Genomic DNA, 114,128 nt, shown 5'->3' on the forward strand with positions numbered 1-114,128 from the left:
GGCTGCATTTATTTGGGAGGATAAGCTCACATTTTGACTGCCTCTAGTCTGCCAATCAAATCAATGTGCATTGCCCTAAGCAATCTGAGTCTGCATGCAACCAGCTGACCATGTCAAGGAGGGTGGTCATGTTGATGAGAACGCCTTTCAGTGCTTGAAATGAGGTTAATAGTGAGGTTTACACTGCCAGGTTTAAATGTATGTTTTTAGGAATTGCCCAGATTAAAACACTTGTTACAAAAGTATGACATTTTATAAGTTACATTATTTTGATGAAGTAGAATTAGTTATATTACTTATTATATTTTTAACAGGGTAATTAGTCATCTATAACCTATATTACATTTCAAAAGTAATCTTCAAGTAAAGATCCCTGGCTTGTAAATACATAATTACATCATCAGTTCTTGACCCTGACTGACCCTGAGGAGATGCTAACCAGTATTGTTTAATGACAAATATGAAATGCACAATAAATGAACATAATGTCTTTGAAAGTGTGTAAATATACACATTAGTCTGTCTGCAGTCTTTCAACAATGAATTTTAAAAAAACAGAACAAGATGTGTGGCTCTTAAGAAACTCTATAAAAAAGAGAACAGAAAAAAATGAGTCTGACTTAAAAGTGAAAGTAGAGAGTATTATTTGAAAGTTCAGTCTCCCTATTAACTCTGAGTGACCTTCACAGTAGTCTGAAACTGAGCGGTGGCACTGTGATTATGTGTGGCTGGGGCTCGGTGCTGCTGATGCGTCTGTCTTTGAGACATTTCTTTGCACTTTGACTAAAAGGTCTGGACAGGCAATGAGGCAACCAAGATCCTGTCAGCTGGAGGAGCGAGTGTGTCATATAACCTTCAGCTTATCCAGACAGAGGCCTGGCAGGGATGGGTCATCTTTTCAAAAATGACACTAAAATGATTTCTGCTAGAATTAAGAAAAAATGTCTTTGTTATAGTTGTCAGTAGTTACAAATAAATCCAGGAGAAAAGCATGATTTTCTGTGTGAAACATTGAATTTTGCTTTCCACCCTCAATTGAAAACACTTCTCATCACTTTTGCACACTTTTTCTATCAGATTAATGCTAAATGCATTCAGGGCCAGCTCATTGAATGCCAAAGACACATCTAACAACGCATTTGACCCTCGCATGGTCTTGTTAGCTTCAAAGGCTCTTTTGCTTGTGTTTTGTTTATGGCCTAGCAGAGCCATAACTCACAGCGCTCCGTCCTCCCACAGCTCGTCCCTCTCTGCACAACTATTCTCACAGCAGTTTCCTGGGTCAGATCGCATGAACCTCTATGGCTCCCTTTCCGCAGATTTATTGGTCGACAGCTAATTTTTCCATTATACACATTCCAAATTATAGGCTTGGACCAGCGGGATGGCTGCGGCAGAACAAGGAAGGAGAGGGAAAGAGAAAGAGAGAGGGAACAACATGCTGTTATTCCTCTATACCACCACATCTCCCACTGGATCCACAGGATTGATCTCACCCTTGTACAGAGCGTATCGGTGCTCCTGTTCAAAGAGTCTGTGCAGAGTGCGCCACTTGATAACACCTACATCATTAAGTGTTAAGTACAGTACTGTCACAACAAGCCAGCTGGATGAGTGCAGAAAAACCACAGCTGACACAAAAAAGCAGAATTAACTTAAGTCACAGACGCTTGCACGAGATATATGTGCTCAAAATGTGTGTATAACTTTTTGATTGTTGGTTTTGGAAAGTCAATGAAAACTGCATGACTCCTGTCCAAATGTTACAGTTTATCACAGTTTGACTGAGCAGCACTTTTGGGAGAGGAAGTGAATGAAGTTACATCTTCCAGTAATTACTTCCAGTGATTATAGATGTCAGCTTGTTGGTGAAGTGATGGAGTTTCCCTTATGAAAAAAACAGGCAGCACAAAAATTCCAGCCTGTCGGGACCTGAACTACACTTTGTTAGCATCCTATTTTGTAAAAGCGATTACCATTAGCAGTACATAATGTGAATAATTAACTTCTCTCGTTACATGGCTTGGTGAATTGCTGTTTTCTCACCTGAAACATTTGTCGTTTTGGTTTTCAGGTGGCGTCATGTAGATGGGATGGAAGGCTTCAGGAGATGCTGTAGTAATGAAGCAGTGGTGTCTCTGAGATCCTCATATCTAAGGTTAGCTTTTCACCTTTATTCTTCAGCATATATGATGTTGCACCGTTGCATGCATATTTGAAGTTTGATGATTTCTGACGATGTCTCAGCATCATGTCAACAACTGCATTTCCTTTGATATCCAACAACAAACAGTGTTGCATCCAGAAGGATTAAAGCATTTCTTTAATACCAAGAATGTTGATAAAATCTGTATTCTGATGTTTGTGGTTTGTGTTTTTAATGTCTAATATTTTCTTTTCAACATGCTGTTTCTGTTCTGAAACTGGTCCAGGGAGGCTCTGGATGCAGGCATGAAGGAGAGGGAGTGGAGGTCAGCTATCATCAACCAGTTAGCAATTTCAGTCAGTCATTTAATATCATCAAGAGTCAGTGCATGTATTTAATATTATATCACTGGATGTGACCTAAATATATTTCAGCTCCCCCAGTATGTGGTGATAGAGTCTCTGAGGGAGGACCACTCCACTTCACCAAAAACCTCACCAGAGAGCAGATCACTAAAACCAAGGTGGTCAGCCTGTAACCTGTAACCTGCACTATAGGACTTTAGTGTGAAACCCAGCACAGAAGTCGTGGTTTTCAGTTTGCAATTGGACATTATTACAAGTCATCTTAATTCTACTATTCATACTCATATTTACCAAGAGTTTGCATTTCCACTTTCAGACTGACTCAATTGTTTTGTTGTGTATTTTTTATATTTGACACCTGGTTAGATTGTTTATCCGTGTGTGTAGTTTGATCTAAAGCCAGAAACAGATTGGAACTTTTTTGCATTGTGCAGTCATAATGGTATTCACTCTTCTGCTTTCTTCTTGTTTTAAAAGGTATTTTTCCCCCTTGAGCATATGTGTTTGAGACACATCCAGATACATCACTAAAAAACTTACATTCAGTATGTTTATGTGTGTGTGTGTGTGTGTGTGTGTGTGTGTGTGTGTGTGTGTGTGCGTGCGTGCGTGCGTGCGTGCGTGCGTGCGTGCGTGCGTGTGTGTGTGTGTGTTGTCTGATTCTAGTCAAAAATAGATCATAGAGAGTATGCAGGGTTTGAACTTCTTTCTCTTTTTTACTGTCATTTTTGTTGTGTGCAAATGAGTGTAGTGACTTCCAGGAAAAACTGCCTTCAAAATGTGTCCTCATATTTAAAGATTATTTCCTCTCTTGCCTTTCTATGACGGTCTAGCTGCTTTCCAGTTTGGTCAGTCACACTTGGAAAGCAACTAGAAAGTGAAGGCTGCCACTCTCTATGACCTAAGATTCAGTCATTTTGTCTTTGCCAAAAAGAAATTTTGCTTTTGGATATATTCACCTCCTGGCTCATGGTTATCTTTAACACATTACAGCTATAAACCTCTCCAGGCCTTAAATGATTCATCTGGCCCTGTCAAACATCTTTTATTAAAGGATTATATTGGCATTTGACTTTGAGATCTGTCAGTTGTGAGAGTCTTACAAGCTGACAATGTAATTTGTTGAATGAAATGCTGGTAAAATTAAATTGCTGCTGTTAAACCTAATTATAAAAGAAAATGTAGCTTGATAAATGAACATTTTCCCCTAACAGTATAAAGACTATCTGCCAGTATAAATACACAGTGTGAGCCTGAGATACGTTGTGTGTATTTGTGGTCAAACTGTTTGTGTGTGTAGCCTTGGTGGGGGCTTTTATTGACTATTAGCATTTATTAATATCCCTGGAGAGCATGAGGTAAGGCTGAAGTTCACATATTTCTTACAATTTAGATGTCAACCTCTTAATATTTATAATCTCCACCTTTCCTTGTTCATTTATAATGCATGTTCCATTACGTATCACTCATAATTCTAAGTCCTGTGCACATAATATGTTGCTCTCTAGACCTCTCACCTATCTGAGTAACTCTTATTTCCTAACTATTGATTTAAAATACAAGCGGCTCTAAATGTGACAAGAGGTCTTTTGTTGCAGTGAATGAACTGCACTTTTTTCCCCCTGGCCTCCTACAGCAGCAGTTCTCATGTGGCATGGCATGTTCTCACAAGCTACATTTCAACTTTATGTTCCTCCAACCGAAAGTCAAATCAATACAGTTTAAGTGGCCTTCTTTAAAAAAATTCAATTTCGTGTGCCTGGTTTTTGAGGGACTCTAATAAATAAACACTAATTGTACTTAAAGTAAGGAGTTTAAATGAGCAGTTCAGTGAGATTCTCATTTATGCTGTCAGACCTAGTGGAGGCACAGACCTGCAGACTTGCTGTATGTCAGTGTTTGTTCAGACAGGCAGTAGCAGCTCTGACAGCACCGACTCTCCCGTGTGCCTCTCTCTCTCTCTCTCTCCGGTGTGGCCTGACAATCCATTATCATCATCATAAAGCATCCGAGCGAGCCGCCTCCTCAGCTGCAGGACGCACATATACAATCCCACTCGAGCGCAGTATCCCCGTACACACACACACACACACACACACACACACACACACACAAAACACACTAGCTGTAATTGCACCTTTATTAGTCTCCCATTCACACTTTTTACAACCCGGCGCAAAGAGCAGGTTCCATCTCTGGAAATGGCCTCTAAAAGCATCAAGGCTGTTATAAACAAGACCGTCCAGTCAGTGCCATTAGACTGAGTGGCTGGGGGGGGGTGAGGTGGTGAGGTGGTGGTGGGGGGAAAGAGAGAGACAGGCCCTGTGCTGCCAACATGTTGAGTGAGTAAAGTCAATTAGTGTACTTCATTAGAATGTAGTAAACTTACAGATAGGTCATAACCTGATGAGCACAGGTCATGTTTCTCATTTTAGATGGATGTTTTAGTGTGGAGATGACTACATTTACTATGGAAACTGCTTATGTATCAGCAATGAAAAAGCTGTGAGAGATTAATTTCAGTGATCTTGGAGCTGGGTTAAGTGGGGATGGGGGAATAACCAGGAAGAGGTTGAAAGGTCAGACAGATTTGAGGGAAAAAAAGGAACCTAAGTCTTTTCTCCACACACATGACTTGAGCAAACTCTGATGCTGTGCTGGTTCATTCTGTGACTAAAGAGCTGGAGGTAAAGTACACCAACCAGAAAAGGTCATTTACCTCGTTTCATATAAACATAAACAGCTATTTGTCACATTTTCCTGACACTTCATGACAAAACTGTTCATGTTATTGTTGCTGAGGTTTTAAGAGGAAATCTCTTCACAGTCAAGTCTCGGGTTTGCCTGGAAAGTACCACAGAGTTACAGACAGATATCATTTCCAGAGACGTGTCATAACAAAAAGAACCTTTTATCTACAACCAATAATAAGTCATTAATATAGACCTTTTTTATGTATCGAAAGCTCAGTAATTTGGTAGATACTACAGTTTTTACTAAACATTACTCACACAGGAGGAAATAGTGTATTTGTTGGGGACTATATTCTGCGGTGGTATTGACATTAGCAGGATGTTGTGTGTGGGATGGAAACTAAACTATATTGTGTGTGTTGATGATTCATTGTTGATTTGGAATTTTTTGGGCAGCTGATAGTAAAACACATACAAAATATCACCAGATTTATCATTTAAAGGCATCAGTGTGCTTTGTGCTTGTCAGATCAGCATCATAGGAACTAGTTTGTTTCAAGAAAAAGGCCTAATTTGCCTTCATATTAAATATCCCACCTCTTAAAGGTACCCTGTGATCTACAAATGTGTTGAATTCATATCCTTCCTCATAAAACTATTTCAAATCTGGCATCATTTACATCTATGTTTACTGGCTTACTGGCTTCTTTGTTGGTGCCCTGCTGTGTTTCATGGCAGCCACTTATAGATCAGTGGAATAGTGTGAAATGATTGGCAGGATTGTATTGTGTCACCTGCCTACACATGCTTGTTCATCCGTAGTGCTACTAGAGGTCATAAACTACAAAGGGACCATCTGCGTTTGGTTGAAAGTGTCATCTGATAGTCTTACAGATGTCTGACAGCAAAAGTGTTTAAATTGTAACAGATACTGTATGTGATTCTATACTATAGGTTTAGTTGCTAAGAAGGGCCTTCAGGAGCCACTGTTAGTAGGCCTGTCACAATAAATATCACCTTATCGTACAATAACGTAATTATGAGCATCATCATGTCTATATATGGACTTATCGTATGATACATGGTCATCACCTTGATTTTTACCTCAGTATTGCCACACTTTGCATTAGCAGCTAAGAGGCTATTCATGTCACATTGGCTAAGCAAGTGATGGATGGGATATGGAATTAAAGGTAAATAACTGTCTTGACCCATGATGGCAGTCTGTGTTTTTTTATAGAAGAGTTCTTCAATCCCACCCCCCACCCCTCCCTTCCCACTTTGCATTATAATGCTGTTATATTATCATTACATCAGTGGTGTAACATGGGTCTAACTGTTGTGCTGTGAAACTTGTGAGAGATATATTCACAATAACATAGGGTGTTTATCTCATATCAGTTTGTCAGGATATAATACATTTTACACTGCTCCATTCATTCATATTTGGGGGTTCAGATGTTGTCTGATGATCTGACAAGTAATTTGTTGCAAGCATACTGACACCTTCAGGTCATCTGGCACCGACCTTAAGGTTGCACCAACTGTTAGTTAAGCTGCTTACACCATTCATTCATGTGTTCTAAAGTGTGTTTCCTGTGTGAGGCACATTGTATTTCTGCTGGAATTAAACATGTGATATAAATAGCTTTCACTTGCTTGCTTTGTTTTGCCTACTGTACAGTATTTTAATGTGTGTGAGACCAACATGCATTTCTTCTTAACGTAAGGTTAAGTGCTTCTGTATAGGAGTCAACTACAAGCGTTCTCTTTTGCATACAAATCATTTAACACTGACCTGATTTCTCCAGCCAGGCTCGCAGCCAGCGTTGTATTGCCAGCGATAAATGTCACCACTTTATGTAATGTGTAGTGTCTTCGAATTTTCCAACTTGGCGTATTTGACAGCACTCGAAGCCGTTCTGAAAGAGGACGCTGATCTGCAGTGACAGTGACACAAATAGACCGGCTGAATCAAAGCAGTCTCGCACTTACAGTCTCCCTTTCTGTGTGATGATGCCATTCTGATAAAGAAGTGGAAATTCGAGCAGCAGCCACCTGAGGTCGGTGCCTGCTGGGCGTGCCGCCCCCACACTGAGCCGCATCGAAATCCACTCCTCAAAGCCACTGGAGCCTGGACATCAGGATAATTGAATCTCTACCTTATTTCCACTGACCATTTCAGAACGTTACATAGTATTTCTCACTGTCCCCACTTTGCTAAAGCGGCTCTTGTGAAGTCTGTCTGGAGGCCTCCTGCGGTGGAGCCTTCCTGCTGCCTCCATTTTTAGCTTCGCTTCATGAAAGGAGGGGGGAGGTAAGGTTTTTTTTTCTCTCCCTTAGACCTTTCTAGTCTGCCAACACACTGAACAGCATCCCACCCACTGCTGCTGTTTGCCAGTTTGTCAGAGCAGTTCAGAATGTTTGACCCCGTTGTGTGCCAAATAATGTAAGTTGACACTGACACCAACCCCTACCTGACCCTGAGACCTGCTCACGCCTGAACCAAATTCTGACAGAGACACAAACAAGCACATTATGTCTGTACAGAAAATGTGTTTGCTTATTATTCCGTGCCTCGGAATTTACCACAAGACAAGAAGACGCTCGTATTTAGAGGCAGCGTATTCTAGATCGTGCTGATAAAAGCTTCTTTTTTTTTTCACCCCCTGTGAGAAATGAGACACGTGGGAGTCGATCTGATGTCTGTGGTTTTTTGAAGAGGAGTGATAAATGTGTCACAGCCTCCGCCGAGCACTAGCACACACTAACATTCTGACTGGCGTGTGTACAATACGGAGAAAAAAAAAAGAGAAAGATCACCTCACTTTCATTCACATTCATTCATTCCTCTCCCCAAGACACAAAATGAGATGAGAGAGGGTTCATCTTGCGGACAGCGCCGGATGGAACTGAGGGAGGTCGTGATGGCTGTGTGTGTGTGTGTGTGTGTATGTGTGTGCTTTTTCAGGAGATTCAAGGCAAGTGTGTAAGGAAGCATACTGAGTGTGTCACAGGCTGCACTCACCGGCAGCCGCAGGACTCGCTCTGCATTCTGATTTGAGCGCAGACTGAGTGTGTTTGGTCTGCCTGGGAAACTAAACAGTACCCTCTGTTGGATGACACTGAGATTGCGTGTGGTGCTGCCTGAGCCCCCCCCACTCCCATCCCCACTCCCCAGTCTCTCTCCCCCTGTCAGAGGACGTCATGACTTCATCTGTGAACTTTCAATCCTGTTGAACCACTTCATACGCTCAGCTTCTGCGCTTAAATACTAACTCCTTATGTTATAATGACTTTCTTTACTTTCTTTTAATCCTGTCAGTGTCACAGAGTGTGTCTGACACTAAAGTGCTAAAGTGCTCCAGACAATTACAGTGATTTGGTATGCTGCTGCTGCTGCTGCTGCTGCTGACCACAGATCCATTTAAAAAGTTCTTCTCTTGAGGCAGGTGCTGGAGCATGAAACTCAAGTATATAACTACATACAGCAGTCTAGTGATTTTTAAGTGTAGTTCGGAGGCCTCCAGGGGGGTCCAGGAGGGGTCACTGGCAAAATGAAGGAGAGTTTAATTTCATAGTTATTTTAGTGACTTCAATCTGCTCACCACAGCTATTAACCAAAGCCTCAGTATAGACTTTTCTAATTGCATTTATACCATATACATACTTGTACTATACTCCGGGTTGAGAAGGTTACTTTAGAAATGTAATAGGACACAGATGACTAATTACTCTATTTAAAGTGTAATAAGTAATGTTTAATGACTTAATTAAAGTAATGTAACCTACTACATTTGATTACTTTTAATTAATGTTTATGTATAATGTTTAACATTTATTTTGTAATTAAATTACGTAATGCTGTTACATGTAACTAATTTTTCCCCAAACCTGTATATATCTATTGGCATATTATTTTATGTAACATTATGACATTTTTTCAGTGGAGAGTTCAAATAAGCCCATTCAAGGTTTTTTGGTTGTTTTTTTGCCTCTCCCTACTATTTATATTATTTGTTCTTTGTCGTTTTTGTGTACATTTTAGTTCATGCAAACTAAACTAAACTTGCAGTGAGACCATTTTTGGGTTGTTGGAGGACAGTAAAAACACAGCGGGATGCAAAGTAAAGCAACACTGCTGCATTTTCCAGCTATATTCCTGCAGTGTACTTTAAAAATATAATAAAAGAAAACTTGATTTGATAGTTTATTTCCTCGGAAGGCCGGAGGCAGCTTTTCTCATTGTACATTTGACAACTGGTGAGTGTATTCTCCTCTCTGACATTTTATAAGCATCTAATGGAGTCCTGCTCCCCAAGGCTGCAAGCAAAGGAAACACCATAGATATCATTTAAGGCCTAAAGCAAATTCAGCAAGTGCAGTAATGGCACATAAAGTGAGGAGTAACTATAAGAGATGAGATATAAACTGTGATGCCAGTGTGAAAAGTCAACTGGCTATTTTTGCAAGCCGCTGATGTCAGAGTGTGTGAAACCACGCTGCTCTCTCTGTCATCTGCCGTTCATAAAGCGGGGTCAGATTCAAAATCGTTTGGTGTCAAGCTGCTTTTAATATCCCGCTTGACCTGGCATTTGTTTCCCTGGAGACGAGACTTCAAAGCCCGCCATTTAAACGGAGCTGCACATGGATTAACGGCGGTCCACTTTTCTTTTCTTTTTTTTTATTTCCTCAGAGAGCCTGAGCAAATTTCATTCAGTCAAAAGACAGCAGCGAGGGGAGATATTATAAGATGACCTACAGGGAACACCTTGTGGGGCTTTGCTGCACAGTGACATGAGTTGTCATCTTTATTTAATGGACCAAGTGTCATCCTCTGTATGTTTTGATTGCTAAGCATGTCTTTATGCATCCTTTGCTCTTTCTCATGTGACACAGACAGGGGAGGGGAGGGGGGGTGGGGGTCAACAGTCAAGAAATACTCCAACAAAATCTAAACAAAAATGTGTCTTTTTATAAAAATCATGGCTTTAACTGCACCTCATTTTACTGCTTGCTTCTTTGTAGCTCTACTGCTAGCTGGGGAATTTACATAAGGATTAAAGTCAGCGTAATGAGACTCACAGCGATCATCATCATCATCATCATCATCATCATCATATTCACATTAGTGCAGTGATTTCCAGTAGGTGCAGCAGACATTTTTCATCATGTTATGTTATTGCTAGGGCTTTGGTAGTGTGCGGGCTTTAGTGATACATTTAAAATGAACAGAGTTGATGTTCATGTTGTTAAAAGTTACACCTGTGCTTTTCCTGCTCTGACAAGTCAAAATATTATCTGTTCTGTTGCTTCAGGATCCACAGACGTCTAATCAGAGAGCTAAATACACCTGGGTTGCAAGGTGATTATAATCGACTGCAATTAACAAGCAGGAATACACACCTCTGATTTTTTGAGTATGCTGAGTTTTTTTTTTTTTTTACTGTGTATCAGATAAATGAGCTTCCCAAAGCTATAAAATGGAGTGGTGAGACAGGTCAGAGAATAACCCATAACTACTCCTTCATTCATGCATTACTCTATAGTGAGCTGTGAACTGAGAAACACTGATGAAACCTCATTTTGCATGATCATTATCAGGTGTAGACTGTTCATTTTCTTATCTATAAACTACAATGCACTGCATGATAGGATTATTATTTCCCTAGAGTTGTGTACATATAATATAAAATACTTTATTTTACTCTTAGAATATGAGGGTAATGTGCAGAGTGTAAAATACACACTCAGACACATAAAAGAAATGGCAGCAGGATATTCAGTGCTTTCTACAGTTATGATGTGGTTTCGGGCTAAGTGTTAAAGATGGCTGGGATTGGCTCCAGCCCCCCGTGACCCTCTAGAGGATAAGAGGTATAGAGAGTTAATGAATGAATCTTAATGAAGCAGCACAATGATTTTTAGAAGATTTGCATTCAATTGGCAGAGGCATTCGAGGGTTACAGTACATAAGGTTCTACTAGTAAAAAATGGACCATACTAACTGCAAATGGCTGTATTATAGCAATATTGCACATACTGTATGCATTTACTAAGTATGGAATTGGGACACAGTACAATTTGCATATTGCATTCTTCTACTAAAATACGTTTTTAAAAGCTGAAAATAATGAAACTAGTTTGATACTGTCAGGATCAGTGTGGAGGCATACTGTATTTGTGAAGCATGAACATAGCCACCATGATCCAGCATGTTAAAGGGACATTACAAATACTAGTAACACAGCAAAGTGACTACATGAGATGCTTTGTGCAAAGTAAGCAAGACCACCACGCATAAAAATGTTAACATTTATTGCTGTTTCTGAATACCGCATTGAAAGCAAAAGCATTCAGAGTTATACACAGAAATTATACAATTATATATGGTTTCACAAAGGCAGTGAACACATACTGTATTACAATCTACAAAAATCTACTTTACAGAAATTTAAAATTCTAAATATCAAAAAGTACAGCTGCAGAAACGGGTGCAGAACTGGAACCAGAAACTGCTCTGGATATCTGGTTTTGGTGAGACAACATGGTGACATCACGATTACAAAGAAAAGCGGAAGTCGTCTTTGTACTTTACAGCTGGTTTAGGAATAAACTACAAATGGCCGACGAAAAAGAAAAAGAAAAAAAAAAAAACGAAAACGTACTCCAAAATAAGTCATTGAATTGAAATGATCATATAAATTATGGTGGTTTTATGCATCCAAAATATATAATTTTACAGAGGACGCCTCTACAAGGTAGCAAGTTATAGTATAGTTCAGTGGGATTGGTAGTGTATCATTCCAAAATTAAAAAAAAAAAAAAAGGTTAAAAGAACATAAGGACACTATGGAAAGAAATCGTCTCCCATCTCGTAAAAGGATGGAGAAATGAATTTTTAAAACAAAAGTATGTTCTCAACAACCTGGTGGAACTGGGTGGAGTAACAACATGGTGGTGCTGGGGTGTCGGGCTCAAGCACCTGTGCTTCAGTGAGAAACTAATGTTGGTAGTTTGTATCTTGAAGAATTTTTTATAAATAATGAGTGGCTGTTATGGCTCTGTTCTGACCCTGGTAGCGTGGTACAAATAACCACGGGAGGGGGCTTTAAAGGGTACAAAACTACCAATCCTGTCGTAATGTCTAAATGAAGCAAGTGGTGTAACAAAAAATAAAAGGAACCAGACCACCACAGCATCCAAACAACCCCAACGAACACACACACACAAAAAAAAAATAAAAAGAAGAAAAGAAATCCAGCCAAGGAACTCACGGCTGCTGAAACCAACCCCTCTTCAGAGACACTTAAAACAGAGGATAAGAAGATCAATAAAATATTCCAGTTAAAAAAAAAAAGAAAAAAAAAAAAAAACTTCAAATGAAAAATGTATTTGTATGCCCACATCAATGCCAGGTAGCCATTTTGGAGGAGTGTCCAAAAGCGGGACGAGGCGTTCGTCTTGTGTGTGTGTGAGGTGCAGTCGTCCTCACTCCCAGTGACAGTCAAGCTGCATTCAAGGACAAGCTGGTTTATGGTCACACGTGGCCTTCAGTCTAGTCCTGCTCCATGGGCTCCTCAGTGGTCCCAGTGTTCAAGATGGCACTATCCATGGCGCCCTCTGTAGGAGGTTCGGTTGTACTGCTGGAGGGAACGAGAGCGACGTCTTCTCGGGCCCCTTCCGCGCTCTCCTCTATGCTACAGCTGCTACCGCTGCTGCTACTGCTGCTGCTGCTGCTGCTCACTGGGTCGCTGTTGCTCTCCTCGCTGTCCCTGCTGGTCTCGGGGCTCTCTACGACGCATGTGGGCGCCTGCTGCTCTGTCTGATCCATGTCGCTGGCCTCCTCCTGGGAGCCGCACGGCACCTCCCGCTCATCCTGCTCCGCCTCCTGGCCTGAGCCCGCGCACACTTCGCCTTGGGTGCTGCTGGTTGGCTCTATAATAAACAAATTGTGAAAAAAGAAAAGAAAAGAAGACATTAAAAACACCTCACAGTATGTCTCAGCCCTCTCCATACTGTAAAATCACCCAAAATGTTCCAACCAATTTCAGGCAGATGAATGATTGGTTTGATTTTCTTCTTGTCAAGCAGCTAAAGTCAAGAATGGTCACACACATTTCTGCTTCATTTGCCTTTCAACAAAACTTGTCATTTTTTACTCACATGACATTACATAATGGACTCAGTGATTCCTTTCATGTGCTAGATCAAATGTACATCACATAACTCTTAAAGTCAAACATATTAAAGGTTCATATTTAAGTGTGAGGATTTATCTCAACCTGCCAACTTGATTAAATCCCAGTACCTGCAGTTGGTCAAACATATTAATGTTAATGCAAATCATGTCTGCTGCTACCATATACCTACATCCTTCTTGCACAGACACCATTAGACAAATATTAGGAAATGTTGGGCATTATCAAACTTCTGTGCTGATCATATTTCCCAAGAGAAAACACTGAAAACCATCATCACAGCTGAACTCAAGCGTGTTTAATACTGCGATTTATTGTGAAGCTGCATGTTAAAACACTGACAGCACTGTTTGGATCGAGCCCGTGCTCAGACAGTAATTTGACAGCAGCTAAGCCGGTCAAATTTTATGCGAGCAACAGCCAAACACTGACTGGTAAAATTATCCATGTGAAAAATCATCATAAACAATCACGGAATGCATCGTTTCCAAACAATCTGCAAGTATAACAATGCAGAACAAGGTGGCAGCTAAATTATAAGGTATCCAGATCAAGAAGAGGCACAGACCTCATGTGTACAGTCTGCACTGGATCTACATTACAATATAAACTACTTTACCAGTCAAAGCATACGTTATTGTACATGATCCTACATTCTACAGGGAAATGAACAATCATCTAACCATATCAACAATTTCATAGCCCAAATGGTGATGAACTGTCATCATCAGCACACTATCTTGGCTCACTGTCACAGATGGCATGCCTGAACAACATTTTCCATGCAGAGCAGGACATGTCGGCCAAGCTCCAGTAGCTCCACTACCTTCAGCGGCTGTCCCGTGGGAAACTTTTGACGTATGTTTACTAACTGGGGAAATAATTAGACCGCCTCTCAACCACTGAAAAATCTTTTTACAGACACATATGAACAGCACATGTTCCTATCTAACCAACGGGCGTGCTTTTTGCAAATATTTCCTCCATACAAGACATTTAAACATTTCTGCTATGTGAGGGGTTATTTCTTAGAATTTAAAAACTCCATGAGAGATGACTTCCCCCCAGCTCCACCACTCAACATGACTTTGAACAAAACCCTTCCACCTCACACCACAAATAAGGGTGAACCGGACAAATCAATAACCAATTAACACACAGAGCATGTATACACATAAAATAAAGTAAATAAAAAATGTACCTTGGTCTTCCACAGCAGCAGCACTGCTAGAGGCTTCACTCTCCTTGCTGCGAGCGATCTTCTCCTCCTCTTCCTCCTCCTCCTCTTGGACCATGGCTTCGGCTTCCGCCTCTTTCGAGAGGCAGGTGGCGTGTAAAGGCCTCAGTGTGTCCGCCTCCTGCTCCTCCTCTTCGTCCTCCTCGTCTTCCTCCTCCTCCTCGCTGAACTTGAGTCTCTTCACCTCTTGCTGCTCGGCTTCCATGTCCTCTTGTTCATCTTCGTGTTTGTTCTTCACCGAACTCCCCAGGGAACCTCCTGACGCTGAAACCTCACTGACAAACAAACAGAAGATACAGAGGTGATGTTTTTTTTAAATGCCAAACATGGAGAACAGATATTCTTGTGTGTTATATCTGGAGCCATACCTGGAGTCTTTGTCGTCCTCTTGCTCTGTATTGAGGTCTTTGTTGTCTGTGCTGTCTGGCAGTCCGTTTGCTGCTAGTGAGTTGGCCAGAGACAACTTCGGCCTGTTCAGTGGCCGTGGAGTTCCCGGACCGTTCACTTTCCTACAACAAGCAGACACAAAAGAGAAAAGGAGTAAATACGCAGCATACATAAATCACAATTATAGATAGAATTTATGGATTTTAGGATCAATGACCGAATCTGTTGCCGACACAACCTCTCTGTAAAAGCGGACGTGTTCCCAGGAAGCATCACTCCATTCATTCTGTTAACGGCATTGCATCCATTTTTCCTACACACACACACACACACACAGAGAGAGAGAGGGAGAGAGAGAGAGAGTGAGCAGGACTGTTAATCCATCAGAAAACAACTTCCAAAGCTCCATATTTAGACTTTTTTTCCAGTGTTTGTCAGCACTTACTCTGAGGTTGGATGAACACAGCTTACCACCATTACATTCTAGATGGAAACATGAACAGACTAATGAGTCAAATGTCAAGTTAACAACTTCAAGAGGGAAATATAACCACGCTGATGAGGACTTACCTTTTCCACACCCCGGAGAAACTTATCTGTTCCTGTGTAGTTCCTCTTTGGTTCTGTGAGCAACTCACACAAGCGCTGGATCGTAAACGGGATCCTGAAACAAGAAAAGCAGAAGTTTACAAAACGTGCAGCGAGGGGTGTTGACACCTCTGTGCAAAAATGGCTGCCTCAGCCTGACACTCTCCCATTACGACAGCCCGCTTCACAGTGTGAACATTTTTCTCTAATATCAACATATAAAAATGTGAAAAATTACTTGAAAACCTTGAATGGAAAAATACACAGATTAAGTTAGGACGCTGGCAAATCTGTTGTAAAACCTCTCAGGTCGTGTTATCAAAGAACAGTGTACAGAGCACAAGATCATTTAAAGAGAGGAAAGAGAAAAAACTCCACTCTGTAACACTCCTGCACAAACGAGTGTACTGAGTGTTTCTACAGTCCCGACAGCTCCAACAGATTGGGACATCTTCTCTCTAGCTAATCATGGTCACATTCATTTCAGGAAATGCTTTCTGCCAGTTAAATAGCTCTGAACCAGGACCTCTAATATGTGGATGAAGTAGCTCATAAAAAAACTAAGTGTGCCAAATTCTATAGGCAACACCTGTAAATACACATTTAATAAACACTTCACATTGTCTGCTTCAGGCTACATTGTGGATTGTGAAGACAATATTGAAGGTGTTGAACAGTAAATATATACAGATCTAATGGATTGTCCTGCTCACACAATTACAGACATGATTAACTCACTATGCTATGATGACAGTATCATAATGTGCTACTCCATAACTTATGTTGACAGCCAACTCTTTTCACTTTGCCATAGTGAGCAGTCAGTGATGAGGACAGGACACCCAACTTTGGTGGGAGGGTGGGTATGTGCCACTGATTCCTCCATACTTTCAGCCAGCCCACCACTGCCAGTGTCATACATTAAAACAGACTACTTCAGCTGGGTACCTACCCATTGTATCCACCTACCCATTGTATCCCTTCACAATCTTCAGGATTCTCTCCTTCATATCTTCAAATGGAATCGACTCCACGTTGGGATTGGCAGGGCCTCTCTGCTCAGGCGCTGAGGCTCTGAAGTCATCCATCACCTTCTCCAGTTTAAACAGGAAGTAGTTCTTAAATTGAGACCATTGAACCCTAGAAGGAAATGGTACAAACATAAGGTTTAAAACATTAAAGCATCACACATTTCAGATACAGGAAAATATGGACAAAGGCATACAAAGGTTAGCTGCACATTATGTGAAACTATTTCATTCAAGGAGAGACATGGCAACACAGTTACACTAACATAAGTAATCATTTTGTCTAACAATGATTAATGGACAGCACATCTACACAAGCCATGAATACAGTTATCATCAATTTACATCTTCTACAGGAGTGGAAAAAATGTGTGGTAAGGAGGGGTTTTATTAGGCATGCAATGTTAACTTACATGGTCTCCCCAGTCTTGGCAATGTGACATAGAAACTGCTCCAGAAGAGGACATGCTTCCTTCTTTGTTTTCTTATCAAAATCTGAGGACATACATATAAAGCCGTTGGTAAATAAACATACATTTACACCACCTAACATCATAATCAGAGCTCAAGAGGCTTTGATTGAATGTAACGCTAGCTTAACCCATACTTGTATTAGCCTCGCTGTATGGTACGGATGCTTTGACAACCTGCACTGATTGCCTTCTTTAACCAATTAAACGAGGCTTGTGAGTAGGTCTCTGACGCCACTTTGGCGGAGGACTATCACGTCGTCTAATTAGCGTTAACTATTTACATAACGTAGCGCTAATCGGCGAGTGGACGCTATCAATCCAGCTAGGTCGCTCGCTAGCTACGACTAGCTTTAAGTTTAGCGCTCTGACTAGCATGTTGAAGCAGCATAGCCGGCAAACAGTCGCCGGTGACACCGACCAGTTACTTTATTTCAGTCAAAAGTACAGCGAGCAAGTTGTAAACTAATAGGAGCAATGCGCACAACTTCTAAAGTAAATATCGTGTAAATCATCATAGCTTGGTTAGCTATCTTGTCTGGTTAATACACTGAGCAGACAGCTAGCTAACCATTTCCGTGAAACCACTAGTAATGTTAGCATTAGCTAGCGACATTAGCTTCTGAGCTACAATCAGTTTATTTTCGAGATTTAACAATTACAGAAGCAAACACACAGCACGCGGTGTCAATGAGAACAAAAACTATCGAAATACACTGGGCTGACCTCTGAGCGCCTCTTGAAGCGAGTCAATTTCCATCACGACGTCGCCCTCCGTCAGTCCAGTGGATGTAAGAAGCAGACTGGCGGCTAGCAGCTGCTGCTAAGCTACAGTGTCACAGGCGGAGAGGAGGGAGCATTTTAATATGGCGCCGTGAGGTCACTGCCTGTTCAACACTAGAGAAGTCACCGGGGAGCAGGCACACATCACGAGGAGGCTCAAATGTTTAGTTATGAAGAATTACTGACATCTAAAACCGTTGCTGTCACTTAAAAATCATATTAAATGGTAATAAATTTTGTTCATGTAGCGTAATTCTTCAGTGGACGAAATGTCACTCAGTCAAGAATTACAGGACCAACGGAATAAATGTTAAAAGTCACAAATGTACTACTAAACATGTCAGAAGTTATTACACAGCAAAATTAAAATAACTTAAGGTGGGATGTTTGATTGAAACTCCATTAAATGGGAAACAACACGGCTATAATTGTGTTTACCCCTTTCTTACATACAGTCTATGGGTTTACCTCAACAAACTGAAAGAAGTAGGCTACATTACAAAACCTTGCATACTGACGGTTGGGGAGGTTACTTTGGAAATGTAATGTGCTACAGATGATAGTTACCCTATTTAAATGTAACTATTTCAATTGCTTAATCAAAGTAATGTAACTTACTACATTTCATTACTATTTGATTACTTACTGACCTGATTTGTAAGGGAGAGTATTTAAAGCAGAATGTATTAATTCCTTCATGTAGATTTTGGAATATAAAATAATTATGAAAAATGTCAAAAGTCTGGCATGTGTGCTCCAAATAAACCCATGATTTATTTACAAAATATATGTATTAAGCTTAATTCAAATAATTAAAAACAGCATATATGTATTCAGTAACATGTTAAATATTAGAGAATGAGCAAAAGGGCTGACTTCAGATGTATGGCCTACATCAGGATTCTGGCATAAATTATTTTTTACACTCAAACCAACTATTCAGTGAAGTTGGAAGTCAGAATGTATACTATAAATACTATAAAACAAAACCAGTAAATCAGTGGACTGTTTTTTTATTTAACTAGGAACATTTCACATCCAGAAATCCAAGTACTCCAAGTGATGAGCGAGATCATTTCAACTTCTCATGACTGAATTTAAGTATGAATTATTATTATTGCCTATATTTCCTGCTGTTTTTTATATTATTATTAGTAGTAGTATTATTACTTTTACCCTACGTCCTGTTACCATGTTGAATGTATCATCCAGCTGAAAGTGAATTTTAGTCATGCCTGTTATGTTACCCTTATTTCATTATGATGACGTATTTGAAGTGTTTTGTGTTGTCTATAAATAAAGAGATGGGAGTAAAAAGACAAAGCACTGGAGAGAGCAGCAGAGACATATGGAATCATTTCCAATATAGAAAAGTAAATAAAAATAAGATCAATACCAATACTTCAATTCACTGATTAGAAGCATAATACAAATATCAGTATATATAAACATATATAATATGCATGCAGCACTATCTCACTATTACAATAAGAGGTTTTTTATAGTTGTCAGTAGGTTTGAATTTCAATGATGTATCATTGCCTGTTATAGCCTATGTTATCTGATACTCTCTATTATCTAAACACTTGTGGAGAAATAAGAAAGTATGATTTGTACCATACAGGTGAAAGTACTCTACTTTTATTAATCTAATATTATAGCCATGTGTTCTTGGATTTCTAACAGTTTGTTCTTAAGCTCTGCCTTAATTGTTTGCTAACTTTCTGTTCCCAAGACCCTTGCTATTGGGATTTGGGCAATGAAACATTTTTTAAAGGCCTATATTTGTCCTTACAGTTTCTCCCATTCTTATTTAGTTTTTTATGCTCAAATCTGAAAATATCTTAAAGACTCGACCACTCAATAATTAATATGCACCTCTGAGAAGAATGCATTCATCCATTTTAATTTCTTTTGTGCATTTCCATCCCCATTAATTGCCTATGTATGTACGGTAAATAAGACTCCATACATTGCATTGTTTTATTTATAAAGACATATTGACTGTACACACATTTTTCAGTTTCCAGTTTGATTGATACATATAGACCATCACACCACATTCAAAGTAATGTTGCAAAAACATATCGTCCATGTGTTCTCGACAGACCACACATCATATTAAAAACAAACACACAAGTCTACACCATTCATTTTCTTCAAATAGTAAACATGGCAGACGTGAATATTTATATGGCACATACTCAGCTGTAGTACTTTGAAATGCCAAGCACTTTTGGTTTGGATTCATTCGGATAGTGTAGCATCTAATGTGAACCACCCAGTCCTCTCTGTTGTAATATAATTCTGAAAGTGCATTTTAAATATCTGGTATGTAACATAAAAATCCTTATTTAATACTGTCAGTGGCATTTGGCAACTGCAGAACAGACCAAATACTCTCCTCATTCACACAGGCTTCAATTTCAAGTTATTTACTGGTAAAACATTCACATCATTTTCGAGGAGTGGTTTATGAATCTACTACTTCAAGTAGTAAAACTTTCCAAAGTCAAAAGTTGACTTCTTTTTTTTTTTAAGCTCCCTAAAGGCGGAAAAAGATTAAGTCAAACCATATTTATGAGGAAATATAAAGAAGGCAAATGCTTTTATGCATCGCTCAGTTGACAAAAATCTGCCTCAAGTGTTGCTTTTAGCCTACACTTGAGCTCAAGAGCTGACAAAAAAATAATGCAGTCTTTTCCCCCCCCCACTGTAACATTCTTATTCATTTTATCACCGTACATTAAAAAGGCTGTGCACAATGTAAGACGGCATTAAGGCAAAAACCTATTCTACAGCATCACTGACCAGCACTGTATGCTTCTCTGTATACATAGAATTATTATTACCATAACCCACCAATAGAGCATCATAATGTTCATATTCTAGGTGTTGGGTGTCATGTGTTGAATACACTGCAGTTCGATCTTAGAGATGCTGGTTTGACACATAATCCACAGCGAGGTGGTCCTCGGTTATTCTCAGATAAAACATGGAGTCTGTTTCCTCCTTCTGTTATTTATGTGGTTTTGCGTGTCGGACCACTTTGTCCTCAAACACCTTCTTCATGGTCTTTTCTATCTGCTTGAGGAAGACTTGAGGGATCCGACCACACAGGGTGTTGACCGTGTCCAGGAACTTGGTCTGGATCGGATAGAAGAGGGACTGAAACATGTTGTCCTCGAATGGAAACTGCAAAGACAGAGACATGTGTCAGCTGTGATCCTAAAGCTATTCCAGTTTGATAGGTTTTTTTGTTTTTTTTGTTAATAGAACGTATCAGAGACTAAATGGAATTTATATGTTCTGTAGCAAGGGTAGGGGTGGGGGTGGGCTCTGTATTAATCATAAATTACGACCGGGCGAGTCTTTAAGAGGCTTATCTCAGCGGAGCAGAGAGAACTGACTCTGCTGCTGGAGAAAAAAAACAAATTTCCAAATTTAAAAACTGACCCAGATTGTTTCATGTGAGCAAGAGGAGAGCATTTGTATCACTGAGTAAATACTCATAGCTGCTCTTTTTCTGAGCTGATGGCCTTTAAAGAACATTGTCTCATTCTCACTAAGAGGAAACAATCAGTTTTTCAGCCACTGGAAGGTGTATATATGTATATCTCAATTGACAGAGTGAGCAGTTTGCTAATCTTAATGTGTCTGACTGATATTGAAGGCTGATATTGAGCTTTTTTTTTATCTGACAAAAGTGTATTTACCAAATGTGCCTGTGATGCAGAGTGTATATATATATATATATATATATATATATATATATATATATATATATATATATATATATATATATGTATATATATATATATATATATATATATATATATATATATTATTTCCATAAAGTGTTTAGTCAAGTCAAGTCAAGTCAAGCTTTATTTATAAAGCACATTTAAAAACAACCTCAGTTGAACCAAAGTGCTGCACGGTTATTAAAATACAATGTAATCACACACAATATAATAATAAATAAAAACAATAAAGGAATAGTAAGAGCTCAATTTAAAAATATGAGTGGCTAAAATAAATAAATAACCTGTATATGTTTCAATATTTATACATAATATTCAGCTGCATTCATTGTATCCATATAATATTCACAACTACACTAATAACTTGGCTTTTTTCTCAATAAGCTTCTATCAAATCAAAGCCAGTTGTAAACATAGTTGGGTTTATTGCTCTATTTTGCTAGAGGTGAGTAGCTGGAGACTTCATTAGCTATGAGCATAACGAACTTTAATCTCCAACCGAACTGTCAGTTGTCTAATGGCATTATGGGTAATGTAGGCGCCAAGTTTTGACAAGAAAACTGACTCTGATTTTAATCCTTTTTTAAAACCTCCATCATGAGAGCAATGCTGGATCAGTGCAGAACTCTTTTAAAGTCTAACAAAACACCTTTCAACAGAGGGCGCTATACATCAACGCCATTGTTCAGTAAGACTCTTAACATCCTTCTGGGATACTCACATCACGTATTGCATCATAGACTACTTTGAAGGCCGGCTGCTTGTCATCATGATACACTCCACGATTGCCGTGCAGGATGGAAACACCCTCCTCTTCGGCCCCTTTACAATTACTCCCGTACATGCAGTGATCAGGCCTGTAGTTCCACTGGCAGGGAAAGATGAAGAGACACTCTGGGAAGAAAAACACACACAAAAACCCATCATGGCAAAGATATTACACCGCACATTGTTACTGCGTGTCTTTAAATGTGATGCCAGCAGCTTAGGAGAGTGATAGAAGTGATTTCTTTAGGACACTTTGGAAAATCTTGAGTGAGAGTTTGAACTACATACATGTATATCTCGGCATTACAACAAGGATCTTTGCTGTATCTTTCTTACTGGTTTCCTGTCATCTCTTCACTATTACTATCACTATCTAACAAATGCATACAAGATCATAAAAAAAAGGAATAACAGTGATTTAAGCCAACAAAAGGTTGCATATATGGAATACTCATCTTTCCTGTATGTCTTGTGGTTAATAATAAGTGCTGCTGATGAGGAAACTGCTTAAAATTGTAGCCTGAAGCAGTGGACAGTGATGGCACCACGCAGCCTGACTAATGCTGTTCCCCTATGGATATATCTCAAGAGAACTGCATATATACTGTTCAAAGCACCATAATATTCCATCCAATTCCATGGAAATTGTTTGGAAAAGAGCAGACACTTAAAGCATACCAGGTAGGTAATTGGATGAACCATGTGATGTGTCTCTCACTGCCTAACCTTCCCAGGCAGCTGGATTTGAGGCTCTAGTAAATTCTTTACAGTCTGCCAGTTTGTTTGTTTGTTTTGCTCCTCCCATCTATTGATTTATGTGCACCTAAACAATGGAGGGTTAAAAAAAAAGCTCTGAAAGCAAGGTCACTTATTACACTGCATGATATGCCTGAGAGAAGCAATCAACCTCCAACTGCTCCAGTGCAGCAGCTGAAGGTAATTATACTCCAGCTGCAAGGTGTGAACGTGCACATCTGTATATATGAACATAAAATGTCAGAAGAAACACTAATGCTCATACTGTATGTGTTTGCTCATTTTAAACTCTTACAGATATTTATTGTACATTGAAATGTGCTCAGGATCTATTATGGGAAATACAGTACCAAGCTTAAAAAGTCAAGAATAAACCACAAATATACCGTGTTTACTCAAAAACAACATGAATCAGAATACCAAATCCATCGGATTCCCTTTAAACCCCATCAAATCCTGATCTGAAGGGAGGTCAAAGTTTTTTCCTGATTCCAGAACAAGCAAAAAAACAAGTCTGAACAACGTGGCAAACCATCTTGAGTATCTCTCTTGAGATGGCAGAGAGCTCAGAGCTGCACCGTGTAAAACAAACACTCCACCCGCCTGTGTTTTCAAGCAAATGCCAGCTCTGCCAAAGGCCCTGAGCATTTAATGCCCACATCTGGCCACTGCAGCTGGAGCTCAGTCTGCTGCTGCTGCTGCTGCTGTTGTCTGCCATTGCCTACAGCCCCTGCCTCATGTGTTTACTCATCCACATTCATAATGTTGACTGGGCTAGTGGAAAAAAAGAGGCAATGTATGTGAACATGTTAATAGTGTGAAACCGCTGTGTTAATTGTGTGTATGCAACTATTTCAAGATGCAGTTTTGTATTGTAATGTTTTCTGCAGACCTTCACTACAGTGTTCATTTGTTTTCAGTGTAATCATTAGAGCCAAGGTTTGTTTATGTATATATTCTGTACATGTAAGATTATCAGCCGATATATTGATATCAGAATTTTTTTACTCCCATAATATCAGTATCAGCCCCAAAAATCCAGTATCAGTCGGGCCCTAGTAATAGTAATAGTACATTCTATGCTCACTGTGATCTTATATAAATTTCCCTGTGAAAAGGACTGTACCTGGGTTGTAGTGGAAGATGATGTTGAGGAGGTCCTGGTCCCCCCAGGTGATGTGGTTCTTGTACTTCTGGTAGAGTGGATGCAGTAGATCCTCCCACGACAGACCGCTGGGGATCATGCTGTTCTGAAATATCAACAGCGTTCACTTGCAAAACAGCTCGAGAGAAGCCTTTTACCAAAAACACATCAAAGGAGGAGCACATTTGCATTCCAGCTTCTAGTTGCAATCTGCTGGCAGTATTAAGAGCTCGAGTGTAGCTAAATTGACTTCTGAGGGCAGGAGCCTGTGATGCCAGGGTGGTAATCAGAAAGCTTCAATCACAGCCCACTCACAGCACTCAGGCTGTGACTTTCCTCGCAGAAAAAAAAAAAACTCCTCAGAATGCAAAGGGGGAAATCACAGCTCACTTAAACTGTCTACTGATCAGAGTGAATAGGTATGACTAAGTTCTGGCCTTACTTTGAACATTGTGTGACGGATTCTCGTGAGATTCATCAGCATGACACCGGAGTTGACCCCTGTGACCCCGTAGAAAGGGTGGCGTGCAAAGCGGCTATACCAGCCAATCTTGGGGACCTCGTGCTCTGGGGCCATTGCTGCCAGCTGGGTGCTGTTGAAGGACTTCAGGAGACTCCAGATGTCATCCATGGGCCGCAGGAACAGCACATCAGTGTCCACATACAGCAGGGAGTCCACATCCTTCAGGATGACCTGAGAGCATAATTACAGACAGTATAGCATTTAAGACAACAAACCTCTGTAATATGCAGACATGAAGCTAAAGCGATAAAAATGTTTGACAGTGTTAACCTAATTTCCTAATAAAGTTAGTAGATGGTTCTTCAGTACTTTTCACATTAACATCTCTCTCCTATGCTAGATACTCTTCTTCATTTGCAGAAACATCTTGTTCTCAGACACAGAGTGACTCACATATTAATCAATCTTGCATTGTAAACAACAAAGGTCACATCAACTAAATGTTAAAAGCAGGAAACAAGTGTTATTCAACAATAAACAAGCACTTCATTTCAGTATTTTGACAAGACTGTAAGTTGGACAGGCTGTACATTCACAAAGTGCTAATATTACTATGTAAACATGCTGATTTATAGAGAGGTTCACAATTTTTCAAGTCTGTCTTAAAACAACAGTCTGGTCTCTGTGTGAACAGTGAAAGAGGTTTTCCTGGATGTGGATGTAATCATTCCTCCTGTTCATGCTGACTATTAAAAGATCCTCTACAAATGTGCTTTCAGTGTAAGTGATAGGGGCCAAAATCCACAGTTTTTCCACACAGTCATTTTGTACTACAATGCATTTAAAAGTAGATGTGAAGCTTATATGAGGCTTCAGCAGTCTGAGTTAGTCATATCAAGTGGATATCTGCCACATTAACAGACTCTGTAGCATTAAATTCCTTCTTTGTGTTTCCCTGTTGAGCTGTGGTGGAAGTATAGTAACACAAAGAGGGGCTTTGGCATTAAAAAGACTCTAACGTTGAAAGATATCTACTTGATTTGACTCATTTGAACAGCTGAAGCTTCATATTAGCTTCAGATACATTTTTAAAAACCTTTTTTGCACAGAAGGAGGACAGTGGGTTTTGTCCTCCATCACTTCCATTGTAAGTGCATTATGAAGGGATCTTCTAATGGTAAGTATGAACAGGAAGAATGATTACAGCTGGAAAATGAACAGTAGCCTATCTTGTCAATCTTTTGTTTAAATTATTATTATTTAACTCTCTTTAAGGAAATACCATGTTGATTGGATGATCTACCTGGATTAGTCTCTGTTTAAATTGATTGCAGGAAGGGTGATTTACTACTGGGTGAGCTAGATTGACAAGGGAGAGAGAGAGAGAGAGAGCGGTACACTGCCCTGTCAATTCATAAGCGTGTCTCAACAGAAACAGTCTATGCTTTCAAGGCAATATGGAAACAATCAAGTCAGGTTGGAATTTTAAGCTCTACCTCCTGTCTTGCATGCATTGTTTTCTAGGTTCTTCTAGTCTCAACAGGAAATGCACTGGCAGCTATGACATTAGATAGTGACTGCATCTGCATTCTAAACTGCTGATATACACATTTCACACAGCTAGAAACTGACATGTTAAAACAGCCAACAAAGAACCCTGGGCGAAAGCCTGAATAAAAAACATACGAAAAACACAATGATGTATTTATTAAGAATTCTCATAGACACATTGATTTATTTTTTTCCTGACTTCTATTATTCTTAATAAACCCCATGCCCATCATGCCCATGCCACAGGACATGGCATCCATTAGTGGGATACATTACAAAAAAAAAAAAGATAAAAGCACTGCTGTCGAGGCTTTGCCATTGTTCAGGCTAACATTAATAACATTCCCTAACACACAAACAAGAAATGAAAGAGAGATAAATAATCATATTACTTATTACATCATTACTGTTGTCAACAAGTCTCTATCTGTATTTCGTATCTCACATCTGTCTGTGAGTAGTCGACTGGGTTGGCTTTTGAATATATGAATAATTTCATCATAGTTGAAAGTTGCTGTAAGATCTCAAATGTTAACAGACAGGACGAGTTGAGGTAATTGGTGAGCAAATAGCTCCAACTGGCAGTTTTTACTCTCCAAACGTTGAAAACACACTTTATACATGATGTCATTAGTAGAAAGATCACTGCTTTTAGAGAGAAATGAACATGAGAGAAGACGTCCTCATTGTCCATCACATCAGTTAGACTTTTAAAAGCCCTTTTCCTCACAGCGTGCTAGAGAAACACTGAAAGCTCCAACTCTGTCAGGCTGATGTGGAAAAGCTTTCCTGCATCATTCAGACTTTCTGGCACGTCAGTCGAGTCATTGTGGAACCTGGCACTGAGTTCATTAAGCAGGCAGTCTATTAGTTGGTTTAATATCATTGTCATTGTCACTGACCCTTGTAGATTTTCCCAGTGAGGCAGTAACTACGCTTTCCTCAAATGGACTTGGTGAGCAGGAGGGCAAAGATATAACCCAGCTGTCTCTATTATTATACCCCATAATCTTATTCGTCATTGCCAGCCTCTTCAGGAATTCACTGTTACAGCTGTCACTGGAGCGGATGTCTGTCAGTTACCATTTTCAATCAAATCCACTGTCCTCTGTTACTGAGACATTGATGGACTGTCAGCCTTTGGTTGCATAGTCTGATTTGTTGAACAGTTCTTTTTCGAGTACAAAGAGGAAGATAAATGTCTTTGTTCGCATCCTCTGTAATAACCACTGTGCAATTTGACTCTGTCCTTCCTTATCGGCATTTTCTGACAGTACTTCAAGGATTATTCCTCAATGCTGTCGATCTGGAACTCCATCTTGTATCACATCCTCGCTCCAGTTCCAGCCGTCTCTGATTGGGAGACATCTCTGCTGTTGACTGCCACACATGAAGGTGTGCGAGGAGTTAACGGTGTCGAAAAAAGTTGACGCGTCAGCTGATGTCCGTGCCACAGCTGCCAGGACTAGAATCAGTCTACGAGAGCGACAATGCCTGTAGATTGCATTTTGAAAGGTGCTCTTCAGGATGGCTTACGTCCAGCCATAACAGACGCACCATCAAATCCGAATCCAACACACAAGTTTGGGTCCAATTCAAAAAGTGCCACAACTTCAATTATTTTTTTGGCAATGGTCTTAGCTGTCATTTCCTCTGTATCCAAGAGGCTGATTGCTCTTTCCCTCACAGATCCCATGTACACCTCTTCTAAATGGACAGCTAGTGACTCCTTTTTTTATATGTCCTCACATTTGTCAGCTCTTTTTTTAATGCATCTTGGCAGCAGAGTTGATGCAGCATTTAATAAGCCACTTTGGATATCATGGCTAAGCATTTTTGCATTACTATAGTTTTTTTTTTTTTTCATACCATAACATCCATGCACTGGCTTAATAGGCCTGTCCCAATGTAAAATGGCCTGTTGTGATTGGTCCAGACTTCACACATATAGCACCCTGATAAATGTTGCCTCTAATCTATTTGTAAGGTGCATTTAAATATTAGCTAAGTCATTTAGGATGGCTCAGTTGTACAAGGTCTCCTAGGCCCACCTACAACGCTGCACTTCATGCTCATCATTATTTTAGCCTTTACTCAAAGAGATGTGATTAAACGTCAGTATCCATCGCGTGGGATAAAAGCATTTTCTTGATAAAAGAGGCCAGAAGAGATTCATGAGATTTGTTCAAGTTATGAGGCAGGATATAAATGACAGTGATGATCTGTAGAAGGGCATCTTAGCATTCACTTATCATCTAACACTAACGTTGTGGGCTGCAGCAGTACAAGAAAATGAGAGTTCCACTGTCTGCTAAGAACAATAAGATGAGTTTAAGATGAGATAATTACTTTCAGTATCTACTGATGAATTATACCATCAGTGGATGGCAGAAAAATTATAGGAGCGACTATTGGATGAAGTAATATCAGGGTTTTGCTCCTCACCTACCACAGACATGACTTTCAGAGGTGAGAAACTGCTTTAGACAGCTTTGGTGACTTTCCAGTATACAGTATAAGGACATAGAGCTTTATAGATTACCTCACATTTTAGCACAGGCTGGTACAGTGTCAGTGTCTTCGTACCTGTCACAATATGTCACTTTGGAAATGCAACAGAGAAAGACACAGGTTCAGGCTGTCTTCATGACAGAGCTGCAACACAGCTAACTGGGATGTGATGTGAAGTCGGGGCCAATAAAGACTGAGCCACTTAGAGAAAACTGCTCGAGCTGAGTGGTCGTATTTGTACTCTAGTTGCTCCAAACTGCCAAAAGAAACAGTCACTGCTGCAGTGTGTTTTACTTTTTTGTTGGATTGAGTTGTTGACAGCAGCGAGGAGTGGTGTGTGAGTACTAGTGTGTGTGTGTGTGTGTGTGTTTAGGCACATGGCAAAAGCAGCAACCAACCCCAGCAAGAGCAGAGCAGCGGACCACTGACTGTTTCAACAACCTAATTTTATGTGTGTTTCCACAGTTATGCAGTAATGGGCACTGTGGACCTCTGAGCAGGAGAACACAGATCTCTCTGTCAAAGTAAGTGGCATGGTTACTCTTTTATAAACCACAAAAACCAGACAGGATGTCCACATAATTAGCATCAAACTTTTCTCTTAAAGCCGCTATCCATAATTACCTTAAATTATTCTCAGATGTATATATGTAATATGCGGTGAGTTTCGCAAAACCCACAAAAATAAGGAACCAAATAGCTTAAATGTTCTCAATTAAACTGTTTGGAAAGCGATTAACCAAAATTAGGTTCGTCCGTACCGCCTTTATTCTGCGGCCGGCACAGGAATGTATGCAAGAACATGACATTAAGGTTCAAAACAGTATGGTTGAAAAATCCTGTGGTTTCTGTTCAAAACTGTAACCTACGGGCATTTTTACACTATAATGTTAACTTTTAAGAACCTGTCATGTTGTTACTGTGGTTTAAGTCAGTGAAAGGGTGATGCCTGCTTAAGACACCAGCACAAACAGTCATTTTTATGTGCTGCGATAGGTGAGAACATCCAGGGTGGCAACGTGGATTTTCTTTCATGTTAAACATAATGACTTTTAATGTCAGTATCATGAAATAATGAAGGGGCTCTGCTGTAGTAAGATGACAGAATGGAGCTCAGAGTGACAGAGACTGTCTACAGATGAGCTCAGTGCAGGATGTGTCCTTCAGGACAGATCGGCTGCTGGTCCCCCCCCCGCCCTCCCCCCCCCCCCCCCCCCTCCGCCCGCTCTCTTTCTCTCTCTACACCATACTGTCAAACCAGCCTGCTGCTTAATTCTTTAATAATAAGAAGACAGGGAGTCACAGCTGAAGAATCTGGCAGAGAACAGACTCAGGGATGGAGCTTTTTCTTCTTTAGAAGTAAGGAGAAAATAAAATACAGCTGGCTCTCTCTACTACTTGAAAATAAAAATGGCTCAGTGCTGGAAATGTTTCATGATTCAGAAATACCTACACTACTGCTTGATCAGCAGTATACTCACCAACGCTGTGCACACAATGTACAGTTTACACAACGAAATACATAACTAGAATATATTGAAACACATGTCCTGCGTCATTGTGGTATTGTAAAATGAGCTGTTGCAGCGTCTACCCCCCCGAGAGTACCTGGAACATGGATTTAGTGTCATCACCTCAGCAGTTAGTTTCCCAGAGCTGGCGTAATACAGTGAAAAATATTATTCCCCAGAGGACCCACAATGCGCATACAGGTCTGACCCTAGTCTTGAGTTGACTTCTGCAGCTTGGTGTAAAAGTAGAGCAACTTTCAGATAGAAGACAAACAGACAAACATTCACATCTGGAGACAAAGTAAATTAAGCCGAATGGAAATATATTTAACCAGGTGTTTTCCTAATACAGAGCATACTAAATGTGTATTGATTGGCTTGCAGCAGGAGAAAAACACTTATGGATCTGTCTAACCTGAATATGTTCATTAGATGGTCAGAAAGCAGGCAGAAATCAATAGACAGGCACAGTCTTTTCACTTGATGAAATTACTGGATTCCGTCTCTAGAGACAGCTTATTTGTAAATGCAGCAGAAAAGGTGTGAAATCATCAGCAATTAATTACAAGCCTGCACTGAAATAAAATAAAGGGTAGGAAAATGCTGTTTAAGTAGAAATGAAATGGATTAATGTTTTGTTTTTTTTCTTAACAATGCTTAATGGCATTATGCACGGTGAGGATATGAAGGGAGATAAGTGCGGCAGCCTTACAGGGAGGAAGAGTCTCTGAGCAGCGCAGGGTTTGAAGAGCTTCTTCCACTCGTCAGCGTTCCCTACGGAGAAGGTGATGGGGTAGAGGCTGAACTGGAACTTGGCTAAGATGGAGCGGGGCCACTTGTTCAGCTGGAAAGAAAAGCAACACGTCGTTACTTCACACATCACATTTCACTCGGAGGAAGTGTCTAAAACGGACTGAGTGAGTGAGTAAGAGCCAGGATAAACAATCATTATTCTGAAAGCTAATCGCTCTCTTTCTCTCTCTCTCTCTCTCTCTCTTTTTTCACAGACTTATAAAGCATGAAATGTCTCATAAAGAAGGCTATTTTAAACAATGAAGTCATGTCTCGTGGTGCTGTAAAGTTCTGCATGGGTCGCATGCAGCTGCCAGCTGTTGTTTTATTATAAAGCTATAGTCTAAACAAGTTGAAGGCAGCGTGTTAAAGTGACCTGCGAGGTGCTGAATCCCTCTGTAATCACGGGGTTTAATAGTTTGGCCCTGAGAAAAGTCAGAGCGCCACAAGCAATTGGTGAGATTTATGCTGACGAGGATAAACAGATTGCGGCCAACCTTTCTACCATTTCTCAACATACGCACATCATGTTTCTTTACACTGCGGCTAGACATAAGCTCCTTGCTGTACACACTCAGGCACATGTGCTGTATTACCTAAGCCTCGACTACCACCGCTCCTCGTCTTCTACAAGGGGGATTTTTCGACACATGGGAATGATTCACCGCACGCAGCCCACATGAAGGCAGGAGCGCAGGTTTAGAGGTTTAGATCTAAAGTTGTTCAAGGTGCTTTAGGTGCTGTTTAAGGCCTATTAATTAAAGCGATGTTAATAGACTGTTAGTTATAGTATCAATGGGAAATCAAAAACATGCCAAGAACCTCTGTAAAAGGTGACTTTGAAGTGATACACGGCCTTGGAAGCACAGCGGGGGTGTCTTGGTGATATATTACGCCCCAGTCTTGAGATAAAAGTCCTGAGATAAAAGGGTTATATGTCTGTACTCGAGTGAGCCAGGGAGGCAGAGTTAAAACTACTCTGATGTTGATGTCATCTGTTACACAGCGAGGGGGAATGTTTAGCAGCCGCTGCATTAAATCAGAAGCTTTTAAAAAGAAGATCCAGTGAAGATCAGCATGGAGAAAATACTGATAAGACAAGTTGTTTTTTTTAGCCAAGGTTTCTGTTGAAATGCCACATGTGCATTTACATTTGGGCATCTTACCCTTTCTTCAAACTGCGGGGCCAAAGGGTCCTCGGCAAAAATGTGAAACTTGATCTTCTTGATGCTGAACAAGAGGGCCGATTTGACCAGGGTGAGAGTCTCGTCCAAACGATTCCCACAGGCCACCACGGCCAGGTGCATGACTTCCTCTGCCCTGATGCGTCTGGTCACAGGTCGGCGCACATCACTCCGCGATTTACTAGAAAAAAAGACAAGAGACAGGCTTGAAAAATGCACCACAGTCTACAGGCAATATATTACAATTAGGACAGGGAGATAAAAAATAGACTCTTTAATCAAACACATTTTTCCCCCCTCCTGACAGTGTTTTTGGTTCTAAATGGACCAAGGCCATGTGTGGGGGAGAGGGGGGGGCGGTGTGGATGTGCTGACAATCCCTGATTTCACAAACCTTGCTTCCCTCACTCATCGCTTGTAAATTGGGCTGTGTGTGCAGTGTTTGTGAAGAGCAATTTATCCTCTGCAACAGATGTACTGGACTTTACTGCAGTCAAAACATACATAGAAAATGAGCTGCTGAAAGAATTAATGTTATTTAAAACTTCCACATTGAGTTTGACCAGCATGTCATTTTGAAGTTTGATAGCTACCAGATTATATCAACATGCATAACTATGACCATTTAATACAAAAAAAAGGCAATTATATAGCACTTCAACAGTTTCCCCTATACATGACTCAATTTTACTGACGCTGTGGAGAAGCCTCTTAAAAACATGCACTTGAACACCGTGGGATACTAAAATGCTTCACTGAAAATAAAGATAGTTATTACCCTCTTGAATTATATTCCCCTTAAATTCCCACTTTAAAAATAACAATTTAAATAAACATTTGTTTCACTATGTGGAAACACTGTACTTATCCGCTTCACTGCAGATAACATTCAAACCCAAGACACCATTTTATCATGATTCTATCAAATAAAAAATGTGTTGTGCATCGCTCATACACAGTTCTCTGTAATTCAGCCTTACATATTATAAATGATGTAACAACTGACAATTTCAAGTGGATGAAATGCTTATCATATAGTTGCAGAAACAAAAAGGGAGGAAATAGGGCTGTTGTCTGTTGTGGGTGGGGTTGAAGTCTGAGGACAGAAATAGGATCAACAAGCAAATAAAAAAAGGCAAAATCCATCATTGGTTTGCCTCCTGACTCACTAAAGATGGTCATGGAGGAGTGAGTAAGTGGGAAACTTAGGAGCATCCTGCACAATTAGGACCACCCATTGTATGGTGTTTTTAGTAAGCTGAAGAGAGATTTAATGCCAGACTAATGCTGCCAAGGTGCTCTTCAGAAAGATTTAGAAGGTCCTTTATATCTTGTGCAGTGAGGTTTTTTAATGAACATTGTTGTTGACTGCTGAATGTTGTGGATTGTTTGATTGATGTTGATGTGGTGCCTTGCACTTATCTTGTACTGCCTGAGTCTGTATGTTTCCTTGTTGTATGTTGGTTGTCTTTGTGTGAAGGTGACACTCTATTTTCTCCCTAGGGGATTAATAAAGTACCTCTTATCTTAACAATTTGAGGAAAACATTGTGCTATTGTGATTCTTATTCTTATTTTCTCAAAATGCAATTACAGGTCTGTATTTGTCTATATAGTAGTAAACAAGACAAGCGTGTAAGTATTATCAATTCGATGCTGTTTCCACATAAAAATAATTAAATAAAAATTATGCGGTTTCGTGCTACTAATTGGGTGTTTACCCCAAAACATCTTCAATTTCTAAGTAAATTAGACTATTTTAAACGACCAATTTAGCTCCTATTTTATAAAGGTATTTTTATAAAGCTAGTTTGCTTCACTCAATTTAAAACAGCATTTAAAGTGACATTATATTTACTGGTAAAAGCTAAATAGTTGTTGTCTCTTAAGGATAATTAAGACAAACAGCTGGTCAGTCACATCTGACACTGTTAAGTTTTGATTTGAACCCTGGTACGATACTGTTGACAGTTCTTAAGTGTATCAGCTTGAGTTAACGTTAGCTTGCGTTAACTGACAGACCAGCTGCTATCACCCCAACTCTAGCGTGACACGATTTGGAGATTTTAAAGTAATACGCTGAAAATGTTATGATGTACTTAAAAGTTTAATAGTAGGATACCAACTACAGCTCCCTATCTACCAGCTGTTGGGTCATTTACTGAATACTCAGAAGCTACCAAGCTAGCCACTAGCTAACGTTAAAAGATTGTCATGATACCTTATATTGCTTATCTAATGATACAGAAAATCTTGACACACTGTTGCTCTTTGATAGACAAAAAGAAACAGTCCACTATGTTTTTGCACATCACATAAAATTAATTAGTCATTATTTTTGGTGAAATAAGTGTTTGCACAATAATGCTTTTACCTATTTCAGCTTATGAAGACACTGCTGATAATGTGAGTTACAGCCTAATTGAGATTGCGGCATGTCCCAATTTGAAAATTGGACTCAAATCTCACTTTCGATTTTGAAAAGTAAGCACTCATTTATCCCAAAAGAATAGACACCTAGTAGAATGTTAATGGTTGTATAAATATTTCATAAAGTGAAATGCATCGTATTCTCTAAACATAGATATCATTAGAGCTGCAACAAATGACTATTTTCATCATCAATTAATCTATTATTTTCTTAATTAATCAATTAGTAGTTTGGTCCATAAAATGTCAAAGCCATCAAATATATCACACATCAGTCCACAATCCAAAGATATTCAGTTTACTGCTATAGAGGACTAAAGAAACCCATATAAGAAAATTGACATTTTAGAAGCTGGAATCAAATCATTTTGACTTTTATTCTTTAAGAAATTACTTAAAATGATGAGTTAATGATCTAAATAAGTGGGAATTGTAATAGTTGGCAAATAATTCAGTAATCCACTAATCTTTGCAGCTTGACATATCATGGGCAAATATATCTGTTAAATACAAGCAGTCCCAGAGCACAGCAGCACACGTAGGCTTTCTGTCTCGCCACACTTGTCAACATGTCACTGTTGAGCAGTAATGATGCATCACTTCACAAGCACATCAGCGAACACCGAAATTCATTTTTGGAATTTGAGAATCAAGACAGAAGGAACAAGCCAAGCAGATCACCATATTCATCCTCCTGTCAGATAGACAAGGTGCAGCAAGGTCGAAGATTTTTCTCCGAAAGACATGACATCCGTGCCTTCGAGTACAGTTCAACACTGCCTCCCCGCTCTACCACACACACACTGAACCGCTTCTTCTTTTCTGTAGCTCTGTGAGTTCACACAAGACTTTGTTCTTCCATGCTCAAAAGGCAAGGAGGTCTTTTATCTGATATAAAAATGTGCTCTCTCTGCAGAAGCAGCTCTGCTGCTGAGTTAAAACACACTCATCAATTCAGAGTATCTCCCACTACGATAGGGAAACATTTGTACAATGGGGGAGCCTGAGGCGAAGGCCAACATCATCTGCCTCTCCTCCAATCACACATATAATGCTGAATCGGGCTGATTGTAACATCAGCATAACCTAAACGTTGTCATAGCTGTAGGGAAAGAAGACTGGCACACACCAAAAAAAAAAGAACAGAGAACCTTTTGTTTCAGGGTGCAGCGTTTTATGGGGAGAAGAGTGGAAGGCAAATGGTTTAACGTCTAAAAGACTGCGCAGTACCAGAAAGGCATGGATTTCCTCTGAGCCCGGAGGAAGCAAAGAGTCTACCATGAAACGGATGGGAAGACAGAAGAGTGAAATTTGACAGGTGGGTTGCAGGGCAGTCTCGAAGCGTGACACTTCGTTTTCCGCATGGCTGAGGGACAATGATGAACCGCAGATTAGAAAGAATGAGAAGGTGCTGCGAAATTTATCTGCCACACTTCAAAGGCTGATGCTCTGTCAAGGTTGTTGAACACATATTCCCATACACCCTCCCCCCACCAGAAAATGCAATCCATATCTCCTACACATGTAATTACATTGCACTTAGTCATGCAAAGTAAAAGGATTTCTGTAAGAGAAGAGAAAAAAGACATTGGGAGGACAAAACAAAAAAATAAATTTCTTTGTACCATAAAGAGCAGGCTGCACAAATGATGTTTTGTGTCATGGCAGCGTTCCCCACATCTGGAAGCAGTCAAAAAAGCGCAGAAGAGGTACAAAAGGATTGAATTCATTACTGGCTGCAGAGTGAGCATATAAGAGAAGCCCTTTGCCTACAAAGCGCCACAGCCAATGCTTTCAAATTATGTCGAGAGAGGGAAAAAAGCAGCACCTTTAAAGATAGTGTCAGAGTAAAAGAAAAATGTACACGTACAGAATAAGGATCCAGAGTTACACCAATGAACACCTTTAAGGTATTTAAATAACAGTATAAAAGGACCATTTATTGGACTTGTATCAAACATGTTAATTGGGTTTGAAAGTGGGTAACAAAGCCTTTATAATGACCATCATTCCTCTTTTTTCATGGGGTGGAAACAGTATTAAACTTTTCAAAAACAGGCTAACCATGTCCAACCATTTCAGAATGAAAACAACCAATAGTTGCTCAGACTGATTAAATGGATTCGTGGCTTGCTCTGTATTCGACTGTCGCCAGGAAATGTAGCAAAGTAGAAGAAATTCTGAAAATTCATTCAGAAACAAACATCATTTGTGATTGGCTGTGGCCACGGCCAGCTGACTCTGGCTTTTTATGAGAACCAGATTATCTCTTTCCATTGCAGTCATCTCATGGGATGATTTGTAATCACCAGGATGCCTAGCTGAGTGGACCAAATATGCTACGTGTCAGTCCAACACTTTATTCACCCAAGATGTGCTGACAAAAATGACATAATGTGATAAATGAGCAAATGATAAATTACGTTTATGCCACTCAAATACAACCACACACAAAAGAAATCAAGCCTGTGGTTATTGTGAGCCTGCATACTGGTGTGAACATGTCTCTACTCTCCAGGAAACCAACACCACCCTGATCAACACTTTCTGGCTAACTTACCTACAAATGACATGTGATGCACATTACACACAAAGCAACAGGTCTTAAGTAACAGTAACATGGAGGTGGATCAGATGGAAACTGTGTGCTGACAATATTGAATTTGGGTACATTTAAAAATCAAGTGCTTTCTAACACATGGCTTAAGCCTCAGTTTGTTCCTGGTCTGTTGTGACTGTTCTGTATAAATGCAGTTGTACAGTGATTATTGTACCATGCTAGGAATTTTCTGCACCGTTGAACTCTTGCTCAACACTACAAAAAAAATGACTGAAATTCAAATGAAGTAAAGCATCATGAGCACCAAGAGATGTATGGTCAAAAAACCTTTAAATCAACCAGAGCTGCAACAAATAACAATTATTTAATCTATAAAATACAAGATGGTTATTTTAAAAAAGCCAATAACAATGTCACCAGGTCCAAGGTACGTGGCATCTTCAAATTGCTTGTTTTTCTTTTTTTATGCTGCAGATTAAAACCAAACGTATTAAACTGACAATCGCAGGAAGGCGGCAGATCGTCACATTGTAGTCTCTAAAATCCTGCTCTTTAGAAAAAGTTGGACTCTCTCCAATCCAAGTCTTTCTATCTCTCTAGCTTCTCCTTCCACACCCTACGTGACTCACTCAGCAGTAATTCTAAAAAAGATTTACCCAAGCTAACGGACAGATATAACTGGCCCTGATGAAGCTCACACAGGCACTCTCTCCAAAACACGTCAGGCTACACAGGCAAGCAGGGAGATTTCAAAGCATTCCTATCAGAGAGGGTGCTTATGCGAAATGAAGTTTTTTATAGCTATGCATAACGCCAATATGAAAGACAGTGAGGAATGCTGCTTAACCATATGTGAAGGTCAAGGGATTTGTTTCAACACAAATGATCAACGCCAATCTAATCCTGTAGATACATGCTTTAATACAATGTAACACACAGACTGAGAGATTACCTCAATAATATTCTGTGTCTGAAATATGTACTGAAAGGGATCAAAGAGATAACTAACAAGAAAACATAAGTCATATTAACATAAACTGCTGATAGGTTTGATCCATCAATAAATTGTTTTAAATTGTCTAGAATAAAAGATGATAAATGTCCATCAAAATTTCCATATGAAAGAAAAATTACTTGTCAGATCAACAGACTAAAATCCAAAGATATTAGGGATATAAAACAGAGGAAAGCCACAAATCCTCACATCTGAGGAGCTGGAAGTAGCAACTGCTTGGCATTTATGCTTAATAAATAATTATTAATGGATTATCAAAATTACTGTAGATTAATCTTCTGATGCTCCCTTGACTGATGAATCGTCTAATTGGCGATTAGAGACATTTGTTATGGAATGTTCTATGATAATAATAATGGGATGGTGTCTAGGGGGAGGTGTGGGGATAAGGGGGGGGGGGGGGGGGGGGCAGCTGGAGCTCGTCTCTCTATTTTGGGCCACAGGAAGTAGTGTGATGTGTCAAGAGGAAATGATATGATTAGGAAAAACAGGGATGTTTGTCTATTAAGAACGCAGCACAGGAAATATGTCCGCTCAGATTAACGGATGAGTGTAGTGTAAATCTGTGGAGATAAAAAACATAAGGCCACACACTTATATAATGGTGATAGGTGACTATAGACAACCCTGACACATTTAAGCTAATTATTTATCCCTACATTTATACATATATCCCTGTTATTCCTTAATCCACACTGACACAGCCTATTTTCCCTAAGTAGTGTGTATCTAATGCCTGAAAACTATTGTTCAGATTCCTCTGGCTCTCAAACCGAAGAACCATCCAATTAGCCATTGAAATTAAATTGGGAAAAACTTTTATAGGGGTTTCGGGCAGACGCTCAGTGTTTCCTCTAATCGCAACAGTCAGTCTTGAGCGTTTTCCAAACCTGTTAGTGTTTCTTTACGGCCACCAGTGACCTCTTCCACCCCATCTCCCTTATCAGTGCCGAGCACACATGGAGGAGTGTGGTTTGTGGGAGGACGCAAAAGGTCCTTTTTTTCAATGTAACGCCTTGATGGCTTTTATCTACCCAACAGTGTCCCCAACCTTCAGTCTGGCTTTAGTACAGAATACATATTGGCAAAGCGGGCAAAGCTGGGTATCTCTCCGCAACCACACCATGGATATTACTGCTTCCACTGACGTTCAATCGTGGGGGTGGAGGAAACGAGAGGGATGCGTGAAGGCCGAAATTAGAAAACTGGAAGACATAATAAAAAATGCTTTCATCCTCCAACAGAAATAGCGACTCTGCCTTTTGTCTGCAATCGCCAGGGTGCGACGAGATGGTGACTTAACCAGATCATCTGCCAGCCTGCGGCGTTGTTTCAAGTCTTCTCTTAGAAACCCGATCCAGAGAGGAAAATCACACCTGACAAGCCTCATACTTGATACTCCCACATTAGTTTTTGGCAGACTTTGACAAGAGAACCATCAAACAGGATGGGTTTCCGTTTTACAGTATCCCAACAGTGTCAAACTATTTAACAGGTAACCTAAACCTGTCCTCACTGATTGCAATTTACAGCCTTCAAGGTGACCTGTAGCCCTGCAAAGAATTAGCAGAGGATTAAAGAAGTGGGCCTAAAACAACAAAAGGTCAATAATCTAGATTTAGAGGTCAGGTAATGCTTTATCATTCTGTTCTGTGCTATTGTTTGATGTCCTCTCTGCAAATACTGGCAACCTTTCCATCTAATCACGTTAGTCATGCTCCCTACTCACATTTCAACCAGATATTTGAGCAACCCCCTGATTGCAACACCGTGATTCACCCTATCCAACAACGAGAGACAAATAATGGACATCAAATGCAGCCAAGCAGATGCCCGTTTGCATGCTGAAGTGTCCCTTGACAGATCAGGCTATTGTGAAGCCAGCGTCCTTGAGCACAATGTAGACTGGTTTTTGTTTTTTTTTTGATGGCACGTCTGCTTCAAAGCGTGATTAAAACGCTGACACACTCTTTAACTCCCAAATGATAGGAAAAGGTGAGAATCAGCAGCACCAAGTAGTTAACGATGCTGTTGTTGTGCGCACAGATGGAAACAGGCGTGGAGAGAGAGACAGAGGGGGGAAAAGAGGGCTGCAAAAATCGACAGCGGCGACAGAAACAAACTCCCCTCACCTCTTTGCATTCACGCTAGCCCCTCTATTGATCGGTTTCCCCTCTTTCCGTCTCTTGAGAGGAGGCTCCTCCGGACGCACGGCGACTCCGGCCGGTGGTTTCCTCGCAAACTTTGCTGCAACATTGCGTCCGAGCTCAGAGGACGACGGGGAAGAGTTGCTGTCCTCCTCCTCCTCCTCCTGTATAACTTCTTTCAACAGCGGATCGTCCGCGGTGTTGCCCCCCAAAAAGTACAAAAGTAGGAAAACTCCGAAACACACGGCGATCACAACTACTTTGCAGTGGATCCGCATGGTGAAGAGAGCGACTTGTTGGAAAGGGTGGAAAGGGCAGACGGGACTCCTCTCATGTCTGCGAGTGACGGAGAGCAGCCCGAGTTGACATTTTGTTACCGCTCCCCGCTCGCATTTCTCTGCAGATGATGATGGAGAGCGGAGAGGAGCTCCTCAGCGTCCATGGAGGATTACACGGCGCAGGCGGGGCTTCTCCTGCCTTACCGTAATCATGGGAGTAACGCCGCGCTAGTTTATTGTAATAAAACATGTAAGGGAAAAAATGTGTCTGTGGTAACACAGGTAACTGTATGTATAAAAGTGTGTATTCTCTGTTTTATTGGTGTTATGGCAAAAATTAACCCTTAAACACGCAGGAGTGAAAATGACATGTGAAAAATAATTTGATGTTACTACTTATCTCATTTGCAACTAAGTAAAACAAATTGCACATTTTAAAAAAAACATATTTTGGATTTCATGAGTTGTATCACCCAGGATGTGTTGCCCATATTAAAGCATAACAATGTCCATAATGGTAAACAACTTAATGATTTGTTCAATGAATAAAAGTGATATATTCTTGTTTTTCCTGGTCATTAATATCACACATACTAGTTTCTAAACTGATTTGATCATTTCTATCAAAGTGTAGACCTACCACAAGCTTCAATTCTACCAATCCAGTTTTACCAATTCCATTTTTCAACTAATTATAAAAAGGACAAGACACGTACAATTGAACAACCACCTTGACCACTTCAAGCCATTGACTGGGATCATCATCTGGGCAAAGGTACACAGGCCTCTGCCTAGCCCCAATATATTGATGCTCAATGCTATGACCAACATGTTTGCACGCGATGTCCCACCTAACCAATAAAAAAGCAACTGAAAACCAAGTTCAAAACCTTCAATTATACTCCTATTGGGTGTTAAAGGCTGTGTATCTCCTGGTGTGCGTTGCCTGTTTAAGGGTTAATTAATAAAACCTCTTTGTAAAACAGTTTAAGGAAACATCATAAGTACAATAAAAAAATCTGGAAAAAAAGCTGCATTATCATATTATTAATCTTTGAAATTGACTATAATATTACAGCAACTGTTCTGCTCATCCTAATGATCACTCAACATTATTGCCACACAACACATAATACCTGAAAAAGTCTTTGTATATCCAGATAGGAGTTAGCCAGGAGTTCTTCCTAAGTCACCATCTTAGTCTCTAAAATGATTAACGAATGCCTCATCAGTCACAGGTAAATATGTGATTTACTTTGTGAAACCTGATGGGATGAACACTTCCTTTGAAAGCCTCACAGCAACCAAAGTTAATGTTGGGTTTTTCCCCCCAGTTTTTCAGAAGTACTGTTTTCCCTTTCATACCTTCATTCTTCATAGTGCAATTAAAAGTCTTCATTATTTATACACATATACATATCAAAAGACATGATAAGGGGTTTAAAGTGAGACAGTGACAATACGGTAATACTGGTAAATGCTAAAAACATACGAGTAGAACAGTAAAGTAGAGTTATGAGATAAGTAAACTGACTCTGTGGTGTTCATTATACAGTAATATATATATATGTAAATATAGTTTAATTATACAATGACAAATAAAAGTGTAGCTACAAAACCTCTGATGATATTGAATTGAGTAAGGGTTTTACTCCATATGAACTCAAATTTCATTTTTAAAGAGAGTCTGTGCTATTTCAAATTTGACATAGTCTTGCTTTAAGGTAGGTCCTGTTTTATTACCTCACCTTGAAGCTATTTATTGAAGTCCCATGTGTCAAAAAGTTGTAAGAACTTAATCATTTAAGTTTCATGCTGATGAATATTCTTGAATTAATGTATACCTTGACATAGCAAAACTGGGGCCCAGAAATAATAATTAGATTAATCAATCGACAGAATTTAAGTAACTTTTTTAAAGCATTCATCCTAAAAGTTCCTTGATCTTCAGCTTCTCATTTGTCATAATTTCATCATCAAAATCATGTGCAGCTTTTCTCTGTCTCATGTCAATCAACACTGAATAAACTGGTTTGGACTGTTGGCTGGGCAATAAGACATTTGAAGAGTGCTTTGAAAGTGCTTGGAAATAGCAATTTCTCCACAGCTGCGGCTCCATGTCATGCGATGTCATAAAACTTGACATACACTGTCATATGCTGCAATTTGTACTGTCCACAAACGTGTCATTCATGAAAGGGAATTTTCTCAAAACATTTTTACTGCCCGTTTACACGTAACACTACGGTAAACATGGACGCTACATCAAAGTGCTGCTTGTGAGGCTTGTTGGGGGTAACTGTGTGTTTCTGGTTTCTGGTGAGTGTTTATTCATGTTTATAACATTTGAAAAGTACTGTATGTCAGGCACTGTGACGGAAATGGCTTAACTGTTCACTTCCACTGCCTGAAATAAAGTAATAGTAGCGTCAACAAGCTAGCACTGCTGCTATGATGTGTTAGCAGAGACACCATGTGTTAGCTCAGCGTGCAGGCTAGTGACAAGCTGACTATAACACCAAACTTGGTCTAAAAATCTGTCATATGAGTGTGACACGTAGCTGTCTGACACGTGCTTACACCTGACTGAATAACACTCATTGCCCATTGAGTTTTTAGGCTCTGTTGTTAAAATCGGCATGTGTAAGTTTATAAACAAGTGCAGTTTATCACTAAATTTGGAGTGGGGATTGTAATGCATGTGTGACGTACATAACTTATAAGGCTAAACTAATGTTAGATAACTAATACTCCTCAATTTACTTTAGATGATATCTCGTGAAGATGATAATAGTGTCATAAGGCAGATATACACACTTATATATTTAGTGAAATGAATTAATGTTACGTTATGTTTGGAAAGGTACACACGTTTGCTAATATTCAAGCCGCTTTAAATACCCAGATTTCCAAAAGCAGTTTTGTATGAAGGAGAGAGAACAGCAGGATCCAGGATTTATTACAAGCTAATGTGAATCTGAAGCTTAGATGCTTGTTGTAACTCGCTGAAAATGAGTGGTTATGTTTGACACAAGCTTTGTTTACAGTTCTCACCATCAGTGCAGCACATGTGGAGTCATGTGATCAGCTACAACATCTAATAGAGTCAACCACAAGGTGGCACACTATAGTCAGCTGGGGTGTGATTCATCAGAGCAACCTGGCTTGTCTGCTGTGAAATGCAATACTATAGAAAGTAACCTGGGTTCAGGGTTCTTCCTGTGTTTGATTCTGCAGGTGTGTGTGACATTGATATCCATCATGATAACTCCTGCATTTGACCTGAGCCAAGATGCTGAGTACTTGATCCTCAGCATCCGTGTGCCCTACACCAGAACATCAGAGTTTGACCTTTTTATTGACGGCACAGATTTCAAGTTTTATGCGAAACCCTACTTTCTTAGGTGAGTTTACAAGTATATATGAAGTTATGTGACTCAGTATGGTTTCAATATTAACAGAAAACTGTCAGGATCAAACAAATGAGTTATAACCATCTGGATCTTTATTATTTTCAGATTAACTCTCCCTGGAAGGATAGTGGAAGATGGAAGAGAAAAGGCTGTATTTGACATTGATAAAGGTAGGTAACATTGTAATAAGATAACACATACAATGGTGGTAAATTAGTATGACATGGCATACTAGATAATACATGACAAATATGCCCGCTGAGGTATTCCAGCAAATGCATCTGCTGCATGAAAGGGAGCCCAATTCTTTTGCAACATTACAGTTTCCAAGTCGTAATCTATATTTGGGCATTGAACCAACCCTAGAGTAAGTTTCCCATACACATTGCCAGTACACTAAAATAATCTCTGCGCATCCCGAGGCTTTTTCTCATTTGCTCAAATATGATTGTAAAATTTCTGTCCTTGTCTAAAACTACTAAAACGATATGTCTGTCATCCTTTGCGGTATTATATACAAGCGCTCTAAAAGCACAGAGCCAAACAAGCGCTGTGGGGCAAGAGAATAAAGAGCAGGGTTTGTTTTGGAGGATCTGATATCACCCATCACTTTGCTTTCTTCTGTTCTTGCCAACGTAATGACTCTGGAACAAGTACAATCAGTTCATTCTGTGGTACATTACACACTTCTAACGACTGTGTGTGTGTGCTTTTTTCCCCCTTTGCTGGTGTTTGTAAGAATCAATGTGCTGACCTTTCCTTCACCAGGAGAAAAAAAAGCGGTTTTTATACTCTGTATCAATGCTGTCTCAACATATTGAGTTATACTATATATCATATACAACTCATACTACTCATAAATGCTGAATCAGAGATCATATTGGAGCTTCATGAATCTGTATGCTGAACAATTAATTTGGTGTTTTCAACTTTACTGTGTAGTTTTGACAGGAGACACAGGTAGTAGGAGAGAGGGCTATGCACATTGAATGGGGTTGTGCTTATATGGGTGTATGCATCTTAACCATCAGAACCCCCAAATTGGTGTAACCTCACTGGATTTCCGGTCTTGATTCAGTCACCTGATAAAAAGTTAAAAGGTCTAGCAAGAAATTTGTTTTAAATGAAAGTGACCTCAGATTTAATGAATTCTCAGAAGCGATATGTAAAGCACACATTTTAATAACAGAGCACTGATGATTATGATGATGATGATGATGATGATGATAATAAGAAGCCTGCAGCTTTAATTAGCGTAAAGCGGCGATGGTGTGTTAATGTATTCCCGCAACAGGGACATGTCAGATTGAATCCAGATGTGTCATATGTTGCATGTTTATATGGAAGCATGCACACAAATTAGTAGAATGATGTAAACAATACTCATATATATATATATATATATATATATATTAAAAAAACATTCCAAGTGGTTCAGAACTGATTTTTAAAGGTGTTTTATGACAACAACACATAAATGTCCATGTATGCCAGAAAGTGGACTATTAACACATTTTAATAGTTCCTGATAAAAGAATATGGATGTTCTCGTTTTGCATGATTTCAGGGTCTTGCTACACTTGTAAAAGACACCGAGACGTGTTTCTACTAGCAGTCAGTGATTGAACCCCGGGGTATCTTCAGTTTGTACGTCACTCAATCAAGCACAGTAAATTAACCCACTGATCATGTTATTTCAGCCCATTTAAAGGGCCACTGGAACCATCTGTAATGTCATAACGATTACAGCCTGCAGGTTGCCTGTAACATCTCATCACGCAGCGACAGTGACGCTGACATGACAGCGAGCTGATGCAGGATTTCCCTTTTAAACACACAAATGAAACAACGATTATCGGCCTCCTCTGTGTTTATACAGCGCTCTGTGTCATCTCGATCCGTCTTTGACTTTCACATAATCACTTCTAATGAAGCTGTCTTTTTACAGAGACGTCCGCCTTATGGACTCTGACACCTCGTTGCCCGTCTGTCAGCGTGGCCCCGGTTAACACGCTGTGTCTAAATAAGCCTGTAACATCTGCTAATAAAGCTCAGCTAATGAGTGTCCTTGTTTAGACTAATAATGAGCAATCATTAAGATCCCTCTTCCAGGCTCTCTGTTCTGCAAAGCCCTGCATCTTAAGCAATTAGTTAGCTTCCAGCGTAAAGCACTTTTAAGCTTTAACACTTGGGTGCATTGATGAAATTTTATGAGGTCTTCAGGGCGACCATCAGATTATTTTTATGGTGTGCCCAGATCTGTCTGATTCATCTATGATGTATTTTTTTGCCTGCTCTTCATTCTTTTAACAAAAATGCTCACCTGTGATTTTCCTAAATGTAATTTAATAAACTTTTTTATAGTTATGAAAATGGGCAGTTACTGATCTAATAGTGTTTTCCTATGCATTTCATGTCTGAAACATCAGTGTGAAATATACCTCACTATATTACATGTCACGTATTAGTTTAATAAGCGCCTTAAGCAATTTTATTTGATTAAAGCAACCTTTCAGATCTCGTGTAGAGGCTATTAATAATTTTCAGTGGGAATTAAAAAAAAGGAGTAGGTTGAAATGAATGCCTGATTTTGTCAGCAGTTTGCAGTCCAATTTATTTAAAATGATTGTCTAGTATAAATTGTTAAAACTAAGCATACATTCACTAAACAGATGTCCTGTCTTGCTTCAGGTCTTTTCACTCTTCGGGTCCCTAAGGAGACAGCTGGAGAGCACTTCGAAGGCCTCCAGATGCTGACGAGTCTCCTTGCTCCCAAAGGAGCCCGTTCAGCAAAACCACTGGTTGAAGAAATCAGCACAGGTGAGTCAAATCTTAACAAAAGTTCAACTTTATTATCATTTGGGTAAAGATAACATGGAACGATGCACTACTAATCATACCTGCTTAATATTTCATCAGATGGCGGCGAAGGTGTGGGAGATGATGAGGAGGAAGACGATGAAGAATTTGACTGGCAGGTTGAGCAGGAGGTGTACACGGAGAGCTCTGAAGAGGAGCTGAGAGCCCTGCAGAAATACGGCTTTGGCAATCAGAGATCTGGAGTGTTTGCCAGATTACAGGTAAAGATAATGAGTAAAGATCCTTAAATCCTCCCGCCGTTTACAAAAGTGATTAGAGCTGCTGAATGAGAACGTTCTGAATTATTCAAGTAAAGTTTTAAAAGCTTTAAACGCTGCGAATGTCCCGACAGGAGGAGCTCAGTGAAGTGATTGATGTCAAGAACCCAGAAGGAACAACGGTAGCAGAGAGGAGGCAGGCCCGGTTGGAAGCAGAGACATCAGCCTTCTCTCCTGACCATTACCTGTGAGTTCATTCATTCAAACAGAAAAAAAACAACACATCCTGCATCTGAACATGGTGCTTCTGTGCCGTCTGTCTGTCCTCCGCTAACATCTCTGCGTCATTGCAGGGCTGATTTGTTTGAGGACGATGAGATACAGAGGCTGCTGAAGTTTAAACCGTGGTGGGCGAAGCTGAGTCCTTCTACAGACCAGGAAGGAGAAGCTGGTGAGTTCACGTCATCCATTCATCACCTTTTAAAATCATGTATAATTCAGTATATTCATCAGAATTGTGTCGCAGGGAGGGATGCATCTCAAGTTTGTGATATCAATTTACATTTTTAGACTCATTTTTTCTGTGAACAGATAAGTTATGCACAGAAAGCACACTTCAACAGAAGGGTCTAATAACTGACTATAATTATAGTAGTTTTAGTTGCGTATTTGCACAGTAGACATGGGAAGAGTGCATGAGAATTTGCACAATTTCAATTAAGGTTCTTGGATTGCCAACTTCAGTTTGCACCCTCGTACTCAGTGATTTAAAAAACCTCTTTCAAATCAAAATTCCTGATTCCAATTCCCGGCTCCTCCAGTCCATGTGTCGATGGGCAAGATACTGAACCCCAAATTGCTCCCCATGGCTGTGCCAACAGTGTTATGAATGTGTAATTGAATGTTAGCTCCCCCCTGATGAGCAGGTTGGCGCCCTGCTCAGTGGCCCCTGCCATCAGTGTATGAATGTGTGAGTGAATGGGTTAACGTGACATGTAGTGTAAAAGCGATTTAAGCAGTCAAAAAGACTAGAAAATCTCTACATAAGTACAGTTCATTTACCATTTACAATCAGATTTATTGCCAAGTAAGTAAGCAATTTGACTTGGTGTAGTGGTGCATAACGAAGCATGGCAAATTCATTTGTATAGCACATTTTTAACGACAAGGCAATTCACAGTGCTTTACATAAAACATAAAATACATCAAGACAGAATAGAAAAGCAACACATGACAAAATACATAAAGACATTTAAACATGAATAAAAGTGTTAAATTGGAAATAAAATGAAGCAATAGAGTAAGACAGGTAAAAACAGGAGAATAGAGTTACAGTGCAGTGTGAGATATTAACCCTAGAATTGTGATTTAATAAAAAAACAGTGGCAAACAGAAAAGCCTTCAGCCGTGATTTAAAAAGAACCGAGAGTTGAAGCAGACCTGCAGCCTTCTGGGAGTTTGTTCCAGATATGTGGAGCATAAAAACTGAACGCTGCTTCTCCATGTTCAGTTTTGACTCTGGTGACAGTCAAAACATAGAAGGTACGAGAAAAAAACAAGACAAATACCACAATACACAGGTGGTATAAATATATGCATATAGAGTTTAACAATAGAAGTAAAAAACAAAAAAAACAAAAAGGTGTGTTCTATGTGAAGACAGCTGTTGAGTTCACAAACAAAGCAACACATGTGCAGCAACACATCGAAGAAGCCATTGTGCCATCTTGAAACCAGCAGGGATACATATCACATGTTTATAAATGCGTACTCATCATTTGGGGTTTTCAGGTAAATTAAAAGTAACCAATAAAGTAGTGACTGAAGTCTACCAGAAGGTGGCATAAAGTTGTAAAAATTTAGAGGAGAATCATGCATTGTTTGTTTATTTTAATTTGTCCAGATTAAAATACTCTCAGCAACCATCTCACTATTCCCACCAGAACTATTCCAAAGAATTCCACAAATAGTGCCGTGAATGGTAATACTGTAACACACAGAGCTCCAAACAGGAATCCGCTGGCTGGGATTCATGTCAGCCGGGTACTGACATTGTTCTCTGACAATATATCAATCCCCAAAGGACACATCAGCCTTTTCACTTGCCCCCCCCCTCCAGAGGAAGGTCAGGGCTCAGCTAATCAGCTACAGAGCTGCTGCACAGCCCTCGCCAAAAAAGCCTCAGGGTACTTCAACAGGAAAGACACTTGCCATCATGAGCGATTGAACCTTTCTTAATCACTACATCTCCCTGTTGGCTTTTGACAACTAAACAAGCACGTCTTGAGTGCTGCGACTACTCAGTTCAAATGTGACAAGCCTAAAAAGAAAAAAAAATGGAGGCAGGGGGCTTTTTCTACCTTCATACATTTCAATATCCTGTTTTTCTCCTATTCAGTAGTGCTTTTTTTTGCAATCAGTTCCCATCCATTTAAAATCAATGGCTCATTACCTAAGATTGAGATGTACGGCTTGTTGGCTGGAGCCTCCCAGCTTCATTTCTCCGTTCAGCCTCTTATGCTTGTCAGAGGCCCCCGGCACGATGCGAGAGTCTATTTAATTGTGTCATCCAGCTCCTCTAACAGCCTGCTAATTCCAGCACTGCCACTGTTTAAGCAGAGGCGCGTGGGCTCGCAGCCACAGCTTACGCGTAGCGCACGGTGTCGTACGCTCCAGAGAGGATTTAGATTAAACAGATAGCATTATCCCAGGAGAGAGCGTCAGGAGGAGCGTCCGTTTCCTACCAGCGCAAGCCCCCCCCCCCCCCCCCATCAACCCAACCCCCGACCCGCCTGACGAACAGCCATCACTCAGCGACTCAGAATCCATTAGCGGCAGTCTGAGTTTAGCCTCTGACGAACATTACGGTCCTCTGTAGCCCCCGCTGGCTCCCCATCGCCTCATTCTGCATTCTAAGACAGAGCGCCTCAGTCGGGAGCCCGGGCGTAGATAAATGGGCCAAATTAAACTTAATGGCTTGATTGACAGGCCAAATAGCATTAGCCTCAGCTGAGTGTGAAGAACAGGAGTCGGTCAGGAGATTTAAGAAGCGGGGCTCGTCGATTTAAACCGTTTGACGCATTTTTTCTAAAGACGGAGTCTCACAATCTCTCGATGCTGGCTCTTTCTTTTTTAGATTTTTCCTCCCACCCCACTTCACTTCTGCTGAGTCTGATATATATGTCACCTGACAGATGGATGTGGACACAAGTGCTAATGAAGTAGAAACTGGCCCCTTTGTGCTCTCCGGTGTCAGGGCTCGCACACTGACAGGCCACAGCTGTCCACTGGAGGCCTGTATTCACACACCGCTCCAGACTAAACGGACCTGACAGCTCCCTCTCTTTTCTCTCTCTCTCTCTCTCTCTCTCTCTCTCTCTCTCTCTCTCTCTCTCTCTCTCTCTCTCTCTCTCTCTCTCTCTCTACCTGCTGCACGCTGTTATGGCTGAGTTCAGACACCAATTGAAAATCTATGACCTTTGACCAGATTTCAGCTACTACAACTAAAACCAAAGCTTACAATTTGGACATATTGTAAATTAAAAGTCTCTTTAATCTGCTGCCTCATGATCACAGCTTGAGCACGCACAAAATTAACCGTATCTGCAAGGTCACATTATGACCCCTTTCCATTTGCGAGATTCTGGGAGTGTTTTCCAACACTCAGCAGTATTTGACAAAGCATATTTACTCCATGCCATCAGGCCATCTGGGCCCGTAGAGAGCAGAGAAGAGCCAGACTGCCTTTCCAACTGGAGGAATTAGGTCAGAAATTAATTTCCAATCAGCCGAAGCTCTTCTACGCCGAGTGCAAATGCCCACTAGAATTGATTGGCTCTATAGCGGAGATGAATGAACGGCGGTGCAGCTGCAGTAAGAGGGTAAATCCATCAGGTCTGCTCACCTCATTGGTTTGGCTTCAGGATTAATTGAAACTATAGCAAGGCTGCTGTATGCGACTTGGAAGAGAATGGGAGCTATATATGTGTGTGTGTGTGTGTGTGTGTGTTGGTCTTCAGGGTCATTTTTGTGTGATCGAAGATGCAGGAAAATATATTTTAGAAGCAGTGAGTGTCAAAATTTTAACTTTTCTCTTGCATTTTTTATTCCTGGAGCTTATGTGCGCATTTGCTCACATTTACATATCCGTTTTCTTCCCTTCTCTCCAATCTTGGCACGTCCTCGAAGAAGAGCGTGCACAGACGCGAGCGCACGTGAATGTGGGTGTTCAGGTCTGCGCGTGTGTGTTCTCTCCGCTCAGCCGCGCTATCCCCGCCGCAGCTGCACCGATGAGGGACTCAGGTAGCGTCTGCAGGGAGCTAAAAACCTGACGTAATGCAGCAGGAATCTCCCTCCCAGCAGAGCCAAGTTCCCACTGCAGCCAGAGAGATCCTTTTTTTTTTTTTTTTTTTTTTTTTTTTTTTAAAGCGCTGCCTCTGTGTCTGTGCATGTGCGTATGTGTGTGTATTTGTGTGTGTGTGTTTGTATATGCGTACTGTATATCAAGTGTGTCCGTCTGCTCGTGTGAGTTTATGCATTTGTGTACATGCTCCAGCCACACACACACACACACACACACACCAGTACATCTTTGCACATCAGGGGCTCGGTGCAGGGACTCTCCTCTTCTCATGCAGAGAGAGGAATTGCTTTCAGCTGTTTTATAAGCTGCTGTGAGAGAGAGAGAAAAAATAACTGTTGAGTTACAGCATGTTCCTGCAGACATTCAGCGCCCCTTTCAATACTAAACTGCAGATAGCTTAAATGGGATTGAAGTCTGTTTGTGTCGCCCCATTAGGCTCGGCGCAGATCAGACCATTAAGCAGATGCCTCAAATAGTTTATTTATACTCATACGCATTTGAATTATAGGCAGAGATGTCTCTATCAAAAAGCAACATTTAAGAGAATTTGTGGAGATTGCAGAGATTTTAAAATACTTTAATACGACAGAGCTTTTATATTTTCCTAACGCAGAGCTCTCACGTATCTAAATGGGATTAGCTTTACTAATTTGACTAATGTGTTTTGCCTGTTGTTTTTTTTTTTTTGCTTCGATCCCTTAGCAACTGCTGCTGTCGTGGCTACTCCCCTCGACAAGGCGGCAGCTCCAGTGCTGCAGTTCATCCGCCGGCAATAAAAGCGGTTTTATAGAGCAGCAGGTGTGAATATGTGAAATAGTGAGAATGTGAAGCAGAGGTTCACTGGAAAAATACATCCAGTTTATACTACAATCCCTATAAAATTGGCTAATTTGTGTAAAAACAAAACAGTTTCCAGGTTATTTTGGCTCCCCAGCAACACTGAAACACGATAACCAAATCTCTTTTTCCATTTGCAAACAAAACTTTATATCAGAGACTCTCAGTCATCACCTGTGCTCTGTATACCCTCATACAAGGGTTGAAGGATCTCTCCTTGAATCCCTGAAGTATATCCCTCTTTTCCGGTGATTCCCAGGTTTTCTCACCATGAATGAAATTAGATTTTAAAATGAGGGCTTTGGATAATTAATCATAAAATATGCCCAAGTGGTGGCAGGAGAGCGTATGACTGACCTGGAGTGTTATACCATGTGAAAAATTCATCTCATGCAGCCGTTTTGAGTGCGAAGGAGAATCGCAACATCCCTGTAACATCAGGGTATCATCTGCACTCGATGCTCACTTGTTGAATGCCGCTTAGCACGATTGTCGGATTAATCTGCTTTTAGCTTAAAGGTTTTGCACTCTATTTTGTTCAGCCTTATTCGGAGCGACGCTCGGCTGTAAGCTGCCCGAAAAGTGAAAAGTAATTGGAAGACACCTGCAGCCGAACAGTTGATCCAGTTATTTTTGCCGTCATAATAACATTTCAAGATCGCACCATATCTGTGACACTCGTGAGGTTAATGAGATTTGAAGAGGGCGTCTGTGTTTAATTACCTAGTCATAAGAACAAGAATGCTTAAAAAAAAAGGAAAAAATCTGGTATTCCTGCAGGTATTTTTTACAGTGTAAATGGGAGATGATTATGGTGGGAATTCTTGGGAAATACTGCTATCTCAATATCTGGCTTTTGGACTTTATCCCATACATCAATATTTTACTAAAGCTCCTTTTCCTCCCGTCCACACTGAAATGTGAGCCGAGCATTTTCAGATACATCCAGTCTCCATAGTATTTTTGGTTATGAAATCGCAGCCTTAATGGGGACAGAAGGCCAAACAATTGAGAAAATAGTGCATTTACTGATTGGGCCAGCTCAGTGTGGACAGTTTTAAAGACTAAACCTACTTCATGATGCTTTGGTGTCCTATTAACTTGATACACGATGGTTTCATGTGTCTCGTGTGAAAATCATGTATATATTTCTTTGTATATAACTGTAAGTTTGTAAAGTGTATGTATTTTGAACAGTGTATGCAATTCCGCCATCACACCTCACACCCACTGCTGGCTTCTTTTACAGTTCACAGTTCACAGTTCACAAGTCAGCAGGAGAGAAGCTTAAACCGAGGTCGTCTCAGTCCTTTTAAAAGATAAACGGAAGCCTCACGGTGACTTGAAATGTTTTCCCGCAGCTATATCGTTCACCGACGACGAGAAGGAGCAGCTGAGAAAATTCACCAACCGCTCCTACCTGCTGGACAAGGCGTCCCGTCACCAAGCGTGGCTCGGCCTGACGGACATCCTGCTGGCTTATTCCTACGAAACGCGCTCGACGGAGGGAGAGCACAATGTGAGTTGAGTGAGTACGTGTGAAGAGGCAACTCCTCCCGAGAAGCACTTAGCCTTGGATGACAAAGCCCTCTATCCTCAAATCCTTTAGACGCCCCCCCCCTTCCATTTCATTCAGGGCCTTAAGAGATTACCAGTAGATCCGAGAGCTCAGTCCAGGCCTCTTTATGTCACTCCTCCAAGGTAGCTGCAGAGAGGCAAGGTGAGCGAGGCAGATTTCATTGTTAAAAGACAGTTCTCAGGACTGTGTGAATGAAGCCAAATAAATACTAGAGATGTTTCATAGAGCATAGTGTTGACTTAAAGTCCAGCTATGAAAACAGAGTGTGTCACATGTGTGTACTTTCCATCTGGGATATAATAATGTGGAGAGATTCCAGAGAAAAAAAAAAGGCCATACTTCATTTTAAATGTTTTGTTGCCAGATTTGTAACTACGAAAAGAAACTTGAGTCGCTACTCTTGTGTGTTCCCTGGCAAAAATGGGACGTATTGGATGTTGTTGGAAGTATTTCCTGTCTGTTAATGGTCTCCGTCTTCGCTGCAGGTGGAGTCTCCATGGACTATCAGAAAACTCAGCGGGACTCTCTGCTGGCTCGAGGTGAGACAGTTTACGCACTAAAGAATAACACCAGCATTGAATGATTGTCTATTACATATTTATTTATTTATTTATTGATAGAGGCAGTATCAGTATTATTAACTGTTAGTGAAATAGAAAACAAGCATGCAGGATAGAGATAAGAAGATACACTGATAAAGACTATCTTCATTATATGGGTGTTTGTGATAGTCTGGGCTAATCTCATAAATCCTCTGTCTTGTCTTTGCCTTAATTCATGCCACATAATATGGATCTTTATACTTTATACTCTTACATGGGATTTATATCTATATCCATGCCTCTAAGTATTGTTTCCTGTCTTTTATAATGCAACTAAATGGCATCTTCACAACATGTGCTTTTGAAACTGTAGCCGACTAGGGGTTGGCGCTGGTGAACAGATGGGACCGGTTTCCATGAGTTACAGATGTGTGTTCACAATACTTGCTGGCAGGTCTTGACGGCACCCTGCTGTGAGTTTGTTGGTGCTCTGCTGTTCCACAGTGCAACCAGAGCAACCCTATCAGGTGGTTGATATTTCTGATGTCTTGACTAAATCTACAGAGAATCTTGCCACCCAAGTGTTTCTGAGGAATTAATCCCTTGCTGTTTATAATTGATTCATTACTCAAATGGGGTGGGGTGGGGTGGGGTGAGCAAATAAAGTTCAGTTTCATGCCTCAGGCAGCAGCTAACAATTACTTTTTATCATTGATTTGATCTGTCGTTTTTTTTATATGAGTTGTTTTGGTCCTTAAAATGTCAATCACAGTTACCCCCAGGCCACGATGCAACCACAGATAGATGCTATAGAAATATTCACATTAAAGAAGCTGGAACAAAAGAAGTTTAATAAAAGTTGGCAATTGATCAACCAATTGATGAATTGACAAATCATTACAGCTTTCTCCATGTCCATTCCTTGTTTCACTTAGCTTAGCAAATGGACAGATGTTTAGTTGTGTGTCAGGTAGGAAAACAAATAGAGATCATGTCTGAACCAAAACAGGATTTTTGAACAAGCAAACACACTGCGCCTTATACTGTGTTACCCTTTGTCTGTACTGTGCTCACTGTTCAGGCATGAAGATGTATTTGGGAATGATTTCCAGCTAAACAGGTGCTAGAGTTGAGTTAGATGGTATCATGGTGGTTTCTGAGAATATCAGCCCAACCTATTTAAAAAATGTGCTGTTTATCTGAATGACATTCCCATAGAGACATTTTCTAAATTCTTCAAGTTAGTTTAATGTCGGCCAACATCTGCTTGTAAAACTAGATCAGTTATTTATTTAAATGTTTGCAATTTGCAGCTGAATGCTAGAAATCCTGAAGAAGAACAAGGAATTTCCTATGTTTTACTGTCATTTTGTGAGCCCTGTAATAAGATTTATACTGGACCTTGAGCTGACTGTTTATAATGACTAAAAATGTCATGACATCATACTTCACATATCTCAACCTTCTCCTTTATTATCCTCTTGAAGTTCTTAGACTTGCGGTTGGTTCTTGTCTACTTTCAGGAGCAGCCGTTAAACAAACTTGTTTTGATTGGTGAGTGGGCTGGATGTATTTTCAATTGATTAGAAGTGAGACTCCCAAAGTGTGTGAATGTGTGTGTGTGACTCTCTCGCAAACACACATGGTTTCACTCTGTCTAAATATGTTGACATCTGCATCGACGTATGAAGGCACATTAGAGACTCGTCTATCACTTACACTTGCTTTCACAATCGGTGGACTTGGCACTTGGAAGAAACGGGTAATTATAGGGGGGTTTTGTGTGTGTGTGTGTGTGGGGGGGATCAGTCATCTCACAAACTGCCACTCAACAGTCACTTCAGTGTGAGTGCGTGTGTACGCCATTAAACATAGGAGTGTCCTACTGTTGGAGCAGTCTTAACACGTCCTCCTACTGTGGACATGGGCCACAGTAGGAGGACAAATTAGAAAATCCCAGTTTGAACATTCTCTCCATCCACACTGGTATTTTCAGATAATCTTCTTAAAGGTTCATTTTCTCATTGAAATTCTAAAGCAACAGGAAACAGTTAAATCCCCCCACTCCTCCTGGGGTAATGATAGTCAAGTGTTTGAAAGGCTACGCTATTTTGACAGACAAATTAGAGTTATTCTGTTTGGTCCCAGCTCATTACACCTCTCATGTGTTGTTTACTGCTTTCCATTATCACTTCTATTGGTGTTTCTACACACACAGGGGGTGTTACCAGTGTTCAGTTTTAGTCAGCTACAGTAAATATGAGTTAATGATTTTTTTCCAAGAACCAGGTTCACTGATTAATCCGGATCACTTTAGTGATAAAAACCTTACCTGGAACATGCCTTTTTACGTCAAACCTTGTTCCAGATTTGAGGAAGTCCCTCATATCAGCAAAGATATCTAGATTACTCAGTAAAGCTGGTTCTTGGAACAGACTCCTGATGAAGAGATGATCTGAGATCATCTGCATTTTATTGCTGTACAAAACGGTTGATTGTAGAGATGGAGGTGACAGGAATTTGGCTTTTTAACATGTCTTTGATACATTCTTTGAACATTTCTCACACAACTTTACAGACACAAATAATATAATAAATATAATAATATGTTTAAAGAAATAAGTAACAAAGTCATCAGACAGGTTAAACATACTTTCACATTCACCCCACATTATCCAAGTAAATGCTGGCAGTGTGTTCACTTTGCTAGATACAATATCACAGAAGATCATATTTCTAAATATGTCCTTCTGGAGTTACAGTCTCACAATTTGTTTTCCATATAAAAATTTGATGTGGTTCAAATGGTCTGTAAATATGTTGTTGACCTCCAATTTCCATTTACCTTTTACATCTAATGTACTGTCTGTTGAATCTGTGCAAATCTAACTGTACAAGATAACGTTTTCTTTGATTGTATTTGATTTTCAACCATCTCAGCCTAGTGCTGCTCTAAATGGGTTGGTACCTCTTTAATTTTGTCCCATTCCCTGTGTTTGGCTGACCAAATAATGTTGTATCTGAAAATACCTACTGTCAGAGCTTTCTACACCCACTTAATAAAACCATTATCCAGTTTGGCAGGCAAAAAGTTGCAAGTAAAAGCTATTTTGTAAACCTTGATAAAGACATAGGTGTTTTTTTTCTGCCAAACCTAAGTATAATTTACTCATTCATTCTGTATCTCAAGTTTCCACCATTACCTTAAGAAAGGAAAGAACAGATATTGATAAATTAATTACAGAGACTTGTTCTACATGCACCCCATTTTGTATCCATGTCTAACTTAATCCATGAGACTGATATCTTAGTAACTTCTGAAATGAGGCCACGGTTAAGCAATTCTTCTCTTTGTTAGAGCAGAGAACTATGACTCTCACTCTGGGCCTTTTATTTTTGCCATATTGAATTTGGAGACACATCTGTCCAGGAATTTGTATGTAGTTTCTGGGACAGTCATATAAAGACTGCAAAAGAGAACAAGCAGCCAAGACAGTACATTTATCCTACTTAAGGCTGAGGAAGCATCACCCATCCTTCCAAATCCCTTTTTGGCCAGAGAAACATGTTTATCATTACTAGCTGTGTATAATTTAGAAGAGTTGGTGGTCAAAGTGACCACCAAGTATCTAAAGCCTCCCTTTGACCATCTGAATTTCAACTCTGTCTAACTGTGTGGGCCAACTTCCTGTTTTTGCTTCAGATTGTACTTCATTTATCTTAAAGCCAGAAACTCCTCCATAGTTGCTCAAACATTGCATGAGAACAGGTGTAGACGATACAGGATTCCTTATAAACAAAAGAACGTCATCCACAAACATCTGTATTTTACGTATCATGTCCCCCAATCTACTACCCCCTCAATTATTATCATTCTCTAGTCAGTTCAGCCAGTGGTTCAATACATAATAATAGACAAGAACAGGTTTCCTTACCAAATTTCAGAACAGTAGCCATTCACCCTAACTCTAGATGTAAAATCTTGATTAAAACAACGAATCCTCAATGCATTTTCAAGTGCATTTTTAGTGACTAATCACCACATCAGGTCAATAAATATAACAGTATCCCTCTTCAGAACTGCATCTTGTGTCCAGATACATCAAGATTACCTTTAGATCTAGATGCTAAAAATAGCTGTTAACCTCTGCCATCAGAATCCATCTTAATATACACTTTTGAGCAGTTAATGAAAGGAACAGTACATGATGTTTCTTCCTTAAACCATGAGATGCATGGACTGTTGTTATTTTTATACTTTTGTGGCTGCTGCTTAAAGAGGTTGTTGTTGCCACAGTTTGTGCATGAACGCATACACATCTGCTCAGACAGTTGAAAAGGCGATCGTTCATTAATGTTGAGGACACATTTGAGTTCACACCGCACTAAAGACTTGGTAAACGTGTCCCAGAATACTTCCGAATATTGCATGAGTGAGTAATAGGATCCCATAGCGTCCTCATTAAGTGTTGGGTGTGCACACATGATCACCACTTGATCAAACCACCCAAGATGCATTTTCACTGCTAATTATACACAAGCCTTTGAGGCATGGTGGAGGAGTTCAGTGTCGTAGACGTTCACCACAGTTTGAGAGGTAGACGCTTTCCTGCTGTGGTGACAGCAGAAAAAGAACAGTCTCCACCTGCCTGGCAGCTCTTTACTGCTCATCAGTCAGTCAGCAGAGCCTGTCAGCTCCTATTGACAGGCCACCTCACTCAATCCCCCGCTGCCTGCCTCCTCTATCCTTCACCTTCTGCACCACAATACATTCCTCTATGTCTTTGACTGGCTGTCTGTCTGTGTGTCACGGCTGATAACAATAATAACTTTTAATAATAATAACTCCTGGTTCCTCACTCCATTCTCCCTCTGCGCTATCTCTCTTCTTTTTTTTTATGCTCTCGCCATCTATCTCTCTTGCCTCACTTACAGCCTAACATTCTCCTTCCCCACCACCTTGTCGCACCCTCACCCCCTCCTCCCTCCATCTGCTGCATGTTTACTTGTCCTCAGTCGACTGCGCTGGTGTGACTGAGCCCACCCCCCCTCCTTCTCCTCCTCCTCCTCCTCCCTCTCCCCCCACTCTCCCCCTACAGCAGCAGACCTTATTTACACTTCTACTAAACAAGCCCAAGGGAGAGCATGATCCCTGATGACATGCACTCACAAGCTCGCAACACATCCTTAACAAGCCACGAAGAAAAGAAGAGAAAGAAACGCAGAATAAAAAACCTCTGTTTCTGTCTCCAGGCTGTGCGTCCATTAGTGTAGAGAAAATCTGAGAGTGAAGGCAGTGATTAAAGAGAAACAGCAATTAACAGGCCAGGCCTGCAGAGGTGTTTAAGAGTTGCAAGCCCCTATTTTGCCAGCTTTATAAATGAGGAGTTGTTGGGAGTAATTAGTGCACACCAATAGCAACCAGTCTTAACCTTGAGGAAAAAGCGGCAAAAATATCTGACTGAACGAAATCTTTACCCTCATCTCGCTGCTGTTTTGTGCTGGACAGCTTTGTGAATGTTCTGTTCCTTGTCCTGCAGACATACAACTCCTTACAAGAGGTCCTGGTGTCATTTGGACGGAGGGTTTTATGCTACCCACTCTACAGACACTTTGCCATGGTCTCTGCGGCTGTTCGTGACACAGCTGTGATCCTGCAGTCAGGTGAGTCCTACTTACCAGCACCACACCAAACCACACACACACATGCACAGGATCATAAATACTTATCACCAGAGTGACCTTTCACCTCGGCAGGCTGGTTGTGACCCCTCTGTGTCTGCCACATGTTCACGAGTGAATGGTTTCTTTGTGGATTTTGAGCTCAAACTGTCAGCTTCTGCGAAATAAAACCTCCACTGTGAACACATGATCGGTGCTAATTAGTGTTAATTGATTTTGTCCACCCCGCGGTTTCTTCTGAGCAGTGTTTTTATATGTAAATACGGTTTTGTAGTGTGCAGGCAAGCAGGGACGGCTGCCTGCCTGTCAGCAGTGGGACACAGCTCGATTGTGAGCGGACACTGCTAAAAAAGACAGCCGGAAAGCCAGCATGCTTTCATGGTACATTGTCTCGCAGAAGTGACCTGCTGGACAGATCCACAGCCGGAAACTCTAACACAGTATGGAGAGAGCGGTTCATGATCATGCTGCAGCGTGTGTTTGAAAGTAATATTCCTCCAGCTAAGCAGGAGAGTGGCCCGGCTCCCACCCCTCAGGGAGCGAAATGTGGATTAGTGGAGAACGGACTGTTGACTTTGATATCTCAAAGCTCAGAGTAATCTTTAAATCAAAAGCCCCTGCGGACAGATGAAACTCTGCAGTGTAAACACACTTAGGATGTGTGAGGGCTAAGATTATCCAGCTTGTGATGATTTTAACGCCGGTAAATGACAGCAAATTAAAGGCCTTTTAAGCTCCAGATTAGCATTTCCACGCCTCATTAAGTTAGAAGATGAGTTGATCGGGGGAGGCAGGGAAACAGCAGTCGGAGTCACTCTCCCACCTCACCTCCACTCTCTTACCTCAGAAACACTTCCCCTGCCACAGCAAGCCTCCTCACAATCACCCCGATCCTGGATATCATTCCAACACCTTCTGACAGCTCACACAGCATCACAGTCGAGCTCTACCTTGCCTTAAAACACATGCGAGAAGCTGATGAGCATTAGTGACAGGCTGAGGCTCTATTTATTTATTTTTCTCACTGTATTTTAGGAACAAAATTGTTAATTATTTTCATATTATTCACTCACAACTCGTAGCGGTTATTATTTTGAAGCATTAGGGAGGTATGAGTAATAGGGCTTTTCCTTAATGAACTGTAACACTACAGTAATTCGGCCTGGCGTGTGTCTGAGGGTGTGTTTCCTCCCAGCATTACATTACACACTAATTAATTTGTCAGGATAAGGCAAATGGAATGGCACGCTCCATTTTTGAGGCACTTCATTTAAGTGGCTGCGAAAGCAAACATTCATAGGTATTAGGAAAACAAACCCATTAATGGCAGCGAGCAGGTTAAGGCCTTGGAGGAAATGTTATCCAGGGGTAAATATTTGAACAGCCCTCTGGCAGCGTGGCGAGTATTCTCAAGAAGCTCTTCCACCTGCCTCCTAAGTAGCTTTAACTAAAGAGCCACGAGGCAGGTGCGGAGGAGGAGGAGGGAGAGCCTGAGGGGCCGTGCAGGTAGGAAGTGTGGAAGAGCACCTCTGGGTCATGCTGCTGTCATGATCTGACTGTGGAAAGAAGATGAGATGTGTCAGATGTGGCTCTCTGCTGCACATCCACCCACCACACATCTCTGCTTGCTGGCCATAGAAAATCTTCTGGAATTCTGTGAGGGCAGAGAAAGTTTGGGAATTTAATACACTGTGACCTTCAAACCAGAGTGCTGATATTTGATAAGATGCACAGATTGTGTGTGTGCATATGCAACAGGTTATGGGAAGCAGGGACTAACTGAAAGATATGAAAGAGCCTGCTGGTATTAAACACTACAATATGTGCATTGACTAAACTAGATTTTGGTGCCAGTGGCCAGCAAATTTAAACAAAAGTAGGGTGACAGTGAACCTCTCTCGTCCTTAAAGCACATTATCGTTAGTTTGCAGATGATATACTTTTATTTATGTCAATGGTGCAGCACACTTCACCTTGTATTCTGGAGCTTTGCAATAAATATAACCTCATTCAAATGACAAAATAAACTGGACAATATCTGCTCTGCTGTTATTATGAACTCTATCTCAGAGTGACGCTGGTGTGAACCACAACATCCCAAAAATATCTCATTTTAACTATGTTGTAATATACATATATTTGTTCAAAAAGATACAAGGAGATGGTGCAGACTACCTAATTCCCTATCAGCCAGGATTTCAGTCATATAATTAACATTTAACCTAAATTTACACTAAATAATCTGTTGAAACAAAATGAAAGTTGCAGCAAAGGAATGGGTCTGGTAGTTTGCTGTTCCGGATCTTAAATTATACTGTACAGCTGTCCTTTTCTAAGCAGGTTCAGCTGTGATAAATCTATTCTATGCCTTGAAATAGAAACAGATTGAAAATGAAAGCTCTGTGAAACAGCTGTATTGGCAGATTTTTACTCTTAGGCAATCGATTCATCGCTCAGTCTATAAAATGTCTAGAAATAGTAACACATTCTTACAATCACAATTTCTTAAAGCTCAACTTCAGATGTCTTGCTGTGTCCAAGACCTAAAGATATTCATTTTATTATCACACAAGATAAATCTAATGTTCACCTCACACACATTTGACAAGGTGGAACTAAAGAATTTCCAGCATTTTTGCTTGAAAAATACTTTAGACGATTAATCAATTATCAATATGGTTGTAGTTTTGTCAGTCGACCAATTGATTCATTGTTCAGTGTTAGTAGACACAACCTCTAACAGTCTGTATAGATATTTGATATGAAACTGAAATGATTACATCTAAGTCGGGCTAGGCATAAATCGATATTATATAGATATTGTGGTATTTTATAGATATCGTCCTAAATTTTGAATATCATAATATCACGATATGGAATAAGTTTAGTCTTTTCCTGCTTTTAAAGGCTGCTTTTCTATTAACTATGTCGTAGCTCAGCGGGATGTGTTGGAAAGAAAGCATGGAATGGGAAAAATGAGTTTGTCATTTTCACTTTGCTGCCTCTGCAGTTTTTGCATTCTCTTAATTTTTGTGTAGAAGACACAGCAGCCTTTGTTCACACCTACCACTCTATGTAAGAACATTCATTCAGCAGCTATGAAGGAAGTGCACATTCTTCCCTACTCATTATATAATCTGCTCTTCCTTAATGAACACGCCTTTCTCACTTATCATAAGAGCCTTATCAAGAATAACAATGTTGACCTGGTTTAGAGATCAACCTTTCCTCTAAATATCTACAAACAACTTATAAATACTGACTGTAAAAAAAAGAAAAAAGAAAAAAGAAGTCAAATCTTGGAAGAAAGTGTGTTTTCTCGTCACATGATCTAAATCGTGAAGTTAAGGACAGAGTTCCCTGCATACGATCCCATGCTTAAATGAGAACCAAATGTTTGTTTAAGGTTTTCCTCAGCGAGAGTGTAATGTTTATTTTGATTGGGCTGGAATGTCTCTGGACAATGCCAACCAGCTCTGCGGAGGTGGAGAGAGGAGCATTTTCTCTTGCCCTCAGCGGATTGTTGGCCACATCATAAGGCTATTTATATGCATGACTGGAGGGAGAAGTGCTGTGGCAGTTTAGCCTGTTGTATACTTGAGGGAAAACTCATTTCTCAGAATAACAAATGGTCCAGTCTGTGTAGTTCCGCGCGTGTGATGTATTTGCCGCGTTGAAAGTTGTAGCCAGCTCGCTGTTATGACTTCAAACATACATTGTCAAAAGTGCAAGTGTCAACCGTAAACCATGTCATTCAGGGTTACCCACCGTAAGCAAAAGCTCCCACTGTTTGGTGCATATACAGTATAGGTTGGATAGTTTACATACATGCTGTCAGATGATTCATTGTAATTATAGTCAATCTAAAGTTGTAGGTAATTCATTTCATAGTGAATCAATACTGAAATGCATTGAAATGAAAATTTGACACAAAAAATCCACATTAACTTAATATATTACATTTAAAATGTAATAAAATCATACAGTCTGATACTATAGTGCCTGTAATTAGACAGATAGAAATGTGCATGTATTTTAATCATGAGATGAACATGAATGACAAGTTGTGACAGCCTCAGTTCAGCTCCAAAGAACACATACTTCCTCATTCACATGAACCTGGTGTCAAAACATGCAAACAGTTGTGGTTTTATGTGTTGATTTTTTTAGATATGTCTAAATGTTAAATGGATGTTGCTCATGGTGCATAAAGCATCAAAATATTATGTTTTTAAAAGCTCCAAATCCACTGATCTGTGATCTGTGAATAGATCTCATTCAAACAGTTTTAATGGTCCCTATGGAACCTGTTAACCTCTGCAGATAAAGAAAATAAACAGTATGCATGGCTAGATACCCTTGTGGGTAAGTAACAAAAGAAACATTCCCTTTCAGTAGATTTATCTGTGTGGTGAAGTTGTATCCACATTTCCCTCAGTAGGAGACATATCCAGCCTGAGGGTGGCACTTCATTTGTTTTACCACATTTTGCCCCATTAGTGGTAAGGATCTAAATTGAGAAAGTTGTGTCTCGATCATGTAATAAGCATTACAACCTCAAAGGATCACCAGGGTGTCTTGAGACGTTTTGGTTTTGGTTTAAGCAGTTTAAGTTTAAGTTTTCTAACGGCGGATTGAAACAACAGGCTTCCACAAATTGTTCCAAAACAAACCCTGCAGTTTAAACTGTCTTTAGTTTTAAGTCAACCTGGGCAGCAAATCCATACTACAGAGCTGCTATTGATTAGATTGCCACTGTGTTTGACACAATGTCGTTAGCAATGTAGGAGTGTCATTTGGGGGCGTACAGCAAACCTCGCAGGCTAGACTACAGCTGTAGATTTTGACAGTGGCAAATACAAGAAGATGTTCATGTTCAGACCAGACGTTTTACAAAATGAAGACAATCGACCTGAGTTGGCCTTTGTGCCATAGGGGCTCTACTGCTGGAGAAACACTGTAGTTCATCACCCTGCTGGATTGACTTATTGTTTTCCCCAAAAGAATCGTAAACCAGTCCTTCAGCTTGTCGAATCACCAGCAAAATGCATTCAGATAAGGACTATTATGATGCTCCACAATAGCTGAATGGACAGATTTAAATAAATGTCAAATGGAAAATCATCAAAAACATTCAGTGCTTTTTTTTAAAAAAAAAAAGGCAAACACATTTTTGACATAAAATCCGAGCAGAGCCGCTATTAAATTGACAGATTGAACGCCAAAAATAGAGATGTCTTCTTTTGCTCTCTCAGATGAACCACTTATTAACCATGAACCCCGTCTTAAATGGTATGGATCAAATTACCGTGCAGCTCGCTGGGATTTTCCTCTGATCCCGTACCTTGGCTTTTATGTATGGAACAATGACTGCAAGCCTTTAGACGCATACTGTGTCTGCCAGCAGCTGGAGTGCATTGTCATCCATAATACTGAGCGTGAATAACACTGTTTTTCCATTTGCCTGCCACGGTGTGTTCCTGTTGCCCAGGGAAAGCCTGCGTCCTCAAATGCCTGCTGGATATTCACAGAGTCTTCCGACAGAACGACCCAGCCTACATACTGAACGACCTGTACATCACAGACTACTGCATCTGGATCCAGAGGGTCAAGTAAGTTCACCGACTCAGTCTAAACAGGCACACATGCACCAAAGATCCATACACACACACACACCTCAGAGAGCTTCATCTTCAGAGAATTACCTTCAGAGCCAAGGGAAGTGCCACTCAGCCCCCATGATGCATCAGTGCTCCAGAGGAGAGGATTAGACGAGTCATTTGTCACAGCGGGGCCAATTGAATGACCAAGCCGGCAAGAGATGCAATTTCCCTTGTCTCCATTATCATGTGTCAAAAGTGCCATCAGTGAGTCTTCAAAAGAGCCAGCTGCACTCAGCACATTCACTTTGTTTGAAACTTTCAGAGCCTGTGTGTGTGTGTGTTTGTGTGTATGTGTGCACTGTGGCTTCTCATATCTTCCGTGGGTGTAACCTTCCACAAAGCGTTGCAAGCCAAACGTGCAAAATCTGTGCCCCCCTCCCTCCCCACCACCAACATCACTACCACTACCTACAAATGATATAGGTTTGATGGCTCTCTCCTCCTCCTCCTACTACATATTTTACAATTACTTACACATTTCAAATGTGAGCCTGCGAGCACATTACTCAGTAATGAGCTCTGTTTTACTCTTGGCCAGGGTTCAGCCAAGTGGTGTGCTCGTCTGGAAAAAGCCCAGTTGAAAAATGTGTGCCTGATGTTGTAGGCTCGGCGCCCAGATGCAGACACGATAAAAGGTCTGCAGGGATTTAGTGCCTTTTTTTTTCTTCTTCTTCTTCTTCCCCCTCGTCCTCACATTCTTATTTCTATATTTTCCAGCAAAAATCTTGAATTTCTGCTCTGAAAAATGCTGCAGATGCACAAGTCGACAATCTATGTTCAGTTCAGGTTGTAGGGATCTCTCTCTGTTCAAGACGGACACCAGAGAGAAAGACGTGCCGGTACTTTAAAAGGCGGTCTATCTTCCTCTGTCATCTCACTGAAAAACTCAATCAGTCTCTTCTTAGCTGAAGGGCACCACTGCTTTCCCCTCCCTGCTCCTCCTCCGCTCCTCTCCTCTACCACCGCTCTCCTCTGCCGTCCATTAGAAGTAAATGTCAGCTTGACCTAACACGCCGACTCCTACTACGCCCAGCATCGATCATGAAATGGATTAGCCCATGCTATCGACCGGTGATTGAATTGTTACATTTCCCTTTTTGTTTAGTTTTCCATAAAGAAAAAGTGGAGTCGGCTGTTTTGTTATCCCCTTCCACGTGGGTCACACACATAATGATTTAAACATCTCATATCTCAGCTTCTTTCACCTCCTACCAATTGAGAAAGCACCCGAGCATGTTTTACTTGTTTTTACTGTTGTTTCACTACGGGTCTTTTTTTTGGCCTCACGCTCTAGAAAATTCCTCACAATCTCTGCTTGAGGTTTCCGAGATGGTATTTGGAGTATAATATTAAAATGTCAAAATTCAAAGCAGCACAGGAGAGCTGAGCCCGCTCCTTGAGCAACAAAACCATCCACCGCTATCATACATGCAGTTTGTTGTCGGGGTCCTTTTGTGCCGTCTGACAGGTTTGATGACAGATCGTGTCGGCATTGTTTTCTTCTTCTTCTTCTTGTGTGATATTCCCCCGTGCAGGATTTGTCATCCTTCACTAAGTGAGTCATCTCTGGGAGTCGGGGTGATAGGATTGAGATGTAATCTATACCCCTGGTGCAATCCCTGTATCTTGTCGGTGCTCGCAGCCGATGAGGCGGACACGATCAGTCCCACATGATGGACATGGCGATTAATGGATGTTTGCTGGCCGGGGGGGTTGATTTATTTAATCTCCTCTCCGTCCCACATGCATTTCTACGCCTAAAGTTCCTCTGACTGCCGAGACATCAGACTCAAATTTACAACCTCGTAAAGACTTCACAGTGATTTAAGCCGCGGGGCTTTACTCTCCCATTTACTCTCACACACATAAGAGTCAGAGCACCCTGCGCAGTGGAATCAAAAGCGCAACCTCAAAGCAAATAGCCGCTCGCATCGTTTCAGTGATGGGAAACTTTTTTTTTTTTAATTAATTTTTTTTACCGCGATGGTCATCGTTCCAGAGTTTTGCACACACTTCCTTTTTGGAAACTGTTTTAACTTGGCCCTCGCACACCCATCCAATCCTAATTATCTCCGAATTGTTAGCAGAGTATTATTCCAAATGGAGCAGCAGCCTCTCTAGTCCATTAGTTTCAGTGTATGCTTTTGAAGGTCCTCAGATGCCAAAGCCCCTGCAGAGCTGCTGGACTGCAGAGAAAAAGCGAGTCGCCTCACTTTCTCTCTTTGTATTTCTCCTTTTTTTTTTTTTTCCTTCCTCCTTTATCAAAAAGCTTGGAGAGAGGCCAATGTAGATTCACGGCAGCCAGCACAGACAAAGCTTATAAGCCTGGTGTTGTGTTACAATACCTCGGTTAAATCAGAAGGGCTACAACTTCCTTTTTCAGTGCTGGTTCACTCACAACCACCCAACCACCCTTATTAATTGGGTCAATTAGATTCTTGCACCAAAAAAACCCAAAAAAGAAACCATGGCAGCATTCAAGTGATATGCTCCAGGGTTAGTCTGAGAGGAGGGAAGTGAGGTAAGATTCATGTTTCCATATGAAGTCATTAGTGGAAAGAAAAAAAAATAGCTTTCTGTGTTGTTTTTTCCCCCCTTTTTTCTTTTATAGAGTGAATTGCTGACTTGTTTATAAGATGTGTGAACAGGACAGTCACGCATTGCTCCACAGACTGGAAAATTGACAAGAAATGGTTCAGGGATAGACTTAGCCCCACGTCATAACAGCTGAATGGACACACTCAGATAATTGTGAATGGTAGGTGTGAAGTGAGCGCTCCCCAAAAACAAACGAGTGTTGTTTTCACTGAAGAAAGGAAAGACAAAGAATAAAAGAATGTGTGCAGCACTGCATGAACACAGCAAGGAAACTGCCAAGAATGAAGTTGTAGACTTTCTTTTCTTTTTCTTGAGCCAAATCTTTTATTTTTTCAGTATGACACAGCACTCTGGGTTTCTACTTACTCTCTCTACTTCCTCCGTCTCATTCATCCTTAGTATTGTGGGCATGACAACGGCCACTGGGGAGATTTGTCGGCAGCTCTGACAGAAGCTCCCCTGCAGGGAAAAGCATCTGGAGCTCCCAACAACTGGGAACGTTGCAGGGCAACGAGGTCAAGCACGGGGTCGTGTCAGCTAAGACCAGCGGTCAAAGGCCTTGAAAGTGCACTTGTGCATGGTGGTGTTTTGTTAACACCCCCCACCCCCCAGCCTGCCAAGCCTGGCTGGTTGATTCACCTCAGCTTACCTCTCTATGTGATTATAAAGCCCAAGGCACTTATTACCTAGGTTTTCCCATCGGCTACTTAGCGTGATAGGTGTTTTCATTTTACTTGCGCTCAGGGGCTTTTCCAGGAGAATTCAAATTAGGTGTTACATGCTACTCCTTGGGTGTGATGTGCCCCGTGTGGATGAAAATGGGGAATTGTGCTGCAGCCAAGCCTGCTATCTTCCTGATGTGCCACATCAACCACACAGTGGATATGCCACCCAGTTGTGTGTTTGTAAGGACTTCCCTAGCAGCTTCACACAACCTTTCAATATGCCACCACTGCAATGTATGCAGACAATTCTACGATATATACATTAGCACACACACTTGTGGCGCTGTTCCATTATACAGTTCTAGCACTACTCGGCTCGACTCGACTCTACGTGGTTTGGTACCAAGTTTTCCATTACTTCATCGTACCTCCTCAACATGGGCAGGGTCGTCAGCTCTCGTTGGATCTTCTCGTCTGCCACCACACACAGGAATGTCTACACCTCGCCAAAGGACCACGGTGTAGTTTTGCGCATAGGAGCCATGTTAACTCGCGTAAAACTCGCTGTATCTTTTGTTGCCGCTATTTAAAAATGGCGCGTGGGATGTCACGCCATTTTTAGATGACTCTTCCAGTGACAACACTCTCTGGCCAATCAGTGGCCGGGAGTCTGTTGACGTCACATTTTAGTACGTGGGCTTGCTTGGAACCTCGCCAGAGCAGGTACTAAAAAAGTACCAGGTACCAGGTACTATCCTTAATGGAAAAGAAAAAAACGAGTAGAGATGAGTCGAGAATAGCTGAGTAGTGCTAGAACTGTATAATGGAAAAGCCCCATTGGAGAACTTGGGTTTTAAATGAGGAATAAATTAATCAAGGAATAAATGAATTGGTTCTTAATATAGAAAAGACAAACTCTTGGGTCAAAATCTCTCTTGGGTATTTGAGTCAAAATATTAATTAAAAGTCACCAATTTTATATATAACTATCAGAGATACAGGTATTCAACAAGTTACAGATGCAAAGTTACTAGACATGACTATTGATAGTAAAATGTCTTGCAACAGTCAAATTGATCAAATGATATTAAAAATGAACATGGCTGCTATAAAACACTGTAGAAAACTCCTGCCTAGCTATTCATCCAAAAGATTAATGCAAGCATTAGTGATAATGTTAGTGTTAATCGGTCACATTATTGTACAGCGATGTGGTCCAACACAACTGAAAGTCATTAAACAAGCAGCATCATTAAACAATAGTAAGTGCTATAAATAATCATTTGGCTTTGTTAAGTGTAAAAAGCAGGTTGCATTATTCTCTAGTGTGTCGTATTGAAATATCATAACTAAAAGGAAAGTAATACTTTATAGTAGGCTATAATTTTATTCAGACTGACATCATTATTCTACTCGGCGGTCATCAGAGGGTCATTCTGTTGCCTCTGTGTAAAGCTAATTTAATACAGAGAACAGTTCATTATCAAGCAATGGTAGCATGGAACCTAGTACCAAGTTTTTTTTAAATTTCATGAAGTAATAAATGTTTTAACTAAAGGTTAAGATTGTATTTTGGTAACAAAGGCCATTGATGTATGATTAAATGGATGAGTTAAGTGATTTCTTTTTTCAGTTATTGAAGAGATGAATTATCATATAGAGCTATCATATGTAGTAATCAGGTATGGTTTGGTGTTGGTTGTTGTGTGTCTTAGTGCCTTTGTGTCATGTTTTGTTACTGTTATTGTGAGTATGAATGTTACGGGTGTGTATTTCTGTTGTTGGAGCATTGTTAAAAATACTTTTGAGAGAGGTTAGACATTGTTACAACACAACAGCTAATGGGGATCTGAATAAACAAACAAACAAACTGTCAAACGCATGTCCAGAAGGCTTTGAAACAGATAATGGAGCTGCTCTATCTCATGTTAGCCTCGGCACTGAGGGAGATCCAAGGAGCCCCGCTGGGAAGAACAAAGACACAAACGTCTCCCAGCTAACAGGGATAAGTAGTACAGATTTCCTCCCAGCATGGGGCCTCTCCAGCTTCTTGTCTCGAGTACACAGGCTCATCTTGAACACAGACTTAGGCCGTGTCCACACTGATACAATTTTGTGTTCAAATGCATAACTTCTGCTACATTTCCGCCTAGCATCTGAGATTTAAAACCCTTAAAAACTGAGACTTTTTGAAAAACCTGCTGACCCTGTTCTAGTTTGAAGGGATTGCATTTAAGTCTCTACAGGCAGAAACGTAGAGTTTTTAAAACATGGACAAAGGCCCAGTTCTATTAGGGTGCAATAGCATACATCACACCCTCAGCTGAAATTTGAGTAATAAATGCCAAGCGCAGTATGGTTGGTCTAGCACACAGACTGTGTGGGCGTCTCGATGTGCTGATATACATTTTCAAACATGTTAATAAGGACTAGCGATTAAATATGAAACGGTACTAAAAGGCTCATGTGGATGGAGATAGTTTTTGTTTTAAAATGCCATTATGAGATGAAAATGCATTAATGTGGATGTAGCCTTTGACAGTCTTTGCATAATTCCTTTCATCCAGTTTTGGAGTACCACTTGAGTTATTACAATTGATTATGGTGTAGGATTATAGCTGTCCTTTTTATCTGCAGCTGCAAAGGCATGTGCATATAGATGGAGGCTTGTTAAACAACTGCTTATAGCCTCCTAATTTATGTATTTTTTAGAGATATAAATAGTCGAACGTTAAGTAAACAGACTCTAGTAGACTGTCAACTGATACAGTTTGAAGAATCTCAAGGGATTATACAAGTCAGTTGATAGAAGAAAATGCAGCTAGTAAATTGCAGAAGTGTGTAGTTAAGATTCCATACTTCAACCTCTAGAGCATAACTCAAATTTACCATTTTAGATGTCCAAGCTGCGATGTTTAAAACAAACACTTCACACCCAAGTCTGAGAGCATTCACTTTTTGTAACACCTCCAAACCATAGCCTGAAGTAGCGAAGAGATTGTATTTTGATAAGAGATTTTCAACACTATTAAACTCAAATTATGAAGTGGGAAATACAAATGAACCTTGTCTTTTTCAGGAATACTTTTAAAGGAAATAATACACATTCTTTCTCATGTTCCACCAAATCCACAAGAATGTTTAAGGAAAAGTTTTTTGGCTCTGATGGGAGGTTAGTTGGTCAGCCCACTACTTTGATCCAGACTGAAATCTCTTAGCCAATATTGGATGGATTGTCATGAAATGTTATGTAGACATTCATGGTCCCCAGAGGATGAATCCATATTACTTTGATGATCTTGTGATGTTTCATGTAGCGCCAACAGCAAATTCATGTTTTCACTTATCCAGTTTAATATGTCAACATCTACTTTGGAACAGACATTTGTGGTGCCATATGATGAATCTTAAAGATGATCAAAAGTGGCTTCCTCAATATTAACCAGGCTCATTTCCATTGACTAAGAATGGCAGTGTCTTGTGGTTGATCATTTAGACAACAATTGGATGCATTGCCATGAAATTTGGTACATATATCAATGATGCCTAGAGGATGAATCCTACTAACATTTTTGATCTCCTGACTATTCCTTTAGCGCTACCTTGACATTGACATTTGTGGTTTTGCACAAAATCGAGACAGCTACATGGAATCTGGTCTATTAATGCCCCACTTTGAATGAACTGTAATAACCTGATCCTATGACTCCACATATAGAGCCATGATCAGATCAAGATTGTGATTTGTCCAATACTTTGGTTTATGACCAAATACTTGCTAAGCTAATGAAACATTCCTATCTGTCTCAGCTGTAATTTGTGTTTCTGTTTGGTTCTAACACTGAAAGTAACTCAAGTGAGCATCAACATCAGTGTCCTAACTGCGTGCAAGGCGTTTTGGGCTCAACTTTTGTCAGACACCCTGTTTCTATTAACCTCCTGGTTCTCGCATTGAAAGTGCTTCACGGACGAGGCACAGTTGATTTATTTAGTTAAAATGAGGAGTTGTCTCTTTGATACCGTCTTATTTCACCACGAAAGGCTGCAGCTGGCTTGAGGGAGATCACCAGGGAGCTGCAAGATTCTAGTTAAGTTGCTGTTGGCTATATTGTACGTCATTTCCAGTAAAGAAACATCTAAATATCACAATATAAAACATGTGTTTTCTGTTTTTAAAGTATATACAAAAGTAATCACCCATCTTTTACTTGATTGGTTACGTCTCCGGTCTGATCTTGAGCGCAGGGCTGATAGGTACGTGGTTTGTTTACATGACGTAGCAGAAGTGAATATTTAACAGATTCAGTGTGGAGAGAGAGAGCATCTGATGTTATTCAGTGCAACGTGATGGTCGGATGCTCACTTGCTGTTAGGACATAGTGCAAGGTTAGTGTACATCCCATTTCACGCTGGGAATGTCTTCCTTCTCTTGTTGGACTTCCTTCCAGCAAAATTGAGCTGCCCCCTCAGCAGTTATAAGGTCATTGTAAGCTGTAGCGATGGTGAGCAAAACTATGGCTGTAATTGTAAGAGAAATCTAAATAATGCACTGACATATCTGTAACGCAATGATATAACCCATATACAGTACAGCAACTCTTTTCTTAGGCAGCGATAAGTCCGACCTGGAACATTTGCTTGTTGAATAAATACATCTGCGTTTCTCATTTCTGGGCTCGAAGTGGCAACCAGCGCCTCTGACCGTTCCAGTATTCAGTCACACTGACGGATCACATCTCCCAGCATCGGCTTTTATCACCCTCAGCTAGTGAATGATGCATTCGCAAGTTACACCGAGGAAATGTGCCGCTCATATTACACAGATTTATACATCTGAAGACAAGGTTTATCTGAGATGTTTTTTGAAGAGCACAAGACATGCGAGTCGCTCTTTCAATGAACACAAGCCCGATGAAAGAAATGTCAGATTGTAATTTAGCTCGGCTCCTTCACAGACATACACACACACACACACAGACACACATACACCCTCTCTTCCCATTCTCATCTAAAGAGTTTGGCAGATGGAGGCGTCTTTGTCTCGCCAGAAGTTTTCCAACCTTGAAAAAGCCTCCCCTCCTCAGTTTAATGAAGGCAAACCACAACAGCGGTGTAGTAATGACTGGATTGTGTACAACATTATCCCTCCCCCCTCCTGGACACAGCCTTTTGTATTCACCGCAGGCCGAGCTTCTCCCACCACAGAGCAAGGGAGGGGAGAGAAAACAAGCGCGCCTCTCCAATGCTAACTCAATAATGACTTCCCACGGGGGGAAAGAGAATACAGGGCAGTCTTTGAAGTGGCTGTGCTACAGGAGGCTCTTCTGCCCCGGCCTCGTTTTATAGAGCCTGGGACCTAAACAGGCTCCGTACACCCGGCGCACACTGTCCAACACACACTTAATGTCATAATATCCTGTAGTCATTGTTTAAAAAGCTATTTGTCATTGTTAAAAAGTTGTGTATGGACTTGGGGATCTTGGCTAAAGTTGTGTATGTTCCCTTCGTGGCTTTCACACATGGAATCAAACATCAATGGACTCAGTGAGCCAAAGAATGCAGCGGTTTTTGGTGTTTACTCATAAATCACAATTCAGACTTCAAACTTTGTTGACATGTTTGTGTGTAAAAATGAAGCATTTCTCACGCAAGACAAGGAGTCTCCAGTACATCTTTATTCTGTAATGCATAAATTGATTTGGAAGGTCTGTCAGTGTGGTGCATTTATGTGCTACTGTATGAACCGGACTCATTCCCAAGGTGTATGGATGCCTAAACTGGTGGTTTGTCCACCACTTTATAATATCTTAACAACAATCAGATGCATTTTAATGATATTTGGTATATGTATCCATGACAACCAGAGAATAAATCCCACTCACTTTGGCGCTCCTCTGACCTTTTCTCCAGTACCACCTCAGGATGAATTGTCATATCTTTAACACTTTAAAGATCTATTCCACACATCTGTTAAGACAGAGAAAACTCTGCTGCTTTGGACAGTAATGTGTGTGTGATATGGTTGTTCACAAGGAAAGTATAATCACCACTTTAAAATCCTTAAAATGACATCTACCCATCCCTCACTAAAAACGCAGCATTCATGTAATATGCAGATATATTTTCATTTTAGAGGTTTAAAGGTGCAGTGTGTAGAATTTAGTGGCATCTTCCATGAGGCCACCATGTTGCACCTCCATGTTTTGTTGAGTTTTTTTGCCACTGTAGGTTCTCCTATATGCTTGGAAGTTGGAGTGTGGTGGTCAGTTGATTGCAATCTGCAACCTCACTGCTAGATGACACTAAATTCTGCACACTGGTCCTTAACTACTGGATACAAAATGTCTCCTATACTGAGAAGGAGACAATGTGTGCTGGTTGGTGCTAGATTAGATCGGCTGGAGGTATGATTTGCAAAACTCTGGCGAGATATTAACCATAACCTTAACCTAACCTCGCAACAATCTGTCCTTCTTGTGTATGTCACAAATCATGCTCATATCTCCACTCAGGAAAAAAAATCAGATTTTCTATGAGCACTTTTCCCTTTCAAGGGTCAAACTCTGCTCATACATCATTCTGCAGAGTGGAGTTCAAACGTCCAACTGTAGGAACAACAAGAAAAACATATTCTTAAGTGGAGGGAGACTTAAAATTTCCCTCGACTGCTATCATTTCCAAATATGTCCAATGCTTTGGTTTATGACCAAATATCTTAAAAGCTCAGTCCCATTGGTTCATACTATATAGATATTAATCTTTACAAAAAGGTCATTTTTATTACAGGGAAAATGATTTTTTACGACAGCTGTGCACAGTAGCTTTTATAAACGTTCCTCAAAAAGGGAGTAAACAGCGGTTTTGGATGCTTCAGTAAAAATTTACAGCAGCAGGACAGTAAGTGACAGCAGTAAAGTCTCACATCTCCATGACCAAAACCATGCAGGCACATTTTTCTAGAAACCTGTCTACGTTCCGAGCCTGGCCAGTTGCCTGAGCATCTTACAGGGAAAATCAACTTAAGCCTCTGTTTTCACATTCTGACACATAGTAACACAGAAAAACTGCCAAAACATTTGCGGATTAAGGTGCGTGTGAGAAAGGAGGTTCTGTATCTCCGACCCCTCCTCCCCCGCCTCTCCTCATATCTTCACCGTCCTTTCTGTTTCTCGACATTCAGAGGAGAATGTGTATCCATATGATAGAGCACGACTATAAGATCTGTTTACACAGTCCCTCCTGAGGTGTAAATGAATACTCAGCCCCTACGTGCTCCTTCTATAAACACTTTACTCGCCAGAATAGGGAGCTCATTAGGACTGCGCTGTAATGAGGAGCCATCTTGGGGCTCAGCAGTAGGTTAATTGGGCCAGAGAGGGCAACAGGAGCCGAGTGTGAAAATGTGAATGGCAGCGGAAGAGTAACCCCTCTCTACACACACACACACACACACACACACACACACACACACACACACACACATACATACATACATCAGCGCAGCTCACACACACTTTATCCCACCCTGAATGGACACAGTCTGAATCGCAGTGACCCACAGAGGTCAGCTCCTAATCACTATGGCAATGGGGGCGGCACACACGCCCGAATCGGGCGGGGGGGACGAATAGCAACCACTTAAGTTTTTGGCAGCATAGCAGGCATTCCCAGCGTGAATAATGTGCAGGCGGGGGCCCTCCCAACAATCTGATGGCTTTACACAAATGGGGCCTTGTAGGAGGACATTCATCAGCAATAAAACACCATCTTTCTCTCTCTCTCTCTCTTTCTCTCTCCCCGAACAGTCCGTGGCGTCTTCTGCGGAGACAAAACTATAAAACCTGAAGCTACAGGATGGGAACATTGTTTAATGCACTGCTTTATGAGGGCATGCTCTTAATCTTAATCTTTGGAGGGCAGAGACATTTAGCTGTAGGGGAAGCAGCTCGGATCTATTCTCAGTCAAAACCTTTATCAGCTGTATTGCGGTGAGACATTGCCCACAACTGCAGTCTATGTGGTTACCCAGGTCTACTTCTATTCTGCAGGGTTTACTCTCACTATGAGCTTGTGTTCACCCTATTTTTTGCCTGGTAGTTGAGCAAGATTGACAGAAATATCCAAAGTTTAAAATTCTACAGAGACTACAAGAATGTCTTTGGCTTTATTTAAATAGAAAGGCAAATGTCCTTAAAACATTAATATTGTTTTTTAAAAAAAGAGCAAAAATGTGACAAAATCCCATTTTATATGGTTTAAAAGGTTCCTCTTCTTGCTTTTTTTCACTGTCGACCAATAACTGTTGGTTTATGTGGGTGAAAGCGTGCAAGCGTGTGCATTTGCACGCACAGGCCGAGCAGGAGCAGGAGGAGGAGGGGGAGGTGGTGGAGGGGGAGGGGGAGGGGTCGGCATCTCTCTGTAATCCCTCTCAGTCTCTTATCACCTCGCGCAGGGAGAGCAGCAGTGGGGGGAAGGGGTGGGGGGAGGGAGGAGGCGAGCCCCCGTGTATCGGCTCCGCTCATCTCCCTACATTATTAAACATCCATATTTCCATATTTCATTGAGCTCCCCTCCCGCGCCTCGGCAAATCGCACTCTACTTAACATTCAGATGAGAATGGGATTTGGTTAATGGGTATTAGATTTGTAGATGGTTATCCTGTGGCTATGTCTTTAGTACGCAGAGCCCAGTCACTCAGTCAGTCGTCCTACCTCCCTCTCCCCCTCTCTCTTACTCTCTCTCGGGTACCACTGATGAAGTTGTAGTTTGATGTCTCTTTCTTTTCCCCTTCTTCACATAGTCATACTTTATTCAAGAAGGTGAATTTAATGCTCAACTTTGTCTCCTCTGTCCCACTTTTCTTCTTCTTCTTCGCTATCCAATCTCTCCTTTCCTTCTCGCAGGTCCAAGAAGGTGACAGACTTGGGCGCCACATTAAAAAAAGCCTCCCTGCTGAAAAAAGACTTGGAGCTGGAGCTAGAGGAGCTAGAGGAAGCAGCGACAATGGTGGTTGAGGAGCAAGAGGAGCAAGAGCAAGAGGAGAGGCAGGGAGCTTACAGGAGCGCTCCAATACCCGGCGGTGACAGCAGCAGCTATTCCAGTGACAGCAGCAGCAGCAGCAGCAGTGACTCGTCTGATGAAAGCGAGGAATCTGATGCTGAAGGGCAGGGCTGCACCGACTCCAAAAAAGGAGGAGGAGGAGAGACGTTTAAGGACAACCCTCTCCAGCAGCACCCCACCAGCACCACCGCTGCTGCTGCTTCTCCTTCTCCCATCCCCCAGGAGCCCACAGTCACATTCCTGTCAGCGGGGAGTAAAGTGGAAGCCCTCCCCTCAGCCTCGGAAAGCTCCAGACAGCTGATCCAAGAGCTGGGGGAACGGGTGGCAGAGGAGATGAGAATCTCCCAAGACTTGCATTCCAGCCGTAAAGCAGAGGGGAACTGTTCACAGCTGAGCGGCGGCGCAGCAGAGACTGAAGGAACATCAGCGATGAGCAGCAGCAGCAGCAGTGGGACTTTATTAGAGCCGAGCCCTCGCAGGAACCCTCTACTCATCGTCCAGACACAGGAAGATCCAGATGAGAGTATCTTCATCTGTGGAAATGGAACTTAAAATGCTACCTGATGAATTTTGAACTGTAAACTCCATGTAGGTGATGTAACATGTTTCTAAATTTTGTAACTGCTTCATTTTATGATATCAAAATTTGTATTACTTTAACCCCCCTCTAAAGCTACTTATTTCATGATCAATGAATTGGTAAACTTGCTAAAGCATCATTAAAATAATTTTTATATTAACATGGCTGTTTCTTTAGTTGATCTAATGTCAGTAGAAGCCTCCTCCTCCTTCTTTTCATCTTCATTTTCTTTCTGTCTCTTCCCTTATGTCTGATTTTGTTGCTACGGCTCTATATCCAAGCCGCCTACTCTCCATACTATCAATTTTTCTCTCTCTTAACATACTGTTTGATTTTATATAAATAATTTCTTCTTCATTTTAATAATTGAGAGTAATTCACCAGTGTTTGTGAATTCAGTACACTGTCATCTGCTAATACTGGAGAAGTTTTCTAACATCATGTTTAATTCTATATACATTTATGCAAATGAACAGATACAATCTCTGTACGTGCTGGCCTCAAATAAACAAAACAAGAATTCCAAGAAGCAGAGGAAACATTCGTCATTGTTCATTGTTGGATGTCATTCAGTCAAAGTGCCTGGCAGAGCTACTTTAAAGCCTGCTATTCTTCTCCTAATATAAAGTAGGGAAAAGTACTAACCCCCTTTTCCTAAAGCCCCGGCATTGATTGAAGTGGAAAAGAGTCTGTCGGCACTAAACAGGGCCACGGAGCACGCTGGAGTGATTGATTCATCTGGCATGAATGGCGGAGCGCCGTCGACACAGCTCAATATCATCGGGGCGCGTCTAGCAGGCGAGAGAAAACAAACAAGGAAGCACATGTCAGGCAGATAGATGAGGGCTGCGAGCGAGGCTGCGGCACAGGAGCCGTTTGTTTGAGAGATAAGAGCACCCCAGGGCCCGAGGCAGCCGTGAGATAGAGGAGTGGAGAGCCAGCAGAGACAAACTGACAAACCAGCTCTCACGATGCGCATACAACTAACACGCACTGAGCCAAGAGCGTACGCCAAAGTCGGATTTAATGCTGCATTTTTAATCTTTTCCGGTGTCATTCAACAGCTGTTGGTTAGGTTTAGGCCAAGACTTGGTTAGGATAAGGGTTAGATGGATTGGGTTAAAATAGTAAAATGCAGTCAAAATGGTTAGGGTCATCTTTGAATTTGATGTCAAAGATGTCCATTTGGTGGCCTCTGTCAATGCTCTCATGCTGCTTTTGCAACTTTTTTCCAACAAATTATCTAGCCATCAACTGAGCCTGCCTACTCCTAATAAGCCAAAATTCACCCTATAAAATAAATGAAATTGACCTTATATTGACGTCATGTCTCTGAGTAGGATTGCACCCAAAATTGGACTTTGCCGTATCCACTGGATGCAATTTAAAAGTAAAATCATGTTATTTTTACACAGATTGAAGAGACTGGGCTAACCTGACACCCTGGCCAGTGCAATGCAATGAAATCCACTTTAATATCTGTGTCCCCTGAGTGGACTTTGATTACTGTAAGTTAAAGAGGAAAAAGAACGACAGAATTGACCCAAATTAGCAGAATTTGTCCTGGTTTTTGATCCTATTGTGTCATAACCGGCTGAGGGAGTGATTGATCAGGCACAGTCGCCATGTCGCCTCCGGCTTCTTCAAAGGGAATTTCATCCTGCGTGAATGAAAGCAGCTCAGGAGCAACCGGTGATGATGGGCCCCTTAGGTAGGAGGTGTCTATAGTATTGTGTTACCGAGATGGATGGTGTTGTTAAGCGCCTCCCAAGAAGAAACGGGCTCTTTGCAACACCCCCACGGGAGCTAGTGCCAACATCGCTGTGACTGAGATGAGTTACGCCGTGAAAGTCGGCTCATTTAAAACCCCTCTTCGTCGCAGGGACATGAGTCCGGGGACTGCGTGGCCCCCGCAGGCGGTGGTTCCCTCTCCCTGCTGGGGTTTCACATTGATTAAGTGACACTGGGCTGCTTTGCCGTTTTTCATCTTAAAGTGGCTTCCATATTCTCCCATCGGTGCAGCCGTCTCGGAGCCTAACCGAGGGGATCCGCGGCCAAGCTCTGCACTTCAGCCGATTTCTTCCGCAATTAATACTCCTCGCCGACACACATTTTTCAAAAGACTAGGTCATGGTTTAATGAACATTGCTGATAAATTATACAAGGCAGTAATTAATGTGATGTCTATGCTCTTTTTTTGTCTCAGATTTGATAAATCAGCCAGCTTACTCGTGTAGTGAATGTGCCCTCTGACCCTCAGAGGTCTAAGAAATAGGAGTAATGTGTTGAGGACTGATTTGGGCCATCTTTGTAAGTGGCCCATTAGCAACAGCATAAGTCTAACAGTCAAAGTGAGCCTCTGGCTTGTGATATACTTGCTTTGTAGCAATGCATTATGCAGGCGCAAGCTGCATCGTTCACCTATGCATATTTTATGTGTATCTGGAATGAAGACGTAAATCTGCTTGGAGAAGACCAAATTCACATCGGCCAACACCAGAACATCTTTGAGAATTTCCAATTTTGCTAAATATATCAACATAATATTGAGCATGGACATTCATCCTTGGAACTACACAAAATAATGACATAGTAATTAGTAATTCAGCCGGTGGTAACAATCTTATCCTCTAATGCTCTGCTAAAAAGCAAATAAGTACATTTCCCCAAATTATTCCATTAACTTGACTTTCAAAAAGTTTTCAACTACATCCTTGACGCACAAAATCATATCAAGTATGGAACTTTGCTCTTCATCAGATGTTGTTGAAATATCAGGAAAAAGCTAGTAGTAAATGGACCTTGAGTTAAGATTATGTAGTCAAATAACTGAACATGGCAACACATGGTTACTATATTGGTGATGATGCATCCTGAAATAATGAGCCTACTATTCTTATTATTGAGTTGCATCTTAGCATCAAGTAAGTTAGCTACTGTGGATAAGTGCTGTGGACCATTATACACATGTGAATGTGTTGCTAAAAGTGAGTGTAGTATATCTTAAACTGCCATGTGTTTTGTGTATAAAACCATTTGATCCAACACACCAGGGAACCCATTTTAAATCATCCATGTTAAGTGAATCATTTGGCTTTGGCTCTAACCCTAACCCTAGCTGTGACCTTGCTTACCTCACTGTCAATAGAAATTCCAAAAATGATCTCACTAATATGATAATGTTATTTGCTTGTTTTTGTTTTTAAAAGGGAGCGGCAGCAGCAAGGACGGTGTCGTCACTGCCCCCTCTCCCACCGACACACCGCCTGTGGTTGATTGTAATAGAAAACTCAATCTCCTCTCCTGTTCTTAAGAGGCAAAGTGATTCTGGTGCTTGAAAAGATTAATAGCCCTCAAGAAGAAATGAATCAGGTGCTCTCCAGGGCCTGACTCCTCCAATGGGCGTGCAAATAGAAATCCTTTTGTGCACCCTCTTTTTCTCACACGGCTGTGTCGTCTGATGCGGCTCGCCTCTCCCTTTTGTGGCCTTCGTACTGTGTCATGTCGCTCCAGGCTTGGCCGGCTAAGAGACGAGGAGCGGCTCTCGCTGCGCCCGCCGCGAAAAGAGAAGCAGGTGGCCGTTCCCTTCAGCTCATTCTTCTGGCTTTTGGAAGTCGGTCCTCTTGAAATGATTGGCGTATGGTAATGAGGGAATGATTGCATGGGATGTGTCAGTGTCTCTCGGGCTGACAGTGCTGACAGGGAGGGATTATCTAAATGGGCTATTTTCATGCTCTTAATCACAAAAGAAACAGTGAAATACCCTCTTTTCCGCAGCGTGTGGGAGCATGTGTGTGTGTGGCTGCGTGTTGACAGTGCCGGCATCCACTTGTCGTCAGTAGTGTTGCCTGGCTGATTCACTCTAATTGGTGTGAGCAATGTCCGTTAAATCACTCCCTAACTCTCAGTGGACATGTGCTATCAGGCAGCTTAATGCTGCAAATTGCCTCTGCCATGCTAGAGCTGTGCGTGTGTGTCTCTGTGTGTCTCTGTGTGTGTGTGTGTGTGAGCAAGAAAGCCTCCCATCATTATACCACCTTGTTAAGTGCGTTGGGGTTGCAGGAACGCTGTTGAAGTGTTAAAGTAGAGGAGAGTCATCAGGGAGAGCAGCCATGCATGAAGCTCGACTGTCTCAATCTCTGACCCGCTGACATCTGAATGTACATTTAAAACTATATATAAACTACATTCCACGTTGTGAACCTGCGCCATACATAACAGCTGAGATACAAGACAGCTCCTCATAATTGTTTCACACTGGTAAACAACGGCACATTTCTAATGAGGCTGCTTCCATATTGTCTGCATCCTTTTTGTCCAGAACATTTGTTCATTATCTCAGCCAGGCCGTGCTTCGGCGTATGTCTCGACGCGTTCCAAAAAAGCTCCAATCTCATGTTTGTTTTCGTAGCTAAAACAGCTGTCAAACACGATTAATATTTCAGTGAGAGACTGTGCTGGAGGGAACCTCTAAGTGCTAGGGGAGTTGGAAACAACAAACCAACACTGTTGCTTTCTGGCCTTCTTCTCCCTCGCTCGTTCGGCTGCGTTTTCTGTATATTATTCGCCTCTCTTCCACCCTGCTTTAATGAAGCTCTTTTTACGACTCCTGAAACCGAGCAGCACAGGATGGAAATCATAATAAACTAGGTAAAGCGCTCTCTGTTGATGTCAAGGCTTGGTTAGATTGAGCTATCATTGAGCAGGCTTTTTGATATTTTCTATTCAGAGGCAAGCAGATCAGAGGGTTATTAGATGAGAAAGAGTGTGCTCCCTTTGAGCCAAATCTCAGAGGCTGATGAGGTGTTTGCTCTTCCTTATGTCCACGGGACGGTGTTCTTTAACCTCTGTGTGAAGTCCACATTTCTGCCCCTCTTGGCTCAGAGCAGAGCAGAATGAGCCCCAGACTATTGATGCCTTGTGGATGTTAGTTAGTATGTTGCAACCAGACAGCAAACAAAGGTTTCTCATGCTCATACTCCCCAAGCGCCCTGCAGACAAGCTCCCCTGACATTACAGACGTAAGATCTCGACACAGATAAAAGCCTTTGCTTTCACGTAAACAGAGAAACACAACTCTGCTCCTTCTCTAAATTTGCTTGGCGGTGTCTGCTCTGGAGTTCGCGTTGACACACGCTAAGCAAACAAACACTCAGACTTTCCACCCTGATTGCCGCTGCTGGAGCGAAACACGACATCATCCTTCCGTGCTTCATCCAAACGGCGTCTCCACAGTTAGCAGCACCTCTATCCTTTTCACCCCTACGCACATCACACGATTTGGCCTCTTACCATACTTCTCTTCCCCTGGGAGAGTGTTGCATGAAAGCAGATACCCATACATGTGTCGCTATGCCAATCCTGTCAGCATGTCACGGATCGGACGCCCGCCGCGATTCAATCGCTGTTCTCTGGCACGCAGAGGTGTAGATTACATCTGAATGGTACAACGCCGTGCCTTCCAGCTGACACACGGCATCAGCGGAGAGAGAGAAAAAATTTGATCGTTTAAGGGTGAAGGGAGAGAAGAGCAAGGTAAAGCAAAAGGAGGAGGAGGAGAGGAAAAATCACTTTGGTGCCTGTCTGAAGTTCCTCCTCACACTGTCTTTCTAGTTTCTTGGAGAGACTTCTGCTGCTTCTCATCAAAAGACTTCAGTTGAGGGTAATGAAACATTCCAGCGGGCGCGTTCACCAGCCAGAAAACAGCAGAAAATGACTGAAGTGTTGCAAGCTTAAGTAGGTTTACAGAATGTGGGGCCCCGGCTCTGCCACCAACATCTACCATCACACAACTGACAGCTGAGCAAGGGAATACGCATGTTGTATGTTAATGTTGTGCGTGGCTTATTATGTTAAGCTGTGGGAACAGTGTCAGATCAGATAAGAACTGATAATATAAAACTATCTGCAGGCTGGATGTGAACAGCACGACTCCACACTTGAAAAGAGAAAAGAACCTATCAGATAACCAACCCGTACTTGGATAACTGTTGATAAGGTTGCTGGATCGGTTTACTTGTACAGAAGGAGGCTGTTGACCTCTGAACCCTGGAAGTGTAGCTGCTTTAACTGACCTTTAGTTGGTCCAAATGGCAGGGCGAGTGTGTGCTGAGTGCGGACTTTGCTCTCTATGAGGGTGTGCTTTAAGATTTAATCTGATACTATGATGCAGGTTGTTTGCATGGATTTCCAAGAGAACTACGCAACGTTTTTTTTTATTTATTTTTTTTACATATTTTCATATACTGTGAAGTCGTCAGTATGCTTTTAAGCAACGTACTTGTGCCCCCCAGCCAATGTTGGAACTAGGGATTTGACAAAAAAAAACCTACCGAAACTGAAACAATCTGACAATTACACCCACTTCATGCAACAATGCCAGGTGTGCAAAGGTGAGGAAGTATGTATTCTCTCTCCAGCTCCATTGCTTCACTTTTGCAGACAGCTGAGTGCAACACCATAAATGCCTTCGAGGGAAGTCTTTTTGAAAGTGTGCACCATTATCCCCCATTATTCACAACTCAGTGCGTCCTGTCCCTCTCTATGGCCGAAGGCTTTTGGTTCCACCTCCAAGTGTGGCTGTTCGAATCAGATATATACACATCACATGTCTGCCTTGTGTTTGGATGATCATACAAACTCACACTGCCTAATAGTTCAATAATGCACACATTGTTACTCAGAAAAGGCACATCCAGGTTGAAATGCAACATCATATAAATCTTGTTTTTTAAAGAGGTTTGAGCCATAGGGACAGCATATTGTGCTTCCAACTGTTTCCAATATGAAAAGTGGCGAGAATCCTAAACAATAGAATGAACATCAAGAAAAACATCAGCTGTTTATGAACACCTGCACAACTGGTCTCAGCATCAACTGGGAAGGTGTCAAAGTATCGACCAGGACTCACTGAATGGCCGGAGAAGAATCAAATAGGACATTCACATTGTTACCAAAGACCATCTTATGACAGAGATAGGGGTTACAGTCTCCCCCACATATACAATACAGCCACTTGATATCTCGTGACTGAAGTTCCTTGCTTGGGTCGCATGATGTCCAAGGAGCCAGCTCCATATGTTGAATGAAAACAGAGAAAACTCCAAAAACCAGTAAGTGACATTTGAGCTTAGAGTATTTTCTTACATATACTGTTCCCAGAGGTAAGAATGAACTTCCAAGCTCAAATAAATCTCTTGATTTGAATTAGAAACATGTGCAACTATATTGTCCCAGATTGTCCCACTCAAATAACATTAACATTCAACATTTGATCAAACAGCTTGAATATTTTTGGTAATACATCTGTTTGCAGCCTGGTCCAACCCATCCTCTGATCTCAGTGAACACACAGGGAGTGTGATGGGAGAACGGGATTTGCAGGCAAGGCTAAATGTGTATGTTCCTCTCTAATATATCCCAGCCCTGAGTGCATAACCCTAACATGTGCTAATCTCTCCAACACGAAAATCAATGAGGTGCCCACCCACACAACATTCATCTCTGCGGCTGAGTCAGGAGACTCCAGTATGCACACATCTGTGGAATGTTAGCATCACTTGTGGATTTACTAGCCCGTCAACAAACACACATCTTCCCTCAGCCCAGGGGTGACACCAGGACACGCTGCATGTCCTGTTAGGAATTATCTGGAGACAGGATGTCATTCAAGTGTATAGAAAAATTAGATAATCTGTCACTTTTAGGATTTCAGAAGACGTAGTGCTGTGGTATAATAATTTCTCTTTATGACAAGATGTAATAAAACAAATGTCCCACGGTAGTAAAATACAACCAGTTACACGAATAAGGTCATTAAGCTAATAATGCATTGACAGGCAAATATTTCTATCAACATAATTAGACATTTGAAAAATAGGCTACACGTGTTCACTTTCTAAATTAATTACTTAGAGTTAGATGTCTGCACACTACATTTGAAGCTGGAATTGATTAGCTTAGCTTAGCACAGAGACCGGAAGTGGAGGCAAACAGTTCCCCATAAAACCTCAACTAGTCGTATCTACACATTGTTTTTTGTATGACTTAAACAACAAAATGCTAACTAGAGCTTTAGTGGGGCAAGTAGACAGTTTTTTTCTTTTAAAAAAACATTGTGACAGAGCTAGGCTAGCTGCCCCCGCTACCCCGCTTCCAATCTTTAAGCAAGTTTGCTGCCTGCTAGCACTAGCCTCATATTTAGCATACAGACTTGACATCAACAGACATATCTGCTCGTCTAGCTCTCACCAAGAATATTTCCTTAAAAAAAAAAAAAATTCTCATGGGTATTTAACTTTTAAGTAGAAGTGCACAAAAAGCTTCATCAGATCATTTACTATGTGGTGTATGTGAGACGTTTGTGTCATGAAATGTTCTTGTGTCAACATGGCAGTGAAGGGATATAAAAATCATTTTAAAAAGCATGTTGAAAGGTATCTTCTTTTATTCCTGTTTAATACCTGCAGGTGCAACATCAATCTACACTTTTTTGCAAAGTCGACCTCACTGACTTTAGTCTTGCACTGTATACATGTCAAGGAGCTAGTCGAGTGCTCAGCATTCAGCTCTAGCAGAAAAATTCCACGTCTCTCAGGGGGCCAGGAGGCAGTGGTGAATAAATCTGAGAGTGGATGAGTCTCAATATTCATCTCAGAAAGGAGAGAGAGAGAGAGTGAGATGGAAAACAACATATAGCACAGAGTCTAGTGCCAGCAGGTTTGTTCTTGGAAATGTACAGCTTGGCAGTCAAACAGCTATCCAGCCTGTCGGAGGATGCAAGAATGTGAGAGACAGACGGCATCGTGACAAACTCTAATAGAGAACAGACCTTGATTCTGGACACCAGTTTCGAGAGAAAATGAGCATCTTGTCATCTTCTAAACTGTGAGATGATGTCTATTTAGACTCTAATGGGGAAAGTAAAGTGTGTTGCTGTCAACTCTATTGTTTTCTTTGTTTTTGCAACATCATTACATATTGGTTCTGTTTGTTAGTGTTTTTGAACTTGTTATGAGAATCACATTGGACAGGCTACAGCTCTGTCTTCTTAACTTTCTTCACTCACCCTTATCCCAAACTTACTTTATTTCCACATTGCCTTTTGGTTTTCATTATGGACATGCCCATTTGAATTAGAGGATATTTTGAGTTTGAACAAGTGACAATGGGTTAAGTCAGGATAACATGGTGTGAGCTTTGTAACATACTGGCTGCATACACTATTTGGCTGAAATCTATTTCTACCTTTAGCAGAAATGATTTAACACATCATCTGGTCACCATGCTGTTGGTCCATTGCTCTTGACAAACACTTAGCAACAATACCAAGAAAAGCTGAGTGCAGTTATGCATTAAAGTCATGATTCAGTGAAACATGACACATTTGGAAGATGTCTGATTCATCGTGTCAATTTTTTGTTTAGATAATGTCATTTAGGTAGCCATCTAGTTAGTCAACTATCACCAGCTCATTGTCAGAATGTACATAGTTTGCATAGGAGTTCATACCATTTAAGGACACATACAATGCTACAAATTTGTTTAACTTACTAGTAATTAAAACCAAAGGTGATCTTTTGCTTACTGCTTTTTTAAGAACGTGTCAAGCTCTTTGTTTAGTCATACTTTACTGCCAGCTCTATTGACACCCACAGAAAGGAAGAATAATCCTAATAATCCTTGTAATTCTAATCCTGATCGGATAATTCCATTTTAGAAACTGGAATACTTAGTTTTCTAGCTTTTGCTGCTGTACCACATGGAGCCATCTCACGTAGCCTGGTTAAGAATGGGCCAGTTTTCAACACAACCACTCTGGCCTCAAGGAAACCTGAGCAGAAAGACCTTAATCCTGACCCTGATGAACCATAACCTGAACCCAAACCACATCTCCTTGTTGCCAGGAGGTTTCTGAAACCACTCTGAAACCCTCTAATAGTAAAACCGAGTTTTTAAATGCTCTCCAATGATCCTCCGTATTTTTCTTCTGTTATGACATCTTCTAATTACGCAGTTTATCTCCCCAGTGACAATGTTCCCTCTGTTATCTGGAGTGCGAGTCATATTTCATGTGCTCAACACAAGCTGTGTGGCGACAGCGTAGTTGCGTCGTCCCGGTTCCGCTGTGATACTGTGATTACATCTCAGCCACTTGAGCCTCCCTATGTAACGCATGCTCATGAGGCAGAAAAGCAGAGACACCGTGAAGTATTTTATATGTTACAGTTACATGGATGAGTGCAGCACACATAACCTGCCCTGGGCCTGTTTCCTCTGTGCAAACACTCGCTCCACTGGACAAAGACAAGCCGCAACCTTCCCTGACATGACAAAGCAGTGGGCTGTGTAAAAGTCTGATCTGACACAGCTGCTTGACTCTTAATGGTGTGTTTCTCTTCACATGACAGCGCTTCTCACAATGTTATGACCACAAATTGTTCATGCTATGCGGGACCATTAGAGAGATGCATATATAGGGTTTATGCTGAAGCACTTTTTTGACCTCTCTAGGCTATATGTAGGAGTAATGTGTATGTACATTAACCTCTGTGATATGTGGAGAAATGTGTAAATAGCTTATTAGTTCAGCTTGAGCAGACACTCACCCGCTACTGGAAACCTGGGCCTTGTTCTTCATACACGATACTGTGTTAGTTTGATTGGATCATCCGTGATTTGACACGAGCATGGATTTTTTTTTCAGTTCTTCAAAGCTGGTGTGACGTTTATCTGGATCTGTTGTCAGAGCAACAAGCCTTTAAAGTCTATCTTGTAAAAGAGCAGCATATTCTTATCCTTGAATATGGGCAGCAGTATATAAATGCTGATATAGTCCTGATTTCAGATAAAACAAATGTGTGGATTATCAAGAAATGCAATTATCACAAACTTTAAGAATACAAAGTAAAATAGAGCTTGGGACATTGTGAATAAAATAAATGTGTAATCTACTTTATGTGAGATTTGAAACTGAAAAATGACATTGTGTTTAAAGTGGATTCTCTGCATTAAAGTGGTAAAGGAACCAGCTGTGAACACAACACTGACATCAGTTTGTAAAGTTGTTAAGATGAACAGCTGCACATTTATACATAGAGCTAACATGAAACTGCTGCTGGGTGGTCATTTAACTGCGTCTTTGTGACTAAGTGAACTCACATTACACACTTCACATTACATATGGTAACTTGATGTCACAGTTGACCCATTATGAATATAATACATTGATTAGTACAGTTTTAACTACTGTGCAGCTGCAGTGAAATGTGCTATATCTGTCATTTGTAATGGCAGCATCAAATCAACTCGAATGAGATTGGATGGTTTTAATCTTGGCTTAAAAATAAGAAATAAATATATCTGTTAATCTAGATAATCAAGAAATTGGCTGGATCAGAACTCAGGGTCATTTTAGCTGGATAACAATATGTGAGCTGGGATTAGTTCAACCACTTCTACTTTTACATGTATAAACATACCATATCAAGACAATTAATTTGCATCAACTGACCTTTTGGCTTAGAAAACAAAATATAATAAAACTGCAAGCTTATGTTAAATTTAAACTTCATGAAAAAGCCATTAGCCAAATTCCAAAGCGACTGACTAAATTCTTAAATTCCTAAAGGACAGATAAGAGCATGCAGCCTCAGACAGATTAAGGCACAGTCCACTGTACACTCTGCATCCCATATTGATTTGTTTCACACTTGGTTTGTTAATGATGTTGATTTTATTTACATGCTTGTTTAACTCAAGTGTAAAGTGTTATCCACGGCCTCTTAATTAAATTAAATCTGTGGCGCCCACGTGGTGCAACCCTGTCAAACTCTCCCCCTGGAAGACAGCAAAGGGCAAACTGTCACCCTGGGCAAGGAAATCAGGTGTATTAACAAGTCAATGAGAAATTCATGTGTGTATAATTTCACAGTGAGCACATCTGACCTTTGTTAATGATGCCACTCAAACCTGCAGGTGGTGTTTCTCAAATGAACTCCCAGGGGAGAGGGACTGGCTGCTAGCAACGGTGGAGAGGAAGAACACACACTCAGTCAAGGGGAAAAAATGAAAATAAAAGGAAAGTCTTGTCCAGATCACTTCACGTCAAAACCAAGTGGCAACTTTCAGGTTTGAAAAATGAAGCCAACTCACTAGTGCCAAAAACTCCTGCTCTTCAAATTGCTACTTGAGGCTGGCTCCAAAAGCAAGTTATCCCCAAAAATCCCTGTGTTAAAATGCCCAACTTTACAGGAGACCTAAACATGTTTACAGCCTGGTACAAAAAGTGGTTTTGGTCTCTAATAGCTCATTTCCCCATTCATGACAACTGCACAGGGGGTGAAACTGACCCATTTAAATTTTCATTAAGGTTTCAAGTTATGCATAATTAAGGGCACAGATTTTTTTCTTCTCCCACCAGCCAGCGGTAGGTCGATATGGGTGATGGTGAATGCTTAACTGCCTAGTGCAGTGAAATCAAGCAGCACCAACCAAGGCTTGAAATTGAAGACAATGCCCTTACAGTACAGTAGCACTGATGGTCACTAGATAGTGGCTCCAAAAATAACGTTACCTAACTTTTTAGTTAGCTAATGTTAGTACAAGCCTGCTCCACAGTAGTGTGGTGTGTTTCCAAAATGTGAAAGGAACCCCACACCCCACACACCTTATTTGGAAGTTCCTGGCTCCAAACGGAAAAGATGGAGCTGACTGTTAGTAGCAACTCTGGGCTTCAAACTGGCTACAATTCAAACCAGTGGGTGACGTCACGCCTCGCTACATCCATCTTTATATACAGACTATGAGCAAAACAGAGAGACAGAGAGCACCAGGCTCTTACATTCGCAGATGCTTACATTCACTGATGTGCTGCCACCGTGATGGATCACTCTTGAGATCTTTTTTTCCTGTCTGAAAATTACCCTCATATTGTGTGTACTCTACCTGGAGTACTGTTGGTTTTTGAGGTAGAGCTCTGTTTCGGGGAAGGGGAGGGGGTTAGAAAGTCCTTGAAAAGCAATTTATCCTCTCCCATCCACAGACACCTTCTACCTGCTCACTCCTCCAGCTATTTTCACCCATCTCCTCTTCTCATCTCCTAGAGCCCTCTTACTCCATCTTAATTTTCTGCCGTGCTTTCATCACCTGCTGACTCACCCTCTCCATACCCCCCCCCCCCTTTCCCTGTACCTCACATATTACTCTTTTTCTCTGTGCTGCATCACACACTTATCACATCTAGTATCGTAAGAATCAAATGTGAAGGCCGGCCGCGCTCTCGCTGCTTAAATCTCCCCATAATGGAGCCCAAGGGTATCTGAAATTGAGTGTGAAGACTGCATCAAGGTCATTTACTCCACCCCACAGGATAGTGATGGATGTCTTGTCTGATTGCTAGATTTGGCTGCCCTACTTGAAGAAGAGGGGGGGCATATCCCATTGCACTTCCTGAGCAAAGGGAGAGTGTTGCTTTTGCACGGATGGCCAGAAAGTCATTCCTTAGTGGGAGCGAAAAAGATGAGGAGGGAGGGGAGGAGGTGTAATAGAAGGGTGGAGATACTGTATAATAGCCGCTGGGGCCTGGGGAGAGAGGGGCTCTGTGTCCAGATTCTTGAGTAAACATTTGAAGGGATTAAAATAAAACATATTGATTGCTGGGTGGATGGCGCACCATCTGTCAATACGCTAATCTGCCAAATTGACTGCGACTCTCGGAGCATTGCGCGGCTCCAAACAGCTGGATTCAGTCATAGAAAACCATAAACACCAGGCGTAGTCAGCTGAAACCTTTCCCAAGTGCCTGTGATTTATAATCCCCTGGATTGTGTGTGTGTGCACTTGTGGAAATTACTATAGACTGTGGTTGGACATGTAAGGCTCGGTCCATGCAGTTGTGATGTAAGGGTGAAAAGGCTCATTCACTCTGAAAAGCATGATCCCAAAGTGGACTGAATTGTGCGCCTTTTATCCAGTCCAATTTGTCACGTCTCTTTATGCATGACTATTATGAAGATTAAATTCATTATCTCATTTGATCCACTGTAATAAGCGCACTAATAAAGTATAACATCCTAATGAGACAAGATGGCTAAAATAAATGGTAGCTAAACTCAGCTACGGGAAGCACAGTCACCCTCCACGAAAGCTACAACAGAGGGGTTTCATGTATGAATCGCGCAACCTGAGGTGTCTAGCTGTCGGATTTTTTAATCAACAGGCAGGTAATTGACAAGTGAGGCGTGATTGTCTTAGTCTTTATTCAGTGTTATGTGCCAGAGTTAACAAAGCGTGAGATTGGGCCGTGCCTCTACGCTGCACATTCTCAGCTTGCAGGCCTTTTGTTCTGCAGCCCTTTGTGGAGTCTGCCCCAGATTCATAGAAACTCTCCACTGCTGAGTGAGCTGAAGGAGCTGCTTTTTTGTCACACACCCTCATTCTCTCCTGAGCACGCATACACTCACACACACACACACACACACACACACACACATACACACATGCACAAAGGCTGAAGCTCTGCCAGCGTTTCGTGGGATAATCTACCTTCCTGAAGGTTTGCTAAAGCACCCCCCTTCCCTCCCTCCCTCCCTCCCACCCTCCCTCCCACTCTCCCTTCCCACCACAACCCCACTTCTTCTTCTCCTCCTCTCTCCTCCCTCCCTCGTCGCCTCCTTCTTATCGGCCCAGTGTAAGCAGCGTGTGGTTTCCTGCCAACTTCAGGGAGCCGTGAGCAGCCCCTCCAAACAGGAACACGCATGAAGACATTCCACCGCTGAAGGAAACAGTGTCCTCAACCGCCCTCCCTCCCTTCCCCCCTCTTGTTCAATCCCCACGGACACTTCCACACATCCCCAGACGCAACCCTTAGCTCCGTGGGGGCTCGGCCACTGGACGATTGGCGGGCACGCACAAACATGCACGGACACACAAGACTGGGCACGGACTACAGCCATTCAGCACAGCCATGGAAATGGAAATGAATATAGCTGTACGGCTCAGAGTGTGTGTGAGTGAGAGAGAGACGAGACAAACAAACAGTGAGAGAAAGAGTGTGTTCATGACTATGTATGAGAGAAAGATAGAGGAAATGTGGGTATGGGTATGTATGAGAGAGAGAGAAAGAGATAGAGGAGGGGGGGGGGGTGTTGAAATTATATTTTCTGAAGAAATCCATCATCAGCTTCTCTCACGTCATTTATCATCATGTCCTGTCACATCAAAATCTCACTTTCGGTTTTAGGTCTGGAGTCTGACTCTGAAATGAGCAACTTTTTCTCTTTTTTTCAGCGCACTAGTCCATAAGTCGCTGGAGAGGTTCTTCTACTGTACGTTTATTGGAAATCCATGAAAGCTTCAGTTGAAAAGCGAACATTACAGTGAAGAGCACTGAGAGAGAGAGAGCAGTTGGAGGGCTGTTATGCACCCGTTAGAAGAGTAAATTTGTTTAACATTGCAGGAGCGCTCTTTGAAACCAGACGGCAGTTCTGGGGGGAAAAGCAATAAATCCACAATGCCGCTCTGTTAATTTTGATAAATGTGCAGAGATACAGAGAGACAGAACAATACGAGAGGCAGAGTCACATGGGTATCATCTGCGGGTGAAAGGTCAAGTAGGACTAATCGCGGCAACACAGTGGAACTGGAACAACAGCAGCCTGGGTGCCGTCATAACAAAGCTGGGCGATGAGAAAGCAACCGTAGGGGACTGATTCTGAAAGAAAAGTCGAGCAAACATTATGGATTCAGATGGGCAAGCGTAGCACAAAAGTGGGGCTTTAAATCGTTTAAAATCTTACTTAAAAGCTCAGTGTTTTTTTCTCCTGGCATGAACGGTGTATCGATTGGGGAATGTTATTGGGGAATTCTGTGAGAGATGATTAATCATAAGTAACTTTTCTCCTCTGTGAATGTGGATGAGCGCCAGAAAGAGGGAGGACATGTCCTCGTCCTGCCGTCCCACTGCCTTTTTAGCAGCCAATTCTCCCACTTCTGCTCCGTTCTCTCTCTCTCTCTCTCTCTCTCTCTCTCCATCTGATCTCCTGGACTGTTTTCGAGGAACGAGTAAACAGAGCGAAATGACCCAGACAGAGATTTTGAGAAGCTGATTTCTTTCTTCCTTTCCTGGGTGACTGTGCTCACCCAGCGTGTACGTGGCACAGCTTTTTTCTTTTCTGTGTACTGCTTGCCCACATAAATGATTCAGTGGCATACTGAAATCCCACAGTGGGCTCCTCTGGTGAAACTGCAGAGGTGTTTTGAGATCCAGGTCGAATGTTTGATGCGCAATACAAACTGAAGCACTTGAGACAAGAGGACTTGTGTTTAAGTGGTTGAACACATTTATTCTTCTCAAAGTTTAATTGCCACGTACTCACTCTAAAGCTCTTCTTATCTTTACCGCTCAAGCTTTGAATAGAGTCCTTGTGGAAATTTCATTTATTTTTTTCTTTCTCCTCTATGATAAAATCTCCAGAAGAGTCATCAGCATTGTGAAATGGATTGTGCTTATGACCGCTCTACAATTTAAATGCACTGTTACTGCACAGAGGTCACTGGGATTTAATGACTTTGTCTCAATGTCTGATATCAAATTTTATTGTATGCATTAAAAGACAGACAGGCTTGGCTTTATTCCTGACATTTTAGGTGTGTCTTTTTGATTTCACGGGTAGAAAAAAAAAGCGCCAACAACCCGTCCAGCCTGGGATTGGTATGATATTCCAGATTAGAAGTTACTTAAAGCCTCAAATTGTCAGCATACACTTGTGGCTGCAAAATCTGTAACTATAAATGTGGAGATATACCTGACATGAGCTTATTTTATATGATGTATTGTCTGACTATGTATGAAGGTTGTCCAAATGACCACACTTAAAGGCGAAGTGAAAAGCCAGCTATCAAAGAGAGGCGTGAGATGAGATAACCATACAAATACAATCTTTCCTTGAAGGCACTCATGATGTTGTGCTCGGTTGTATGCATGAAAAGAGATTTCAACCCTTACTTAATTACATCCTTACACTCTAAAAAGTGTAACAAACTGTTTTGGAAAGTTACACACACTGTTGAACGCACCACTGTGTATTTTGATGATAGGAAAGGTCTGTAAAGGTCATCAATGAGGCGTACAGATCTCTTTTCGTCACACAACCCCCGACAGGACATATGACTGTTTGATGTTGTATGTCCTTGTCAAACACTGTAATGATGATGTTTGACGATCATGCTGGCTGTTGCAGAGATTGAACCTCTTATTTCTACTGGCAGTTTTCACACATTCATGCCTAGCAGCGGTACAACTTCAATCTTCTATCAGACACCAGAGCACCTCTCTGGAGTTTTTGCAACTCAAGGCTGTTACATGCTCTGAACAAAAATGCTGTTTGAGATGATTGGATGTGGACAGATTTGTAAAGTAGGAAACCCCAATGATCTGACAATGACTCCCATGTTACAAGAGGCAAATTTTGTTTTTGCATTGTATATTAAATCTTCCAACTCTTCTCATTGTGTCTGAATTGTTTCACCACTTGAATGTCATGCTGTTCGAACTAGGCTGCTCGCCTCTCATGCATAATGAATGAGGGCTAACTGTTTGCTTTGTGAAATCGTGTGCGAGTAATGTCAGAGCCTTGCTCAAGGGTGTAGTTGATGAAGGAGGGAGGGAGGGAAGAATCTGCACTCCTCTCACCTTTGGGCCAGCTGTTCACGGTAAATGTTTAAAAATGCCTCCTCTAATGTGTTTTTCATTCTTGTTGTATCAATGAATTAACCAGTCTGCACAAATATTGTGATCTCTCTGAAAAAAAAAGTAACTGCATGTCTTATCCTGCTCTGAATGCAAATTAACTTCACTTGCTAGAGTCTATGCAAGTGAGTGTTGTACACGTGCAATTTTTTATATATTTTTTTTTAAAAGCATTTTTCCCAGGAACTCATTACAGAACCAGTGAGCCAGGGCTTAATGTTGTTTTGACTGAATTGTAGTTATCAGTAGGCCACCGTGATGAAGCTCAATTAGAGCAGCATGCTATGAGCTAAGCAGAGGTAATCACTGGGCGGAGGGCAGACTTATGTGAAGGCACGGATATTCACTCTGAACTGAAAAAGCGAGGGATTCACAATAGGACCTGGAGCCGTGGAGAGCAGCTAATGAGCCTACATGATTCACGCTTGGTCTCCCCCACAGAGAGCCTTGTCCTGGGCAGAGCGGAGGCGCGCAAGAGGTGCAGTGTTTGCTCCAACACATTCCATGACGCAGCCTGTCAGAGCCAGGAGGGTAAAGGGGCGATTAAAAGTTTCTCTTGCAAAGGCTAGAAGAAAGAAAGTCTTCTGTGTCTTATTGGGGTCTTGAACCAATTTAAGAGACTATGGACATGTTTATTTCAGTAAACAGAGATGGACAATGCTTCTAGTCAGGTTGTATCTTCCCCATTCAAACTGATGTTCCAGAGAGCTCTTGAGAGAGAAAAATGGGTGAGGTTTTTTTGAAATTTTACTGTTCATAATGACAGACAACAGATATTCTGAACATATTTGGATATGCCACAAAATCTAACTTCTCTGACAGCATAGTGCAAGCATGATTAAATACTTGTAAATATGTGTGATGCAATGCCTATGATCTGTAGTGTTACTTCACAGCAAACGTTTTCTGTGTTAAATTATAGCCTTGGTGTTTTGTGTGGAGCTTGCATGTTCTCTCCATGTTAACACAGGTTTCCTCACATTCCACAAAACATGCGGTCCAAGTGATCCTGCAGCTCTAAATTGGTCATAAGTGTGAAGTTGATAGTGAATGTGTGTGTTGCTTGTATTTAAACTCTGTGATAGACTGGAGTGTTCCCCGTGCTGTTGCACAATGCATGCTGTGAAAGGCTCATCATCATTGCTTTGGATCAATTCTTTTGTGCCCCCCTCCCTCTAACTAGAAACATGTTTTGTATGTGTATCTTCAGTTGGGTGTTTGACAGCAGAAAGATGTGACATGCACAATTTGACATGAAAGCTGTTTTCGCAATCATCAGCTGACGGAGGAAGTTTTCTCTGTGTGCTTACCTTAATCTCACGAGAGTATGACCTTCGTGACATCACAACTTATTTGGAAGCCAATCGCGGTTCAATTTGCAACTTGCAAAAGTGTGATGTGGAAATTTGAAACTTCCACATCAGCTACACACAGAATGTTCTTCTCAGTGAAATAGGAAACATTTTGCATGCAGCAGATAAACCTTTCAACGGAAACATATTTGCATATTCATAGATTTTTCAATGAGGAAGAAATCGCTTTTAAGATTGTGTTAGTAGTTTGTTGGATGTTTGTGTGCAAAAAATGTATCAGAAAAAATATTATTCAATATTTTATACATCTTAAAACATGTCTCAAGGGGATCTTTATCCTTAAATGAGCTGGAATGCTGCAGGAGGTCATGGGCAGGCTTCCAGTGGCTTTTCTGAGGACAAGAATGAAAACTCTTTAATGTATTAAGACTCCATGTGTCTAAAGAGCTTGTAGTGGCTGCATTTAACTTGATTTTTTTTTAAAACAATGACTTTGTAGTTTTGACAACCCTGTAATACATTGCTTCTTTTTTCAATTGTTCTTAGTCTGTGCTACCTTAATGTAATTGTTTTTCCTATTTTGTGTAATGTTTCCTTTCACTTCTTTTCTCCTTAGGAAAGCACTTTGAATTGAAACTTTTAAAGTTCTGAATAGAGTGTGTCATGTGTGTGTGTATTATTGTGCACTACATCATTTGTGTGTATGTGTATGTATTATGGTATTTTTTGCTCATGACATGTCAATCTCATGCCGTGTTACTTGCGAAGCCCACATACACGCGTGTGCATGTATGCAGGCACGTACAGCACATGTTCTATGTTGTCTCCCGAAAAAAGTTCTGTAAATGTTTTTGTTATGATTGTTTCGAGTAATAAATCAATAGTGCAACATGTTAATGTTTATGTATGCGTGTGTGGGTGGAGGTGAGCTCTGTCAAATATCTCTAGTAGTTATTAAAATAGCTACTACCGTAAATATCCATCCAGACTTTTAAACCGAATCGCGCTGCTATTGGCCGGCCGCCGGTCACGTGGGGTAGTGCAGTCAGTCGCTGTGCCTTGCCTCGAGCCAGCGCTGAGTGGAGCCTGTCTGCCAACAGCTTCAGCAGCGGCTCTATCTGGATCCTACTACACTCACTGACAATTAAAAGGAGGCCCTTTTTTCTTCTTATTTCCGAGGATTATTGTTCACCATGGGCGACAAGAAGAGCCCTACCAGGTAATGCGACCGCCCATAGTCGGTTTGTACTTGTTTAGGGCGTTATGGGCTCGATATTTGGATGCGTTTCTCTCACTCAGGGATCGTTTCTCCCTTTTTCACTTGGTATGCCACAGCTAGCTAGAATAGTGCAGTCACTATGGCGGCTTCTCGCTCCCTACAACCCAGTCACTTAACAGACAAAGGGAAATTTTTCAGAGGATACGCCTGGCATTCCCTGAAACGCTCTTCCGTCTCGACGAAGCCTATTGTGGGGTTCAATGTCGAAATGGACATTGTTCGCTATCGGTTTTATCAGCCGACATGCTTAGCTTCGATGCCGAAAAAATCTAGCATTGCTTGCCTGCCTGCTAGCCTAGCTGGCGATACTGTCGGACGGTGTGGATAGTCGCCCGCTTCGCCACTGTGGGGATTTATTAACCGAAGAGCTCTACTTGCCGGGACTCGAACCCAATATTAATGACAACACCTTCATGATGCTGTGCCGTGCTTAGTCGCTTGTTATATTAGATAATGGCTTATGTTAGTCCAAATCTCCTTTCTTGTTAATTCATGAAAAAAAAATTGTTGGTGGCAATTACAAAACTAACTTGACCTTAACATTTGTCTCATTTGTAAGGCCAAAAAGACAAGCCAAACAGACCGCTGACGACGGCTACTGGGACTGTAGTGTCTGCACCTTCAGGAACACCGCCGAGGCTTTCAAATGCAGCATCTGCGATGTGAGGAAGGGCACATCCACAAGGTAACGTTGCGCTCCCTCTCTCTCCTTCTCTCCCTCTCTCTCTCGTCTGAGCGTCTCGTTTTTCCCCCTGCTTGGCTGGCTGCAGCAGCATTGCATCGCAATTTATGGGAATGACAACTTTGATCGACAGCCTATTTGTCTGTGAGCGATCGAGGACTTGTTGATGGGGGCGGGGGGGGGAGATCTGGCGAACATCTCCACGCCGTTTTTGTCTGGATTATTCGTAGTTTTCACATCTCATGCGACTAAAAAACATTGCATTGCTTTTTTTTATGCGATCGTCTAGGTAGGCTGGCTGCTTCACTAGCCGGAGGGGGGGTGGGGTGGGCGGGGGTAGAGGGACCGTACTTCATGATGGCTGTACAGCTACAGCGCATCAACAGAGCAACAGCGAATGGGCTGCGGTTTATAGAGTGAAAAGAGGTGAATACATGTGTGTGCGCCTACCACCTACCTGTAGGATCGCAGAGATTCCTAAAAATGATCAGATTGAGTGTGCATAAGGTGGATGTACAGTAAGGAGATTAATGTATTTCTTAGTTAAGCAAATTGGTTGTAATCAGGATTGCAGATACATTCCAGATGTGCATTTCTGCATCTTTCTGTCGGACTTTCTCTCTTTTGTCATTCAGTTTAAGCTGGTGTCAATTCATGCCCATCTTTGTGTGACACTTGTGTTCAAAGCTCTGACAGCTTTTGTCCCATATGTTCCAGAGAGCTATACTTTACATTATGAGAGTCTATGATTTAATTATTTTCTAAACTCAAATCACTTCAGCCTTGTCCCCCAAAGGCTGTATACAAGTGATTTGCTCTCAAAAAAAAATTCCTCCAGATTAATCATATCAACATTTATAGTAACTGGCTTGTGTGTCCCGTACATTTCCCCAGAGCTTTTTAGTCAGAATGAATTGTTGTGATGTCAGCAGAAGACTGCGTCTTATGGGAAACGCAGATGAAATCACTATGTAACTCATATGTCATGACGGGATTCCCTTTCGGTTTTGTGTGTACACTTGACGCCTCCTCCCTCTGTTCTGGGGAATGTTGTTGCTGATAAGTAGCGTACGCCACGGTGTGAGTTTGTTTGCTCGTGTCATCGGTTTGCATGATGAGACGGAGAGATGTGTGAGTCATTTGTGGGTTTGTTGACAAGTCCCTCGCACACTAACCTTTCCAGCTGTGGTTTTTACAATGAGTGGCTCGGCTGCCACCCTGGGCGCACTGCCGACGGGGAGAGCACTGACGCCGGTTTACTGAGAATCCAAAAAAGATTGAGTTCAGTCTTAATTGTCTGATTTCCCCCCTTCCCTCCTCCCACCTCCCCCTCCGATCTTATCCTAGCAGAGTGTAGCTGAAGACCACGGTCGATGATGCAGGCTTCGCAGCGAGAGCAGGAAGTGGAGACATGTCATAGCCACCCAACCACGGTGCTTTGGCAACAGCCCAATAGCCTCTATTTGGTAAATGACATCACTGGAGTGGTTGTTGCACATGGCTGTTTGATCTGAATTGTTAACCTTTTTGATTTATGTGATTGTTTAGTGGCGGGGCTGTCTTTTACTCTAATGAGCACTAATTAGCTGTCTTTTCTCCACTGTTTTACAGTAAAGCACGAGAGAAGAGCAACACGCTCTCAGCCAAATGATTCACACTAAAGGCTGTTTGCGGATTCTTGTCTCGCTGCTTTTATCTGCGGCTCCGCTTTGAATAGGCTTTTATGCAAGAGGACATGTGTGTTCACAAATTAGAGCTCCTCGGAGCGCCTCTGTTCTTAACTTTGAAGTGTGATTCAGATCGCCCTCGGTCTTTTGTGTGGACTAAAAGATAAGCTTCACTATTGATTCGTGCAGTCACTTAAGACATGTTTTGAAATGGCTCGGTGTGAATGTGTGAACGGTAACTGTCCCACAATCCCCAAATGTTTTTCCTTTTTTTCCCTCTTTCCTCTGTGTCCTGGAATGAAGGTCAGCTGGCATTGACTGTTCTTGTCTCTAACAGTAGAGACAGAGAGGAGAAGATGGATGTAGCTGTTCTGGGCTGCGTCACAGCCAATCATGCATATCTTCATCTGTTCCTGATAAGCTGTTGGTACAACAGGTAGCAATCAGAAGACACCAGCACAGTGATTTGGTTATCAGCAACAGTTTGTCACACAGAGAGTACCGAACTGTCGTAAAAGAAATTCAGAATCAGATGAAAATTTCCCCCCCTTAAAGCTCGATACACACACAGTCTGCACTGAGTCATCATGACGCCAGCTGTTTCTGCAAGTGTTGATGCAGAACACACAACAAACAGGATTCATGATGACAGACAGATAGCAGCTCACACCATCACGGCAAAGCTTGAAGCGCACAGCACTTGTCCCCTGCCAGCAGTAGGTAAGCCAGGTAACTGCGGGTCACGCAGCTCTGGTTTGTGCTAATGGAGCCAAGAATGTGTGTTAACGAGAGCAAAACTCTGGCTGTGGCATCAGCATGCAGGGAGGAGGCCCTGCTCTCCCCAGCCGAGCGCTGCCTAACGAACCTGTTGACCCAGTCCAGCTCAGTGATGTAACACGATACCCGAGAAGGCAAAAAATCTAGCCTCTGCCACTCTGACTCTTAAACAAGAAATCTCCCTGCTTTTTACACCTGACCCCGCTGCTAATCTACAAGTCCAAGTAGCCTGAGTGTTCAGCGTTCACATTCAGCTCCTGTTTTTTTTATTTTGGGTAACCAGAGAGGGGCTTGCATTAGCATCCCCTGTGAGGTGCATGCGATCATATTTAAATGTTTCTGGCATCTGAGCCAGATCGCTGTGTGAACGTGATACCATGTTGCCGTACATCAGTTTGCTTTGTGGCGGTGTTTGGTATGCACCTCTGGCAGCCCCGGGGCCCAGGGAGAAACCATTAGGAGTCCTCTAAAGTTGATTGATGGTGGGGGGATCACAGGAAGTCTTGAGGTACCGCAGTCTTTTGACTACTGCGCTGTTATCTGTGCTCTGTTGCTGCGTTTTTCAACCATTTCAAGAAGCTCCCATCTGTGCTTTATATAGAACAGAAGAAACAGGAGTCTTCCACTTGTTAGCAAAATGCAGCCTCCTGACTTGATTATATAAACTGACTTACATTTGTCTGAAGCTGCAGAAAGCACACAGAACCAGAGCCAACATTAAAGCTGATGTAGTAGGATTGGGCTGATGTAAAAACTTTTAAACCAGTTTTATATCAAGCCAAATACTGGACCAATGATACTGAACGTTACCAGTATGTGTCGCACGTAACTCAGCTGCTCCCGAAAGAGCCCACAAATGAGATTGTAGTGCTCTGAGGGGAATCGCCACACTGGGTCAGCAAGGTCCAAAATTAAGTTATGTTGAATACAAACTTTGGCCAGAGTAAAATTTGCAGCAAAATTATTTTAGTTTAACAGAACTGAGAGCTTGTGTGTTCATCAATACAGTTGTCTACACCACCCACATAATGGCTCATGTGTCATGTATGCTATGGGCACATAGCTGTGGCCCGAAACGTATTTTTTCAGTTTTACACATGTAATTACAGTCATTTGGACTGGGATCTGAGCGCTATCAAAACGCAGGTGACCTACACTCAACACGGCACCTGAATGCCTCCCACTCTGCTTCCTGTGTAGACACTGTGTCAGACCATCTCGAGCGTTCATGGAGTTTCGCCGTACTGTTTTGATACACATAAAATAAACACATACATGTACATTCTGCACAGAAATGAACCAGTAATTACATCAGAGTCATCATGCCGCATATTTCATTACATGGCTATTTTTTACTAACATTTTGCCCGCCAGCATGCCGGATAGTTTTCTGAGATTTACCCGCCAAGCGGAAAATTTACCCGCATTTGGCACTCTGCGGGTGTTAATTTCAGACCATGACAGTGTCCAAACAGAATGAAGGATGGGAACGTGAATAATGTCAGAGCAGAAAAGGGGATTGTCTTACGCCAAAGCGGTTAAGAGAACGGAGAGAAGCGATGAAATGATGGCAGCGCAAAAAGAACTTGAGCTGATCAGAATATCTGCGTGGACAAGAAGGCATTCATTTGCCATCATATGATAGTGCTGGTGAAATACAAGAAGTCACAAATGAGTAAGATGGTAGTGGACGCTGCCAGGAGATTCTTGAACATGGTGGACATTTCTGGAGAAGATCTAGATATAACACTGAGGGAAGGATTTGGGTCTGGATTATAGATAGGAAAATGTCTTGAATTGGATTACTTTAAGTGTATACTGTAAATAGTAAGCACTGTGAAGCTGTTACAATGCAGCAAATGGCCATAATGCAACAATTGTGGACGCCAACCACCATGAAACTCAACAATGGAAGAAGAAGCGAGTGTAGCGGCACCACATACTGACAGCTGAGTGATGGATTGTGTTTTTATTTCTCACAACAACCATTCAGCTTAAGTTTTCTTATTGTGCTAGGATGCTTGCATGGCTATGCTTTGCGACTACGATGCTAGTCGTGCTAACTGTCTGCTGGGAGTTGTAAACAGTCCAGACGGGTTTATCCAGGTTATCAGTGAGATCAGCAGCAACTGGCCTCATCTGATCTCATAATGACAAATGCCAGTTCTTATAAAAATCAAACTGATTTAAACTTGTGGACCAAACCAGCAAAACTAGAAACCAATCCAACCCTACTATGTATACAGCAGTATGAGATGTACAGGTATATTGATACAGGTGTCAGATATAAGGTGGATAATAAATAAATGGTTAAGATGGCCCTTTACTATTAAATATTTATATAAAGGTCCTTTGGAGAGAAATCTAAGCAAGGCAATTTGATAAGGTTATATTTATTATGTTGTATGTTTCCAGTGAATGTAGATGTAAAAAAAAAGAAACTCAGTGAAGGATAACATAACATATTTAACATATTCATAACTAGAGCTGTACAGAAATAATTCACCATTACAATGTATTGCATCTGTTTGAATACGTCACCAGTCTGTCCCTCCTGGTTTAGATCAACCTGCTCTTAACAGTGAAAACAAGACAACTGTAGCCTGTTGTATAGACCACCATTGTGTTAATACTGCATTGAGCAAATATTGGCACACATATGAAGGACTGTGGGTTGATGATGAGACGTGTGATCACTGTGGCAAACCCATATGACTCAACCTAAGACAATTACTGTAATTTATCCGTGATCCTGTAGATGTATACGTGTGTGTACTGTATTTACTTTGTGGTTTTATATTTGAGGCTAAACCAGTAGATTATTAAAGTTAGAATCAGGATTATTAAGCAGAATCAGGATCTGTAAAAATCTGACAGATGATGACACGATGCTGTGGTTTAACACTCAGGCAAAAAAGTAAAAGTGCATCTTTCTCTTTCTGTGTGTGGGTGTAAGTGTTGAGCCTGCACAATTATTGTAAGATGTGTGTGTGTGTGTGTGTGTGTGTGTGTGTGTGTTGTGTGTGTGTGTGTGTGTGTGTGTGTGTGTGTGTGTGTGTGTGTGTGTGTGTGTGTGTGTGTGTGTGTGTGTGTGTGTGTGTGTGTGTGTGTGTGTGTGTGTGTGTGTGTGTGTGTGTGTGTGTTTTTTTTCTCATTGTGCGTGTGCCTTTTCTGTCTTTTACAATGATGGAATAGAGTCATTATAATCTGCGGATTCTACCACTGTCACATTAAGGCAAATTGTCTGGGATAATGGAATTACATAAGAGGGGACATGCCAGCGCTCAATTTATATCTGCACTTCCTCATCCACCCCCCCACCCTAAACCCCCCCCTGGCCGCCCCAGCAGCCCCCCTCTCAGAGGAAACTGCTTTTGCTTATCCAGCATTATCAGCATCTGCGCTAAAACCCTAAGCAGCAGCGGCCAGCCCTAATCTTTACATGTTAATTGCCGGATTTAAAAGTTCTTAATTACTTCATGGGATTTGGCAAAGAGTGCGAGTGATTAAATACAATAGCCAATTTGGCAATCTGACAAAACAAGAGAAATGTAGAGAGAGAGAGAGAGAGAGAGAGAGCGCTGCCGTCGAATCGGGGGCTCCTCCCCAATCAGGAAAATACAGGAAAAAGGCATTTGAGGACAAGGAGGGAGAGAGGGAGACGGAGGGAGGGAAGGAGGGAGTTGTCAAAATGTGGAGTCACAGCTTAGCTGGGTAGTAAGGAAGGAGGGCAAGAGAGGACAAGGAGAGAAACAGAGCGGTAAAAAGACAGAGAGGAGTTTAGCGTCTGGATGTGTGTGTGTGTGTGTGTGTGTGTGTGTGTTGAAGGAAAAGGGGGTGGTGGGGGTGTGTGGATGGCTGCAAGGGGGGGATGTGCTCACTCAGCCAAGAGTCTCCAGGGGCTAGAGCAGAGCGAAGCACATCATTACCCACGGAGGGAGAGAACCAGACCGGACAGCCTCTTCAGTTTTCGAGCAATGCCACCGTCCACGCACGAAGGACGAGCAGCAACATCTGACATGTCATCGGCCGCATATGAGAGAGCAGTATCGAGCGCGTTCTCTTGGGAAAGTGGTGAGGTAATTCCCAGCGTCGAAAGCTCACTTGTTGTGGATTCTCATGCTAGTTTAGGAGCGAGTTAATGATTGTTAGTCTGAGCCATAATCTAGAAAAAAAAAGAAACCCAACTCGGTATGGGTACAGAAGTCAGTCAGGTTTCCTCTCACCTGTTTGTTTTTGTGTTTGTTTGCATAATGTCGTTCCAATCGTGCAGAAAACAAGCTGTGGAAGCCCCCGCCCCCACCCCCACCGGCAGCACCTCACGCTGATGTGTGGAGCAAATTCAAAGCAGACTCTATTTACACTAAGGCAAAAAAAAGAGGGGGGAGGGAGGGTGGGGGGCGATGAGACAGGAGCAAGATGGGACAGGGAGTGACAGACAACCTCACGTGCACCACTAGAGGCAAAACATCAGAAGGAGGGAGGTGAAGAGAAGCAGGATTTAGGGATGGCGGGGGTTAACGCTCAGGGAAGAAGACAGAGAGAGAGACAGAGAGAGAGGGAAACGATATGTGATAGCAACCAGTGTGACACATCGCTGCTGATGGAAGGAGCTCAAACATACTTAGTGCCCTATAGCAATGATTCGCTGTCAGTCAGCTCAGAGCCTCAGAGGTCAGTCATGGAAAGAAAAGACTTGTCAGTGTGAAGATAAAGACACAAATGTTTACAATCTCTCTTCTAATCCTTCTAGAGAAGACCCTTCCTGCTTATGTGTGTGTGATTTAGACGCACATACAGGATTCAGGAAGTTTAGAGTTGTTGTAGAAAAAGTAGAAATATGTGATGTTTCTTGTATTCCTTCAGCCTGGCCGTGAGTCTATGAGTACATAAAGAGCACTAAAAGAACACACACACACACACACATGCACACAAGTAGTGTTAGGTGTTGGGAGAAAGGGGACAAGTGACAGTAATATTAAGCCCTCAAAATCCTGACTGGAAGGGAGGGATGAAGGGATGAATATGTAATGCCTCTGGTGGGCAGTGGGAATGAACTGAGGAGCTCTGTAGCCCCAGGCCACTCTTGAGGTTATCCTCACTCAAACCCCCCCCCCCACCCCCCCCCCACCCCCTCCCAGCCCTCTGACTCACACAGATCACTTTACACACGGATCGGCCGGAGGTGACAACACTGCTGCTGTCACTACAGACACACGCTGATTAAGAAGCGGCTGACAGACACACAAACCTGCTGTTATTTTTATGTTTCAGTCCCAGTGAATGAATAGCTCAGCTGATGTGCATTGATGGAGGAGTATTTATTAGGTATTCTGTCTATCTCTTTGGACTTAGCTGAAGGTAACGCTTGCAGACATAGAGGTCAAAGGTAATAACTGACAATTAACCGTCAACAGCTTGAATAATTGATTCATCATTTAGGTCATCAAGTAGGGATGTCATGATCAAGTTAATCTGGCTCCAGTCCTGGTTCAAGGCCTTTTTATATCAAGTTGATTTCATGCCAACCCAGACAGAATTCACAACGTTTTTCAATTCATGTCAGGGATTCCCTCTGAAAAAATCATGAAAAAAAACTCTTTTAAATTCATGGGACCTTGCAAAATCCTGCAGCTCTTATCCAAATACTAGACCCTCTGAACTAAATTTCATCATTTTTGTGTGTGTTTTTTTAATATATGTGTGTTCTAAGCCTCACCAGTTGCTCATTTACTCCATCATATCATCATTTATTTGAAAATAGTTATTTTTTCATACTTTTTTCATACTCACTGTCTGCAGTATTCTGCAGGTTCAGTTTCATAGGTGGATATTTGTACTATGTTGACTTTGAGGTTTTTCTGTCTCTGTGATACCTGTTGAGCCTGTTTGAGTTCAGGAAATGTACAGCTTACAGTTGTTTGGTTTGTTATGGTTCAACAATAAGGCTTGCCCGGCCCCCCCAGGACAAGTAAAATGCCATGTTGGGCAAGTAAATCTAGCAACACCCTTGTCTGATCAAAAAAGATATAGATAATGTTGTCATTCTCAGGCACACAGCAGAGTCTGTCCCCCTAAGCATACGAATTGGCACACGTAGTTGGCTAATCAAGAATTTAGTATGGTAGTAGTTTGATGCGTGAAACAAACACACAATCAGGATTTAGTGGGTGCTGTCAAATAGAAACAGACACATTAAAGTGTTAAATCAGGAAACTTATTGTGAAAGAAACAAGTCCAAAAACACCTTGTACCCATCAGGTTAGAGTTAGACAATCCGTCCCATTTATTTGATCAAAACTTGGCCGACCAAAAGAATTCAGGTGTGAGTGAAATGAAACTTGTCCAGTCAGGCAAGTGGGTCAACTCTACTCAAACTGATTTCTGACATCATCAACTAGCAGCTTTAAACAACAATAAAACCAGTCAGGGCTAATTTCACCTTGAACAGGTCTGGGCGGATTATTATTAAATGAATTGAAACACATCCAGAAAGTATATATAAGAGTACAATTATAATACATTTCATTATTAAGCATCAAACTGCTACTATAATATTTAAATAAGTGTAAAATGACACACAACGATCTGTCATCAGCCGGCTGTTGGTGTTGAACCAGAGACTACATGAACCGGGTCAGTCCAGGTCCCTGCAGCACTCCTCAAGTCTCCCCGTCCAACATTCGACAATAGAACAATGGAGCACACATATACCCACTGACTGCTTAACATATTCTCCAGGCTCTGCTCCATCACCCTCCATATCTGTAGGAGGGTAGAGGGGGGGGGGGGGGGGGGCATCACATGCTCCTACATGATGATCAAGGCACACTGCGAGTGTTGACACAGACCAGTGCATGTAGTTGATTGGTTACACTGTTGCCAGAGCATTGTAGGGAGGCGCTGCGATCAAACCCGAAGCCCCTGCGGCATTCTCACATGTTGGATCTAAGTGATTTTTCTCCAGGCTGAAGCTGTAATGGAGAGGGGCGGTGGAGGGGTAGGGGTGGCAGTGGGGGTGGAGGTCATTGGTGAACGCATGCGAATAGAGGATTCATGTTCCTGAACAACTTTGTACATCATCGAGGACGAGGAGCAGCCGTTTGTACTTTGTGTGGATGTGGTTATTGACCGAGTCTGAATGAGCGAGTGGGTGATGTTAAATAGTCTCTTCAGCAAGCCGTCTGTGGCCCAAGAATACTGTCGTCTGTCGTCTGTCTCTCTCTCTCTCTCTCTCTTTCTCTCTCTCTCTCTTCACTCCGCTGTCTGCCGCTGCATTCACTCAGCCTGGCAGGAAATAATTGCTTGTCCTCCACACAGCACTTGAAATAAAAGAGCTGTGTTAATGAGGGCTTTCCTGCGCCTCTCCCTCTCTCTTTCTCACTGTCTCTCTCCCTCTATCACACTCTCCATCGCTCACTCACTCTCTTCATTACTCTCTCCATGAAGCGCTCGGGCTCATTGTTTTTCGGTTTCTCTAGAAAGAGTTCCCCCCCCTCGCTCCAGCTTTTCGTTCTCAGCCGGGGCAGTATCACCCGCTGCTGCTGCTGCTGCTCCCTCCGGCTCCAGCGAGAGCAGAGGCGCGTCCGTCTGCGCGCCTCCGGGACGGTTCAGGCCGAGCGCAGCCATCTAAATACCGGTGTCAGCCTCCACTGAATTAGGAGCTTTTAAACATGATGATAGTTATTTGAGGGCATCCCACCGAGGGGAGACTGCGCCACTCCTCCCTCAGCCAGACGGCAGAATTGACGGGCGAGCATAGGAGGAGCTGTCAATCACGCTCTATTGTAGCGCAAAGAGAAGGTAATGTGCTGTAAGCCCTCACAGTGGGAAACAGTTCGACAGCAGGGATTTACACACTACCCCCACACACACACACAAGCTCACAGCGGTTCCCCAGGAATTTATTGGCAGCAGCAGGAGCAATTTCACCAATTGGACCCTGGGGTTCACTGCTGGTCCTGGTCCCAGTATCACTTCCAGTACCTCAACTGGCACGCACATGATATCTGTTTAATCTGGATGCTTGCAATGTAGTAAGTTGCGGTTTAATCGGGATATTTATGCTTATCAATAAGGGCGTATGATCTAATTATGAAGTGTAATTAATATGAATGAAGTGCAAGTAGCAGACACATATGGTGAATCTGCAGCCAGGCTAATGTGCCATGGAGCAGCGCTGTGCAAAGTCACCATGTGTGGTCAGTAAATAAATAATGGGGCAAACAGGGCAGCAGCTCATGGCTGACTTACAGCTGGCACTGAATCACCGCTTAACTAGCGGGGCAGCTTCTGCCGCCGCCGCTGCCTCACACACACACACACACACACACACACACACACACGAATCTCAGGCTCTGATCAGGCTCCTCAGCTGTCATTCACCACCTCCTCGGCTAATAGCGCACGCCGCCAAACAAAAAAGAAGTGATTTCCAGCCCTGCTGAAATGCTTGTGCTTTGTGTTGGTGAGCACATGCTATTCTTGTGATTGACCATTTGACAATGGCCTGAAGGCGTTCACTCATTTAGTCACTTTCTCACTGGTTTGTAGGAGATTTCCCATCAGAGTCTGACCATGGGATCAGGAAACCAGTGGAACTCTTGGGACTCACTGGTTTCCCACATGATAGGCTCCATTGTGTCATCAGAATAAATTTCTGCTCATATCATCTGTCATATGTCAATATGTCACAGCAGGTTCAGCATAAATTGATTACAGCATTATTTGATTAGTATATAAAAGTAGAATATGACTGATAGTCCTGAGAAGAAGTCCAGTGCTGTAAACCCAACATGTTAACTTGCTTATTAATGAATTCATTATCAACTTCATGATTTAAGCATTTAAAAACTTTGCTTACTGAAGCAGCTTTAACATTACTTACTACTACATGGGAGGCAATTAGTTCTAGATTTAAGTGGACCTGGGATCAATGGATTTGATGTGAACAGAATATGGTTGGCATTTATGAGGCTGAGCTGTGATGGGAAGAAAATTTCACCCCTACCTCACTATCTAATTTGTCCCGACTGAACCCCCCCCCCCTCCCCCCCAGCGGGTGCCTCACACACATAGAGAGAGGTAGAGAGAGACCCTGAGCTCCAGCTAATGGATCAACAGGCCCAGTGCTCATCAGCATTCCCCACAGCTGCCGTATTGATTGGAGTGTAGTGCAAGCATTACGACATGATGCTCTATTATGCCCCGATTGATTGGCTTCTGATCGGCTGCAAGTCCCCACACCCCCTCTTCAAGGGGGGGGGGGTGGAACTGCGTGTGTGTAATAGACTACAGCAGGAGGAGGAGGAAAGCAAATGAGCCTGTTGGAGGAGAAAAGAGGAAAGTCAGAGGAAATTTGTGAGAAGAATCGGACCAAAACGTCTAAAGTTTGAAATTGAAACTGTTGGTAAAGTATAGAGATGCAGGGAGTGAAAGACAAGTGAAGACGGGAGCGGCAGGAACATGCAACTGGACCTGACAATAAGATGTTGCCAAATTGAAACACTGAGGCTAACCACTCGAGCAGCTGTCTGAAAACCACTCTCCACAGCAAGCCACTCAAATCAGCAGCATCAGTCCCACCCCACTGCTGAGCTTCTTCTGTTCTCACCGCAACTATTTACTCCTAGACTTGTTCCATTGCGGCCCATCCAACTAAAAATGTTAGTTTTGTATCTGCGCAGCCTCATGCTACCACTGTAGAGCCGAAACACACAGCCTAAAATGTTATCATGATGTAGATTATTATTACAATATACGTTTAATAATAGTAATAATGCTTAATATACAGTTAAGACTATTCTTCTTAAGAAAGAACCCTAAAGACAAGGTGACAACAGCACCAATATGACTTCATCTTTAACACCTAAATAACATAAAATAGTAAACTGCTGTGATTCCTGTCACATCAAACACCTCCAACATTTTAGAGGCTGTATACTGAACATTGATTAAAGATAGTAAAAAGTAAATGTAAAAATGGCAACTTGAAGAAAAAAATCAACACAATTGAGGCATTATTAAAGGTAACCTTGTTAGGTAAATCGGGGTGCAGTGCTGTCCTGAAAAGTGTGTCCCCCATTACATCTTCAGTACAGTCTCTTTGTCTTTGATGACATTTTTTCTCGTTTTCTTCTGAGTCGTTTATTCTTCAGAACACAGTCATTCATCATTCTGAGAGTTGTTGTGAGTGGAAACATGCGTCAACCACATGTGTTTGTTTCTGTGCCGTGTGATTGACGGTTTGTGTAGTGTTTCTGTAGACTCAAAAATAACAATTAAAAATAAATCCCGTAAGTTTCTGGTGGTAATCGTTGATGATTTTATCTTTTTAAATCATCAAGATCGTTCCATCGCCCATTCCTATTCCACTAGACCTTTTCTAAGACCTCGCTACACCTTTTTAAAGACTCCCCACTTGACCACAGGTCTATTAAAGCAGTCTGAAGGATCAAGGACTCCACTCTGGACTGTTGGGACATTACAGAAAGTCCTCCTGCCAGGATCAGGATTGGCTTTGGAAGGTTTGTGTATACACAGTAAGCTAGTAGAACTCGTCGTGTTCCTGTTGAAAGGCCTCCTGAGTGGCCCGTCGAGCCGTTGCCAGGCTGTTTGTTTGCACGCTAAGCTTTTCAAGAGTGTGTGTGTGTGTGTGTGTGTGTCTGTGTGTGTGTCTGTGTGTGTGTGCATGTGCGTGTGTGTGTGAGCGTCCTTGTGGTTTATTCCTCACCATGCCTGCCCAGTGCTGGCCTGTTATTAGCTGTGTCGCTGGCTGCAGTTTGTTCTCGGCTGAGTCGGGATTCTCTGGAAGGCTTCAGTCATCCTTCCCTCCTCTCTCTCGGGGTCCTCTGCTTCTCCACCTCCCCCTTCTAGATGCTTCCAGCTGGTGTCCATTATGCTGCAGGTGTGTGTGTTGGCTCAGGCATTTCGCAGCACCACTTCAGGCACTGTTGATCTGCACAGCTGATCAGAGCGATGCTGCTTTTACTGCGTTTAGTGGTGACACATCAGACAAAGATGCTTTCATGCTCGTTTTTAGCAAATCAGAGCATCGTTCGTTGGAATTTACACATTTATCTTTACATCTATCTTTGCTTTTATCCTCTCTGCTGAGTCGGAATGATCAAACTCAAATATGATTACATTGTGTGTGTGTGTGTGTGTGTGTGTGTGTGTGGGGGGGGGGGACGTGTGTGAAAATGAGTCAGAAGTGGATGGAGGAGCTCAGCGAGTGCAGCAGCTCCACCACATCCAACTGAGTCTCAGTCTGTGACAAATGGGGCCAACCCCGCGGTAATCAGATTAGAGGACCTAAGTGACGTGCTGCAAATGTCCCACCTTGTGATCCCGTGCATTCATTTTATTACAGCCGCCAGCTAATGAGATTACCCCTCAAAACAGAGCCTGCTCCACCAGGAAAACCCACCTCTGCAGCAGCTGGGAGCAGCAGCAGCAGCACAGCCTCTAGGTTCACTCACCTCTTCTTTGCTCCCCCCCCCCTCCCCTCTCTCTCTCTCTCTCTCTCTCACTCACTCCATGCTGTTGCGCTGGCCAGACTGCGCTCACAGCTCCACTACTAGTCTAATCCATGTTTGTGCCTTGGATCTCCTCCACAGGAAACCCAGGATCAACTCCCAGCTGGTTGCCCAGCAGGTGGCTCAGCAATACCCAATGCCTCCCCCGGCCAAGAAGGAACGGAGGGAGAGGAGCGAACGCTCGGACAAGGAGCGCCCAGAAGGCGAAGGTGAACGCGCCAACGGAGAGGGACGTCCCGAAGGCGAGCGTCCGGAGAGAGTTAGGCCAGAACCGGACACCCCGGAGAAAGAGAA

At 41.7% G+C, this 114,128-nt stretch overlaps 4 protein-coding genes across 5 annotated transcripts in view; 2 read left to right on the plus strand and 2 right to left on the minus strand.

Moving 5' to 3' along the window:
- Positions 1-11,505: 11,505 nt before the first annotated feature.
- Positions 11,506-17,937, minus strand: ppp4r2b (protein phosphatase 4, regulatory subunit 2b). Its single transcript, XM_053315881.1, has 9 exons — positions 17,842-17,937; positions 17,059-17,140; positions 16,587-16,757; positions 15,600-15,693; positions 15,475-15,512; positions 15,247-15,342; positions 15,011-15,151; positions 14,607-14,917; positions 11,506-13,142 (listed from the first exon to the last, which is right to left on the minus strand). The coding sequence occupies exons 1-9, from the start codon at positions 17,873-17,875 to the stop codon at positions 12,763-12,765; spliced, it is 1,347 nt and encodes a 448-aa protein (XP_053171856.1). The 5' UTR covers positions 17,876-17,937; the 3' UTR covers positions 11,506-12,762.
- Positions 17,938-19,889: 1,952 nt separating this feature from the next.
- gxylt2 (glucoside xylosyltransferase 2) lies at positions 19,890-40,892 on the minus strand. Its single transcript, XM_053315920.1, has 7 exons — positions 40,479-40,892; positions 32,325-32,523; positions 31,079-31,210; positions 24,773-25,024; positions 24,313-24,436; positions 22,384-22,556; positions 19,890-21,093 (listed from the first exon to the last, which is right to left on the minus strand). Exons 1-7 carry the CDS (start codon positions 40,769-40,771, stop codon positions 20,917-20,919), a joined length of 1,350 nt encoding a protein of 449 aa, XP_053171895.1. The 5' UTR covers positions 40,772-40,892; the 3' UTR covers positions 19,890-20,916.
- A 2,128-nt stretch (positions 40,893-43,020) lies between these two features.
- shq1 (SHQ1, H/ACA ribonucleoprotein assembly factor) lies at positions 43,021-79,653 on the plus strand. 2 transcript variants are annotated; one of them, XM_053316222.1, is made up of 12 exons: positions 43,021-43,090; positions 44,009-44,175; positions 44,290-44,354; positions 46,876-47,004; positions 47,104-47,264; positions 47,396-47,508; positions 47,615-47,712; positions 53,823-53,980; positions 54,526-54,579; positions 60,123-60,246; positions 65,756-65,876; positions 78,094-79,653. In XM_053316222.1, the coding sequence occupies exons 2-12, from the start codon at positions 44,033-44,035 to the stop codon at positions 78,800-78,802; spliced, it is 1,875 nt and encodes a 624-aa protein (XP_053172197.1). In that variant the 5' UTR covers positions 43,021-43,090; positions 44,009-44,032; the 3' UTR covers positions 78,803-79,653. The 2 variants fall into 2 exon arrangements, with proteins under 2 accessions (XP_053172197.1, XP_053172198.1); XM_053316223.1 differs by lacking the exon at positions 43,021-43,090 and having other exon boundaries at positions 44,035-44,175; positions 46,902-47,004.
- Positions 79,654-98,992: 19,339 nt separating this feature from the next.
- rybpb (RING1 and YY1 binding protein b) overlaps positions 98,993-114,128 on the plus strand; it is an 18,442-nt gene continuing 3,306 nt past the window's right edge. Inside the window, exons 1-3 of the mRNA XM_053315154.1 lie at positions 98,993-99,111; positions 99,731-99,856; positions 113,916-114,128. The exon at positions 113,916-114,128 is cut by the window's right edge and continues 93 nt beyond it. Coding sequence (XP_053171129.1) covers positions 99,086-99,111; positions 99,731-99,856; positions 113,916-114,128 — 365 coding nt within the window. The 5' untranslated portion in view covers positions 98,993-99,085. The remainder of the gene's footprint in view (positions 99,112-99,730; positions 99,857-113,915) is intronic.

Source organism: Scomber japonicus, chromosome 3, assembly GCF_027409825.1.
Source record: "Scomber japonicus isolate fScoJap1 chromosome 3, fScoJap1.pri, whole genome shotgun sequence".
NCBI lineage: Eukaryota > Metazoa > Chordata > Actinopteri > Scombriformes > Scombridae > Scomber > Scomber japonicus.

What these genes read in the sequence shown, in the direction of transcription:
- ppp4r2b (XM_053315881.1), bottom strand. Translation starts at nt 17,875, where the DNA reads ATGGAAATTGACTCGCTTCAAGAGGCGCTCAGAG. An exon ending in TTGTGTCGGCAACAGATTCG is followed by an intron (nt 15,152 to 15,246) that starts GTCATTGATCCT and finishes TGCTTGTTGTAG; the next exon opens with GAAAGTGAACGGTCCGGGAA. An exon ending in TGCTGCTGTGGAAGACCAAG is followed by an intron (nt 13,143 to 14,606) that starts GTACATTTTTTA and finishes TGTTTATTATAG; the next exon opens with AGCCAACCAGCAGCACCCAA.
- gxylt2 (XM_053315920.1), bottom strand. Translation starts at nt 40,771, where the DNA reads ATGCGGATCCACTGCAAAGTAGTTGTGATCGCCGTGTGTTTCGGAGTT. An exon ending in CTCAGAGACTCTTCCTCCCT is followed by an intron (nt 25,025 to 31,078) that starts GTAAGGCTGCCG and finishes TTATGCTCTCAG; the next exon opens with GTCATCCTGAAGGATGTGGA. An exon ending in CATCTTCCACTACAACCCAG is followed by an intron (nt 22,557 to 24,312) that starts GTACAGTCCTTT and finishes TTTTCTTCCCAG; the next exon opens with AGTGTCTCTTCATCTTTCCC.
- shq1 (XM_053316222.1), top strand. Translation starts at nt 44,033, where the DNA reads ATGATAACTCCTGCATTTGACCTGAGCCAAGATGCTGAGTACTTGATC. An exon ending in GCGAAACCCTACTTTCTTAG is followed by an intron (nt 44,176 to 44,289) that starts GTGAGTTTACAA and finishes TATTATTTTCAG; the next exon opens with ATTAACTCTCCCTGGAAGGA. An exon ending in AGCTGTGATCCTGCAGTCAG is followed by an intron (nt 60,247 to 65,755) that starts GTGAGTCCTACT and finishes CCTGTTGCCCAG; the next exon opens with GGAAAGCCTGCGTCCTCAAA.